The 142,855-nt window shown below is 42.0% G+C and overlaps 6 protein-coding genes and 1 pseudogene across 15 annotated transcripts; all 7 read right to left on the minus strand.

Moving 5' to 3' along the window:
- Positions 1–7,472: 7,472 nt before the first annotated feature.
- Positions 7,473–28,114, minus strand: LOC308101672 (E3 ubiquitin-protein ligase TRIM39-like). 2 transcript variants are annotated; one of them, XM_080451109.1, is made up of 9 exons: positions 28,068–28,114; positions 12,075–12,322; positions 12,018–12,035; positions 11,388–11,675; positions 10,732–10,827; positions 9,833–10,066; positions 9,298–9,442; positions 9,147–9,173; positions 7,473–8,778 (listed from the first exon to the last, which is right to left on the minus strand). In XM_080451109.1, the coding sequence occupies exons 2-9, from the start codon at positions 12,318–12,320 to the stop codon at positions 8,237–8,239; spliced, it is 1,596 nt and encodes a 531-aa protein (XP_080307235.1). In that variant the 5' UTR covers positions 12,321–12,322; positions 28,068–28,114; the 3' UTR covers positions 7,473–8,236. The 2 variants fall into 2 exon arrangements, with proteins under 2 accessions (XP_080307235.1, XP_080307236.1); XM_080451110.1 differs by lacking the exon at positions 28,068–28,114 and adding an exon at positions 15,252–15,367.
- Positions 17,738–20,962, minus strand: LOC308101399 (uncharacterized protein; the record flags this gene model as incomplete). Its single annotated transcript, XM_080450822.1, has 5 exons — positions 20,875–20,962; positions 20,681–20,787; positions 19,924–20,033; positions 18,864–18,936; positions 17,738–17,770 (listed from the first exon to the last, which is right to left on the minus strand). Exons 1-5 carry the CDS (start codon positions 20,951–20,953, stop codon positions 17,738–17,740), a joined length of 402 nt encoding a protein of 133 aa, XP_080306948.1. The 5' UTR covers positions 20,954–20,962.
- Positions 28,115–28,913: 799 nt separating the features above from the next.
- LOC308101669 (uncharacterized protein) lies at positions 28,914–43,983 on the minus strand. 3 transcript variants are annotated; one of them, XM_080451106.1, is made up of 14 exons: positions 43,915–43,983; positions 42,625–42,821; positions 42,128–42,240; positions 41,601–41,772; positions 41,036–41,148; positions 40,457–40,628; positions 39,890–40,002; positions 37,388–37,693; positions 35,344–35,439; positions 34,958–35,061; positions 32,566–32,641; positions 31,416–31,560; positions 30,901–30,927; positions 28,914–30,549 (listed from the first exon to the last, which is right to left on the minus strand). In XM_080451106.1, the coding sequence occupies exons 2-14, from the start codon at positions 42,791–42,793 to the stop codon at positions 29,984–29,986; spliced, it is 2,172 nt and encodes a 723-aa protein (XP_080307232.1). In that variant the 5' UTR covers positions 42,794–42,821; positions 43,915–43,983; the 3' UTR covers positions 28,914–29,983. The 3 variants fall into 3 exon arrangements, with proteins under 3 accessions (XP_080307232.1, XP_080307230.1, XP_080307231.1); XM_080451104.1 differs by having other exon boundaries at positions 39,890–40,053; XM_080451105.1 differs by lacking the exon at positions 43,915–43,983 and having other exon boundaries at positions 39,890–40,053; positions 42,625–42,822.
- Positions 43,984–44,941: 958 nt separating this feature from the next.
- Positions 44,942–51,155, minus strand: LOC308101673 (E3 ubiquitin-protein ligase TRIM47-like). 6 transcript variants are annotated; one of them, XM_080451116.1, is made up of 6 exons: positions 51,067–51,155; positions 50,442–50,597; positions 48,050–48,324; positions 47,443–47,700; positions 46,440–46,670; positions 44,942–45,260 (listed from the first exon to the last, which is right to left on the minus strand). In XM_080451116.1, the coding sequence occupies exons 2-6, from the start codon at positions 50,521–50,523 to the stop codon at positions 45,210–45,212; spliced, it is 897 nt and encodes a 298-aa protein (XP_080307242.1). In that variant the 5' UTR covers positions 50,524–50,597; positions 51,067–51,155; the 3' UTR covers positions 44,942–45,209. The 6 variants fall into 6 exon arrangements, with proteins under 6 accessions (XP_080307242.1, XP_080307238.1, XP_080307237.1 ...); XM_080451112.1 differs by lacking the exon at positions 44,942–45,260 and adding an exon at positions 49,954–50,012 and having other exon boundaries at positions 45,668–46,670; positions 50,442–50,495; positions 51,067–51,084; XM_080451111.1 differs by lacking the exon at positions 44,942–45,260 and having other exon boundaries at positions 45,668–46,670.
- A 1,234-nt stretch (positions 51,156–52,389) lies between these two features.
- Positions 52,390–57,270, minus strand: LOC308101400 (zinc finger protein RFP-like; annotated as a pseudogene). The gene is made up of 7 exons (XR_013934991.1): positions 57,265–57,270; positions 56,207–56,688; positions 55,551–55,646; positions 54,870–55,103; positions 54,021–54,168; positions 53,667–53,693; positions 52,390–53,397 (listed from the first exon to the last, which is right to left on the minus strand). The product of XR_013934991.1 is annotated as a zinc finger protein RFP-like (transcript).
- A 408-nt stretch (positions 57,271–57,678) lies between these two features.
- On the minus strand, positions 57,679–84,403 carry LOC308101401 (uncharacterized protein). The gene is made up of 15 exons (XM_080450823.1): positions 84,355–84,403; positions 80,017–80,504; positions 78,842–79,033; positions 78,215–78,310; positions 73,263–73,496; positions 72,429–72,576; positions 69,931–69,957; positions 68,791–69,323; positions 66,332–66,343; positions 64,435–65,514; positions 63,672–63,767; positions 63,059–63,289; positions 62,275–62,422; positions 59,933–59,959; positions 57,679–59,129 (listed from the first exon to the last, which is right to left on the minus strand). Exons 1-15 carry the CDS (start codon positions 84,359–84,361, stop codon positions 58,576–58,578), a joined length of 3,873 nt encoding a protein of 1,290 aa, XP_080306949.1. The 5' UTR covers positions 84,362–84,403; the 3' UTR covers positions 57,679–58,575.
- Positions 84,404–86,042: 1,639 nt separating this feature from the next.
- Positions 86,043–94,060, minus strand: LOC308101670 (E3 ubiquitin-protein ligase TRIM39-like). Its single transcript, XM_080451107.1, has 7 exons — positions 93,966–94,060; positions 93,277–93,854; positions 92,128–92,223; positions 89,921–90,154; positions 89,065–89,212; positions 88,237–88,263; positions 86,043–86,904 (listed from the first exon to the last, which is right to left on the minus strand). The coding sequence occupies exons 2-7, from the start codon at positions 93,850–93,852 to the stop codon at positions 86,354–86,356; spliced, it is 1,632 nt and encodes a 543-aa protein (XP_080307233.1). The 5' UTR covers positions 93,853–93,854; positions 93,966–94,060; the 3' UTR covers positions 86,043–86,353.
- Positions 94,061–142,855: the final 48,795 nt, after the last annotated feature.

Raw genomic sequence — 142,855 nt, forward strand, 5'->3', positions numbered from 1 at the left:
ATGGACTGCATTAACATTTTGGAAGTATTTTGACAAATACAGGGGGATCCCAATGTTGTGGTGTATCTTGAAGACCAGGCCCATAGCAAGTTGCTGTACTCTGTCCTCAACCCTAAGCCATCCAATCCTAGCAAAATGAGCAGGGGTTAGATGAGTTATGTGATTGAGGCCAAGAAGTAGCCTTACAAGTTTGTTTTGGGATGTTTGGAGCCTTGTTTTTAAGGCCTTGGAGGTGTTGTGATACCATGAGGTGCATGCATAATCATAATGACCTTGAATGAGGGCCCCTGCAAGAATTTTCAGAGTATTCTTACTGACTAGACGATCAATCCTCCACAAATAGCGTGTTGTTTGGTTGACATTTTTTATCACTTTTTCTGCGTTTTTGTTACCAGAGGTTTGCCTCCAAGATGGAGCCCAGGTAGGTCATTTCATCCTTTCTTTTGATGACATCACCCACTTTGATTGTGAAACTCTCTACCTTGCTAAGGTTAGGACTGGACCCAAAGAGGATGGATTCAGTTTTACCCAGGTGTAATGAAAGTTTGTTGTCAGAGAGCCAGATGCAGATCTTGTTGAGTTCGGAGCTGAGAGTTTTCTCAACCTGCAGCCTGTCCCTGTCCGAGACTAGCAGGGCCGAGTCATCTGCGAACAGGAACAGTTTGCAGTCGCAGGCTGATGACATGTCATTCACATATCAGGAACAGTAAAGGTCCTAGTATGCTTCCTTGTGGGACACCACAAGTCACAGGGAGGGGGGGGGACTGGGTGCCGTTTACTTCCACTTGCTCCCTCCCTTCCAGGTAGGATCTCATCCAGTTCACTGACGTATCATCAAAACCTATTGCTTTGAGCTTATGTACACAGTAGCCTACAAGTGGGCGTGCCTTCAGATCAGGAAGCAGGCCGCGCTTTACCCAATCAAATTTAGTGGGCGGGATTCACGTGTCCGTCGATCCTTCCCCACTCGAAACAAACCGAAACGAATTTACCAATAGCACCGGAAGTGATGCGCTGAAGGCAGACCAAAACCCCGGTTTCCTTGCGCACGGGTGCTACGTTTTCTTCCTCCCAGAGCCAACTGAGATAGTCAAAAACAGCAGAGGGCGCTGTTTTTCCTTTTCATTTGGCGCTGGGTTCCCAGATTGGTGTGGTTGTGGTTGTGGTTGTGTATTCATTCCCCTGTCTGTCTGTGTCTTCCAACAGGTCCTGCTCCAGCATCTCATCATTAGATGCCTGAAGAAGGTCTATTGACCAAAAAATTGCCTCAAGCCTTTTAATACAAGTTGTTCATATTGTGCAAGTGTATGCGCAGGTTATTTTATTTTATTTTATTATTTGATACTGAAATGCCCAAAAATCATGTCCGCATCCACTGATCTACAAGTAGGCCTACCCCACATTTGGGCAACTCAGGGGCAAAAATAGGGGTAAAAAATGATTGGCTACAAAAAGAAGACATTTTATAGAATCAGCCTCAGGTCTTAATGGGCTAATATAGCAGGACAAAAAACGTCCATGGATCAGAATGGCAACATTACAGAAGAGATAAGAGAAAGAGTTATTGATCCCCGGAGAGGGGAAATCAGGAGGAGTCAACAACAAGCTGCACTGTTGACTAAATATCCACCAACTCAATACAGAAGAGAGCGAGAGCGCTTGTGCAAATCCCCAGCAATTGATCAGGCCAGACCGCACCAATGCAACTAGTCGCAACTCCTTGCAACAAAACAGTTTTAAGGCCAGTCCACACCAATGCAACTCAATGGTCTTCAATTCCGGTCTAGAAGATGAATATTTCCATGTATCAAATTGTGTTGCTGTCTTGTGGACTGGCGCTGGTCGGAGTGGGCCCAGGGGTTGATGCACAACCCCCAGGGGAGCCCGACACAAATACCAGGACAGAGGATGTTACAGCATGGATACAGAGTGCTGATGAGATGCTGGAACATCTGTTCACCATGAGGAAGACACTGGAATCTTCGGATGCCCCACTGGAGGCAAAGGCGAATAGAGGTACAGTTGCTTGAGCAAAGATGTTCTTGTAACCTATACTGTAGGCTAAGCTAAGCTATAGTAGAATTCAGAATATATACAGGTAGGCCTATACACACATGTGCCACCAAAGAATATGTACCGTATGTAGTTTTATACAAAATAGTGGAAACATTAATTAGAAAAAAATCCATAGCGTTCAAAGTTGTTTTTAATATGTGCAAATGATGTATATAAAAACTGGTATGAAGTAAACATTTCATCCATACATTTTCTATTTCGCCGGGCAGAAACATTTTATCTCGATTTTTGTATTATTTTATTTTTTCATAAAGGAACGCAAAGTAGCAAAAGTAGCAACATTGCATCACATAATTGCGACACGTTGTGAGCCAGTTTTTTTCTCTATTTTGGAGGGGGAAAAAGAACATTTTGGAAGATTTTTTGCTATAAGAACTTACCCAAAATAGGGACATCAAGTTGAAAGCGTCTGTGGGGTTTATAAATATTTAACCACTGAAAGGTATTAACAAGAGCTTGTGACAAAATAATAAATACTGTACAATGGATCCATATTGGAACGCAAGTTCTTTTTTTCCCATTTCCGGAACAGAACAGTTCTGGACGTACAACGTACTCCCATTTGACGACGATATACCATAACCTATCATGGTAAATAAATGTACCATGATAGTGTTGATTGCAAAAAATATATATTTGAAGTAAAATATTGAGGTGAATGTTTTTTCTCTCATTAAACAGCTATCTTTAGTGCAGGTAACCCTACAAGTGCAACTGGAGATGTCGGGCCCCACCCATCTGACACCATTCTCATCTATAAAAAGGTTTTCGTCAATGTTGCCGATGCCTACAATAAAGAGAAAGGTAAACGGTCATTTTAGTGTTGCCCTTAAAGGGCAAGACCACTTTGGTAGAGGTTGGGTTGTGTATTTACCTTGCCATGGTATAACTCCAAAGGTAGACAAGAAATCAAAAATAATTGCTCCAGTGATTAGAAATAGATAATTCTAAATATGCTCCTCATTGACTTACATTGTACAGTGAAACAGCTCTCAAAGTCACTCTTTTAGCATGTAAACAAAAGGTGACGCAAACAAAGGTGATTTAAAGGGCAAGACCACTTTGGTAGAGGTCTGGGTTGTGTATTTACCTTGCCATGGTGTAACTCCAAAGGTGGACAAGAAATAAAAAATAATTGCTCCATTGATTAGAAATGGATAATTCTAAATATGCTCCTCATTGACTTACATTGTACGGTGAAACAGCTCTCAAAGTCACTCTTTTAGCACGTAAACGGACGCAAACAGAGCATCACCAAACCCAGTACTGTTTTTTTTTAAATAAAAATGTCAACTTCCTGTTGATTTTACTATTTGAAGATCCGGATCCGGATCTGCGGATCCAGTCCGGGTTTTCATCTACATAAAAATAGCAAAATCAACAGGAAGTTAACATTTTTATAAAAAAAATAAAACAGTACTGGGTTTGGTGATGTTCTATATTGTCTGAATCAACTTTGTTTGCGTCCGTTTATGTGCTAAAAGAGTGACTTTGAGAGCTGTTTCAGCGCACAATGTAAGTCAATGAGGAGCATATTTTCATAATAATTTCTAATCAATGGAGCAATTATTTTTTATTTCTTGTCCACCTTTGGAGTTACATAATGGCAAGGTAACTACACAACCCAAACCTCTAACAAAGTGGTCTTGCCCTTTAAGGTACATTTATTTGCATCACTGATTAATCTGTCAATCATTGTTTTATCATGAAATACTGTAGTATATTTATTTGTGGAACAAAAGGCAAGCTTTACCAAAACACTAAATTGATTATTAAAATGAGATCAGAATAATGTTCTGTTGATCATTATTTGATTAATCGCTTCACTCCTAACTTTGCCAACTTCAACTTAAACTCCATAGTGTCCCAACTCTGTGTTTGGCTATTTTTATTTTTCACAATGAATCCATTTAGACCTGGAAAGGCTATATGTTGTTATACCTTTCAATCCGCGAAAGCATCTGTGTCATTTTAGTTGTTCCTATATATCGTCACTGTCGGGCAGAAACCTTATATCTCCAAATTACAATTGTGTATGTTTTTTCCCCCCGTAAATTAAAGCCTCACTTCATCATACAAGAGTGTCACACAAAAGTAGTGAAAAAAATAACAGATCTACAAGCGCACAACCCATTAAAACCCTATTTTAAATCGTTTTTTTTATAATAATAAAAAAGGAGCGGTTTTGGACATACAAGGTTTCCACCCGACAACAACGACATATAGCAACATCAACATGATAATAATAAGTTTAAGTTTATAAGTTATAATACGTTTTTCAGAAAAAAAAGATTTAGAAGGTGTTTTTAGATTCTGCCTCAGGTCTAAATGGGTTAATTCTGGGAGCTGTGGCGCAATGCCTTAAATTTAAGCTTTTATTTGTGTCTGCAAATATTGGGCTTATTTGAATGACTTTTGCTTATCTTGCTCTGCAAAAACAGAACAGTTTGCTTTTAAGAGTCACAGTGACCCCACATTTGTCACTGGGACAAAACCATTTCACAATACCTGACAACAGGGGTCTTCAACAGGGGGTCCGGGACCCCTAGGGGGTCCTCAGAGTTACTACAGGGGGGTCGCCAAATCTTTGTTTGATAATGTAGGATTTTCTTTTTTTACATTAACCACTTGAACCCTAACCCTATTCTGAGGGCAACATTAGCCAAAAATAGGAGATCTACAAGCTCACAGCGCCTCACGCTCCGAGGCGTTGTGAGCTTATTTATATATCTGGAACACTATAAAAATGGAGGTGGGGGTCTCTCTCCTGATAGGATGAAATTGATATCCTGACCTTCTGTTTACTAAAGAGCTGGGAAAGACCCCTGTTACTGAACAAACACTCCATAGAGTTCTTTTTTTTTTCACACAAAAAAGGAGGCGCTGTCCCCAGGGGCGAAAACACAATTTTTTAACCGAATAGGTTCGCAGATTGGAAAAAATATGACCTGAAAGATGACCAAAATCAGCCACTCAAAATGACAGTAATGCACTACAAGAAAGAGGAGACACGTAGGCCTATATTATTTTTGTGAGGTGCGTCACTCATCAACGGTCACCAAACAGCAGTTGATCAAGACCGAAAACAAAATAAGTCAGAAATAAAAGGCTAACAATGTGTTTCATTCAACAGGTATTTTCACAGCACCTGAAAGAGGAGTGTACTTCTTTGCTTTCTTTTATCACAGTCGAAGTAGGAAGTCTGCCCACAGTGGCCTGTCACTTTTCAAGAACAGTGACCGTATCGCCACCACCGCCGCCCATATAGGGGAGCACATCGTCGCCAGCCCTGGCCACGTCTTTGGGGGTGACTTTGGTGACAACGGTAGCAATTCGGTGGCCCTGGAGCTGGAGAAAGGAGACACTGTGTATGTGGGTCTTGACGAGGAAATGAGCATTTGGGGAGACGAAGACAGCCATAACACGTTCAGCGGCTTTCAATTAGTTTAAAGAATTTAAATTAAAGAGAATAGACAGCTCACCCATCGTCTTCAATTGCTCAATAAAGAAGAAGCTGTTGATTCAACAATGCAACGTTTTGTTCAAAGACCTTCTTCAGATGCCTGGAGAACCAAAATGTTGCATATTTGAATCAACAGTTTCTTCTTTATCGAGTAATTGAATATGGCGTGCAGGTGTTTATTCTTTTATCTGTGTGTGTGCGGCTACTCCACCAATGCGCCTGTCACTGAGATTTTATTCAAGTGTGCAAAAGGCTTCTGATTACAATTGACATGTTATTAAAACAAAAAAATAACTGGGGGAAATTGTCTTTTTCCTAATTAGGAGAGTCATATGACCTATTCCTGTCAGTTTGGCCCTTTTTCCACACACACACACACACACACACACACACACACACACACACACACACACACACACAGACAGAGAAGCAAGAAACTGTATAACATTTTTTCCACAACAATGTTTTTAAACCCAATCTGAGGTTAGTATAACACCACTGTCATACAAAGAACCTGTTCAGCCCCTGTATGGTTCATTAAAACTGGGGTTTTCAACTGATTTTGACCCAGGGACCTAAGAGCAACCTGGGGACCACCACTATTGTGCGTGGTGGGTCCATGATAGATCCACCCCACACAATAGTGGTGGGGGTTCATGCACCACTGGGAGCTTTTTACAAGTTACAGTGTGCAAACTTCTATTATTTTTTATATTACTCCACTGTTGGTCCTGCATCTGCCGTCCAGCGGATGTGCCAGTCTTATTTTTTCTATAGGGTTCATGCACCATTCCATGGGTTAAGATTAGGTTTTTTTTCTTACTTGTTACTCACTAATCACAGGCTAAATTCATGAGCTGGACAAAAAAGCATTTTATTATCAGTAAAGAGTAGGGATGTTCGATATTGACTTTTTCCGATACCGATATGAACCGATACCGATATATGCTGGCTTTTTCACCAAAAGTCAAGTAATTGTCAGGAAACAACATCACATATACAGTAACATCTAATAAAATACAGTGATTTTGTTTGTTTTCAATGAAGTGAGTCCTGTGACTCACTGGTGAGTCCCACTAATTTTAGATTAGATGTTAAGGATTTTTTTTTGTCCTAATTGACAGTGCAGAAGCATAATTGCCTCGATGCCAATAACATTAACGAGTGTCAACGAGCGCCAGCTGGACAAAGACACACACACCTTCCCTCTGCAGTGCTCTAATTTTTTGACTGGAGTCTGTCTCATTTCTGTGCAAAAGCCCTTGAATATGATGAAATATGCTTTAAAAGGTTCTTTAGAGGTTCTCTATTGGTTCTTTGGCTTAGTTTAGGAACCTCTATGGTTCTACTACAGTAGCACTGTCAAAGTTACAGACTTTGCCTGTCTTGTCCAGGTCTTGTATTTCTGTTATGTGCAGTTTCTAGTTTTCTTGGGTCTATGTTCATGTCTTTCCCAGCCAACAATCATGTGTAATCAGCCCTCATGTGTATATTAGTCTTGTTCCCCAGTTAGTCCTTGTCGGGTCATTGATTGTGTTGCATCATGTCAGTTTGTCTGTGATGTCTATGTTCACCTGTATTAAAATACCCAATCATGGGTTTTGAACACTATTCCGCCTGGCTGTCCTACATTTTGGTTCTCACCGCACAAGTATGTGACAAGCACTGTGTGTGTGTGTGTGTGTGTGTGTGTGTGTGTGTGTGTGTGTGTGTGTGTGTGTGTGTGTGTGTGTGTGTGTGTGTGTGTGTGTGTGTGTGTGTGTGTGTGTGTGTGTGTGTGTGTGTGTGTGTTTTACATCTGACTGATGAAATATCTTATGTCCAATACATAAATATTTTTGTAAAAACGAAATATTAATAACATGTACAGTATTAGGCCTTGTTAGTCAAGGCTAAAATCTGATTCCAGATTTCCTGGTTTTATGCAGTCTGAACAAGGCTAAGTATTGCGATTCAAATGTAATTCATGGAAAACCGATTCGGAAAGCCAGTGATTTGGGGTGCCTTAATGGTTTGCTAGACACCTTTTTAAAATTTGTTTCGTTTCACCACAAAACGGAACCACGCAAATCTGGTGAAATGGTCCACATTTATTGTTTCATGTGAATTGACAAGCATGAAAAGAAATGAAAAGAAATTCAATTAAATAATGAATTCATTCATTGATATCATTTTGTTGACTGATTGTTTGATTTATATCCAAGTAAATCAAATAACATATTAACACTTATTTCATTGTTATGAGTGAGGTGCAGTTCATTGCAATAAAAATGTATAAGCCATCTGGGGCGCAGTTTAGACAGAAGAGGAAAGATGAGGAAGAATCGAGGACCAGACTAGGTTCTTGGGAAAAATAAGCTCAAAGTCTCAACCGGGCTGTACTGGATGACAAAAGGCAGAGGGGGCAAGTCCCTGCGACATACAGTACTAGCGTCATGTCCAGGGGGTGTACTGTACTTGTACATCATGCATGGGTAGGCGCTTCAAATCTGTGCCAAGCCAATCAAACAAAGCTACGGGAAAGTGACCTAGAACAGATAACCGGTATGCTACCTTCTGGAAACCAGGGACTGCAGTTTTGCACAGACCCTAATACAGGAGACCCAGGGGGAGAGAGAAAACATGGTTAACACAAGGAGGGAACTAACAGGGGCACGGCGGGGGCCCTTACAGTAAATTACAAAGAAGATTCTTCATCTAAAGTTTCACAGGAGAAATGGCCAGAGGTTCAGCGTTGTTGTCATCTTGTCTCAGGTGTGGACTGAGATAAGGGTACAGCTCGCCACCGAACGAACACCCTGTGAAAGAGTAGATGTGTGAGCCGGCCGTCACGTCATAGAAAGACACGAGACCCTCGTCACGGTCCACAAACACCCCCACCTTCTGGGGCTTCTCTTTCAGGGCCAGGCGAGTCGGCGGGAGCGTCATGGCCGCGTAATGCTCGTCGTCATAATGGACGGTTACCCAGTAACCATTGTCTGGATTCAGAAGGAGTTGCCCCTTGCGGTTTGCGTCACCGCGGGCGATTCCCAGGTCCCATCCTGTCTTGTCGCCGACGTCCACCTCCCAGTATGACTTGTCTGGGTTTACGCTGTCCATACCCAGGACACTGGCGAACACATCGAATCCCTCTGGAGCCTCCACGACTTCCTCGCTTTCACCTCCGTCTCTCACTTGCGTCTTTTTGTCGGACAGAATAAGACGTGCGTGTGCCGTTTTCGGGTCCAGCTTCACGTCCACTGCAAGCCAAATATGGAAACAGATTTTGGCACTCGATACAATACATTGTTGAATGCTAAATATGTTTGTATTTTGTTTTAAGGTATTTTAACCACATGAACCCTAGCATCCCTATTCTGGGGGCAAAGGTTCAGTGAAAATAGCCGATCTGCAAGCTCACATCGCAGCGTAACGCTACTCTTTATGAGCTTACAGATCGTCTATTTTCACCCTATCTTTGGTGAAGAGATTTGATGTACAGGGAGATTTGTTGTAGAGGGAAAAAAGGAGGGTGCCCAGTATAGAACCCTGGGGGATTCCGGTCAACAAAGTAAGCAGAATTATAGGGTTTATGTAGTAAATGAATAAATACATGAATACAACACACCTGCAAACTGTGGAACCCTCTGGATTTCTGTGAAGTAAAACAATTGCAATCATTATTGTCATACTATCGGTTACTGTGCTTCCATCCTGATCTTTACTCATACTCCCTCACTGACTTTACTAATTGAACGTTAAGTTTAAGTTAATGTTACCGATGGAGGTCAGTTTCTCCAGTTCCAGCTCAATTCTCTCCATCATGGCAGCCATGATTGTTCGCATGGTGCCGAAGGACGTTGTGGTGTCAACAGCTACTTTTGTCAAGTCTCGGTCGACCTCCTGACCTGGAGGCCGGTACGTCTGACGGACAGAGATACAGAAAGATAAATAGTGGCAGACATACAGACATACAGACAGACAGACAGACAGACAGTGGTGGAAGGATGGATGGACTATATTATAACTAAAAACCTTATGTCCTTTTTACAATTTACAATGTAGGCATTTAGCAGACGCTCTTAATCCAGAGCGATTTACAATAAGCAAGGTAAACACGAGTCAAATGCATAGAAATTGTAATCTAGGATCATAGGTAAACCAAGAACAAGAATCTGTACATTGAAACTATACAAACAAATGAACCTGGCATCTGTCTACATAACATGCTATCTATTTATTAGATGATATTATTTGAGATGATTTCAATGAGTGCTTACTTAAAGGCAGCGGAATCGTAGGCCAAACTCTCACCTGAAGGAAGTGGATGTGATCTTCTAAGGCAGACAGGTCATTCAAGTCAGCGATGGCCTTCTTGAGCTCGCTGACCTCTTTCTGCAAGTCGTCTGTGAGTTCTTTTGCCTCTTCCTCTGCAGCCTGTCTCTTTACTTCCAGAGGACGTAAAGCTCTATGCTGGGCGTCCTCTACAGATTTCATTATAGCTGTGAACACAGCCTCGATCGACCACCACTCACCATCCAGCTGGTCCTACAAGTGGGAAAACAATATTTTATTTATATTTTTTCATTATGTGTTATTTGCTCGTTCCTTTGCAGAATCGCGCTCTTTGGTGCTTTGACAGTGGCTCAGGATGTAAAGGGGTCATCTGGAAATAAGAAGGTTCCCGATTTGATTAATATCGATATAACCTATTTCAGATGGGCAGGTTTGCGCCTTGTATGGCTGCATGCATCCGCTGTGTGTGTGTCTGTGTGTGTGTGTGTGCGTGTGTGCGTGTGTGTGTGTGTGTATGTGTGTGTGTGTGTGTGTGTGTGTGTGTGTGTGTGTGTGTGTGTGTGTGTGTGTGTGTGTGTGTGTGTGTGTGTGTGTGTGTGTGTGTGTGTGTGTGTGTGTGTGTGTGTGTGGTTTAACATGAGACATATACATTGTAAGTCCTTTTGAGCAGTCAGAAGAGTAGAAAAGTCCAAAATAAATACAGTCCATTCACCATAATTTTCAGGGTTTCACTATTTGATCAAATCAGGTTGAACTTCAAAGTCATTCATTATTTTCAGTTGACTGAGCGAGTGTCTAAGCGAGTCTTGTTTTGCGAGATTTGTTTTCAGTTGAAAATGCATAATTTCTGGGGCGTGACATGGAAATGTAACTAAATATAAGCTAAGTATAAACTAGCCTTAAAAAGTGAAGCTTACTTTGAGGTCAGACAGAGATTTACTGATCTCCTTCACCTTCTCCTCTCTCTTGTGGATCCTTTGCTGCAGCTCCGTCTTAGTGTCGTCAAGCTCAGACTGTGGCCCACAAACATACATGGCAGTATCATCATCACATGAAGTTGTATGTTACATTGTACATACTGTACAGCAAATCAATATTGACACTAAATGAAGTATCACCATGTTCATACACATACCACAAACCAAAGTTCATTATGTTTGAAATTGGTCTGTGTGATCTGTCCTGCATGTCATCCGTCCTTTTCCACTGTTCCATACAGTGACAATAAACATCTTATCTTTGGTATCAGCTAATATTGTAGACCCAGACCAATGTATGGGCCATTATTTGACCTGTTGGATGATATCGGTATCTTATATTTCCTTTGTTCATTGTATAATTTAAGTTCATTGTTATTTTTCCCATAATTATTCACATTTAATACACACATTATTATTATTTTTTTTGCTTATAAGTTAAATGTTCTCTAATAGAAACACAGAAATACAAATTAAGTTTTTCAACTCCAAAATCGGGATCAGCATCGGACCCAAAATATCTGGCATCGGTCAGGCTCTAATACATTGTACTGTACTTATACAGTATCAGTATAACACCCCATCCATTACATTACCTTCCTCCGCTCCCATTCCATCTCTAGGGAGACGACATCATCACCTTCGTCCATGCAAAGCACACAGACGCAGCACTTCTCCTTCCTGTTGTACACCTCCAGGGGGCGCCCGTGAGTCTGGCATGCCCTCTCGTCCAAGTTGTCCATGGGCTCCACCAGCTTATGGCCCTTCAGCCTGGCCGCCGAGTGGACACCGTCCAGGTGCACCTTGCAGAACGACGCCAGGCACACAAGACACGACTTCTGGGCCTTGAGCTTCTTCGTGCCGACACACACGTCGCATGGCACCTTATAATAGTAAGTAAAATCAAATAAAAAAAAAGTCAACAGATGCCTTATTTGCCCCCTTTTTAAGGCACATGTTGACGTTTGGGCACTAAGTCACAATATGCCTTTTGGGGAGTGAGACAGTGTTGATTGTACTGTCACTTGAATAGCAAATATCTTTATATGACCATTTAGGATAACATCTCTGGGTATAAGAGGTGTCCAATATGACCTCAGGAGGCTTCTGCCCCAAGTGGCTGTCAGCCCAGGCCAGGAGGTCTGATGCTGGTTCTCTGCTTGAATATTCTTCAATAAATTGTCAAGACTTCACCCTGACTGGATATTAATATTTTCCATAATAACCTCGTCAGCTGCACAGGCGTACTCCTCTTCCTTTTTCAGTAAGTTGTTCAGCTGTTTGGATTGTTTCAGGTCCTCTGTGAGGTTCTTCAGGATGATGTTTACGTCTAGCGGTGCGTTGGGGAGCTTCTTGCACAGCGGACACCGGTCGTTGTACCTGGCGTTGCAGGACAGGCAGGCCTTACAGAAGGTGTGGCCACAGGCTGAGGTGACAGGGTTCTCAAACACCTGCAGGCAGATGGAGCATGTCAGGTGCTGCTCCAGAGATTCGGGCACAGAGGACGATCTGGGAGAAGAAGAGGCCATGTCTGGTGAAATAGAGCACAATGAGGTTAGGTTATATGGATGCAAAAGAACTTCCTCAAACTCAACTGCAATAAATTGGAAATGTTAATCATTGGCTGGACCCCCTCATCCGCTCCACCTAGCCTTGATACAAGACTGTCATATGACCGATGACCGTCTTGATCCAAGGCTACCGCTCTACCCAGAACTTCACGCTCAACATCGACGGCTCCACGGTGACAACCTCCACCCACGTCCGTAAGCTCTGTGTCATATTCGATTCCACCCTCTCATTCCTCCCCCACATAAACCATTTCACCAAAACTGCCTTTTTACCTTAGGAATATCGCCTGCATCTGGCCCTCTCTGACATTTCCAGCTGCCGAAACACTCATTCACGCTCTCATTTCACTAAGTTGGTTCCTTCCTTTTCTTTGTGTAAAGCGACTTTGGATACTTAGAAAAGTCCTATATAAATCTGAGCTATTATTATTTTTATTGTTATTATTAATATACAATATTTTTTGTCTCATGGTTCCCAAACTTTTGGGAAGTTATTTCATAACTGCCTATATACTGTAGATCAACAGTGAATATCGAAAAACCTGAATGAACACAGTAGTCATGTTTATACATTCTCTCATTGGATCATTTCTAGTCAATTAAATAATAGTGAAATGTCTAGGGTCCCCGGAAGATATGTTTGACCACACTGCATGCATGCAATACTTTATTACTTACTGATATAATTTAGAGAATGGTCTTGTGGATAAGAGTTCAATACCTGTTTAATAAGCATACTCAAGGCTCAATTTTGAACATTATGGTTGATATTTGGATGCCGTTATTACACAGAGGATGTGAAATAATCCTCTGGGAGAGACTGAGAAAGCCTTCACTGGATCATCAGAGCACAGATGAAGTTTAATATTTCTGTCAGGTATAACCAGTTACATAACCTTTACTACATAATACAGCCCATCCCGTAAGGTATGCACCATATTAGGGAGTTAATAATTAATGAAGGGCTCTTTATAATAGGACATTTGGAATTGATTACGCTTTTGTCCATACCTGACACTTCAATGTAACATGCCTTGATTGGATTTAGGATCAGATCAACAGTTGATTTCAAGTAAATAGGCCGGCGAATTAATTTATGCCCACACTGCGCGCTCTCTCTCTCTCTCTCTCTCTCTCTCTCTCTCTCTCTCTCTCTCTCTCTCTCTCTCTCTCTCTCTCTCTCTCTCTCCCACTCACTCACTCACTCACTCACTCTCACACATTGATGTATTATGACATCTGTTCTCCTAAACACAATTGTAGTCTTTTTGAGTATTCTGTCTTTTTGAGTATTCTGTTGCTTAGATTATAAAACACCGATGCTGAACATTGGTGAGTGGTGACATGACAGCTTTTGAGACTGACATTTTCCCCAGTCAGAATAAATTAGTTTGAACCAAAGCTAAGACTAAGGACATCATGAAGACAGACAACGCCTTGTAGTGATGACAAGATGCAATAAAAAAGTTATAAAAGTACAGAGCACCTGCCTGTCCAACGTCATCCTGTGTATTATTGTTGTAGGCTATTAGCCTGGACACCAGACGAATCAGCCAGTGCAACAAAAAAAGATATGCCTGGCCATGCCAGCCTAGTAGGCTATGCCTATCTTAATTTTATAGCCCTAGGCCTATAAAACATTCTGCATTTTAATGGTAGCCTAATGGCTGCTTGGAACTGCTACCTCCGCGACCTGATTCCTGATAAGTGGTAGAAGATGGATGGATGGATGATGGATGGATGGATGATGGAAATCTACATTATGGACATATCAGTTCATTGTTCTAGTTTAAACTGAACAGTTAACAGTTAATAAACTGAGTATGTGGGCGACATTTTCTTAACCACTTAAACCCTGTATTTCTATATGACAAATCTCTCTTTACGCATCTCATTGCGACATGTTGTGAGCTTGTATATCTGCTATTCTTTTTATTTAGAACATTTGACACCCTCCCTGTTCCTCCCCTTTCTCCATTGTTTTCTGCTTTGTTTCTATCTTCTCGTCGTACTCTTCTTTTTGTCCATGCATTAATTACCAAGCAAGTTGTGGCTTAGCTTTTAATGTGTCTGTTCTGATAAGGAATGCTTAATAAACATATTCATTCTAACTTATTCTAAGAAATACATCGTAGTTAACCCCCCCCCCCAGCTAATCTATTCCTGCCTGTATGCACCTTGCAGTCATGCCACTAGCAACACTGTATTATTGACAAGACAAACGTAACTAGGCTAGGTCCGAGACACATGAACATTACATTCATACATACATTTCAACTCATGAAATAGAACAATTGAACTGCGGTCGGTCACGGTGTCACACGTAATTAAAATGGTCACTTGGGGCCTCATGATGAAACTTCTAGACTTATAGCTATAGTTATTGTAAACACATTTATTTTAAGAATTTAGCATATTTAACCCAAAGACTTGAGGCCGATTCTACAAATGCCTTCTAAACCAGTCATTCTCAAACTTTTTCGTGCCAAGGACCCCCAAAATGATATGTACTTGGCAGCGCGGACCCCCATCTGAAAATGTTTTGCCAGGAGACCCAAAAGAGAAGACTTAAGTTAAAGAATATATAATTATTCAAAAACTTTCAAGATTTTTCTAAAATATTTCAAAAATAACAGATGTACAAGCTCGCTGTAAGCTTGTACATCTGCTATTTTTGAGAACCACTGTTCTAAACCACACACTGTTCTAAATCCTAAAAGTTTTCTGAAAAACGTATGTTGCTACAGTATATAGCTAAAATCTAAAATGACACTGATGCTTTCTTGGTTTTAATGGATTAACACAATCCTCTTCATAAAATATGTTACTTCTTAACACATAATTAACATGATTAAACTAAACTAAATTAGGATATGACATCTTTATTACCTTAGTGCTTCTGAGAGGGTCAGATAGGAACAGCTGTTTAGATCTCTTCCTTTCTCTCTCTCTCCTGCTCTTTGCTCCACAGCTGTTTATTGTATCTCTGTAGAGTTTCATTTCCCAGTAAAGGCTCTGCCAGTATACTTTCTTTTCTGAACGGGGTGCGTCACTCTCAGAGGAAATACAGTTCAGGGTATGTCTGTGGGTGTGTACACAGTGGTGGAAAAAGTACTCAACTGTTGTACTTAAGTAAAATATCAATACCGCAATGTAGAAATATTCCATTTCAAGTAAAAGTCCGGAATTCAAACGTATTGGCATCAAAATATACTTAAAGTACCGAAAGTAGAAGTACTCATTATGCAGAATGTCCCATTTCACAACTTTTCAAATGTATAAAATCTATAAAAATCTTTTGAAAATAGCCGATCTACAAGCTCACAATGCGTTGCGATGTGACGCATTGTGAGCCTGTAGATCGGCTATTTTCAAATGGCCAAAATGTATAGGGCTGAAGTGGTTAATGTATGTTTTGTAATAATAACCAAAATCTATAAGTTAACTACAGTTACTAACTACAGGTAACTAAACGTTTTCAAATAATTGTAGTGGAGTAAAATTACAGTATTTGCCTCTGAGATGTAGTGGAGTAGAAGTAAAAGTATTGAAAATTTGAAATACTCTAGTAAAGTAAAGGTACCTCAAAATTGTACTTAAGTAAAGTACTTGAGTAAATGTACTTTGTTACTTTCCACCACTGGCAGTTTGAAGGAGATTAAATGTACTTTGAACCTAGTTGAATGGGTGAATGTACAGAAAATTGTAAAGCAATTTGGATCAAGGTGCAAAATAAATGCACCATTTACTATATCTGCTACAATTTGAATTGTCTCATTCCATTGCCATTATCTTAAACAATGCCTCGTATGTACAGTATATATATTTACTCTGCTCATATCTGTCTCTATTATTTTCCCCTCTTGAAAACTGTATATGATGGGAGCTTGTACGACAAATACATTTCAACCACTTCTTTACCCCTATACACCTGTGATGTGACAATTAAGTTGAAGTTGAGAATTCTTTAAAACCAAGTCCATCCGATCCTTTAATACAGTATGTGATGCCATTCAGTCCGGCATCAAACATATTCAAACATACCTATACATTCTATACTACCTTGTACATGTATCACTATGGCAATAATGGAGGCCAATGACCATATTTCATATATTAAATGTATCAAATACATGTTTATTTATATTACATAAAAAGTATATTATTGTGGGAACAAACAGTATATGAATCTTAAACCAACACTGATGAATCCTGTATAGGTAATACAATGAGTCCTATCTAGACTTATTAGAAAACGACCCTTCAGTGAAACAATATAAGAATCTCTATAACAACAAGTAATTGGTGAGATGAATGTTAATATCCAACATTATGCTGGTTTAAATGTAAAGAAAATAGATGTCTACATTGCAAGTATAAATTGGCTTAAATCTGTATGACAAATAGTACACATATCAACAATATTAATGTATACAGTATACAGTATATCAGAGCAAAAAAGTAACCAAACCCACCACAATACTCTGGTATTGTGTTACATAGAAACATGATTCAAACTTTTCTTTCTTGTTTTTATCCCACGATTTTGTAAACCACTTTTTCACCCAGTGCCAATTGTCTAAGTAATCCTGGGCGCTACACTCCCTCTGCCAGCCTAGGGAGAGCCTAGAGCCGAGCTCATGCCTCCTTCAATGCATGAGAGCTAGCCACTTCTTATCACCTGACAGGGGGGAGTTTCCCTGGTTAGACGTAGCGCGTGGAAGGAACACATTATTCCAACCAGTTCCAGGCGCCCCGGCTGACCATGTTCGAGGCAGTATAGAGACCAGGATTACTGCATGTTTTTGTGAGGGTACCTATCCTAGGGGACACAGGGAGAACATGCAAACTCCACACAGAAAGGCCCTTTCGCCAACCCCACCTAGGGTATGGGCACTGATGACGCGGAGGAGAGAACACGTCCCCAGCGTCCCCGGCAGGAATCGAACCCAGGACCCTCCAGCTGTGAGGCGACAGCTCACAGGGGTCACAAGACCTGTTTAACATTTAGCCAAAAATGTATGAAGATTCGGCGAAAATAGGCAAACTTTCGGCGAAAATGTACTAGATCTAAAAGCTCACCTGCAATATTTTGTAAGCTTGTAGATTTCCTGTTTTTGCTATTTGACATACAATGTATATAGGGTTGAACCACTTAACCCCTATATATACTTAGTTGACTGGATTTCAAAACCGGGGTACCCCAGGGTTCTATACAAGGCCCCTCTTTCTTTTCCCTCACACGAAAATTCTTTACAGAAAATAACCGATCTACAAGCTCACACGCCATGTAGATCAACCACCAATAGTATACTAATAATAATACATGCATCTCTTTGGAGAGGCCACAAGTTTCTTTTGTTCACCTCCGACTCTCACTTCTTCTTCTTCTTTTTCTTCTTCTTCATCTTCACCACAAAGTGGCCACGTGTAGACCCCTGGGGGAACCTGGTTTGAACTCTTTTTTTTAGCTCTATCTCTCACTTCTTTCCTCTCATTCCTCAATAAACTGGCTGTTAGCGGTGTCTGGCCCCTGCTTCACAGCCACTGTGTGTGACATAGAAAAACACAACAGTAAACAACAATGACTTTGTTTCACACATCCCCTCTTTAATTACTTAACGACATAAACCCTAGCCACCCTATTATGGACATAATAGGCTAACGCTCTGCAAAAAATAGTTCACAGTTCACAGTGAGACCCTGTATATGGGCTATTTTCGGTGTATATTACTGTATATTAACAGTGCATGTACCATACAAAGAAGAAGTCCAGTGATATGAACATATTCAAATTCATCAGATTCTTTGCTGTCAATTAAACTATCTAATACAATCGCATAACTTACAGATAGAATTGAATTTCTCCAGTTTTTGTTGAATTCTCTCCATCATGGCTGACGTTGTGGTTCTCAGGGAACCAAAGGAGAAGGAGACATCAAGATCCACCTGTGTGTGTGTGTGTGTGTGTGTGTGTGTGTGTGTGTGTGTGTGTGTGTGTGTGTGTGTGTGTGTGTGTGTGTGTGTGTGTGTGTGTGTGTGTGTGTGTGTGTGTGTGTGTGTGTGTGTGTGTGTGTGTGTTTACAAAGATTAGAAATTATTTAAAAATATACTATAGTTCTACAAAGTGGCGCCAATGCTCCAAATTAGTTACTGTGATAGACCAATTGAGCAATGGTTCTCAAACGTTTTCATGTCAAGGACCTCCAAAATGATATGTATTTGTGCCAGGGATTTTTAAAAGATAGCAGATCTACGAGGTGCGCTATGAGCTTGTAGATCTGCTATCTTTTAAAAATCCCTGGCACATGAGCTTATATATGAGCTTATATATGAGCTTGTAGATATGCTGTTTTTGAATAACCAAAGTATAAAATAATGGTTAAAGTGGTTAAAATTATTGTGGGGACCTCCCCCCCAAGGACCCCACTTTGAGAACCAATGCAATAGAGTGCGTGTACACTCATACTGTATCTGTCAGTGTGTTTGATTTGATCTCACCTGTGTTGTATTTTCCAGTTGATCAGTCTCTCTCTGTAGTCCCTGGGTCAGGTCATCACCCTCTCTCTCCACCCTGTGTATCATAACATAGAAAACAAGACTTTTGGTGAGCACTTAAAGGGATTGTTCACCCCCAAAATGACCTTTTTCCTATCGATTACACACCCCACGGAGACTTGAATTCATGGAGATTGTTTTGTTTTTGTCGCACTCCTAAGCCAATAATTTGATGACTGGCGGCGGCTCCGGTAGGAGACTCAGTGTCAAATTTGCGTCTCCTACCGGAGACATTAGCATCTTTCCGCCGGTCATCAAATTAATGGTTTAGGAATGCGACATAAACAAAAAAATATCCATGAATTCAAGGCTTCATGGGGTGTGTAATTGATAGAAAATAAGTCATTTTTCTTAACCCATTAATACCAGGAAGGTCATTTTAGATTTTTGCGTTGGCTATTCAAAAATAGCAGTACTGTATACAAGCTCATAGCGCTTCATGTGCTGCACTGCACATTTTTGAAAATATCTTGAAAGTGTTTGAATTTTTTTTAATATATATATTTTTTTTTAACACAAATCCTCTCGTCTGGGGGTCCCTGGCACAAAACATTTTCAGATGGGGGTCCCTTGGCACGGAAAAGTTTGAGAACTACTAGAACCGGCATCAGGTCTTGACATTTCTGAGACCATTCATGTTCATGAAAGATGTATTCAATTGCTAGTTTGACCATTTCAAAAAAATAACTAATGGCCGAAAATAGCCGATCTACAAGCTGTTGGAAGCTTGCAGATCTGCTATTTTCGGTGCGCGACATGCTTTCAAAGGAGACATGCTGGCGTGTATGGACTCTCAGTCGCCACGACTGAGAACTTGAATCCATGAGCTCAACAACAAATTGCACAGTGCTAGACAGTGCCATGCTCTGCTCACTGAGTTACACACACGCACACGCACACGCACACGCACACGCACACGCACACGCACACGCACACGCGCACACGCACACGCACACGCACACGCACACACACACACACACACACACACACACGCAGGACAAACCTCTCCTTCACAGGCCGAAGGGCTTCGCGACGTGCTTCCTTCACAACTTTGATCACCTCGTCAAACACGGCTCTGATCTCTGACTCTGACACCTTGCGGTCCAGGTCTCCCTGAAAGGCACAGTGATGTTCAAATCCTCCTTTCTAGATTTTTTTTTTTTTTTAAAGCTTTGTTTTTACGCCCTGCCTTGCACACAAACAGATAATGGAAAGAAGTATGTAACTACAGCATGCGCAGCATGACGCACATGTGTGCATCGATGGTGTGTGTGTTGTTTAAAACTACAGAATACTGTACATGGTTAGAAGGAAAGAGATTATTGTGTGTTGTGTCTTGTTCAACGCATTCTCACTCCCAAGACGGCAAAAGGAACAAACGGCACATGTTGACTAGGGGGGATATGAGTTACGGTTCTGTCCCCATTGGGACATTAACTCGAACGGCGCTAAGTCGGCTGAAGCCGTCATTTAAAAAAAATGTGGCTGCATTTTGGGGTGTGAGAGTGTGTAAATCTTGTTAGACCTGATTAAAATGAGAAACAGTTTTAGTTTTCATCGGCTGAGGATACAATGTAGCCACTTAAGTATGTTTTACAACACAAATACAGGTAAATAGTGTGTGTGTATATATATATATGGAGAGAGAGCGAGAGAGAGAGAGAGAGAGAGAGAGAGAGTAAGTTAAACATTCTTCACAGGTCTAAAAAACTAAACAAAAACTAAAAAACAGGACCAACAAGGCACATGCCATACTGTACCAGATCGTCATTGTCGAAATAAAGTGCCCTTTGAACAGTCTCTGATGATCTTTCTGTGGCTCTCTGATGGTGCGGAGATTGAAAATGTGCATTTAGGTCTTCTATGCCTGCAAGAATCAATGCCTTAGATAGTTGTCGAAAATCTCTTCTTTGATAACATCCAATTACATCTTTCATGAATCAATATTACTTACTCATCCGATCCTCCTTTCTGCTCTCATGTGGAGTAGCATTGAGGTCTGTGTTTGGTAACCCAGTGGCTTTCTGATCCATAATAATAATAAAAAGAACAACAACAAAATTACAAATAAATTATGAAAATGTATTAGTCCATAATTCCTAAGGCAGGAACTTACCTCCTTCTTGACAGTTATTTACAGCAAATGACTATTAAACATCTCAAAAAGGCAGTCAGAGGTAATAACATAAAAAGGGTAGTGTTACAGAATAAATAATGGATTGGATGGAAGATTTAAATACATTTAACAAAGATGACATAAAGGTTGGATGTACAGTACATATGTATTTTCAGAAATGATTAAAGGATAACACTGGATTTACAAGTAATGTATACAAATAAATTAGTAGGAACTTGCCTCCTTCTTATAATTTATGTAAAGGTGCTGGTCTCTCTCTGGAATCCTTTTTCCCTTGGGTGTGCATCCCATCATCCCCTGGTGGGTTCTCAGCCCATGGTAGGTTGTCAGATCAGACCAGCATCCACAGTGGCATGTTCTTACAATTATTTCTGAAAATATAATTAAGGAGTAAATAAATGAATTCAAATAACAAAATAATAGTACAGTAAATGTTCAAATTCTGTTTGTTTCTGTGGACATATCACCCACAAGTTAATTAACCCATTAAGACCTGAGGTCGATTTAAAAAATGTCTTCTAAATCAGTTTTATGAAAAACCTATATTTCTTTGTAAATTAACGCCTTACTTGATCATACTACAGTGTCACACAAAAGCATCAAAAGTAGCAGATCCACAAGATCGAAACGCGTATTGAATTTTAATCGTGAAAAGTAACAGTTTTGGACATAATGAGGTTTCCACCCGACAGAGACGATATAGCTCAAATGTAAAATAACACTATGCTTTCCCGGTTTTAACGGGTTAACCATACCAGGTTGACAACTTAGTATACCCATTTCATACATAGCCTATAGCCTATCTGCCGTCAGTGGTGTAAAGTAACTAAGTACATTTACTCAAGTACTGTACTTTAGTACAATTTTCTAGGTATCTTCACTTTACTGGAGTATTTCCAGTTTTCAGTACTTTTACTTATACGCCACTACATCTCAGAGGCAAATATGGTACTTTTACTCCACTACAATTATTTGAAAACTTTCGTTACTAGTTACTTAGTAGATTTAGATTGTTATTACAAAACATGCTAGCCCTATATACATTTTGGCCATTAGAAAATAGCCGAAAACATTTTCAAAAATGGTGGAAATAGCAGATCTACAAGCTCAAAACGCGACCCCATGTGACGCGTTTTGAGCTTGTAGATCGGCTATTTCCACTATTCATATAAAATTATTAAATATATATTATCAAGTTATTTGTCATATCAGCCCTGTGTAACTTTTGTTTACAAAACTTAAACCCCAAACAGAAATGCAATTTCTATTCATAATGTTCACAATGTTCAACGACAGAAACCCAATTAAATCGTTAAATCGCAATCATTTGAGCGACTATTAATCGTCAATTAAAATGTCATAATTCTGACAGCCCTACTTGTCACACGACAACACACTCACCATCCTTCACAGGGGTGCAGATATCATGAAAATCTTCATCTTTTCTGGCTTTAAGATTCTGGTTCTGTGGGATGCTCACTACCTTTGGCGTGCATCCTTTCTGGAGACTCTTTGTTCGAACCATGGCCAGTTAGCTCCGTCTGTGTAAGACAGAGTATAATTCAGTAATAAATGGCAAACAGGCATGAGGAAAAAGTACAAAACTAAGTCAGCATTAAATCCAAATAAATCGCTTGGGTGGCACAGTGGTAAAATCCCTGGCCACCACCACAGAAGTTGTGGGTTCGAATCCACCGTGATGCATCCGGCTTTGTCGGGCGTCTATATTGGATATGTTGATATTTGGATGCCGTTATTACACAGAGGATGTGAAATAATCCTCTGGGAGAGACTGAGGAAGCCTTCACTGGATCATCAGAGCACAGATTAAGTTTAATAGTTCTGTCAGGTATAACCAGTTACATAACCTTTACTACATAATACAGCCCATCCCGTAAGGTATGCACTTACACCATCGTAGGGAGTTAATAATTAATGAAGGGCTCTTTATAATAGGACATTTGGAATTGATTACGCTTTTGTAAAGTAAATAGGCCGGTGAATTAATTTATGCCCACACTGTGCTCTCTCATTCTCTCTCTCTCTCTCTCTCTCTCTCTCTCTCTCTCTCTCTCTCTCTCTCTTCTCTCTCTCTCTCTCTCTCTCTCTCTCTCTCTCTCTCTCTCTCTCTCTCTCTCTCTCTCTCTCTCCCATTCACTCACTCACTCACTCACTCTCACACATTGATGTATTATGACATCTGTTCTCCTAAACACAATTGTAGTCTTTTTGAGTATTCTGTCTTTTTGAGTATTCTGTTGCTTAGATTATAAAACACCGATGCTGAACATTGGTGAGTGGTGACATGACAGCTTTTGAGACTGACATTTTCCCCAGTCAGAATAAATTAGTTTGAACCAAAGCTAAGACTAAGGACATCATGAAGACAGACAACGCCTTGTAGTGATGACAAGATGCAATAAAAAAAAGTTATAAAAGTACAGAGCACCTGCCTGTCCAACGTCAGCCTGTGTATTATTGTTGTAGGCTATTAGCCTGGACACCAGACGAATCAGCCAGTGCAACAAAAAAAGATTTGCCTGGCCATGCCAGCCTAGTAGGCTACTGTATGCCTATCTTAATTTTATAGCCCTAGGCCTATAAAACATTCTGCATTTTAATGGAACCTCCGCGACCTGATTCCTGATAAGTGGTAGAAGATGGATGGATGGATGGATGGATGATGTAAATCTACATTATGGACATATCAGTTCATTGTTCTAGTTTAAACTGAACAGTTAACAGTTAATAAACTGAGGATGTGGGCGACATTTTCTTAACCACTTAAACCCTGTACTTCTATATGACAAATCTCTCTTTACGCATCTCATTGCGACATGTTGTGAGCTTGTATATCTGCTATTTATTTTTATTTAGAACATTTGACACCCTCCCTGTTCCTCCCCTTTCTCCATTGTTTTCTGCTTTGTTTCTATCTTCTCGTCGTACTCTTCTTTTTGTCCTTGCATTAATTACCAAGCAAGTTGTGGCTTAGCTTTTAATGTGTGGTAACTTGGACCAACCACAGTGGCACGTTTGGAGACTCTTTGTTCGAACCATGGCCAGTTAGCTCCGTCTGTGTAAGACAGAGTATAAATCAGTAATAAATGGCAAACAGGCATGAGGAAAAAGTACTGTTAGGGATCAAAGTTTATATTTTCTATTTGTATGTAACTCACATTGTGTTTTTACTTGTACTAATCATGACATATGCTTGCCCCTGATGGGGCCTCTTAACACGAATTGCTTGCTTCCTTAACATGTTGTACTTTGACCTATGTACACATTATATACGCTGTGAAGCCACGTCTTGGAGGACATTACTCATTACACACTGAGCAAACAGAAACCTGTTCGTACAGCCTTCTAGTTCCTCTTTATGATATGTTATGAAACCACATATGTTGAATAAAGGTGTCTCACGGAGACGAGAAGTCAGAAGGTTTTTGGGGTCTAGCAGGATGCTAGACTGACTCTCTCCGTGTAGCACGTAAAACTGAGCGCTCTTGAGTCTGTCTGTCTTTATTCCATGGGTTGTTGGTCTGACTGAACAAAGTGAGGTATTTCATCTATAAAATACCCTACAAGTACAAAAATCCCTGGCCACCACCACATAAGTTGTGGGTTCGAATCCACCGTGGTGCATCCGGCTTTGTCGGGCGTCTATATTGGATATGTTGATATTTGGAAACCGTTATTACACAGAGGATGTGAAATAATCCTCTGGGAGAGACTGAGGAAGCCTTCACTGGATCATCAGAGCACAGATTAAGTTTAATAGTTATGTCAGGTATAACCAGTTACATAACCTTTACTACATAATACAGCCCATCCCGTAAGGTATGCACTTACACCATCGTAGGGAGTTAATAATTAATAGGTGAGCGGGTACAGTGCTTTAGGCAGCAAGGGGGCATTTTTCATTTTTCATTTTATTACAGATTGTTGAAGTACAGAATATAAGCTTTCATATGATGTATCATTCATTGAAATTGGAACACATTTGAAGAAGATGTGATCATTTGAATCTTGTCATCTTTAATAGTCTAAACTGAGATACTCCCTTGTAAAGAATTTCCACTTTCTAGCACCTCTCAGCTCCAGGTAATGGGCGTGAACAATGGGTAATTTATTCAACCTAGCCACTCCTCTAACCACGCCCCCATTTTCAGATTTTTACTGTGGAAAGTAACTAAGTACATTTACTCAAGTACTGTACTTAAGTACATTTTTTTAGGTATTTTATACATAGGCTATTTGAAAATAGCCGCTCTACTCACAATGCGCATTGCAACGTGTTGTGAGCTTGTAGATCAGCTATTTTCAAACATTTGAGTACTTTTACTTTAGGTACTTTAAGTATATTTTGATGCCAATACTTTTGTACTTTTACTTTGCTTGAACGTAACATTTTGAGCACAGGCCTTTTACTTTCTATATTGTGGTATTGCTACCACCAAGTGCTTCTTCCACCACTAAATTTGACCCACTGGTAGTCGACTATAGTCGAGGTTTACCTACTAATGATAAAGACACGCACAAGCTAGGTCCTGGATTAACTCCAACCTGGTGTTTGCACTCTCCATTTACAACCCGTACATCTACATAAACGTTCAGATTTCAAATATAAAGTCCTTACCTCATGACAACGGATGTTACCATTCACTTCGGGTGGGTCTAAGTACCCGTATCTTCCATATTGTTCAATAAAAAGCATTTTAATCCGATCGGCGGCCATTTTCTCATAGAGTTATAACGTATCAGGAGTGCAATACCCCCCCCAACCGATACGGCCGCGTAGTTGAAAAAAAAACGGAGATGGCCATCAATCGGATCAAAATGCTTTTTATTGAACAATACGGAAGATACGGGTACTTATGAGGGCCCGTACATAATTATAACACCCGTGGTCATGAGATAAGAACTTTATATTTGAAATCTGAACGTTTATGTAGATGTACGAGTTGTAAATGGAGAAATGCAAACACCAGGTGTACGTTCTGCCATGACGCTTGGCGACGAGCTAACAATGCTAAAGCTCCTAGCCTCGTTACTCCACTGTTGTTTTGGCCACATCTTCAGTGAAATACTTCCATACGAACGTCGAGCGGCCTGTTGTTTAGCTGGGGCTGCCCTCACCTAGCTGCTGTGTTCGCTACAATCTTATATTGTTTATACAACTAGATTCTGTCCCGAAAAAGACTAACGCAATACTGGCCACTTCCTAGCCCTGGTCCAGAGCGTTAGTGAGATTATTTTTATTTACTCCACTGCGCCCTCTACAGATCTGGACAATTTGAACTTACCATTAACCAAATCTGTAGAGGGCACTGTGGAGTAAATCAAAATAATTTCCGTCTTGCGGACATATTTTATTTTCTGCCCAAAAAGTGTATTTTACAGAGTAGCTGGGGTGCTGAGAGGCTTCCCACCTCCGAGAATAGACTTTCAACAACACAAAACAGCCTTTGTTTCAGTGAGTAGCGAAATGGTTTTGTTTATTTTCACTACTCTTGAGTCTTCCAGGGCGTTAGAGGGAACTCACTAACGCTCTGGACCAGGGTCCACCGTGGTGAAGTTAGTTTCAGCCTCAGGTTGACTATTCACCCAGTGGATATTACTCCAGTAAAGTAAAATACCTCAAAATTGTACTTAAGTACAGTACTTGAGTAAATGTACTTAGTAACTTTACACCACCACAGAGAGGAGCGAAACTGATGGGCGGGGATTAGGCTTGTAACCGGAGTACAATGCCTAGCTATGACCAATCGAAACCTCTCGGGTTAGCAACTCTCTACCAAACTCTCCGCCCACAGGACCCACAAACAGTCACACAGACTAGCAGAATAGGAGCCTACTTTACTATACAAATGTAACCATTTAATGACGTTAAAACGGATATCTGTTGGGATTGAAAGCTTGCTCGACATTCGAACTGTGTTAATATGGAAAAAAACGAAAATCAGCCAAAAAAACAAACAAACTTATTTTGCTTAGTTTCTACCGTTTCTCATCTCGCGAGTTGATGCCCGAAACACCAGGCCTAGGACATTTGGAATTGATTACGCTTTTGTCCATACCTGACACTTCAATGTAACATGCCTTGATTGGATTTAGGATCAGATCAACAGTTGATTTCAAGTAAAAATGTATGCCCACACTGCGCTCTCTCATTCTCTCTCTCTCTCTCTCTCTCTCTCTCTCTCTCTCTCTGAACATTGGTGAGTGGTGACATGATTCATTCTTTTTATTTAGAACATTTGACACCCTCCCTGTTCCTCCCCTTTCTCCATTGTTTTCTGCTTTGTTTCTATCTTCTCGTCGTACTCTTCTTTTTGTCCATGCATTAATTACCAAGCAAGTTGTGGCTTAGCTTTTAATGTGTCTGTTCTGATAAGGAATGCTTAATAAACATATTCATTCTAACTTATTCTAAGAAATACATCGTAGTTAACCCTCCCCCCCAGCTAATCTATTCCTGCCTGTATGCTATAGCTATAGTTATTGTAAACACATTTATTTTAAGAATTTAGCATATTTAACCCAAAGACTTGAGGCCGATTCTACAAATGCCTTCTAAACCAGTCATTCTCAAACTTTTTCGTGCCAAGGACCCCGAAAATGATATGTACTTGGCAACGCGGACCCCCATCTGAAAATGTTTTGCCAGGAGACCCAAAAGAGAAGACTTAAGTTAAAGAATATATAAATATTCAAAAACTTTCAAGATTTTTCTAAAATATTTCAAAAATAACAGATGCAAGCTCGCTGTAAGCTTGTACATCTGCTATTTTTGAGAACCACTGTTCTAAACCACACACTGTTCTAAATCCTAAAAGTTTTCTGAAAAACGTATGTTGCTATATATATATATAGCTAAAATCTAAAATGACACAGATGCTTTCTCGGTTTAATGGATTAACACAATCATCTTCATAAAATATGTTACTTCTTAACACATAATTAACATGATTAAACTAAACTAAATTAGGATATGACATCTTTATTACCTTAGTGCTGCTGAGAGGGTCAGATAGGAACAGCTGTTTAGATCTCTTCCTTTCTCTCTCTCCTGCTCTTTGCTCCACAGCTGTTCATTGTTTCTCTGTAGAGTTTCATTTCCCAGTAAAGGCTCTGCCAGTATACTTTCTTTTCTGAGCGGGGTGCGTCACTCTCAGAGGAAATACAGTTCAGGGTATGTCTGTTGCTGGGTGTGTACACAGTGGTGGAAAAAGTAACTGTTGTACTTAAGTAAAATATCAATACCGCAATGTAGAAATATTCCATTTCAAGTAAAAGTCCGGAATTCAAACGTATTGGCATCAAAATATACTTAAAGTACCGAAAGTAGAAGTACTCATTATGCTGAATGTCCCATTTCACAACTTTTCAAATGTATAAAATGTATACAAATCTTTTGAAAATAGCAGATCTACAAGCTCACGATGCGTTGCAATGCGGCGTTGCAATGCATCCTATTTACAGTATATATATACTCAGCTCATATCGGTCATATTTGACATAATGTGACCTATCTTCATTGTTTCCGTCTCTTATTATGTTCCCCTCTTGAAAACTGCATATGATGGGAGCTTGTACGACAAATACATTTCAACCACTACTTTACCCCATACACCTGTGATGTGACAATTAAGTTGTTGAGAATTCTTTTATACAGTATGTGATGCCATTCAGTCCGGCATCCAACATATTCACACATACCTATACATTCTATACTACCGTGTACATTTATCACTATGGCAATAATGGAGGCCAATGACCATATTTCATAAAATATGAAATGTATCAAATACATGTTTATTTATATGACATATAAAAAGTATATTAATGTGGGAACAAACAGTGTGTCAGTGTACCTACATACAGTATAATAAGTAGAATCTAAACCAACACTGATGAATCCTGTATAGGTAATACAATGAGTCCTTCAGTGAAACAATATAAGAATCTCTATGACAACAAGTAATTGGTGAGATGAATGTTAATATCAAACATATGCTGGTTTAAATGTAAAGAAAATAGATGTCTGCATTGCCATTATAAATTGGCTTAAATATGTATGACAAATAGTACACATATCAACAATATTAATGTATACAGTATACAGTATATATAATGAATTAATTAAGCAAAAAAAATTATGATTCATGGTCACACACTATTTCAGTAATGTAATTACATTGATTATATCTTATTGTATTGATTTCATTTTATTTGAATGCAGGGTCATTCAAATGAGTCCATATACAAACACATGTGTTGAATTAACTGTGGAAAAACTTGAAGAACAAAGACACTGGATTAAGTAAGCTTGGCTGTTAGCCTGCTCCTGACCAGGCTAACTTCACAGCTAAATTGCCATGGTAACTAAGGTAGGCTTGCTTCAATTCTCTTTTGAGGAATCGGATAAGGCTAAACTTAGCCAGGGTGAACTGGCTAAACTAATCTTCAAGATAATTCACCTTTTGAGGAACCGACTCAGCTCTAATCCTGGCTAAATTAAGCCAGGATAGGTGGTAAAGCCAGGCTTTAGCTCTATTTCACCTGTTGAGGAACAGGCCCCTGAATGACAGAAGACAGAGGGGGCAAGTCCCTGCGACATACAGTACTAGCGTCATGTCCAGGGGGTGTACTGTACTTGTACATCATGCATGGGTAGGGGATGTACTTGTACATCAAGGCGCTTCAAATCTGTGCCAAGCCAATCAAACAAAGCTACGGGAAAGTGACCTAGAACAGATAACTGGTATGCCACCTTCTGGAAACCAGGGACTGCAGTAGTGCACAGACCCTAATACAGGAGACCCAGGGGGAGAGAGAAAACATGGTAAACACAAGGAGGGAACTAACAGGGGCACGGCCGGGGCCCTTACAGTAAATTACAAAGAAGATGCTTCATCTAAGATTAAAGATCTTCATCTTCATCTTCATCCAGTTTCACAGGAGAAATGGCCAGAGGTTCAGCGTTGTTGTCACCTTGTCTCAGGTGTGGACTGAGATAAGGGTACAGCTCGCCACCGAACGAACACCCTGTGAAAGAGTAGATGTGTGAGCCGGCCGTCACGTCATAGAAAGACACGAGACCCTCGTCACGGTCCACAAACACCCCCACCTTCTGGGGCTTCTTTTTCAGGGACAGGCGAGTCGGCGGGAGCGTCATGGCCGCGTAATGCTCGTCGGCATAATGGACGGTTACCCAGTAACCATTGTCTGGATTCAGAATGAGTTGCCCCTTGCGGTTTGCGTCACCGCGGGCGATTCCCAGGTCCCATCCTGTCTTGTCGCCGACGTCCACCTCCCAGTATGACTTGTCTGGGTTTAAGTTGTCCATACCCAGGACACTGGCGAACACATCGAATCCCTCTGGAGCCTCCACGACTTCCTCGTTTTCACCTCCGTCTCTCACTTGCGTCTTTTTGTCGGACAGAACAAGACGTGCGTGTGCCGTGTTCGGGTCCAGCTTCACGTCCACTGCAAGCCAAATATGGAAACTGATTTTGGCACTCGATACAATACATTGTTGAATGCTAAATGTGTTTGTATTTTAACCACATGAACCCTAGCATCCCTATTCTGGGGGCAAAGGTTCTGTGAAAATAGCCGATCTGCAAGCTCACATCGCAGCGTAACACTATGCTTTATGAGCTTACAGATTGGCTATTTTCACCCAATCTTTGGTGAAGAGATTTGATGTAGAGGGAGATTTGGTGAAGAGGGAAAAAAGGGTGGGACCTAGTATAGAACCCTGGGGGATTCCAGTCAACAAAGTACACTGTACAGTATAGGGTTTATATGGTAAATGTATAAATAAATACAACACACCTGCAAACTGTGGAACCCTCTGGATTTCTGTGAAGTAAAACAATTGCAAGCATTATTGTCACTAGTCCATACCCAGAGATGTGTGCATTCAAAGTATTAACAGACTTTGGGTTACGTGCTGTGCTGTACAGCAATACTCCCAAACCTTTTTGGCCCCAAGGAGGACCCCTTCCTCCCATAGCTTGGGGGGCTGTAACCATGGCGACGGTTTTAAGCATGCTGACGATAGCTCCCATAGCCGGAATAATTTTACATGAAAACGCTAATAAACAGCTTACATTTCGGGAAAGTGAAAAACTTTCCCGTGCAAAAGCTAACGGTCAATGCCTGTGTGCAAATCTAGATCAATTGCTCCAGCCACTGAGGAGAACCGGGCAGAACAGGTGATTTTGGTGACAGGTTTGTGAAATTATAGGAGGATAATATCGGTTACTGTGCTTCCATCCTGATCTTCACTCATACTGTATTTACTCCCTGACTTTACTATTTGAACATTACGTTTGAGTCAATGTTACCGATGGAGGTCAGTTTCTCCAGTTCCAGCTCAATTCTCTCCATCATGGCAGCCATGATTGATCTCATGGTGCCGAAGGACGTCGTCGTGTCAACAGCTACTTTTCTCCAGTCCCGGTCGACCTCCTCACCTGGAGGCTGGTGCGCCTGACACACGGAGATACAGAAAGATAAATTGTGGCTGTGTGTGTGTGTGTGTGTGATTACAAATAAAGATTAGATTAAAAAGAAGGTACAACAATAGTTCTACAAAGTGGCTCAAATTAGTTACTGTGATAGACCAATAGGGCTTTAGTTCTCAAACATTTTCATCACAAGGACCCTCAAAATGACAGAAGGAGCGAGTGCATTCTCCGGCAGCGGCAACAGCCGCGGAACTTCCGCGGAACTGCCGGTGGAGGAGCGGCAGCTCCCGGCAGTGACTGCCGGCGGTGGAGCGGCAGCTGCCGGCGGAGCAGCGGAACTGCCGCGGAAACTGCCGGTGGAGGAGCGGCAGTCGCGGAACTGCCGGTGGAGGAGCGGCAGTCAACTTCTTTTTTCCGCCGATAAAGTATAGTTTTGGACCATGACGGAGGCGCGCCGAATCAGCAGACCTTGAGGCCAAGGAGTCGCGCCCGAGTGCCTCCAGGCGCGAGTGCCCGCGACGACCGGCCGATGGTCTGCTATTCGACTAAGCGCCGTCCGAGTTATGTACCGATAGGCACAGAATCGTAAATAATATTGGTGGGGACTGCGTTACACAAACCAGCACACTCCCAAAGTTGGCAGCAGCCGCTGCCGGAAAATGCACTCGCTGTCCCTCCAAAATGATATGTATTTGGCTGCGGACCCCCCCCCCCCCAACCCCCCCATTTGAAAAATATTTTGTGCCAGGGTTTTTTCAAAAACAACAGATCTACAAGCTTATAGCGCGGCTCGGTGCCTCGCTATGAGCTTGTAGATCTGCTATTTTCCAATACAGAAAGTATAAAATATGGTTAAAGTGGTTAAAATGATTGTTTGATTGAATGTATTAACTTATTTTGCTGGGGACCCCCTGGTACACCCCCCCCCATGGACCCCCCCATGGACCCCCCCATGGACCACTTTGAGAACTAATGCAAAAGAGTGTGTGCACACTCGTATGTGTCAGTGTGTTTGATTTGATCTCACCTGTGTTTCCAGTTGATAAATAGCTCTCTGTAGTACCTGGGTCAGATCATTAGCCTCCCTCTCCACCCTGTGTATCCTAACACAGAAAACATGACTTTTGGTGAGCACTTAACCCATTAATATACTGAGAAAGCATGTGTGTCATTTTAGATTTTAGCGTTGGCTATTCAAAAATAGCAGTTATACAAGCTCACAGCGCTTCACTTTGTGCTGTGCTGCACATTTTTGAAAAAACTTGAAAGTGTTTGATTTTGTACAATTTGTATAATTGTACTTTTTTTTAAAACAAAAATCTTCTCTTCTGGGGGTCCCTGGCACATTTTAAGTCACTATTTCTCATTGACAACATTGCTGAACTTAACTCAACCTGATTGAGCCCTTTCTACCATTTGGTTGAGGTATGTTATGGCAAAAAAAGGTCCACCAGATGTCACTGTTTCCCAGTCACATGGATTCTCAGGTAGCCACTTTTTAGGAAGTGAAAATCAATTAATCCACTCCTGAAAGGTGGGATTTTTTTGGTTGAAATTTCAGAGGTAAGATTTTTTTTTTGTCATATTATCATCTCAGAGGTGTTACTGAACCTGATTATGTAGCTTGATACAATAAAAAAAAATCTAATAATGGTCTAATAATTTTCTGAAAACATGCTCTACCAAACGGGTTGTTTGTCACTTTATGGTAAGTAGTGAAGCTAAACTAAAGTAATTAAAATGTACTATTTGCTATGGATAAATAGGGCTTTTGCTAATTCAGTGTTGTTAATATAATACATATAATGTTATTTCATTATATTTATGTATTAGTATGGTTTTATTCCTATCTAAAAAAACATGCTCAACCAAATGGTTGAATTGTCATTTAATGGTAAAGGTTAGTGGTGCTGAAATAAAAAATGGACTATTTTGATGATCTGTGTGATGAAGAAGATGACCAAACAGATGATGCTGATCAACTCTCACAAGCAGAAGAGACTGGGAACATAATGGGAGACATATTTCTCAGTGAATGCATATAAATCAATGTATATGCATGAAACTTTTACCATTACCATAAAGTGACATCTCAACCGTTTGGTAGAGGCCTATATTTGGAAAACTGTTGGGTCTGTTAAAGAAATTATAATTGATAGTTGTTACTATTGCCCCAAATAAATAAAAAATGCAAAGAAATAATTTTTCCAATGCTTTTTTCTTGGGGTGACCTTTAAAGGGTTAATGGGTTAAGTATCAATGCTCCACACATTGACCAATAATTCAGACAGCGTTAAGCCCAAATTATACCTTGTTGTACGACCTGTTGCGCGCCGAAAAATAGCGAATTGACAAGCTCACAACACGTCATAGATGTGACTGGTTGTGAGTTTGCAGATCTGTTATTCTCGGAATGCTACACCGTCGTATGATTGTCAAATTCAAGCCAGTGTTGTATATCAAAGTAGAAAAAAGTTGTGACTGACATACATATTCATGCATGTTGGCTCTGCTGAAACTATAGCCCTCAGCCCTGCATAATAAGGTAATGGCCTCACTCAACACAACATACGTTAATACAGTGCAAAGAAATATAATAATAATAATTAAAGCTGCAAGCAGTGATAAGCGGGGCCAAGGCATGAAAGGCAAAAAGCAATATGCAACAATAGCACAATAAGATGTAGAAACAGAATAGATTGAATTTGAGACAAAGCAGCCCATGCAACTAACAAATGAGCATTCTCAACAGCTGAGCAGAGTGCTGAGGGATGGTGGCTAGCAATCCAGGGTTAAGAACCTTACTCATGGACACCTCAATCCACGCCATAGACAGAACTGCGAAAAACGGCGGAAGAAGAATAATAAAAGGTAGAGATGCAATAAGGGTCCAAAGGCCCTACGGCCTTGGCCCCTTAATAATAATACTAATACTAATAATAATAATCGTGTCCGTGAGCCATGAACTAAAATAAAATCGCATGACTAAAAATGTAATGATGTTTAGGTATTATCATTCTAAACCCATGTTGCTGCTGTTCTACAGTCAACCAGTTGAAGAAATCACAGATTTAGGCTTTGACCTTTGCTTTTATGAAGTTTCTGAGACCATTCATGGTTATGAAAGAAGTATTCTATTGCTAGTTTGACCATTTCAAATACTCTTTCATCTTAAAATAACTAATAGCCGAAAATAGCCGATCTACAAGCTGTTGTCAGCTTGTACAGTAGAACTGCTATTTCCGGTGCGTGACATGCTTCCATAGAAGACATGCTGGCTTGTATGATCCAAATGACGACTGATAACTTTAATCCATGAGCTTGCACAGTGCTAGACAGTGCCATACTCTGCTTACTGAGTTACACACACACACACACACACACACACACACACACACACACACACACACAGGACAAACCTCTTCTTCACAGGCTGAAGGGCTTCGTGACGTGCTTCCTTCACAACTCTGATCACCTCGTCAAACACGGCACTGATCTCTGACACCTCACGGTCCAGGTCTCCCTGAAAGACACGGTGATGTTCAAATCCTCCTTTCTAAACACTGTTTTTTTTTTTTAAAGCTGGGTGTCTTCAAATCAGATCGAATCACATCTCATCAATGTACTTTCAGAGTCAAAATGGCTTTTGCTCCTTACCTTGCACTCTGCCAGGGATGCACTGATCTCTCCTTACCCTGCACTTTTCCAGGGATGCACTGATCTCTCCTTACCTTGCACTTTTCCAGGGATGCACTGATCTCTCCTTACCTTGCACTTTTTCAGGGAGGCACTGATCTCTCCTTACCTTGCACTTTTTCAGGGAGGCACTGATCTCTTCCACCTTCTGCTTTCTCATCTGCACTTTCTGCCGCAGGTCAGCTTTGATTTTACGTTGCCCTGCCTTGCACACAAACAGATATGGAAAGAAGTCTGTAACTACAGCATGCGCAGCATGGCACACATGTGTGCATCGATGGTGTGTGTTGTTAAATACTACAGAATACTGTACATAGTTAGAGGGCAAGAGATTATTGTATGTTGTCGTGTCTTGTTCAACGCATCCTCACTCCCAAGGCGGCAAACAGGTGATTTCTTGGGCGGACGTCCCAAAAAAAAAATCAAAAACGGCACATGTTGACTAGGGGGGATATGAGTTACGGTTCTATCCCTATCGGGACATTAATTTGAACGGCGCTAAGTCGGCTGAAGCCATCATTTTAACAGTTTTTTTGCGTCACCCTTTTACATTTTGGATTTCAGAATGGCACTTCCACATTCCTGGAGTGCCCTGGACATTTGGTCACATGTATCCAAAGAAGATATACATTTTGGGGTGTGAGAGTGTATTATCTTGTTAGACCCAGTGTTGGGTAACGTGCGTTAGTAACGTAACGCCGTTGCGTAATATATTACCGAATTGCGGTAATGGGTAATATAACGCATTACTACAAGGAGAAGCTGTAATATATTATTAAAATGACACTACGTTACTACGTTACTTTGTGCGTTACCCACCAAAGTGAAGGTGTTTTTTTTATCCACCCACAAAGCCGCAGCATCTAGCCTAGTAAAGGTATTACATTAAATTGATTATCAGTGGCTGGCAGCGCAGTGTGCACATCTAATCGCAAAAACCTGACGCTTATTTTGTCTTGATCAACAGCAATACATTTGACAAAATACAGCGAAATCCCAAAATTCTTAATATCCAGTACAGTAAACAATAGAAATTAACTGCAAACAAATTCAAATGCTATCAATATCACACAAACATAGAAATAATCCTTTTGCAAACAACATCCATGTTCGTTTGTCAACAATGATCTAAATGGAAAGTTTATTTCAGCAGCTAGAATGGGACAGTTTGACATAGTTTGAGCCGTTTTTGCCGCGCAGGCCAGTCCTCGTTTAAGTTCATTGCTTTCACCGGTTGTTCTGCTGTGCGCAACAGGGCATATCTCTGCCAGGCCAGGTTTACCTACCCAGGCCATGAAATTCATAGGCAGTCATATTAGCCAATTAGAATGAAATCTGCTAAAACTGACTCATATACTGATACAGAACCATATACAGTATAGGCTATATATTGTCGCTGTTGGTTGGAAACCTTGTATGTTCTTTTTTTATTATTATTTTAAAACAATCAGGGTCCCCACACATTTTTAGCAATGAATTTCCAAAACATTTCCAAAACTTTTCCAGAATATTTAGCCCAATTTCCAGGCCTATATAACAATCATTCAGCGCAATAATGTGTCTCTTACTCCTATGTACAATGCCCAAAGATAGGCAGTGTAGCAAAAATAAAGCATAGAATATAGAATGGTATAATTGCATTCCAAATTTCGTACCAAATTTACTAACTAACTACGCAACACTCTGCAGCATGTTGTAAGCTTGTAGATCTGTTCTTTTTTGTCACGTCCGGTATACATTAGGCTGCAATCACGCAGCCCGTTCGGAGAAAAATGTTTTGTGTTATATACATGTTTTGGAAAACGTTTTTTATAAACAAAATCAATAGCCAAAAACAATGCATAGCCAAATATTTTTCCAGGATATTCCAGGACCCTTGATGAATTCCAAACCTTTCCCAGGACTGGAAAAAGTTTTTTATAATTTCAAAATATTTCCAGAAATTTCATGACCGTGGGGAAACTAAAGTTTTCAAATAACTGTAGCGGAGTAAAAGTACAATATTTGCCTCTGAGATGTAGTGTAAGTACTAGTAGTGTAAGAGTAGAAGTAAAAGTACTGAAAACTGGAAATACTCCAGTAAAGTACCTCAAAATTGTACTTCAGTACAGTACTTGAGTAAATGTACTTAGTTACTTTACACCACTGCCCACCTGCATGTGCTGTGGGCCCCCCATCATGCCTTGCTGCTGTTGAGCCTGCATGTCGGGGAGTATCTGCTGGACCCCCATGTCCCCTGCCGCACCGCTGGGGTCTCCTAAAGCATGCTGATGTTGCTGAGCTGCCTGTTGTTGCTGTTGTTGCTGCAGCAGGGCCTGTTGCTGCTGCTGTTGCTTCTGCTGCTGCTGTAGCTGCTGCTGTTGAAGCTGCTGTTGGACCAGAGGGTGCCCGGCGGGGAGCCTCATCTGCTGCCCGTGCATGCCCATGGCCTGGTTGGGGTTCCCACCCATGGGACCAACCTAGGGAGTGTGTAACAAAACATTTGAACAACGATACGATACGCATCACGATACATGGTTGACGATACAATACATGGACGATATTGGTTCATTCAAGGCGATACGATACAAGGATTCAAAATCGATAAAGTAACTATTTAGCAAAACGTTTTTATCTGTGTGAAACGTGTGGAGAGTGCAGGTTTTTTTAAGGGAAAATGTTATTATTATGGATGTAAATAAGTGAACACAGTGATTCTCTGGCAAATACATGGACATTGTATTTGAACACAGACTAGTATGGACAACCCCGCACCTTGACATGAACACAGAGATTACACACATTTATGGATAAACCAAGTGTAATATGTAATGGAAAAGTAATTAAACCCCCCTCTCTTTTTTCCTTCTCAAAATTGCTAAATACAACGCACAAGTACTTAGTATCGATAAAATCCATTATTTGTAGGGGTGTGCCGATATATCGTCCTGCGATATATCGTGATACGTTTTCATTTGTTTGCATTTGCTTTCCCCCCCCATATATTTTCATAATAAAAAAGTGCCATATATCGTATCGATATCGTGAGCCCAATTTAAAATGGTGAAAATAGCCAATCTACAAGCTATAATTATAATTATTAATAATTAAGAAATATTATATTTTAAATAGTGAAAAATCAACTTAAGTCATTATTAGTGCAAGTTCAATCACATTTCATTTGAATGAAAATAACTTGTGGGGAAAATACATAAAATATCTAATCTGTGAATCATGATTCATGTGACCCCTACTTCAGTCAGTGAAGACCAGGGCTGAAAGTGACATATATTGAGACCAGTATAACTTTGTACAAATATTGGTCATTTGCCAACACATTATTTTGTGAAATAAATGGGTTATATTTCACAGATAGTTATTCTTGTACTATATTGAAATAAAATCATCCTTAACCTTCAAGTTCAATTCTTTCCGTGGACTTTTTTTATGGCTTTCCTGCCCTGGCATACATTAACCACTTCAGCCGTACATTTCAGCCGTTTGAAAATAGCAGATCTACAAGCACCTTCATTTGCATTCTATGCTGCTCATGCAGTCCTTGTTCTGTGGACTTTAATTTAAAAAAAAAAGGTATAGAAAGAGGCTTGTGTCTTGTCAAATCATTATAGGCTACATTATACAGATATGCAAACTTGTAGCTTTTCAGCTACAATAGCCGTTTTGAATCCAAATAGGGCAATTGTGTGACACCTGACCCGAAAAAAACCCAACATGTTGTCACCTTTTTCACCTTGGGGCTGTTTGCATGCCTGATTATGGAAGGTATATGTCTATTTATGAATTGATTAATTTAAGTAAATACATTGATTCATTAATGTAATTTATAATCCTATCTTATAATTTAAATGTTTGCCCATCTGCCATCTCTGTGTCTCAAAAATAATGTGTGGGCTAATAATAATAATAATAATAATACAAAATCTAGATTATTTAATTGTTCAATTTTAGCTTCTTTTTTTAAGAAACTAAAAAGTAATATGTAATATTAATATATTACTGTTGCTTAGACAGTAATATGAATGTTAGCTTATTTTTTTAAGTAACTAAAAAGTAATATGTAATATTAATATATTACTGTTGCTCAGACAGTAATATGTAACAAAATGTATTACTTTAAAAGGAAGGTAATAAGTTATAGTAGTATATTACTAAAATAAAGTAACTTGGAATACATTCCAAGAAATACATTATTTAACGGTTTTGGTTTTCATCGGCTCAGGATACAATGTAGCCGCTGAAGTATGTTTTTACAACACAAATACAGGTAAATAGTGTCAAGAAAATGGCTTAAATTTGTTCGGCCCAAGTGAACAAATTTGTAGATAAAAGACATGTATTCAGAAATTATTAAAAGATAACACTGGATTTAGAATAAACACCTCAGTCAGAGCCATCCCTGGAGGGCTATATGTGTGTGTGTGTGTGTGTGTGTGTGTGTGTGTGTGTGTGTGTGTGTGTGTGTGTGTGTGTGTGTGTGTGTGTGTGTGTGTGTGTGTATATATATATATGTATATATATATATATATATATATATATATATATATATATATATATATATATATATATATACACAATAAGTTTAACATTCTTCACAGGTCTAAAAAACAAAACAAAAACAAATAAACAGGACCAACAAGGCACATGCCATACTGTACCAGAACGTAATTGTCGAAATTAAGTGCCCTTTGAACAGTCTCAGATGATCTTTCTGTGGCTCTCTGGACGTAATGGTGCGGAGATTGAAAATGTGTATTTAGGTCTTCTCTGCCTGCAAGAGAAGGCATTGATCGTTGTCGAACATCTCTTCTTTGAGAACATCCTATAAACCAATACATTATGCATTGACCAGAAGGAGATCATAAATGGTAGAGAAAATAGACTAGGCCTAGACTAGACTACTCACCAGGCCTGACACAATTATTACATAATCGCCTAATCACAATTATTTGAGATGATCGCAATAATTATTTGCATAATCGCCATAATGATCAATCATTTCCATGTTAAAATGTTCTTATATTTTCAAACATTTTCAAAAATGGTGGAAATAGCAGATCTACAAGCTAAAAATGTGTCGCCATGTGATGCGTTTTGAGCTTGTAGATCAGCTTTTTACAGAAACACAGTTAAATCGTTAATCGTAATTATTTGAGCGACTATTAATCGTCACGTAAAACGTCATAATTGTGACAGGCCTACATGTCGCACGACAACACACTCACCATCCTTCACAGGGGTGCAGATATCATAAAGATCTTGTTTGGCTTTAAGATACTGGTTCTGTGGGATGCTCACTCCCTTTGGCGTGCATCCTTTCATCCCTTGGTGGATTCTCAGGCCCTGATAGGTGGTAACTTTGGACCAACCACAGTGGCACGTTTGGAGACTCATTTTCTGAACGGTGGCCCAAATAATTGAGATAGAAATGAATTCAGAAATTATTAAAAGATAACACTGGATTTAGAATAAACACCTCAGTCAGAGCACCTGACAGTCAGGGCCATCCCTGGAGGGCTATGTATGTGTGTGTGCGTGTGCGTGAGCATGTGTGTGTGTTTATATATATATATATATATATATATATATATATATATATATATATATATATATATATATATATATATATATACACACACACACACACACACACACACACACACACACACACACTCACACACTCACACACACACACACACACACACACACACACACACACACAGTAAGTTTAACATTCTTCACAGGTCTAAAAAACAAAACAAAAACAAATAAACAGGACCAACAAGGCACATGCCATACTGTACCAGATCGTAATTGTCGAAATGAAGTGCCCTTTGAACAGTCTCAGATGATCTTTCTGTGGCTCTCTGGACGTAATGGTGCGGAGATTGAAAATGTGTATTTAGGTCTTCTCTACCTGCAAGAGAAGGCATTGATCGTTGTCAAAAATCTCTTCTTTGAGAACATCCTATAAACCAATACATTATGCATTGACCAGAAGGAGATCATAAATGGTAGAGAAAATAGACTAGGCCTAGACTAGACTAGTCACCAGGCCTGACACAATTCTTACAGAATCGCCTAATCACAATTATTTGAGATGATCGCAATAATTATTTGCATAATCGCCATAATGATCAATCATTTCCATGTTAAAATGTTCTTATATTTTCAAACATTTTCAAAAATGGTGGAAATAGCAGATCTACAAGCTAAAAATGCGTCGCCATGTGATGCGTTTAGAGCTTGTAGATCAGCTTTTTACAGAAACAGTTAAATCGTTAATCGTAATTATTTGAGCGACTATTAATCGTCACGTAAAACTTCATAATTGTGACAGGCCTACATGTCGCACGACAACACACTCACCATCCTTCACAGGGGTGCAGATATCATAAAGATCTTGTCTGGCTTTAAGATACTGGCTCTGTGGGATGCTCACTCCCTTTGGCGTGCATCCTTTCATCCCTTGATGGGTTCTCAGGCCGTGATAGGTGGTAACTTTGGACCAACCACAGTGGCACGTTTGGAGACTCGTTTTCTGAACGGTGGCCCAGATAATTGAGATAGAAATGTATTCAGAAATTATTAAAAGATAACACTGGATTTAGAATAAACACCTCAGTCAGAGCACCTGACAGTCAGGGCCATCCCTGGAGGGCTATGTATGTGCTTGTGTGTGTGCTTGTGCGTGTGCGTGTGCGTGTGCGTGTGTGTGTTTATATATATATATATATATATATATATATATATATATATATATATATATATATATATATATATATACACACACACACACACACACACACACACAGTAAGTTTAACATTCTTCACAGGTCTAAAAAACTAAACAAGAACAAATAAACAGGACCAACAAGGCACATGCCATACTGTACCAGATCGTAATTGTCGAAATTAAGTGCCCTTTGAACAGTCTCAGATGATCTTTCTGTGGCTCTCTGGATGTAATGGTGCGGAGATTGAAAATGTGTATTTAAGTCTTCTCTGCCTGCAAGAGAAGGCATTGATCGTTGTCGAAAATCTCTTCTTTGAGAACATCCTATAAACCAATACATTATGCATTGACCAGAAGGAGATCATAAATGGTAGAGAAAATAGACTAGGCCTAGACTAGACTACTCACCAGGCCTGACACAATTATTACATAATCGCCAAATCACAATTATTTGAGATGATCGCAATTTTTTTTTGCATAATCGCCATAATGATCAATCATTTCCATGTTAAAATGTTCTTATATTTTCAATCATTTTCAAAAATGGTGGAAATAGCAGATCTAGAAACACAGTTAAATCGTTAATCGCAATTTTTTGAGCGACAATTAATCGTCACGTAAAATGTCATAATTGTGACAGTATGACAACACACTCACCATCCTTCACAGGGGTGCAGATATCGTAAAGATCTTGTCTGGCTTTAAGATACTGGTTCTGTGGGATGCTCACTCCCTTTGGTGTGCATCCTTTCTTCCCTTGGTGGATTCTCAGGCCCTGATAGGTGGTAACTTTGGACCAACCACAGTGGCACGTTTGTTGACTCATTTTCTGAACCGTGGCCAGTTCGCTCTGTCTGTGTAAGACACAGTATAATTCAGTGATAAATGCCAAACAGGCATGAGGAAAAATGTCACAACTAAGTCAGCATTAAATCCAAATAAATGCGCCACCACCGTGGTGCATCCGGTTTTGTCAGGCGTCTATGCGAACACAATTGGCCCGTGTTCGGGGGAGGGTGATAATGGTCATTACATGTATTGTTGGGTGGGAGGAGTAGCACTAAGTCCTCCCGGCGGGGGCTCCTCACTGGCAGGTGAGTCATTCGGATACAACAGCAGTGACAACACATAAATGTGTGTGGGGAGGAAATAATTGGCATAACAACCACATTGGAGAGAAAAGGGGGTAAAACATAATTGGCTACTTTAAATTATATACAAAAAAGGAAAAGAAAATCCAAATAACTGTTCTGCATTACTCATAAAGTGAAGCGGGGAAGGAAATCTAGTGTACGGGTAGGTTACACACAGGTCTTATAAGCCAGTCAGTTTTAGTACAGTATGTTTGCTTTATTTTATCTATACACTTAAATTATGAGTGATAGTTTTCATGTTTGGTTTTACAGCCCATGTTATAGCCTATTTGTGTCACTAGATGGCGACAGGTAGGTAACTGTGTGTGCGTTGTCCAAATAAACTGTTCATAAATAAAAACGAGAAATAAAAGTATTTTTTTTATGCCTCAAGAAAGATGACAGACGTTTCGGCTATCCAGCCTTCATCAGTATGGCATTTATTTGTATCATTCATTTGTCTGTATACTCTGCTGCAGTGGTGTAAAGTAACTAAGTACATTTACTCAAGTACTGTACTCAAGTACAATTTACAGGTGTTTTTACTTTGCTGGAGTATTTCCAAATTTCAATACTTTTACTACTACTCTACTACTCAATTTGAATTCCGGACTTTTTGTAACAGTGTTTCTACAATGCAGCATTGATACTTTTACTTAAGTAAAACATGCGAGTACTTTTTCCACCACTGCTCAAAGTAGTGCTAGAATCCACACGGTTTAAACTTCATTCTAAAACAAATGCATCAAGTTCATAAAATACGCATATTTATTAAAAGAGCATTAACTACTTAAATATATGACATCGTAATTACCTTAATGTTTATGATCTTCCCTGCTCTTCCCTCGTGTGCTGCGTGTTTTCACTTCTAGGCACCTGCAGGTTTTCCTCAGTAACAGTGAAAAGCCTAGTTTCATTCTCAATTAACCAGTGTGATCCGGTTTAGAGCCCGCACTCTATATCCGGTAATTTGCGCACACAATTGCAGGCACTCTTTTCCGTATCCGCTCCAGACTGGATCCTACAAAGACAAGTGAATTCGCCCCAGTCTTCTAAGTTTCATTTCTCGGTAAAAGCTTCTACTTTCGTTTCTGAACGAGGTACGTCACCATTATGCCCAGCCCATCGTTTCTCAAAGTGGGGTCCGGGGACCCATAGGGGTCCTTGAGGGAGTTCTAGGGGGCCCCCTGCTATAAATAGGAACCAAATGGACCCTTATGGTCTAACTCAGAACCAAATGGACCCGTTAGGGACCATTTGGTTCCATTTGTACATTTTCATTATAAATCGGTGTCCCAGAGATAGAAATGCCATTAAATGGGGGTCCGTAGCCTAATGCATGTCAAACCGGGGATCCTTGAAATTAATGGTTGCGATTCACTGCTAGAGCGTAAACATCTTCTCTTATGGGGGTCCCTGCCTGGCATATCTTTTCAAATGGGGGTCCGCGGGCTAATAAGTGTCAAGTTGGGGGTCCTTGACATGAAAAAGTTTGAGACCCAGTGGCCTAGCCCCTTTCGAGGTACACTGGGTTCTGAAAGGGGTGATATTGTGCCTAAATTAATTATAACTTAATGAATGGATGGGCTAAAAAAAAAAATTACAATTAAATGTATTATTTATTTAATCGTTTAATTTTGGCACAAACGCTCCTCAGACATTTTAAAGGGTTGTCGTAATCCTTTGGTTAATTAATCCTCGAGTCTACAGGGGTCCTGGTAGTAGTAATAATACATTTTTTATTATATATGTATAGCAAATCCACACCTTTACAGAGCAGATTAACATGACATGAATGATGAACTTCTAATGATTTATTAATAAAATAGACCCTCAGCATATTAGGAAACAAAAACTTTATTAAACCTCAACAAGAATGTGATAAATCTTACAAAAAAGTGCTCTTTGTTCCTATTGCTCTTTATAACTTTTATGATGTCATAAACCCAATGACTTGGCAAAGAGAATACCATGTCACATACCAAATGGAGACACACACACACACACATACACACACACTTAACATCACATTCAACTTTTGGCTGCTTTAAGATAAATCAAGTTTATCCCACAAATCTTCAAGTATAGTCTAGTCCACTGGTCTTGTCCTTATGGCGTGTCACCAGGCACTATGTCACTCACTGTGGTGTGTAGAAATCGCTACAAGGGAGACAAGAGAGAAAGAAGTTGAAGGCAACCTTTTGTTTGAACATATTGCCCTGGTCTTAACCATTTCAGAAGACATAGATTTCTACTCCATCAAACACTGCACCATCCCCTAGGAATTGTGTGGGGAGAAAAACGTTTAGCCCTGTTTTTCTCATAACATGCAAGGAGTTCTCTGCAAACTAGTTCTCTGATGCCGAGTTTTGCTTTTACAGTATACTATTAGGAAAACAACGACCCCAATGGTGGTGGTCTAGACTAATGCACGGTAAATGCAGGATGACAGTGAAGTTATAAAATGGCCAGTAATGTAATGTCAATGCATTGAGATTAATTCAAGTAAATGATTGCATGACATCAGTGTCAGGAATAAGGTCTGAGTCTGTCTGTGTTTTGGGCCTGTCTGTGGGGTTGATAGAGAAATTTGTGTATTTTTGTCTCAGATTCCATGTGTTCTTTCCCCCGCCTAATTGTCAATCTCTTGTCACTACTGTGTCTTCACATTCACCCATCAGCTCATTCTAATAGACTCTGGGCATAACTGTAGGCGATAATTGTGTCCCTAGGATGAGCGGGGCCAAACGCGGCTTGAAACAGGGGTAGGGAGCTCTCGGCTGTGTTAGCTTGGACAGCGTGTGAGGCGGTGTTGGCGTGTCGGAGGTACAGAGACATGGGGGGGGCAATGATTTACCATTCTGTCCCTATCGGGACATAACTCGAACAGCGCTGAATTGGCAGAAGCGGACTTCGCAGTGTTCAGGCGGCACGCCTTCATCGAGGCTGTCCGAAAACAAGCGCTCCCACACCCTGCTCATCCTAGGGAAACAATATTAACTGTGGTCCCCTCTTTCTAAAAGGTGGCATACCCATTTCCTGCTCTGGTATATTTTCCCACGACTTCGTTTGATTGGCTCAAGACTATCCAACAATGTTACTCTTCAGGATTAAAAAATAGCAACAAGCCCAAAATGTGTCGCTTCGTGCCGCGTTTCGAGCTTGTAGATCTGCTACTTTTGAGCGACGCTGTAGTATGATCAAGTAGGGCATTAATTTACGAGGAAAAAAAGTTACAATATGGAGGTTTCTGCCCGACAGCAACGAGCTGCCGAGTCCATCACGTGGAGTATTGGAGAATACTTTTCCAGCACTGGTGTGTGCGTACACAGGACAGACCTGCAGGAAGTGGAGGTGGTCCTGGACCAGTGAGAGCTGCTCCAGCTCAGCGTTTCTCCTGTGGAGCACAGTGATCTCCTCCTCCAGGTCTTTGATGATCTCCTCACCCCATGATGCTCTCCTCCCCCCTGTTTCTTCTCTGAGGTCCGTACAGTGTTTGATGTTCTCCACTTGACTCTGTCTCTCCTCAATCGTCTGCACAAGCCTCGTCATTCTCATTCTTAATTTCACCTACAGAATGGGAGGGAGGGAGCAGTATACAGTACGTAAGTACACACACACACACACACACACAAATATGGTGGTTGTTCACTGGTTCTTTGGAGTGGTTGAGGTGCTATATAGGGTAACCAGAACGCTCTCCCCAAAACACACTCGCCCCCATTTGTTTCGTGGACCGCTCGCCCCCGAGCGATTCTTGTATTCGTTTTACTGAGGTTTAGGTTAGGAATAACATTTGGGTTAGGCATAGTTTTACTGAGGTTATGTTAAGGAATAAGGTTAGTTTTAGGCATAGTTTTACTGATGTTACGTTTAGGATTAAGGTTAGTTTTAGGCATAGTTTTACTGAGGTTACATTTAGGATTAAGGTTAGTTTTAGGCATAGTTTTACTGAGGTTACGTTTAAGGTCAGTTTTAGGCATAGTTTTACTGAGGTTTACGTTTAGTAATACCTGGTGGCGACCGTTCCGAAGTCGCCAGATTTGACCCATAGCAAGCGTGTTTTGGAGTGTTCTTGTATTCCTATATAGAGCACTGCTGCCATACAAAGATGTTAAGTCCCTTTGTGGGGCCCAACTTTAACCACATGAAGCCTACTTAGCATCCCTAATCTGGGCATGGCATAGGCCTACTCCATGAACATTTGGTGAAATTATGCAAACATTCGCAGAAAATAGAATAGGCTCACAACACGTTGCGCTGCAACAGTTTGTGAGCTTGTAGAACTGCTAGTTTTGGCGAAAACATTTCCTGTAGAGGGGGGGGGGGGGTGGAACGTTACCTTTTTCCTCATGGCTTCTTTGGCTGTGGTCACAATGCGATGTCCTCTGTGGTCCTGCTGGACACACAGGGCACAGATGCAGGTCTGGTCACTCCTGCAGAACCTGTCCAGCTGCCTCCCGTGGAGCCGGCACACAGAGTCCTCCAGGTTCTTCAACACGCTGACCAGACGATGGCGCCCAAGAGCTGCGTCCAGGTAGTGGGGTTCCAGATGAGTGTCACAGAATGAGGCCACACACACCACACATGACTTGACCGCCTGGAAATGTTTGTGTTTTTTTTTTTTAAACATGCATTTTTATATTTATGTCCCCTATGTATTAAACGGAATATGTTGTATTAAAAAGAAATACAATAAAAGCACAGTTCTAGTCTTATAAATATGCTGTTGTGATAATGCCCTTTTGTTGACCACTTTGAACTTGGTGTCCCTATTTTGAGCATGGCATTATAGGCACACGAAATCTCAACACTTTGCATTGCAATGCTTTTGTCACCTTAGATCTGTTTTCCTTTTTTACTATTCATCATATGACAACAAAGTATGGGCTTAAGTGGTTAATTGTGGCTTATAATAAACACGGTACAGACATTAAAAAAAACCTCACCGCTCGATGGTTTTCCGGGCAAACGTTGCACGACACCTCTCCTGTTCGAAAAGGGATGGTGTTCTCGGACAGGCGATCAGCGGCACTTTGCCTTTGGTCCATTTTTAACACTGGCATGGTGGGGAACAAGGCTTTACAGAGGGGGCACTGGTAGGCACAATGATGCCTCCAGTATTCCCCAATACAGCCAAGGCAGAAACTGTGAGCACACGGCAGCGAAACAGGACGTGTGAATTTATCCAGACAGATGCAGCAGCCAGGGAGCTCTGACATACCTGGGTAGATTGGATCAAAATTCAGTAAGGGAGGTTAGAATGCCAGATATTCTCAGTCTATTCACCTTATTTCTTGGCCCTTCTCCAGGGCTGCAGCATTGCCCTTTTCTGCTGCTTCATTCAATATCTCGTCACCCAATGGTTTGCAGGTGTAATGCAGGTAATCAGTGTGTTGCCAGATTTCGCAAGAGGGGTGTATTATCCCTTTAGTTAGGAACTATGGTTCAATGTCTATGAAAACAAGCTCAAAAGAAGCAACTATTCTTCTACACATACGTCATGTCAATAGGGGAAGGGGATCAACGTCACGTGATTCTTGTTTGGCCCAACAAAAACCTGGATGTGTGTCTCAAAGAATATGATTATTGGCAGAATCGCGGAAAGTTTCGAATATTTTGCTGTCCCATTTTCATTTTTCACAAGATCGGTGATTGTTGCAATGACCTGCACCATATACTTCACCATATGTTGCGCTATGATGAAATAAAACCACTAAATGTAACAAAGTGTGTGCGTTCCGTAATGCAAAAAGTGAGCTTGTAGATTTGCTATTTTCAAATATTATTGGGGAAAAACTTTTTTTTTTGTTATTCAGATGGGGGTTCGCAGACAAATACATATTAATCTCGGTGTCCTTGACATGAAAAAATGTGGGAACCACTGGTTTAAAAAACATTAGGAAGCAGGCCCAAATAAGCAACTACACTTTAGAAACAAGCCCAAAGTCGCTTATTATAAGCAGACATGGCAACACAGGTAAACAGGAAACCCCTTTATATGGGGCTCCCCCCTACTCCCCCTTGTTATCCCCCTAGGTTGATAACAAGACAACTTTGTAACCAAACCACAAAGTAGCTACAGTAACATATCCAGCAAGACAGCTGGCTTGTTTCTATTTTATGTGAACTCTGCTCACCTTATGGGCAACCTGCCAATAAGCTGTGAAACAGAGTGAGATGTTTTTTGTTTGTTTGTTTTTGGGGTGGGCTGGGGGCGGCAATGGTGGACCCTTCCAAGAAGTCCTCAGGACTTCTTGGAAAGTCCTGAGGGAGGCTATCAGGATCTTACGTCAGTGCTTTGTGGCTAGGTTATATGAGAGGACGCTGTAAAAAAGAAGATAAAACTAAAAGAAAAAAACTAAACATAAGATAATGGGGAGCTGCTGTAGGCTACATCAAACAGGTGAAGACAAAGACTAGAGATGTTAAAGGTAGGGTAAGTGATATTTTTGGGTTGAAACAAAACTTTGTTAAAAGGTTAAAGCTCTATATTCTGATAGTAATCATTGCTATAGAGTGTTTGTTCAGTAACTGCAGTCTCCCTGTCTCTCCAGCTCTTTAATAAACTTAAATAAATGTTCAGATGAGTTGCCAATTTCAGCCAATCAAGAAAAAATGTGTCAGCTTCAAGCTTCAGTGTTCCAGTTCCAATTTTGTCAGCTAATTTCTTGGTGTCATCACTTCCAATTGTACTTGTTTAATCTGTACCCTGTGTGAGTTCTCTTTCCTGATTTTTGTTTAATAAAGAGCTGGAGAGACTCCTGTTACTGAACAAACACTCTATAGCAATGAGTACTATCAGAAAATACAGCTATTTAACACCTATAAAATAAAATAAAAATTACCTTACCTTTAAAGCAGCACTATGTGACTTTCCTCTTCTACCCCGGATTTGAACCCGGTTTCCTGCTAAAGCACAGACATTTTTTACCATTAAGCCAATAGATCCGGCCTGCTTGCTCAGGGGATGAATTGAATCTTGACCATCAGGTCAAAATTCGTGTCTGATCCTGTGTCTAGGTGACACATGAAAAACATTAAAATGGTCTTAAAAGTCACAATATCACTTCACTGTCACCCCCCCAAAATCATGTGGGGACCCGACCCACAGGTTGAGAACCACTGCACTAGTGATGTCTGCATGAGAGTTGTGTTTTACATCATCTCTTGGAGTGGACGTCACAATAACCATGAGAACGAAACCAGAAGTTTGTTGGTGGATATTTCGAAATCTCCTATATAGGCTTCACACACCACAGCTTTAAAATTTACTTAATTTGACAACGTATCCTGTACTTGTAATTAATACTGTAATACTGCACTTTATATACAACTTACTTTGTAGAGGTATACTTTTGCACCTTTCGTACCCGTTTTGTACCTCTGTGGGGACTGCGGATGAGATCATTGCTGTTATCATTGCTGTCCGGTGTATTTACATTACATTGATATGTATTGTTCATCTGTTGTTGAACAATTGTGAACATTGTTCGTCTAATAAACTAATACAAATTAAAAGCATAAAGCTGAAGAATAAGCTCAGCTGAAGATGGGTTTTAGGGTCACTGTCCTTTCTTAGCCTTGGATCAAGACACATGTCACATACTGTATTTATTTGATCAATTCTGACATTTGTGTATGATACACAAATCTAAGACGCAATAAAAAACCATTTTGATCTTGATCCAAGGCTAGTCCTTTCTAATATTTCATGAGCATGTTGAGTCGTGAAGAAATTGAAGAAAGCAAGTACAATGAAAGTAGCACAATGCCCTGAATTTACATAAGAAATACACAGGTTACATTCCGTACAATCATACAGTTAACACCTCACCTGTGACAGTTGTAAGACACTACCACAATAAGCAGCAAACTAAGTCTCAAGTGTTGAACTTTAAAAAATATAACCTAGCTATATATCTCACATGACATTTACATATTGAAACATCTGTTATTTACTTACTTTTCCTGTGTAGTCTTCTCTGGCTCTGTCAGTGTTATTGTAAATGTCATTTTCCCGTCTGGTCTTGTACAGGCAGTGGCACACCCACAAGTATCACTGCTGGGAAAGAGGCGGCACTTTATCAGAATATCCTCTGGATGTTGACTTATTTCCTGGGTGCCAATAAAGATGTATCTGCTGGTCAATGGTCAAATTAGTTGAAGATTCACTGAAGAAGTTTGCTGGATCAACATTCAACAATAAGCAATTAAAAAAATATATATTATTCAATGCAAGACCATGTAACATAGGTTGTGGATTTATTTACTACCCATTTGTTTCACTGGAGGGAGGGTTTACCAGCCTAGCAGAAACCTCCTATCTCCATATTCTAACTCTTTGTGTTTTTTCGTAAATTAACACCCTACTTGATCATACTACAGCGTCACACAAAAGCATCAAAAGTATCAGATCCGCAAACTCGAAATGCGACGCGAAGCAACACGGTTTGAGCTTGTAGATCTGCTACTTTTGCTATTTTTGAATCTGAATCCTGAAAAGTAACAGTTTTGGACGATATCATAGATGATATATTTACATGTGATGATGATATCAGAATCTAATTTACAAAGGACATTTTTTAATGTTTAAATATGTACTGTATACGTTTTAGAATATATCAGTATCATGATATGAGATATCTGGGATTTGGGATATTGTAAAATGGTATCTGGTCTTTTCCTGGTTGCAAGGTTTCCCTGGCTTAAACGCTTATTTAATTTTCCACTTTCAAAAATACAGATCTACAAGCTATTACATCTGCTATTTTCACTTTTCATAGTTTTAAGAATGAAGAAAAAGTAAGGCACAATTTCACAGAATGTGGTTTAAGTTACCCTAAGGTTTTGCAAAAGGCTTGTATGTTTTTTCCAACTCAAGCAACCCTGCCGTCATTCACATCACTGGCATTACTTGTTCACTATTTACCAATGTTCATCCTTATCTTCACAGCTGGTCCTCACTAATGCTCATTATAAAGATGGTACCATTTCTGTTTACAACTCTATGGAGACGTTAGAAACCTTACTCTAATGACACCATCTGTTTCCACCAATGACAATCAGTGGTCATTTCAGAAAAATTCAAACTTTAAAAAGAAAAGAAAAATTGATGCAAGTACAGTGGCTTTTATGTGTGCTGATCTTCCAGAAAAATAAATGCTGTAGTTTCCAATAGCTCGAAATTCCGATCCGCAATGTCAATAGAGTAAGGTTTAACCTCTATGACAGAGAACTAGTTGACAGAATAGTGAGGACCAGAGCCCTCTATTGGAGAGTTACGTCAACTATCGGGCAGAAACAGCGCCGGTCACGTGGTTCATGTAAACTCGAAATAGTGACAAACGATGTCACTAATCGTCAATAGAAGAATCGAGAAGACTGGCCCGATGAAGTGAACGGAGATGACACAATTCTCCTTATAAGGCTCCTTTATTGATCCTGCGGGGGGAAATCAGTCACCCAGAGGCAGCACAGCAGTTAAGAGTTACAGAGTTAAAGAGTTACAGAGTTACAGAGTTACAGAGTTACAGAGTTACAGGTAAAGAGGTAAAGAGTAAGGAAATAAAGTACTGTCGTATACAGCAATACAAGGCAAGAAAAAAGAAACAAGAAGCGCCATCAAAACAGAACATTAGTATACAAAGTATATACCTATACAACTGTGAAGGTTATGAAGATATATGATATAAGTTATGACGTAAGATATATGAAGATAAGGTTGCAAATGGGAAGTGCTCCTTCAAGTAGTGACCGGTAGTAAGCTCTGATATCCCAAATTATGTAATACGCAATGCTTCCGATCTTTTTTTATTGCCATACACATAAAAGTAGGGAAACAATTTTTCAGTGAAAGTTTCGCCTGTCAAAGAGTAAATGTGCAACTTCTCATCCACGTCATAGAAAGAGACCCGGCCTTCCTCATAGTCCAAATAAACTCCTACTTTTCTCAGCCTGAGAAGGGTTTTGTAGGAAGTATTGTTACATGTGTAGTCTAAACCTGTCTTCCCCATGCAAAAGAACCCATGCTCTCTTTTCACATTGACCTCTCCCTTCCTGTTGACGGTCTCCATGGCGATGCCGACGTCCCAGTCGGTTCTCACCCCCACCTGGACTTCCCAGTAATGGCGTCCGGAGGTGAAGCCCTTCTCGCCTAAGACCATGGGATGGGAGTCAAACCTCTCTGGGTTGTCGTCGGTCACTGGATTTGGTCTGCATGAGCATTTCACACGTTTCCCACCTTCAGACAAGGTAAGCCAGCAATTGGCTGTGTCCGGGTCCATGGTGACCGACTCTGAGGAGCATAAGGTTTTGTTAAAATACAACTTCACTGTGGATCTGGCTGTTCCTCACACCTTTGCAGTGAAAAAATACAATCTACAATGACACAGGTGTGCAAAAAGATCATCTACAATGACACAGGTGTGCAAAAAGACAATCTACAATTTTACAGAGAGTAGCAAATCTAAGAACCAAAAAAGTGTACGGGAAGCAAAAGAGAGAATGTTTGTAATATTTAAACGGTTAATATTTGCACTGAGCACTTAAACCCCTTGATCTCACCTTTATACTCTCTCATCCTCTTCAGTTCTGGTACATATACAAAACAAAACACACAACATTATTTGGGAAAAGGTGGATAACATACGAAATTTAGGCATTTAGCAGACGCTCGATTTACAGTAAGCAAGTTAAACACGAGGTAGTATCAAATGCATAGAGATAGTAATCTAGGGTCATAGGTCAAATAAATAATCTGTACATTGAAATCATACATAACTATAGGATGCCAGGTCAACAAATTAACCTGGCATCTGTCTATAGTACATGCTATAAATAATAATATAATAATAATATAAATTACATTTGAACCAACATCGACATGCACAGATAGAATGTATCTCAATCGATGCTCACCCATGTCTGTGAGTGTTTTCAGTTCTTGACTGAAAGCATGTACAAGGTTAGACAGAACTCCTCTCACTGTGTTAATGCACACGTCAGAGTAAAGGCTCCTCTCAGACCAGCCCGTGTTAGTTGGATGGGTACAAAGCATCTTGGCAGTCTGAAAGTACGGGTGGGAAACAATGTATATATAAATAAAAAAACTTTTATGAAACAATGTGAAAAAGTTAGATTTCTTGAAGGAGACACCAACTCTGCCATTTGACCAACTGGTTGTTGCGTAAAGACAATACAATATTACTGCTTGTCCTCAATTTATTTAATTGTAATTGAATACAAAATATTTTCAAATGGGGATCCACGGCCAAATTATTCTGTTAATTCACCAAATATCTGTCTGTCTGTGGCAGGCGACCTCGGAAAACTGACGTGTGTGTCTCTTATGACCCCGAGGTGTGTCCCGTTGTGTGTCTGTGTGATCGCACAACCTCTTATACATTTTCTCTTTTCTCTCTTTTCTTTCTAAATTTCTTTCAAAATTTTCTCTACGTTTTCTCCTATAAATAAGAGAAAACTCTAACCCCAGTCCCCATCCCTTAATCCTAACCTCTACATGCCTAATCCTAACCCCAACCTGAATTGTAAGCATAACTCCCCAAATATATTTTTTAACCATATAAAACTTCCATTGAGGTTGTGAGTAGAGTTGTTCCCGATACCGATACCAGTATCGAAAAAGCTGCCGATACTGCCTAAAAAGCTGGTAATGCTGGTGGAGTCCCTGGACCCCACTTCGAGAACCACTGTCCTAGATTTATTTGTATTTTTAGATGAATAAATGAAACATTTCAATGTGCAGACCTGCAGTAAGTGGAGATGGTCGTGGTTCTCCTCCAGCTCCTCCAGCTCATTGATTCTCCTTTGCAAGTCAGCGATCTCCAGCTCCAACTGTTCAACGATGGCGTTCGCCATGTTCTCCGTCTCTTGTTGTTTCCCTTCCATAGTGGACTTCAGTCCTGTGTGCTTTCCCCTCACCCGGTTCATCAGACCGGTGAAGAGCTTATCAACATCTTCAAGCTCCTTCTTTGTCTTCTCCTTGTATGATAAAAAAGGGGGAAAAAAAGATTATGGAGGAAAAGGCATCAACGTCGTTAAAATATGTTTCATGTTAAAAGTAGAATTTTGTGGGATTATGAACATACTTAACTACATGAACCCAAGTGCCCCTATTGTGGAGCGATCATTCAGTAAAAATGTGCAGATCTACAAGCTTGCAACCGTTGTTAGCTTGTGGGTCAGCTATTTTTTGCGAAGAGATTTTGGTGTAGAGTGACAAAAGGAGGGAATATAGACCCCTGGGGGTACCGTGGGCAATGAAGTATAGGCTTTAAGTGGTTACATTAATTTTAGGTAAAAAGTCACATTTTGTGGGGGAAACTAAACCACCTCGCATTCGTATTTCATTTGATTTGATTTATGCTGAAATCAAATGAAATGTGATTTCCGCGACCGGGGTGGTTTAGCAGGCTAGAGGAAACTCACTCTGCTAAGTTCAACGTTGAACTTCACTTCCACCATCTTCTCCTTCCGCTCTCTGATCATCGTTTGGATCTCTGCTCTTGTACGCCCGATCTTTTCCTGTGGGAAGTGTTAATACTGTTAATACTGTTTCCTGTTCCTATGACCTTCACATCTGGACTACTGCACAATGATTTGGTCAGGGGCAAACAAGAGTGACCTGGGAAAGATGCAGCTGGTTCAAAACAGAGCAGCTCGGCTTGCCCTTAGGCGTACACCAAGGTGTAATATAAACAAAATGCATGTCAAGCTCTCCTGGACGACAGTCACGGAGAAGCTGACAGTATCACTCCTTGTCTTCTTGAGAAATATTAATGTTCTGAAACATCCTAACTGTCTATATAATCAACTTACACCTAGCTCTAACATCCATATATAAAATGAGACATGCCACAAGAGGTTGCCATCAAATCCCTAAAGCCAAAACAGGGTATACGAAGCGCACAGTGCTGTATAGAGCCATGACTGCATGGAACACACTGTTAGATCAGATTGCAAAAGAAAAAACAAAAGTTTCAAAAGACAATTGAAGAGGCATCTAGAAACCCAAAGGTTGTAATTACACAAGCTGCAGACAGGTTGCAGGTTCCATGCATCACCTGACAGGCTAAATATCCTACCTTCTGCCGAGGTGCCTCCTCCTCAAGGGGCGCCATCTGGTGCTCCCTGTGGTCAGTCTCAGTGCACAGCAGACAGACGCACATTTCGTCGTCTCTGCAGTAAAGCTATCCAGCATCCTCTGGTGCTTCTGGCATATCTTCTCTTCTATGTTCGCCAGCGGGTCGACCAGCTGATGTCTCCTTAAGGTGGACACGCTGTGGTGAGGCTTCAGATGGATCTCGCACAACGAGGCGAGACAAACCAGGCACGACTTCACTGCCATGAGCCTCCTTCCCACGCAAAGGTCACATGCCACCTCCCAGGTGTGCGCGGCGGGGCTCTCATGCCCCGCGCACTCCTCTTTTACTTCGACTTTTCTCCTCTTTATCTGCGTGGAGATCTCCTCCATGAGCGAGTTCGTGGAAACCTCGGGCCTAGCGTGGAATCTTTTGCTGCATTTGGGGCACTGGCATATCTCGCTGGTGTCCCAGCGCTCGCTGCACTTTGAATGTCCACCCTAAGCCCTCAAACCCTGCACCTCACTGAGTTAAGCGACGTCAGCTGTTAAGTGCTTGAGGGTGAGCAAGGGCTCCAAATGGTATAAAATGAATGGGACAGTACTTCTCGCTTTGAGAAGCACTATATTGTTTGTTGAAATTCTAACTGCGATGCGATACTAATTTGCATACTTAAATGATTGACGTTTGGAGGATTCCCCTCATTCCCCTGGTAACGCTATGAACTGTGGGTAATTCCCTTAGCCAAAGTCTGCATCGATGCTGACTTACGGAAAGGGTGCATAAAGGGCTCTGCCTTAGCCCTCACTGACTTACCCATTTCAAATGGGACAGCCCTCAAGCCCTTGCAGACTTCACGTCAACGTGCGCCTATAGCATTGAACCAGCTACAGATTGTCTCTGATGTTTGGGGCCTCTTACAATAGTTTGAAGACCAAAAATGTATGCCCATTATACTGTAGCACACCATGGACTTAGGTGGACGAAGTAAAAAAAAAAAGGCATATAGGTCTAATGACAAAATAATGTGACTGGTGAGGTGACCACACCCTATGACTCACTGCCATGCATGTAACCAGAGGCCTACCTAAACACATTTTTAAACACCACCACCCCGACATCCATTAAACATTTCCCCTCATTTTGTATTTTGTGAAGAGAGAGAAAGACGGAGACAGCAGTTGGTGGTAAGAATCACCTACCTTACACGTTCAGGGTCTTTTGTCTTGTGCTGAGACTTGTCTTAAAGTTAAAGTTGCTGCAAATGCCAAACACCGCACAACTCATCAGCTCCTCACATGGGTGTGAGTGAATGCTGTCTGAGAAGACAGATTAAACATATTCAGAGGGTGTGGCTAAGTGACTTTGCTGAATGGAAACCTAAAGAAATGTACTACCATTACTGTTTGGAAAAAAATATATATCCTTGATTTCAGATATTCAAACCCGCGATAAAACATCATGAACCATGGCAGAACAGTATTTATTAAAATGTAAAGACCACATTTTCTTCTAACTCAACGCATAACATTAAAACAGGCCAGTTTAATCCAACATGCAGTCATTAAAACTAGAGAAGTACAAATTATACTACATTTAAACATGTATTTTCTTTGCAATTCTAGTTTATTCTACGGTTTCATGCATTCAAGGATTGCCATACTTCAGTAGTTGCATATAGTGCACAAGGTTTTATTTAATTTATTTGTCAAGCTCTACTGTTAGAAACATAAATCAAAATAATAATAACACAAGAAACATAACTCCCATGTAAATAGGTTGTTGTGGTGTTGATGTTTTTCTTTTTCTTTTTGCTAGCGCACTTAAACGTTTTCTGTGCTCAGAGTGGTTAAGGTCCCTGTCTCTGGACCCCAATTATCCCTGCAATGCTTCCAGAACCTTCACCTGCTTATATACTGCCCCTCTTTCAGTATTACAACTCAGGTCTCAACAAAGAAGACAAAAATACTTCAGTCTGTGACTTCCCATTCTCCTTTAAAACGTTCCTTTCACTCTCATACACAGCAAAGACCTGAGTGTTAATTTAACTCTGAAACATTGAGGGGCAGCAGCCGAGTAGAGCGGCCGCTTGGGAATCGGTTCCTGGTTCGATTCCCTAGCTCCTGCTGGGTTAGTGTCGAAGTGTCCTTAAGCACAACACTGCACCCCTAACTGCTCCCGGTGAGCAGGTACCTTGCAGGGTTTCCTCCACCGTCTGTTTCTGAATGGGTGATAAGTAATGCACATTGTAAAGCGTGTTAGATAAAGGCGCTATATACAAATGTACCATTTACCGTTACAGTTTTGGAGTTAAATGAACACTCAGGATTTTACTCTGTCGGCGACCGTCCAGTTCTTTTGAACTTTTTCCCTCAGCTGGGCTTAACCGGGGCCTTCTCAGGAACGGAACCGATCGCCATGGTGTCAGAGGCCTTGTCGCAGCAGTAGAGGTAGAAGAAAGGATAAAGCTTCTCCGTGAACTTGTCCCTGAACGTGTGAATGTGGGTGCGGGCCCTCAGGTCATAGAAGGACACGTGTCCCTCCTCGTAGTCCACGTAGACACCCACCTGCTTGAGCTTGACCTCCAGGTCCAAGATGAGCGGGGGCACCGAGGACATGCGGTACCCCTGGCCTTTCTTCATGGCCAGGGCCCAGTAGCCGTTGGCGGTGCTCACCGAGATCCGCCCCCTCCTGTTGACGGAGGACTTGGCCACGCCCAGGTACCAGTCGTCCTTGTCCCCCACCTGCACCTCCCAGTAGTGCCGCCCCGAGGTGAAGCCGAGCCGTCCCAGCACGATGACCACCGTGTCGAAGCGGTCCGCGGTGTCGGGCAGGTCCTGCCATGCCCCCAGGTGTCTCACCTGACGCCGGTCCTGTGAGAGCTGCAGCCACGGGTTGGCTGTGTCAGGGTCAAGGGTCAGATCCACTGTGTTGACAGGAGAGAGAGAGAGAGAGAGTTCTGTGAGAGGCAGGGCTGCGGCAGTTAAAGGAGCACTCCAGACATTCTCAACCTTATCTTCATACTCACCTGTTTCCTAGGCTGTGTGTTTTCCACTTCCTGTCGATTTCATTGGATATCATTGGTCATCTGACCAGTTTCATTGGATTTCATTGGATCAAATCGACAGGAAGTGGAAAACACACAGCCTAGGAAACAGGTGAATAATTGGTCCTCATGAATGCTCATTATAAGATGGCACTCTTTCCGTCTACTCATTGGGTGGGCTATGGACAGTTCAGAAACCTGCCTACCAATGACATCATCAATGGGGATTCCAAAGCGAATAGAAACTACAGCCTTTCTCATCCTGGAAAGGCTGCATGGTGAAATAGAAGCCATTATTCTCGCATTGATAAAAATAAAAGTGTGAAATCTTGTTTGAAATTACCAAAGCTGCCCAGGGCCGTGCAGCGACCACTGGAGAGGAAGGTGGTCAAATTTATTTCAAGGGGCAATCAATCAATATTTTAACACACCATACCATAGGGTTGGACCTAGGTCCGTCCAAGGTCACTAGTGCGGTGGAATCATTTTGGGGTGTTTTTTAGGTGGTCCCTGAAAGACCAGTCCAGTCAGAGAGTTATTAAACCTTACTTGGTGTGCGGGCTATAATAACCTCGAATTTGTAAAATGGTAATATGCTTTAACCCCTGGTTAAAGCATATTACCCCGCCTATAGATGATGTCACTGGTAGGCAGGTGTTGCTTGCTTGCTTAACGATCTTTACCTGTGTATTTTCGAAGCTTTTTGATCTCTGAAAAAAAAGACAGAAACAAAAAAAGACAAAATTAGTTAACACTGTGTTGAGGCATGTACATTTTCCATGAAATTATAAAGCTGCAATACATAACTTCCATGTCCTACCAGGGATTCAAACCCAGGGGCCTGTTCCTCGAAAGGTGAATTAAATAAGCCTGGCCTTAAGCCAAATCCAGGCTTGACAAAGTCGGGTCCGAAAAGCCTCGTTTATTCCGTTCCTCGAATGCTAAGCCAGGCTGAAAAGGAGCGACTTTGTCGAGCTAGGCTATGTCAAGCCAGGCTGTGTCCAGCCAGGATAATGAAGCCAGGCTGAATGGGCGGCGATTCCCCGGAGACGTATTTCTATAAAAGACCATGAACTCGAGCGCAGATTCCTTGAACTTGACCAATCATGGCAGCGGGGAACAAAACTCGAGCGTTTGTCTCTGTGGCCGAACAGCAGCAGCTCATGCAAGCATATGAGGAAGTGAAACATGTTATCAACAGAAAAGGAAACGCGACCGCAATAAATAGATCCAGGGAGAAAGCGTGGCAAAGTATTGCAAGCACACACAGAGTGTGTGTGTGTGTGTGTGTGTGTGTGTGTGTGTGTGTGTGTGTGTGTGTGTGTGTGTGTGTTTGCAACGGACGGGCAACAGGACGGACGGACGGGACGGGGACGGGGGGGGACGGGGGGTGTACTGCGACGGGGGCCGCAACGGGCCGCAACGGGACGGACGGGACGACGGGACGGGACGGGACGGGACGGGACGGGACGGGACGGGACGGGGGGACGGGGGGGTTGACCGCGACGGGATGAACGGGGGACGGGACGAGACACGCAATAACCCCACATTTGCAAGACCACTTTGGTAGAGATTTGGGTTGTGTTACCTTGCCATCATGATGTAACTCCAAAGGTGGACAAGAAATACAAAATAATTTCTCCATTGACTAGAAATTGATAATTTAAAATATGCTCCTTATTGACTTACAAAGAGGCTCCTTTAAACCTGTAACTAATAATTTATATATATATTTAAATATATGTATTTATATATATATATATATATATATATATATGTATATGTATATGTATGTGTTAGACATTTTTTTATAATATTTAAAAAAAAATGTAATATATTATCAAACATCTAACAACAATATGAACTATAGTGTTAACAGAGTGACAATGACATATCACATGAGTCATTGTGAAACAATTATGATTCATGGTCACACACTATTTCAGTAATATAATTAAATTGATTATATCTTATTGTATTTATTTCATTCTATTTGAATGCAAGGTCATTAAAATGAGTCCATATTCAAACACATGTATTGAATTAACTGTGGAAAAACTTGAAGAACAAGGCACTGGATTAAGTAAGCTTGGCTGTTAGCCTGCTCCTGACCAGGCTAACTTCACAGCTAAATTGCCATGGTAACTAAGCTAGGCTTGCTTCAATTCTCTTTTGTGGAATCGGATAAGGCTAAACTTAGCCAGGGTGAACTGGCTAAACTAATCTTCAAGATAATTCAGCTTTTGTGGAACCGATTCAGCTCTAATCCTGGCTAAATTAAGCCAGGATAGGTGGTAAAGCCAGGCTTTTAGCTCTAATTCACCTTTTGAGGAACAGGCCCCTGGTCTCCTGCATGAGAGACCAATTTATACTGCTTTTCCAACAAGGCATCCCCACGGGGTAAAGGGCATATGACCTTCAAGCAGTAATTGTCAATTAGTAGGTATCCTGCCTATTTATTTCTATTAACCTATCACATCCCACGGGGGAACTTTAGTTTTCAGCTTCACCCAGCTGAGTGCTGCCCACAAAGGAGAGCGGAGACCGCTTTTAATGTTGTTTGAATCTTTGTCTTTTATCTTGTTTCATATGTTTTTCTTTTCTTTTTGCTTTGTAATGTGATTGTTGCACTGGACAGGCCTGTTTTGTTGATGCCTTCCATGTACAGCACTTTGGCCAATTTCGATTGTTGTAAATGTGCTATATAAATAAAGTTTGATTTGGTTTGATTTTGCTCAGGGATTTGCACACTTCCACACATTGCTGAGAGCTGGGATCTTTTCTGGGACCACCGGAGTCCTAGGCGGGCTCACTAACCATTCAGCTATGGCCGTTATGTCCAGCTATTGGCTAGCACCAGGGCCTAACATTTCTCAGTGAAAGAGTAGGTAGACCACCTACAAACAACGCCAATGTGCTAGTTATATCGTGTTAACATGCTCTACTATACAGATTGGTTAAAATAAGGTTTTAAGTAAGTTCCAGAATGCAGCTTTAAGACATGTGGGACTGTGTCAGATCATACCGTTATCAGCCAGTTTTTGTATCTCTGTCTGTAGAATGGCTTCGAACTTGGACACGGCTTGTCTTATCAGGCCAACACACATGTCGGTGGCAACACTGGTACCAGACCAGTCTTTGACGGTCGGCGGGATGCTGAGGGCTGGGAAACTCTGTAGAGTCATACAATACAATGAATGAGACTCTGTAGTCATACAATACAATGAATGCAACTCTGTAGAGTCATACAATACAATGAATGAAACTCTGTAGTCATACAATACAATGAATGAGATATCAACACTTTGAACGAAATCGTGATATCCATTAGAAAAAACTAGAGCCCGACCGATGCCAAAGTCCTGAGTCCTGACCTAGACCACAGATTACTGAAGTTTTTACCAATATTTTGTTTAGAAAATAATAATGAAAACAGTAAAAACTTTAGAAATCAGTTTGGACGATTTTGATCTGATGAAAGTTTCTATTTGACAATAGTGTGGACTTATAAGCGAAAGTAACTTATACAAATAGATAACTATTGAACTGAACTTTACGATTTAACCCCTATTTAAAAAAATCTAGAATACCGCAACACATTGTCAGCTTATTATAGACCAGGTATTTCTTTAAATATTTGCCTGTAATGACTTGGCCAAAATGGGGGTGCCGGGTTTAAAGTGGTAAGAAATTGGGACACATCGGCCGATTAAATAAAAAAAGACAAATAATGTCCGATATTATCAGCCAAACCGATAAATCAGTCGGGCTCTTGAAAAAAACAAGAACTGAACCAATCTCCCAGTCACCTGTAGGAAGTGAACGTGGTCAGTGCGAGACAGGTTCTCTAAGTCTTTATTTCTTCTCTTCAGCTCGGCAATCTCCTGCTCCAGCTCAGCTATGAGGCCTTGGGCCCGCGTCTCCGTCTGTCTCTGCTTCTCCTCGATGGCCAGGATCACGTCCGCCTCGATCTTCTGTATGGAGCGCACCAGATCTGAGAAGACCCGTGTGGTGTCCTCCATCTCTGTCTGAGCACTCGCCTGGAATCACAGAGTTAAGTTTCAAGATTAAATGTCAGGTTGACTTTTGATTTTGATTTTGATTGATTGATTGATTGATTGATTGATTGATTGATTGATTGATTGATTGATTGATTGATTGATTGATTGATTGATTGATTGATTGATTGGTAAGTTGATCGTTCGTTTGTTTGTTCAATTGTTCATTTGATCGATCAATTCAGACAGACAGACAGACAGACAGACAGACAGACAGTCAGTCAGTCAGTCAGTCAGTCAGTCAGTCAGTCAGTCAGCCATCCATCCATCAATCTTCCACCGCTTATCCGAGGTCGAGTCACGGAGGAGATGCAGTAAATGAACCATTTGATCCTGTTGAAACACAAATCCCACAGGGACTCACTTTGTTGAGCTCTACACCGTTTTTCATCTCCTCCACCTTCTGCAGTCTGTCCTGGATCATCTGCTGAACGTCTATTTCTGTCATCTTTAGCTCCGCCTGCAGAGAACATGTATAGGAAGGAAGACGTCACGTCACTTCCACAAACAAGACTGGGCAAGCATGGCAAGTGATCACTTGTTATCTTGATGAGCATGTCTGCTCTTTGCATTACGTCATAATCTGTGTCATGCACATTGTTTTCATTGCTCCCTGTGAAACAATTGCGTGTTATTACGCAAAGTACTTTCATGATTATTATTAACCACTTAAACCCTATATACACGTACATCGTTGACTTGGGCCCCCAGGGGTCTATGCCCCCCTCTATTTTTCTCTCTATCGGTTCACACAGATTGTGAGCTTGTTAATGAGCTGTTTTTGTTTTTGTTTGCCTATTTTCGCAGAATGTTTCCTATTATGACACACTTATGAATTATAGTTCAATTACACTACTCTTCATTGGACTGGAGTCACTGGTTGGCCAACCAGTGAGCTGCGGGGATGCTCCCCTGTCTGAAAGTACTCACTAAGCACTATTGTATACTTCATTGTAGGGTGAAAATAGCTGATCTACAAGCTCAGAACACAAGCTTGTAGATCTACAATTTTCCTAATTTTGAGAAGCTTTTAACATTTTTTAATGCAGAAAATAGGGACCCCAGGTTGAAAGTGGTTAAATGTAACACTGTCATATAAGCCCCCCCGCCCCCACCCACCCACTCACCTTCCTCTCTGTCCACTCTCTCTCCACGGGGACGGTGTAGTGGGACCTGTGGTCGGTCTCTGTGCACAGCACGCACACCAGGGCCTGGTCCTTCTTGCAGAAGAGCTCCAGCAGCCGATCGTGCTTCTGGCACATCCTCTCCTCCATGTTGGCCACTGGGTCCATCAGCTTGTGCTTGGTGAACCGGGCCGAGTGCGACTTGAGGTGCTCCTCGCAGTACGAGGTCAGACACACCAGGCAGGCCTTGACGGCCTTGGGCCTGCCCTCGCCGAGGCACACGTCACAGAGGACCTCCTCCCACAGGCACGGGCTGCGGGGCGGGGAGGGCGGCGGCGAAGCGGGTGGAGGTTGGGGTGGAGGTGGGGTTTGGGGAGCAGCAGGAGTTCCTGGGAGTATTTGCGGCGAGGGTGGGGGCGAGGTTTGGGGCAGCGCCGGCGGCGGTGGCCCCGGGGGTGTAGATGGGGGTGACGTTCGTGGGACTCTAGCCGGAGGTACAGGAGGTGAAGATGCTGTCGCCATGGGCGGCGGCGGTGGAGGCAACAACGGCGGCAAATCCTCCGGCGACCCCGCCGTTGGTTTCCTCTCCGTTGGCGATTGCTCCTTGGAGGCCTCCTTCTTCCTCTTCTCCTCCTGCCTCTGCCTCAGCTCCTCCATCATCTGCTCCTTCTGCTCCTCCTCCAGGAGCCTCTCCTCGTCCTCCTTTCTCCGTCTATCCATCGTCCACCTCTTCTCTTTGCCCGCCTGCGCCTCCGGCTCGTCCTCCCTCGCCTCCGGCGTGCCCCGCACCCTGATCTCCTTGAACTGCTCGGCGATCTCTTTCAGGACGGTGTTGACGCTGATGTCGGGCCTTTTGTAGAAGGTCTTCTTGCACATGGGACACTGGTACAAGGTGCTGGTCTTCCAGTATCCCAGGATGCAGCTCTGGCAGAAGTTGTGGCCGCAGGGGATGGACACGGGGTTGGTGAAGACGTCGAGGCAGATGGAGCAGTGGACCTGCTCCTCGGACAGGTTCCCTGTGGAGGCCATGCCTATGCGACGAAGAGGCAGGGTCATTTCAGCGCAATCAACGGGGCATGGAACCTGCTGTGATATATCCAGGTGACTGGTGTTAGATAGCGTCATTTTATTTCAGGTCACTGTGGCATGCCAATATGACTAAACAGCAAAGCATGACAGCCTCGTTTATCATACCTCCATGTGGAAGCAGCAAACTGTATATTTCAACACTAGCATTATCTGTATTGTTATCACTTGTCATAAGTGTTGTCTGATATGATCTACAACATTTAGTTGCTCCAAAATACAACCTTCGGGACTTATTGCAGTGCTTTAATCTCTGATACTTCTCTGCTTCTTCACATGTCAAGACTTTGCTTTTGAAACGGCTGCCATTGTGAGATTTGTATTTTTGTCATTAACATTTAAATACTGTCAGCATTGTAAGTGGGCTTTGAAAGATTAGGGTGCAGGGAGAGAGAAAGAGAGAGAGCGAGAGAGAGCGAGAGAGAGCGAGAGAGAGAGAGAGAGAGAGAGAGAGAGAGAGAGATTAAGAAGACATGTTGAGAAAGGCCTGGCTATTCATAGAAATCTAGATTAACGTCTGTCTAAAAATATTGGTCTGGTCACCAAGCGATATGGCTCTAGAGAGAGAGAGAGAGAGAGGGAGGGAGGGTTTAAAACCTCTTGTGCACGCACGCACGCACACACACACACACACACACACACACACACACACACACACACACACACACGCACACACACAGTATATATATAGCACCTCCCCTTGTCGATCCTGAGTCACGTTATCTGGGAAAAAGAATCCCAAAGTTCAAACAACACTCTCCACTCGCCACACATCCATATACGTAGATAATGACTCACATGTATTGTTGCTGACAGTGTAGAAATCCTGACAAAACATGCACAGAAACGGAGAAAGAGAAACAGAAACAGAGAGAACACTCACCAGAGAGCAGCTGCTACAGAATCTCCTCTGTAGACTGTGACACTCGACCCGACACTGACTGCAAGCATACCCTCCTCACACACACACACACACACACACACACACACACACACACACACACACACACACACACACACACACACACACACACACACACACACACACACACACACACCCTGCTCCCACTTCATGCACATACATACACGCACATAAAGATACACACATATAAACAGAGGTCAACCCATATGGTGCACACACACATTTGCATGTTTTCCCAACACACGCACGCATGCACACACACACACACACACACGCACACGCACACACACACACTCTTATTCTTCGTATAGAAGCAACACATACCCACATCTTAGGCCCAAAATACACCCCCTCATTGCACCCCCCCTTCTACCCCAGATACACATGTTCTCTCTCCTTGGCCTGGCTCTCTGTGCTCTAGCTGGGACGAAGGACTCTAACCGTTTTGCAGACTACAGGGTCTTTAGTCCAGTCAAACTGAGGATAACATTCATAGCAAATAAATCATGCTCATCTTAATCCACATGGAGGCGCACCAGATGGGTTCGGGTTATTTGATCAGAACCGTAAATCGTAAGTCACAGAAAAGTCTGCAGAATTACTTAACTATATCTGGCAGTTACTTACATGGTAAAAGTGGTAAACCAACCTCTGTAGGATAGAATAAACTGTAAATATTGCAACATTATTTTAACCAGTTATAGTTTGCGTTTATAGTTTACAATGAAGCCCTACCATCTCGATAATCTATGTTTGCTTACTTACCAATTCACACCCCACACAGTTGCATACTGTATAAAGCTTATCATCTTAAATCTTTGTAAGTGAATAATTCAGCATGGGTCAGTGGCATCTTAATAAAGATCTTTATTGAAACGGTAGAATGAAAGTACAAAAGCAGATATTTCATAATTATAAATTACAGTGGAAAAGTTCGCTTTTTATGGCCTTGCACCAAACCTGGATCAATAATCCTAACGTTTGTTTAAATAGCTTTATTGATTTAACTTACCAGGCCCAGAGGCACAAATATAAATGTCCTGTGTGCAAATACCTGTTGGTTCTCTGAAGGCCCAATCAGACACAATCAAAATAAGTTTATTTATTTAGATTATAAACCTTTCTATGGCAAGTAAACAAAGATTTACATGAAAGGTCAGTAAAAGTGCCAGAGACATTCAAACAAGCATCCCTCACCCTTCTCCTTCACCACCTCTATTCTTAGTAAAAAAACGGACCCGGGTTGCAACTGTACTTGGTCTGCTGGTGTTGTGTTCTACACAGAATCTTTTTGGCAGAAATAGCTGATCTACAAGCTCACGAGCTTGTACATCTGCTATTTTTGGCAAATGTTCCCCCCAAAATAAGATGCTAAAAAAATATATTACTGCATAACCTTTACTCCTTAGGTGATATTAACAAATAGGCCTACCATGATGATATGAAGTGCATTTGTAAAAATGTATTAAACCAATATCATTTTTCCCACAACCAACATTTGGCATTCACCATCAAGAGATGTGGGCACCCTTCAGCAGAGAAAACAAAAGTAACCATTTAACCAAGATATATGTATGTACAGACTTACACAGGCTTTCAGTTAAGACTTTCCATTCCCTATTGGTTTGAAACAGCTAAGAGTAGAGTGGTCAGCTGGGCTGTCAATCATGGATAAGCCATCCTTATGACTGAGTCTGAGCTATGATTGGCTATTCATTTTAGCTGTGTTCATGGCATTTGACCACCAAACCACATAACCTGTCAATCATGATTGATCAGCTGTGTGATTGGACAGTCTTTCGTAGTCTTGTGTTAGAATGTGTTATACAGTAAGTGAATTAATTTGAGACCTTATAGTAGCTTCATATGATATATTGACATCTTTATAGTTAGGCCTACTTGTATGGGGATATCGTTTTTTGAATAACGTCGCTGTCGGGTGGAAACCTCATATGTCCAAAACAGTTCAGGATTCAAATAAAAAAAATGAAAAGTAGCAGATCTACAAGCTCAAAGCGCGTTTTGAGCTTGTGGATCTGCTACTTTTGATGCTTTTGTGTGACGCTGTAGTATGATCAAGTAGGGCATTCATGTACGAAAAAAACCCACCAAAAGCTAGAATATGGAGATAGGAGGTTTCTGCCTGACAGCAACGATGTATTGAGCACATTAATATAAAGGAACACTTCTTTTCCAACCAGAGGTTTTACAGTATATTATGGACTGGAGCTCTCCATGGATCTGTGTCCTGTGTTTTCCTTTGTTGCGCATTAAAGCACTTTTTTACATCAAAGCAACGATTCCACACTGACTGAGAGCTCGGTGACGACTGGATGCTGGCATCATCAGGCGTGTTTGATGGAGCTGATGGCGATCGGCGCCGAGTTCTTCCCCTCCTGGCTGAGGCAGGGGCTGAAGATGGGGTACAGGCTCTCGGCGAAGGTGTCCACGAAGGTGTAGAGGTGCAGGCGTGCCTTGACGTCATAGAACGACACCTGGCCTCCCTCGTAATCCAGGAAGATCCCCACTTTGCTGGGCGGCGACGGCAGCATCAGGGGCAGGCGGGACGACGACAGGGCCTTGACCTCGCCGCCCTTCAGCCAGAGGCACCAGTAGCCGCCGTCGGGGGTCAGGCTGATGTCGCCCTTGCGGCGGGCCGTGGCGCGGACCACGCCCAGCGTCCAGGCCGTCTTGCGCCCGACGTCCACCTCCCAGTAGTGGCGTCCCGAGCAGAGGCCCTCGCGGCCCAGGACGAAGAGGGCGGGGCTGAATCGCTTGGGGCCCTCGGACTGGGCGGTCTTCTTCTCCTCGTACTTCACCTGGCGCCGGTCCTCGGACAGCACCAGGTGCCTCTGGGCCGTCGACGGGTCCAAGAACACCTCACCTGGGAGGAAGAGTTGGCATTTAGCATTGATTATGATATAACATTCATGTGTTATCATTCAGTATTTTTGTTCTGATTATGAAAAGGTGCTGTTGACTGGATCACTGCTGCCATCTAGTGGACACATGATTGCTAGAAACTCCTGCCTTCTCCATTCTCTTACACAGCACTACCCTGAATGTTGCAAAGCCTACAGCATATAGACCTGTGGTTCTCAAAATAGGGTCCTTGAAGGGGTTCCAGGGGGTCCCCAGCTAAATGAAATGTAATTTCACTATTATTTTATTGACTAGAAGTTATGAGAGAATGTGTAAAGAATAACTATTCAGATCACAGGTTTAACTCTATCCACTGTTATCTCCCCACCGGTATTATAGACAGATGTAGAATTATGTAGTAAGTCTAATTTTACGACAAATATCTCTATGGGGGTCCCTGGTGCTAAATATTTTCAAATGAAGGGCCACAGCGACAGCGTTCATTTGAATCAATTTGGGTGACCTTGACATGGAAATGTTTGAGAACCACTGCTACAGATAGACTGCTGATAAAATGCTGTGGGTACGAGAAACCACCAGGAAGCAGTAGAGAGCTATTTATCACTCACTTGAATAGGTCTGCAGCTTCCGCAGTTCTGAGAAGGAGAGGGAGGGAGAGAAGAGGGAGAGGGAGAGAGAGAGAGAATAGTCAGTATGGCAGTTAGGTACATATAGTTGCTGTTGGGCAGAAACCTCTTATCTCCATATTCTCACTTTTTGTGTTTTTTTCGTAAATTAACGACCTACATCATACTACAGTGTCACACAAATGTAGCAGATCTACAAGCTCAAAACGCGCCAAAATCGAGCTTGTAGATCTGCTACTTTTGCTATTTTTGAATTTCAATCCCGAAAAGTAACAGTTTTGGACATATGAGGTTAACACACACGTCAGAGACGATATGCAATAAATGAGCACTGATGATATTACTGTGCAGGGCAGCACGTGCAAGAGGTAAACATACTGTGCTAATCCAGAGCTTGAAATGCTGAGCACACACACATGTGGTGCTGTCAGTCACTCACTCCTCTGTGGCCGTTTGCCATTTGCACACGCGCACACACACATACATACACACACATACACACGCACGCACAAGCTCACACACATGCAGCTGGTGATGTGAGTGAGTGAGTCACTTTTCTATTTCAAAGTCCAAGTTCAGTGACCTAGATATGACGGGGTCTGAATCTGACGCTTGAAGCCAGGTCAAACACAGGAAGTGGAGAGGATCAGCCAGAACAATCCACTCACTAACTGTTGATATATTCTTGACACGATTCATTTAAAATGTATACTTTATTTGTACACTGAAAACAACTTTGCTGTTTGAGCACCCAAAGATATTTAGTGCCAACAAATCTACAGTGTTTCTACAGCGTTGTACTGTAGTATTTTGTACTTATGTTGTGGGACAAATATGAGCACAAATCTAAAGCCCACACTCAGTGGCGTGCACAGACATTTTGAGAGGCATGTGCTCAAGTAAAAATAAAGGGCACCTTGTGCGGCTCGCGGAACCGCCGGCTTCCCTAGTAGTGTGATATTTATTACAGGCACATCTTGTACGTTGTAATTGCATATGTATTTGTTTCAATAGCCATATGCTGTCTGATGCAGATGTGTAAAAAAAAAAAAGGTAACTTCTGGTCCAGAGGGCAAAGGGCAGGTGCTCTAGCACCACCTAGAGTCTATCTGTGCACGTGCCTGCCCACACTGCAAAAAACGACCGCTTAACAAGTCATAATTTCTTGCATTCAGACTGTTCAGACTTCTAACAACATAGTCTAATCATATTATGTCACTGCATTGACAGATAACGTACAGTAGTTGGTTTTATACTTTACTTGTTTCATGATAATGTGACAAAAAAGAATATGACATAATGAAACGCTGTGAAGTCAGGCTTTATGGGCTTGTCCTCACCAAGCACTATAACTATAACTACAAAGATATTGTTTTAAAATTGTTCTAACTCCAATGGAGGGCAGAGTCCACACAACTATGAAGATGACTCATAGTTATAGTGCTTTAATAGGTGTGGACTGCCCCGTGATCAAATGTTTTCACTGCTACTGTCATCTTGGTAACACACCTGTGATTGATTGACCTACTTCCTGGCTACGTCAGTGGTTTCCCAAACGGGGATCCGCAAATTGGTTTGGGGGGTCCCCAGAGGATTAGCTTAACATGCAACATTGTTTTCTCACTCAACAGTAAACAAACCTGCATACAGTATACTGTAAGTGTATACAGGGTATCTGCACATTTCTAAAGTTACCATTTAATTACTTTCAAGATCTTTTTCATTCCAAATTGGCCAAATTGTCAAATATTGCGTAAGAAATAGGCAAACGTTGTGAAAATAGCCGATCTACAAGCTCACAACTGCAAGGCGTTGTGAGCTTGTAGTTCGGCTATTTTCACAATATTCATCTGTGGAACCGAGTCAAACTAAAGGTAATGCCTACAATTCCAAGTGCTTGTCAGTTCAAAATCTTCAAATATGATTATTTTGGTGGGGTCCCGGCACTGAAAGAGCTCGCACACAGAGAGGTATTTGTAAGTGGCTTTTGCTGCGGCTGTGACAAGACTTTCAATTTGGACTTTGAGGGAATAATGTGAACCACTGGCGGAGGAAAAAGGCAGATAAGATTAATCCCTTCCCCCCTTGCTTCCCTATGTCCTGCTCTTCTCTCTCCGAGTCTCCCCAGGTGAACCCCTTGAAGTTGAGCTGAAATGGAATTTTGGCGATTATCTAACTTATGTATCTGCAGAAGTCCAGCAGAGACAAACGAACAACACAATCCCCCTAGCGGCTTTCCCACCCACGAGCACGGCCAATTGTGTTAGTCATAGCGCCTGGTCAAACTGGAGGCACCGTAGCCAACAGTAGAATCTGGGCATCTGCGGTGGTGGTGAGCAAGTGTGTTATCTCTACAACGATGCAATTTACTGATTCTAGTTGGAAGCTGAAAAATGGAGCTGGACATGAAAGCAGAGTTAGAGCTTTCGGAGGGGGACTTGTCTCACTATCTTCCCCATTCGGGACGCCCATGCACCCACCTTTTCCATATATTCTTTTGAGCTCGCTCTGGAACTTGTCGATGAGGCTGCCGACGGCGGAGCGGACTGTGCCCAGGTAGAGGTCTGTGTTGACACTGATCCCCGACCAGTCGATAGGCTCAGGGAGGGCCTGTAGACCCGGTAGAGTCTGAAGGAAGAAGAAAACATTTAATGTAATACACTTATATTCTGACTCCAGTACTAGTACGGGTAAACACAGCTTACACAGTTTTTAGGTGTTTCAGAGAGCCAGGCCAGCTGGGACAAATTACAGTTAAATGCATGCATGCTGGCGCACAGAAACAACTAAATGAAACACACCACAACTAATGGTGATATTGATTAAAATGTTATAATAATAATTTTTAAAAATGCATAGTTTTTAGAAAGGTGTATGGTATTTGTCCCCCCCTCCCCCAAACATGATGAGCCAATAGCATAATGTTGATACCACACAGTATCTCTATGTCGTCAGCACTCAGGAGTTTCAATGGTTGCCATGTGTATTGCATTAGTTGTTTTTATTACCGTTTTATTACTGCTTGTTTTTATGTACAGCCCTTTGGGTTTTGTGAAATTGGGCAATAATAGAATTTGACTTGACCAGTCAGTGTGGGAAAATGGCTGAGTTTGATGGTAAAGTGAATTTATTATACTCTACCACGAAGGTTTTATCACTTGACATGAACTGAATCTTTGTCTGACTGGTCTCACTCCACTCGACCAGGCAATAATGCAGGTTGTGCAATGAACCGGTAACCACTTGAGGGGGCACACGCATTTTTTTCCCCATCCCTGTCTCTCTCTCTCTCTCCCTCTCTAACTGAACATTACCTGGAGGAAGATCACTTTGTCCTGGCCGTGTGCGAGGGCATCCAGCTCACCGCTCCTCCGCCTCATCTGGCTGAGCTCGTTCTCCAGGCCGCGCGCCACCTCCTGGGCCTGCCGCTCCGCCTCGCGTTGCCGCGTGGCGATCAGCTCCACCAGCTCCGCCTGACTCTGCTCCACCAGCCGCTGGAGCTCTGCGTACACCTGCCAGCTCTCCTCCAACTCCTTCTGCCCGCTGGCCTGGAATGGAAACAGTGTCATCTTTTATTTAAGTCATTCTGAACACATGCCTTTATGGAAAAGCATTTTATTTTATTGTTGTGAATAAAATGTTATTTTGTCCAATCTATATGGTAGAGAATGTTAATACAATATAACTACATAATACAATTGGGGTGGTTGTATTTTGTCTCCCTGCTCTTCTATTGAGACATTTAGATCCGGTCTCTATAGGTGACATGATCCCGTTTCTGGTTTGGCAAGAATTTTGACCTGATGGTCAAGATTCGATGTATCCCCTGAGCAAGCAGACAGGCTCTATTAGATCAAAGGTAAAAACAAATCAGCACATGCACAGAGACCAGGGTTCAAATCCGGGGTAGAAGAGGAAAGTTACATAATGCAGCTTTAACCAGAGCTGTAAGTAATACTAATTGGGCGATAAATGTACAGCCCTGCAATTTTGCCATAATTATCAATGATATATTTTAAGAGCCCGTTTCATACATAGCTTATGAGTGTATAGCTCAAATGTATTTACTGAACAGTTTCTCGCTCTCTCTCTGAACCACAAAATACACAGCAGCATTGGATATAATTAATAGCCTGTGGAGAGTGGTAGTTGACTGTGTTTAGGCAGGGTGAGCTCTCTGTGTAATTGCTGTAAAGTGTTTGTGTGACACTGTCTGGTACAACTGGCCAAACGGGTTGTGGCTTTCCTCCAGTCAGCCGCAGGGCAATGTGTACCGGCCTGGCCATCATGGCGAGAACCATCCTAAGTTTTGTAGCATTTTCTTCTGTTCTCACGTTACAGGTCCACATGTTTGATGGAGTATAGAATATCAGCCATGGTATCGTGTAATGTGAAACTATTTGTGTACCGTATATTATCAGCTCCCTCTCTGCCTCTCTCTCTTTCAATCTGTCACACGTAGTGCACACACACACGCACACAGTAACATCATCCTCATTGTAATTTTACACACAGATCTAAACTAACCACAATGACTCACAGTTCTATTTACAGCCGGCCATGGAATGTATCAGTAAAATGAACATTGAGTCTGTGAAATGTGACACTTGGAACAATTTGTTGAGGTTTACTGATGCAAAGTAAGGGATAAAGCACTGTGAGTGAGTCAATTATGAGAAAACAACCGCATGGCTGGGGGGGTGGTGCCACGTTTACCCCCTGAAGTGTCTTGCTCACAGTACATTATGAAATAGATTCTATGACAAAGATAACAATGCAGAGCTCCAGAGCTTGTAGATCTGCTATTTTCACTACTTCTTAAAAGTGTTTTATTTCGAAAATTCATGAAATAAAAAAATATTAGAATATATAGTACAAAAATATTATACATTAATTTTTTTATGTTCTGAAAAAACATAACTTTTAGAAAATCTACCATTTACCCCCAAAAATGTGTCTGTGAGCCAAACATGGGTCCCGACCCACTGTTTGGGAAACACTGGCCTAGACAACACCCACTTCTTTGCACCTGTAAACCTGTAAACCTATGACCAGTGTGGCGTCACATGTAATGTTGAACTAGCTTAACGTGCTCTTTACTGGTTGCCTACTTTCGCCATGTTCATTCCATAATTATTGGTTGTTCACATTCTATACTATTCACTACGCATGCATGCACGCACAGTACATTTGTACACTCTCTGAGTGCACACATGCAGTGGATTTTACTATATACTCGTACCTGGTGAACAAATATTTGAGGGGAATTCCAGAATGGCTGTCGCCTTTAAGAAATAAGGGAGGTGGAGGGAATGAAAGGCGTTGAATGTGTGCAGCAGTGGTCACACCAGTTAGACGGCCTGGGCTTTGGTTCCCAGCCTAAACAAACAGCAGAGAACGCCATGGGGATGTACTGTCTGCTGTACATCTGTTTCTTTGCTGCTGCCACAAAGCAGCAGAATGAGCCTATTTCACCCAATGAGCACCTACAATCACCCAAGGAGTAGAAATTGTACGAAAGAGACGTGGTACCGTGCAGGGCTGGATCTCAGTTGTATGGCGGCGGCGCCCTTGGTGAATACAATTTACAATTTAGCAGAGACTCTTAACCAGAGCGACTACCAATAAGCAAGGTAAACACGTACATCAAATGCAAAGAGACAGCGTAGTGCCTCAGTAACTACTAGGATCACGAGTAAACCAAGAACCTAGTAGCATCTGTCTAAACAATTACTATAAAAATAATAATCTGTACATTGAAACTATAGGATACCACCAGGTAAACAATGAACCTATAGCATCTGTCTAAATAACCAAAATGTTAACATTGTGGTCAAGAAGAAACAAGCCTACAAAAACATGAGAACAAATGACCAAGGTAAGTCTGCATGGTTGTCATTACTAGGTCAAGTGCTACAGGCTAAGGTGGAGTCTGAAGAGAATACCCCTTAAGCCCCCTCCCCACCCACCCACAAAAAAAAAGCCTGACCCACTATGTACTCCATGAAATAGACATCTTTTAAGTTAGCCTACAGCATCGGAAATTCCCTTTACTGAGCTCAGGACTTAGTCAATACAATCACAGAAAACCTTTGTCACCTCAATGAAAGTTGACCAAGTCAACAACGTGCTAGTTGGGTTGTAATGGTTGCGCTGCAGGCTAGACACATTATCATGATGTGGGAAATTATATCCAATGTTAGGTAATGTAGTTGGACAGAGCACATAATTGTCACTCTATACTGTACTGTATGTGTTGTGGCATAGAAAGCAACATGGAGCACAGACAATATTCCCTGTTGGTCCTTGAACATTTATCCCTATAGCACTATAGGGATCATTTATACTGAGGTGAGGCGAGGGACACAGCCGTGCGACAAAGTGTGAATTAGCTAGTGACTGCCATGTCAGGACAAGAAATAGAGATTCCAGCTGGCAGCTACAGCGATGGGTGGCAGAAGCTGAGTGGGAATTGGACGCTGTCACAGGTTCGACCCTCGCTTCGCCCAGTCTACGTGTCGATGTGTCCCTGAGAAAAACACTTAAAGCATTTAATCTTCATTGACTGGAGTCCCCCAGGGGTCTATACTAGCCCCCTTCCTTTTTATCCCTCAAATATCTTAGCCGAAAATAGATTGGCTATTTTTGCCTAATGTTTTCCCCAGAATAGGGCTCATGTGGTTAACCTCAACCCCTCTATTCACAAGCATAATTCTCAGCTGGAGAAGGGTGGACACCCATAGTGAAGTAGTGACTTCATGAATGAGGAAGCAGTGCAAAAAGAGTCATAGGTATGACGAGCAGCTGAAAGCTGACACCAACACTTACCCAGTGTCTGTTTACTCAACTCATTTGGCCTTTAAAGTACACCTAACATACCTGGTTGCAGACAACATAAACACACAGACAGACTGTGTTAGATGTGATTGTGTACATGCTTTCAGGATGGAAACAGCAGCACAGCTGACCTGAATGTTCTGACTGACCTAACCTACTGTGGGGGCAACACTTTATTTTAAAGTATACCGTAATTACTGTTGTACTTACTTCCGTATTTACCAGGTATTACCTATAAGAAGATGCAGTGCATGGAAACCTACTAGAAACTAGATGGTAATAAAATATATAGTTTTTTAGTAAAGTACACATAAGAAATGGATAGTAGGTACAACATAATTTGTTATATAATAAAGTCTGTGGAAACCAACTTCAGAACTATGGTTCTCACATTAATAATAAAAAAGAAAAAAAGAGGGGGAAAAAACCCTGATGTTGCTAGTTGGGTTTCTGAACTGTCCACAGCCCTCCTCTAAGACACAGACCGAGTAGGAAAAAATGCTATCATAATATCATGAGCATTAGTGAGGATATGAAGATATAGGTTGAAAATGGGTGAGGTTGTCCTTTAAGCCCCATTTAAAAAACTGTGATAATGGGCAATCTAGCCTCACAATGCTCACAATGCATCACATTGCACATTTCAGATTTGTATTTATTTATATTATTTTTCTAACAAAAACTAAAAAGTAAACATTTGGAACATGTTTGAAAGAATGCTGAATTCGTTTTTCCTTTATTTTCTTTGTAGAAAAGGTAAAACAATGGATTTTTACTTGTGATCCACAAAAATGAAAACAAAACACTGATCAATAAACATGTCCAAATGTTTGGTTATTCACCACCTCAGGCTGTTTTCAATTTGCTTTGAGCCTGGCACTTCCTCCCTATACTGGTGGTGCAAATCAGCTGATCAATGCAACAAGGATGGGTTTCACACGTCTCCTAGCAACAACAACGGACAATCGAAACCGGCTAATGCTTTGTTGAAAGACCTCTTTCCCCCATAGAAGACATGCTGGCTTCTATGGAATCTTTAACCATTATTTTATACTTTGGCTATTTAAAAATAGCAGATATACCAGCTCATTGTAGATCTGCTTTTTTTTTTTTTTTTTATGTGTGCAAATCTTTGAATATATACATTGTTTTTAAGCTACATTTTTACAGTAACTCATATTTGCTTCTGGGGGGGGTTCCTGGAACACAATATATTGAGATCGGGGTCCGCGGCCAAATACATTGCTTGCTGGCTTCTATGAAATCCAAATGACTGAAATCAGTCGTGGCGACTGAGAACTTTAATCCATGAGGCTGTGTAACGCTGTGTGAGTGTACAATGTGTTCTCAGTCAACCTTGATCAGAGATAAGAAGGGCAGTGCAGCTCTCTAGTCTATACTCTGGCTCAGCAGCTCCCTGGGCACTCACCTTGATGACCCTGATGGACTGTTTAATCTCCTCCAGTTTCTTGGCTCTCTCCTTGATCAGAAGCTTCAGCTCTGACCTCCTCTTTCCCAAGTTGCTCTGCAGGGAACAGAAAGTAATCAACCATCATGTCACCGGATAATATAGGAAGTATGATTGTGTCATACTGGATGTCTGCCTTCCTATACGAAATGATGCATTATTGTATTAACAAACTGATGATTATGGTGATTGTATGCACTTTATATTACAACTTAATATTGTGAAACTTCACCCAAACAGGCAAAATAATAATGATAGCCTACAAGTAAAAAATAAGTATTTGTATAAATTGGCAAAAAACAACAACCTTTGTCTTCTGTTTAGAAATACACAGAAGAGGTATTTTTTGCAACACTATATTATTGATCTCCTCACACCAGAACAATGGGATTTAAGATTAACACCTGTAAAATAACATTAATAATGTAAAACAAGAATAAAAGTAAACAGTAAATAAATACTAAGAAAATAAAGTGACCAGGGCAGTCTAACACCATAATGGCCCAATTTTAACTGAACACTAGCGTTAACCATTAAGCATCTTTGAGAGCCCGCATCGTGTCAACCGAAGCCTTTCAGCATTCTCACCATCTTCTTCTTCCACTCGCGGTCGATGGCGACGATGTCGTGGGTCTTGTGCGCCGCCTCGGCACACTGGATGCAGATGCAGGCGTGGTCCGTGCGACAGTACGCCTCCAGGAGGCGCTCGTGCTTCCTGCAGATCTTCTCCTCCAGGTGGAGGGTGGGCGGGATCAGACGATGGGAGGTCAGAGATTTCACCTGCAGCAGGAGGAGAGAGAATGCGGGCGATGATGCTTGAAACATTTTGAAAGTATACGTAGGGCTGAGCAATACATCGACATTATATATGATCTTGCCATATGAGACTAGATATCGACTGGGATTTTGGATATTTTATCATTTGTGTCGTGGGACAAGTCCTGTTTTTTCATGGTTTTCAACCACGTGGGCTAGCGTCCCCTATTCTGGGCATGTCATAATAGGCGAGTGTCTTGAAAGAATTGCAGACCTACAAGCTCATGAGGCACCACAATACAACTCATTATGAGCTTGTAGGTCAGATATTTTCTGCAAAGACATTTGGTATAGAAGAGAAAACTAGAAAAAGTGCTCCTCGGAGCACTGCCAGACCCCTAGAGGTTGAAATCTGAAGATCAGAGCACTACGTCACGCTAAGGAAAGACCGGGAGGAAAAACGTTGAACCGGGAGGAAAAACGTTGAACCGGGAGGAAAAATGTTGACTGGGAGGAAAAGGGGGACAGACCGACAAAGCCTCATGTAGGCCGACCCCCTGGGTCTGGCAAAAAGAGGACGGGACCTAGTACAGACCCTTGGAAAAATTATACAGTGGCATTACCGATGTTTTTTTTTTTTTAAATCCATTGTGTAAATCTTTTTTGAAAGCACCAGTAGTCCCACCAGTAATGCCCATATCTCAACAATGTCGATATCAAGCTATTTGGTATAATTATGTGATTTTCTCAATATCATAAACAGAACTGGCAAATCCACTGGAGGGTAGTTTCTAGCCCGGAAACCAGACGAATCTAGTGATATAGTCTGGCCATGCCAAGCAAGGTACTGTGGGTGCAGGCCAACGCAAATCACAGGCAATACAGAAATAAAAGGCAGAGCCCATGTAAGCCACAGTGTGCAGACTTTTATTTTTAAATTGCCTGTGATTTTCTTGATATCACCCAGCCCTAGTTGAAGTCGTCCGTAGGGAGGACAGAACCCTCACCTTCTTATGCTGTCTGAGGTGAGCCTCGCAGAACGACCCGGGGCAGTTCAGGCAAGACTTCAACGCCTTCATCTTCCTGCCAATGCACGAGTCGCACGGCACCTCCCCCGCCCGGGCGAAGTCCCCTCCTTCCGGGCTCTCCCCCGCGTGGGGGCTGGCTAAATTCAGATTGAGCGTGGACCCCCGCGAAGAGCCCCCTGCTGCGGGGACCCCTCCACCACCACCTCCTTCAGCCACCATCAACCCCTGGAACTGGGCAGAGATCTCGGCCAGGACACGGTTGATGCTGAGCTCGGGCTTCTTGGTGTAGGACTTCTTGCACATGGGGCAGACAAACTTCTTGCTGTGGTTCCAGTAGCCCGTCAGGCAGGCCTTGCAGAAGCTGTGGCCGCAGGGCGTGGACACGGGCTCAACGAACACCTCCAGGCAGATGGAGCACTGGAACTGCTCCTCCGTAAGGGCCCGGGGACCCGGGGAGCCAGGAGCACCTTGGCAGGGGACAGAGGAGGAAGCAAAGTGGGTTATTCTGGAGAAATGCATTGTAAATTGGAGAGATTAACCACTTAAACCTATGGTGACTGGGGTCCTGAAGGGCTCTATATGGTCCGCTCCTTTTTTTTCTCCTCTACACCAAATCGATATGCTGGAAATAGCCTTAAAACTTGTAGATCTGCTATTTTCTGCAAATGTTCGGCCCAGAATAAGTATGCTAGGGTTCATGTAATGGGTTCCGAGATTGGGGTTCATGTGGTTAAAACTATATTATACTTTGTTGACCAGGGTCCCGCAGGACTCTATACTAGGCCCACTCCTTTTCCCCCTCTACACCAAATCTCTTTGATGAAAATAGCTGATCTACAAGCTCACAATCCATTGCAATGCGACGCATTGTGATCTTGTAAATCTGCTATTTTCTGCAAATGTTCTCCAAAGAAAGTGTGGTTAAAGGGGAACTTCACTGATATTTACCCTAAATCTTACAATTCTGCTGTGAAGAGGTGAAAATCAGACAAGACTGCGCAAAGCATTCTAGAGAACACAATAGAAGGACAGGATTTACGTTAACTTTCAGCTAAATTCTCCTTGAAATGGAGAGAGATTGACTGTGATGGAAGAAGGGAAGCTGGATGGATAATAGCTGCACCGAGGAATTCATGGACAGAGGAATCAGCCAGGAATACGTGTAGATGCATGGGCAGATTTAGGTGGAGACGAGAGGAGGAAAAAAGACAGACAGGCTCTTCCTCTCCTGTTTGTTTGCTTTTTAGTTTTTCTGTCTACAAGGAATGGCTAATCTATGCATGGGCGCAACAGTAAATCAAAAATCAATTTAATCAAAAAGAAAAACATATATAAATTAATCACTTTTGGCAGGGAAATAGATTTATTTCTTGTCATTATACAACTTTTTTGTTGGAAATGTATATGTGTAGTCAGAATTGTGACAAAAAAAACTTTTTTTACTCAGTGGTAGAATTAGGCTTAGATTTAAGATCTCTCATTTGGTAACTTTGGTATTAACTGCTAACGTATAAAAATGCAAAAGAATAGAAATCAGAGACTTTGGTTGTTTGCTGTAGGTGTGTTGATTTAGATTCTAGAGGATTTCATTACAATTATTTATTTACAAAGTATACTTCTGTCAAAAACTGAAAACAATCAACAAGTGCAGTCGTCATTGTAAATGGAACGTAAGCCTACTCTGTCACAGGCCAGGAGGGAGTGCCGGAGCAGGTGCCTTTCAGTAGAAGATCCTGTATGGCTGCATTTTTTAAATACTTTCTCAACCTCCAGTGGAAAGAGAAGCTCTTTCAAAGCCACTTCCCGATGGGTGTGATTGAGCATCTTGTGTTTTCAGTTGTGTTTAGCGTGTATGTTTAATCCTCGTTTATCCATGGGGCCCATTGAAATAAACGTTTGAAACTCAAAGAGATGATATATAAAAAATAGCGGGTCTGCAAACGTACGTTGTATCATGACGCGTTGCGAGCTGCAAACATGCTATTTTTTCTTTACATTTCTGTCACCTGTTCTGTATTTTTTTAGATCTCTTCTTTTTGGCAAAGAGATTTGGTGTAGATGGAAAAAAAGGAGCAGACCATGTGTAGAACCTTAGGGTAAACACACAGACACCGGCCAACTTAGTATAATGGGTGTATTAAATTGTTTAATCCCAAAAATGGCAACATCCAATATTACCCAAACTCTGAATTCTGTTCAGAATTGTGAGAAAGAAATTCACAATTCATGCTTTTTTTATTTTTACTAATAAGTGGAGGAAATGGGCTTCCGTTAATTAATCTACTAATCACCTCTTAATGAATTCATGTTTACAATCCTCACTAATTGTTCCTCACACAGGCTTATAGCTCATGGATTTACACAAAATCCTCTCAGAGTGAACACTCATTCTACTGTGTAACAATCAGACAAAAACCACAGCTTATAAAACATGACAGACCACAAGCAGCACCACTTCAGAAAGACAAACATTCAGTTTCATGACATGAACATTTTGAGCATTCACTGTTCTAGTCGTCTCATAGATGTGTCGAACAACAGTTGTGGAAAGTAACTAAGTACATGTACTCAAGTATTGTTCTTAACTTCTACTTAATTTTATCAAATTTGAGGTATCTTTGCTTTACTGGAGTATTTCCAATTTTCCATATTTTTACTTCTACTCCACTACATCTCAGAGACAAATATTGTACTTTTACTCCACTACAATTATTTGAAAACTTTAGTTACTAGTTACTTTGTAGATTTAACATCCATTTCTATGCAAATTGAACTTGTGAAATGGGCCAGTCTGCATAATGAGTAATTTTACTTTTGGTACTTTAAGTATATTTTGATGACAATACTTTTGCACACTCAAGTACATTTTACATAGCAGACTTCTACTTCTAACATTTTGAGTATTTCTTCCAGCACTGTCGAACAACTTGAGGGGAGAGTGATTATTTTCTTTTAATTATTTATTTTATCAAGTATTAAATAGCACTATTCCAGGATACCAATTGTATCCAGTAAGGACAGAGAACTCAGGATACAGGTTAAACAAGTGATATTGGAAGTGATGAAACAAATAAGAAATTGGAACTGGAACACAAGCAGATAAATGATCTTTGTGGGGTTTTCTCCCCTGATTGGATGAAATCTGTGACCCACCTGGTAATGTATTTTCTGTTTACTAAACAGCTGAAGGGATGGAGAGACCCCTGTTCTCACATATATAGCAATGATTAGAATATGGAGCTTTAACCTTTTTACAGTAAACGCTTTGTTGTAACCAATAAATATCACATAATGCATCTTTTAAGTGTTTAAACCATGGGTCTTTAACAGGGGGTCCTGGACCCCTAGGGGGTCCTCAGAGTTACTACAGGGGGGCCGCCAAATCTTTGTGTAATAGGAACTTTTTTCCCCTCCTTATTAACCAAAATAGAAGCTCACAACGCGTTGCTCTGCAATGCGCTGTAAGCTTGTAGATCTGTTATTTTTTGGCGAAGACGTCTGGTGCAGAGGGGGGAAAAAAGAGCAGACCAAGCACCAAGTACAGAACCAAGGGTCAAGTTCACTACGTATTGAGGGTTTAGGACCAGGATAAATGTGTTAAATATGTAGTGGGGGGGTCCCTGCTCCATCTCTGTCTCAGCTAAGGGGTCCCATTGGCCTGAAACATGTTGAAGCCCCCTGGTTTAAACGGTTCCTCATTTTACTGGGGTACCCCTGGAACCCCCTCATAGAGCCCTGGGGGTCTCTGCACCCCACTTTGCGAATGTTCTATGTCTCACATGTCTAATAACTTGTAGGCTTCTGCCCCTAAAGTCAAGTCTTCTAGTTGTCTGATAGATTTGAAAATACTTCATAGAACGTTTCTATTAAGCGCTATAATGCTCTTCATAAACTCCTGATAAGGACCTCCAAATTGATATTTACTGATATGTGTTTGAACATTTTTCCGGAAAAGAGATCACAATTTTGAATAGCCCAAAAAATGCAATAATGGCTTAAATGTTTAAACTGTTCCTTATTTTGCTGGGGACCCCCTGGAACATTCACAAGGACCCCTGGCTGTTCCTGGACCACACATTGAGAACCACTGAACTAGAAGATTTGACTCTAAAAGTGCGGTAGCCCACATGTTGCCAGACATGTTTACACAACTCCAATGTAGCATTTTGTCTCACCTTTACATGTGTGAATATAATAGACATGATTATGTTCTACATTACCAAGAAAGCAAGTTAATGGTATCATCACAAAAATAACATCCAACCACCAGTTTTAGAAATAAACAAGAATTAGATCAGCTAATGAAATAGAACTTACTTTGCATGGTTTCCACTGGTCTGTGGCAGCAGTCCTTTACTGAGACTGTTTGTTCTGTCAATAATCAACAGAACAGGCAGGTGAGTTGTTCCTGAAACTCACATGCCCCTCCCACTCTGTGACACACCCAATCTCCCCACACACATGCGTGCACACACCCACCCCCACACACACACACACACACACACACACACACACACACACACACACACACACGCACACACACACACACACACACACACACACACACACACACACACACACACACACACACACACACACACACATTGACACACACACACACACACACACACACACACACACACACACACACACACACACACACACACACACACACACACACACACACACACACACACCTCAGGCTTGTGTTACTATGTTTGTGAGGACATTGACAATTTAAAACAGTGATTTATTTTTAAATTAGCATTTTTAACCGTGAAAAATGTTCAGATCTACAAGCCCACAACGTGTCGAGCTTGCATATCTGCTATTTTTCGGTGCACTAACCTAAGCCTAACCCCAACCTGAATTTGTATTAGTTTGTATCTTGAATTGTAAATGTATCTCTAAAAATATATTTTCGACCAAAACAAACATTTTCCTTGTGAGGGCCAGGAAAATGGTCACACACACACACACGCACACGCACTATGGGGCTCCGTTAGTGCCACGAGGGGCGCACACACACACACACACACACACACACACACACACACACACACACACACACACACGCGCGCACACACGCACACACACATGCTCATATCTCTCACCTTATTGTGAGATCATGTCTGTGACCCTACAGTGTGACTTATGTTCCAATTTAAAGCAATAAATAATCACTGTTTGAATAGAGAATAAAGATAAATAAAGACCTACTCTCACAAAGTCATTGTCAATGTAAAGTTAGAGTAGACCTCAGTGTAAGAGAACAGGCAGTCATTTAACCACAGTTATACTTCAGTGGTTCTCAAACTTTTTTTTTTTTGGATTGCAAAAATAACTACAAGTGTCTATTTTCAAATACCTGATGCAGCCTATACTGTAGGTTTAAAGTGGTTAAACTGATATCGATCATATTCATTTTGCTTGGTCCCCCCTGGAACCCCCTCAAGGACCACTGTTGGTCCCTGGAACCCACATTGAGAACCACTGAACTGATTTAGCTGATTTAGCTGATTTGAGTCCCCCAGGGGACTGCATGTACTTGGCCCCTCCTTTTTTCCCCTTGTCACAGAAAATAGCTGATCTACAAGATCTATAAACTTGTAGATACAGGCTATTTTTGCCCGAGAATAGGGGCACTAGGGTTCATGTGGTTAAATCCTATACTAGGTATCACACTGATTTTTAGAAACATTGTATAATGAACTTTTGAACAGGTTTTATCCAAAATAGATATAACCTTGGGGGAACTTTATAAATCTCCATGTAAAACCGGGACAATGATACCTGATATCAGATCCCACAATCTGCCATATTATCTACTGCCACACAATAAAATTTGAAAACTGAGGATTTTACTCTATAAAGAGTCTTTATGCTTTATACTTTCTACTTACATTTTTTTGTTTGTAAACATAATATTTAAACAACATTTCCTCTTTCAGAAATAACTTTTCAATAAATATAAATATATCTAGAGTAATATAATTATATTCACAATAGCATTAAGTAAGAGCGGATACATTTATTCAACATTTACATTATGAAGCTGTAGGATATGGTAGAGTGCGGATTACATTTCCAATATTAGAGTGATTATGTCATCAAATTGGACAAAAAAGATACATTATAGAACATGTCAACAAGTGTAAAATGGAGCATTTTTTACTGCCTAGTATAAAATGCCATTACATTCTATTAAGACATGGCTTGTATTCACTTGGTTATGTAAATATTCTTTACAGTATGACATGGATAACAGCAATTCTTTAATGTAATTACAATTTCAAACAGACGAGCTTCTGCTCATTCACTTTGAAATCTCTACGGTCATAATTTGCAGAGGAGCCGTCTCCTTCCTCTCCGCCGTCAAAGAAGGGTCAAACGTGGGGTATATTTTGTCCTTGAAGCAGCAGTTGTTGTACGTAAAGATATGAGCCTTGGCCTCCACGTTATAGAAGGCTACCTTGCCCTCGTCGTAATCCACGTACACCCCTATCTTCTTGGGCCGGGGAGACAGCGATATGGAGAACGGCTTCTTCTGGGCGAACACCACGTACTGCTTGCCGTCCTTGTGACCCATGGCCCACAGGCCTTTCTCGGGGGACGGCGTGACGTACTCCCTTCTGTTCACCGTGCTGGAGGCTACGCCCAACACCCAGTTGGATTTCTCTTGAACCCTGACCTCCCAGTAGTGGCGGCCCATGTTGAAGCCCTGCGTCGCCAGGGCACACAGGTTCTCCGTGAACCTCAGGGGATTGGTGGGAACTTTTTGTTTCTTCGGGGACTGCTTGACTTCTTTCCCGTCCTCGGACACGATGAGCCAGGGTCCCGCGGTGTCAGGGTCGATGGTGATGTCCTCTGTTTTGAAGACAAGGAACTGGGATTAGAAATTTTGGTTTGCAGGGATATGTTGTGTTCTCAGTTTGAAGCGGCAATCCAATACTTATTTTATGTTTATGTTATAACGTTGTTGATGTCGTGGTGGAAACCTCTAGTTATACTTTTCATTGGTTAAATATTTATAAAACCCACAGACACACTCAATCACTTTCTCTTAAAATAGCAAAAATAGCAAATCTACAAGCTTGTAGATCGGCTATTGTTGTCTGACACTGCAACATGTGATGAGTTATTGCTTGCCCTATTACAATGCTAACATCTCGCATTGCATCACACCCCCCAACTCAAAAACATCATCCCGTGGCTATGAATAAAACATTATGTTAATGCAATGTTAGTACTTCTGCAGTGGTTGGAGGTGGTCTCCCAAAACTTCCATTGAGAAAGTTAGACCCTGGTTTCGGGTATAGGACACCAGGGTCTTGACAAGTAGTACTGCCTTAAGCTCATATTAAGCAAAATATCTTGCCAGGCCAAGTGGGGATTCCCTCTTGTCCAAGCAGTAGATGTTTGGTAGACTTGGGAGACCAAAGTTCAAAACTTGGGTAGGACATTAAACCTACGGCTTGCAGCTTAAAGCAAGTAAAATCTAATTTATACTTACTGTACTTGTAACAGTGTTGCTTGCAAAAACTTTACAGGTTTACAACGCAAACTTTAAGCCTGAAACTCAACTGGCTTTTGAAGATGGATGACTAAAATATGATTCAACATGAAGTTGACCACAACAATAAGTGTTACAAAAGGATTTAGGAGGTCAGAATTACCAGTCCAATTTCTTTAGAAATAGCACACAGAAAAAAATGCTTTTTATTTTAAAAAGTGATGTTTAGGGCGCGCTCCCACCAAGAGTTGGCTGGCCGCTGTTAAACGCAGGTTGTGCGCGGTCACAGTTTTTTGCAGCCAGCAGATTAAAAAAAACGCTGTGACGCACCTGTCACTCACACTCAAGATCGTCCCCGCAGCCCGCACGGCCTGCTGCCTTGAGCACCATGTTGCTTCCTGAATCTTGGGACGGTCCGCCTTCAACTCACCCGATTGGACAGAGGGAGAAAATCAGCGCCTGCCTCCAGCAGTTTTATGCTTAGTCGCGGAGAGCAGATAAACGCAAGGTCTGCGCGACAAGCGGAAAAATCTGCTCTTGCGTGAATCAACGCATTTGCATTGACAATGCATTGGCAGATTCTGCAAACAGCGGCCAGCCAACTCTTGGTGGGAGCGCGCCCTTAGGGCCTACCTATGCTGTAAACACAAGTTCCATACAAGTTTAATATTGAAAATTACACATACCGGCAAATAGCTGAATCTTCTTGAGCTCTGCAAAATAAAACACAACATTTTTCTCAGTTACTGTTATGACAATTATGTTCTTTATATTTACGCTTTACAAATCTGTTTACATTCTGTGTCGTGATTGGTCGAAAAATATTGTTTCCGGGGGAAATACGTGCAACGGAATTCCCGCCCCTACAGACACTCTGCTTTAGGTCGTGACCAGACTTTTCTCTTCGCAGATGAGTAAGGCTGGGAACGAGGCTACAGACATAGTGGCCAAGCCAGCAGTTCTCAAAATGGGGTCCAGGGACCCCCAGGGGTCCTTGAGGGGGTTCCAGGGGGTCCCCAGCTAAAGTAGTTAATATAGCATCCAAATCAGTTTAACCATATATATAGACCAATTATTTGTTTACTAACATTGAGACTGGATGCACAGGTGATTGTTTCACGCAATCAATTCCCAACCTGTTGTTTCGGGATGCGCTGGTTTCAGCACACCCCAACCCCCTCTTGTGTGTTGGCTAGTGAGGCGCGTCCTAGCGAGACCTGACAGAATGGGTTTCATTGCGCGCATAGGCTACTGGTTGCACGCATACTGGTTCTTATCAGTGTGACGTCGTCTGTTAAGGGGTCTATAAGCCTATATACTGTACATAGGCCATTTTCAAAAAAACATAATAAATGTGAAAGATTCTGAATATTTTAATATTTTAACAACACAAATATTGTATTGCCCCAGTGGCACAACATATTTTCACATAGTGGTCCCTGGCCAAATATGGGCGTCCTTGACATGAAATGTTTGAGAACCACTGGGTCAAGCGATACTAGCATCAAGCTTACCAGCGGCTCCCTGATTTTCAATTTCCACGTTGACGAATTCCCTTGCCTTGCCCAGAGCAGCTCGTATGCAGCCCAAGAAATCCACTTCATACACTGGGATGGCTGACCAGTTCTGAAGAGAGTGTGTGTGACAAATCTGGGTGTATTCCTGTTAAAATGTGAAAACTGGTTACATGTAGAGTAAAGCTTCCTTATTGTGTCTGTTCCATTATGTGAAAGAATACAATTAGGTTTCTACAGTAGATGTATTTCCATTTGCTTATAAAAATAATAGTGTGCGCTGTTTAAAATGCTGTAATGTACAGTCAGTACTTTTTTAAAACCGTGCTACAAACAATAAAACAATAATAAAGAAATAGAATAACAGTAAAAAAAAATACAAATACAATAAATAATGTACACGTACAGTATATAAGATAAAACTAGTTGGAAGAAATACTCACATGTTTTACTTAAGTAAAAGTATCAATACCCTGAAATAGTCTTTTACAAAGTCCGGTATTCACAATTTAGTAAAAGTAAAAGTAACAAAAGTATTGGCATCAAAATATACTTAAAGTACCACAAGTAAAAGTACTCATTATGCAGAATGAAGTTTTCAAAATGTATAAAAATCCTTTGAAAATAGCAGATCTACAATCTCACATGCGACACGTTGTGAGCTTGTAGATCGACTATTTTCAAATAGCCAAAGTTTAAATAGGGCTGAAGTGGTTATTGTATGTTTTGTGTCTAAAGTTTTCTAATAATTGTAGCGGAGATACTCCAGTAAAGTGAAAGTACCTCAAAATTGTTCTTAAGTACAGTACTTTAGATAAATGTGCTTAGTTACTTTCCACCACTGGATAAAACAGACCTGGAGCAGTGACATGTGGTCGTCGATCTGCAAGAACTGCTCCAGTTCGGCGTACTTTTTCTCCAGAACAGAGATCTCCTCCTGCAGTTCACGCACAAAGCCCTCAAACCTCCTCTGCACCGCGTCATGTCTCGCCTCCATCTCCTCCATCAGTGTGGTGTGTGTCCTCTCCAAGGACTCCATCAGAGTGCTGAACGCCTGGACACTCAACTCCATTTCCTTCTGCGCGTTATCCTAAAATAAAGACATAACAGATTAGCCACTTAACACTTTACATATCATGTGCATGCATGCAGATAATTCAGTGGTTGTCAAAGTGGGGTTTCAAGGAGGTCCCCACCAAAATCTGCATTACAATCAGTAACATCGGCTATTCTAAAAAAATATATTGGGAAATTATTTAAAAACACAAATTTGAAACATTTTAATAACACAAATCTTATTAGGCGGTGCCGGTGGGTCCCTAAGACAAAATATTTTCAGATGGGGGTCTGCGGCAAAATACACAATTTAAATTGGGGGTCCTCGACATGAGAACCACTGAGATCATTTGTACTTCGTAATTGCAATTTACGTGGTTGTCAATTCAGTTTATCTCTCCTTTACTTGTTATGTAACTCTGACTGAGTAGGCCTACATTTTCTGCATTCTGGCCTCTAGATTTGAGGGTGCATTAGATTATCACCAAACAATAATTAAAGTATTCTATTTTGTACATTATCTTACTTTTTTATCTTACACATATTTATTTTTATCTTACTACTTGTTAAGCTATTCTTATTTTTCATTCTTATTGAATCTTAGCTGTGCAGTATCTCTCTACTCTTACCTGTGCTTCATGCCTACTGTGGTGCTGCTACAGTATGACACCTGAATATCCCCCCTGGGATCAGTAAAGGTCCATCTATCTTAATGGTTATCAACAGTGCAATTGAAGGGTTTGGACGTTTGTCACCCAGCAGTGGAGAATACGTAGCTGTTGCTAACTAGATAAAAGGTGGGCCTAATGAAAAGGTACAAGCCACCACCACAAGAACACTGGATTTTGTTGCATTTTATTTTGTCCTTTCATTCCCGGCCTGAGTGCCCTGTCCATTCCATTCCATTCCATTCCATTCCATTCAACAATGCAGTGCAATTCAATGGTGCTTTATTGGCATGACAAAATAAAAGCGGTCTACTGTACGTGGTTCTTCAAATAAAGGGGAATATGTCTGTTATAGTCAAATGTGCATAGTCTTTGGTTAAAGGTTTTGAGAGTGCCTGCATATAACTCAGAGTGTAATCCCTGCATTGATTAGTTATCAGCCAGTTCACCTCCTTTCAAACTAGAGGCCTCTGTGTTCAAACTGAGGATTTTGCTCTCTGAAAATAATTTGTCTTCAGAGACTGTACCCACGCTCCTACCACCTTAGGTATTTTCAGCAGAGCCAAGGGCATGCCAATGTGCAAGCATGATAGACAGTATTGACACACCTAAAATCTTACACACCCATTACTATTTGTATTAGCTGCAGCTGTGTTGCGTACATCACTGTGCAGTGTGTACTATAAGGTCAGTGTTATGCAGCTTGCCATGTTTTTACCCTGCTGTAGTTTTTAACCTGAAGTGGAAAACAAACAAATTCAGCCTAGGGTTTCAAACCCCTTTGAAGTTTCTGTGTACCATTCTATCTTTTTAAGCACACATTCGACTGTTATGCTCTGCTTCACACCAAGTTTCCTGCAGCTTTAAATGGAATTAAACAACACATGGATATACTTATCACTGTATAATTATGTTTGGCAGTGTTTTTTCCACCGGGACCCCCGTACCAGATTTGTGTAGTTAAAATGTTTCACAAATATTTCACAAAAAAACATAAAATTAAAATAGCAGATCTACAAGCTCTCAACACGTCGCAACGCGTCGCATGGCAGCGCGTTGTGAGCTTGTAGATCGTCTATTTTCAAATAGCCGATGCACATAATTATGTTTAAAGTGCTCATGGGGCCTATAAATAGTCGCTTCTTTTGGGCTTGTTTCCATAGACCTAGGTTGCTTATTTCTCTTGCAAAATCTGGCAACGCTGACAGCCATGCAGCACATGGCATCGGCTGGAATCGATGTGGCAAGCATATGGTGGTCACACTGACTGACCGTTGACCCGTGCCCTGGCTGGCACAGTGTTTTTTAAATGGACAGATGGACATGCGTTTGAACCCACCCTGCTTCGTTCCATGCAACAGTTGATCTCCTCAACCCTCTTGTGTCTGTCTTTTATCATCAGCTCCACCTCCCTCTCTCTCCTCCTGATCTGGGACTGAGGGAAAGAGAGAAAAGAATAGATAGGAACAAAAGGAGAGTGATTAACTACAGTTGTACCCCTACGTGATTAACTACTGTATGCTTACAGTAGCCTACTGTTCTTTTTGCCCCGAACAGCAAACTGATTGACGTAATCTATCGAATAAAATAATTGATAATAGAAACATTTAAATACAGTAAAAAAGGTTTAGTTAATATAAAATACATTAAATAACAGATTGGCAGATTTTTTTGGCATCGATTCATTGATATATGTAAAATAAAAGATTATCAGGAATCTATATAAGAAAATAAGCAATAGTTGCAGACTTAAGGCGGTTACACACCGGCGAATATGCGAATATACGCAAAATTCGGACTCGTTCCGAATAATTAAAAGACGCTTTTTTCGCTCCGCGAAACTGGTGTGGAAGCTTGCATTGACTTTATAAGGTTTTAAAAATAAACGTATTATTCGCATGAAAAAAATCGCCCCGGTGTGTAAGGACCTTTAAGGTCATTACACACCGGCGATTATGCGAATATACGCAAAATTCAGACCCGTTCCGAATAATTAAAAGACGCTTTTTCGCTTCGCTTTTTCGCTCCGTGGAAGCTTGCATTGACTTTATAAGGTTTAAAAAAAAAACGTATTATTCGCATTTAAAAAACGCCCCCGGTGTGTAAGGAGCTTTATGGTTGAGTAAATAAATCAAATAGAAAAGTGCACATGCTCCTCGGAGGCCAGATCTCCGCCAGATGACCAACGGTTCAAGAGTTACTATATACTGTAAGGCCAAAATGTAAAGCAGCCTGGTATAGCGTGTATGTACTGTACTCTATAATACATGTAATGTACATATATATGGTTTGCTAAAAAAGTTCTCTAAAAGATTCAAGTTGATAGGCGAAGGCGTAACACATAATAATACAAAATGACACCTTCTGAATGATGGTAGGCTTTGTTGATACAGTAGAATGGTTAACACTACTACTAGACATTGGATTCTTTTTTTTAAGGAAATGAAAGCATTTATAAACGTCTATAAATGACAACTGTACATCTCACCATTTTTAGCTGTACCTCCGTCTCCACAGTCACCACTTGGTGCCGGCTGTGGTCAGTCTCGGCACAGAACTGACAGACAAACTCCTCCTCTTTTCTGCAGAACCATTCCAGGATCTTGTTGTGCGTCTTGCAGATCCTCTCTTCCAGGTTGTTCACCGGGTCGATCAGCGTGTGTTTACTCAGAACCATGGCCGTCTTGTGGGGCTCCAGGTGAGCCTCGCAGTAGGACGCCATGCACACCAGGCAGGACTTCAGGGCCTTGAACTGCAGGCCCACGCAGACGTCACATGGCACTTCGCCGGGTTTGGCCGCGCAGGCTTCGCCGATCGACACCGGCTGCTTTGGGTTCTTGTTTTTAAAGAACTCGACGACCTCCCGGAACGAGGTGTTGATCCGAAGTGCCGGTCGTTTGTAAAATGTCTCCTTGCACAGGGGGCATCGACACACGTCCCAGCTGTCCCAGTACGTTTCCAGACACGTCTTGCAGAAGTTGTGGCCGCATGGCGTGGACACCGGATCGGTGAACAGCTCCAGACATACCGAACAACGAAACTGATGCTCAGCCAGCGTCGACATGACTGCAAATACAAAAGTTAATCATGATTAGAAGGATACAAATGACTGCAGTATGGCATGGATGAAATTTTAATTGATTGAATAGATTAGATCTCCCAAATGAACTCCCTTACCTGCCAAATCGTTCAAACATGCAGACTAGACAAAGTAAACGCACTTGCCTGTGCCGAACATATCTGGTAAATGTGGAGCCACCTCCTCATACATGTACCTGTTCCTTGATCAAACTGGTTTATTGGTATGCCAGGCAGTTTCTAAGCACACGCAATGATACTATGAGGAAATAAATAATCAGCTTATCATGGTTGGGGAGAGTAGATGATTACATAATGCAGTGATACACAAATTGTAATTTAAAAATCTAGAAAGAAGAAAAAGGATTTCACGGAAACAAGTCTTGGAATAATCAATTTAATATGCAGATTATTATATCATCACTAAGAAATTCACATATTTTACGCTAGAAGACATGTCTACTTGTAGGCCGACTGTATGATCCATGGATGTTGGAGGCAACAGTAGTGCAAGATATCCACTGCACTTAGCGAGTAATGTGGTAGATTACAAACTATAGTTTTAAACAAGTAGTTTAGATTAGACTTTATTGTCCCAGAAGGATTTTTCAGCCTGTTCAACATAGAAATACACATAACAAACAGTAGCATACAACACAGAGGTAACGACAATACATAGAAATCTCCAAATCCATACTTCCCAACGCACAACATGACAGTTTGTTTAATGATGCAATGGCCAAGTGGACAAAACTCCTGCAACATTTTTAAATGAACTCACTACACACCCTTGCTACCGCCACCGGGGGAAACCCTGAGAAGAGGAAATAGTCTATAATTCACCCTACTGTACATAACCTGCCCATGGCTGGTTGTTCCTGAGTCAAGAAGACAGCAGACTAAAGGCATTTGCCTGCATTTGCTGTGACATAGGCACCCTATACTTAGTTGACCGGATTCCTCCAGGGCTCTGCACTAGGCCCCCTCCTATTTTCATTCTACATTAATATCTTTGCCGAAAATGGATCGGCTATTTTCACTGAATGTTTGCTAACGAGGACACCTCAGCTTCCTGGATGGCAGATTTTTACATGTTTACATGTTTAGTGTGATAAGGGAAACAGGTGGTATTTGGTGCAACTTAGAGAATGTGTCTAAGTTGCACCAAAAGTGTTTCTTAAAACAAACATGTAAGAAGGACGCGAGGTTAATACAAGAACAAATAAAGTAAGAAGAAGTATTTTATGAATGTGGTTTGGTGATAAGCGTGATTGTGTAGCTTAAGCACCGGTTTTGTGGAATAAGTGCAAATCATGTGTTTTAGGACCCTGACCACTGCATGAACTCATGAACCGGTACACTGTATGTCTACAGATGTAACACGTGGTGGACCCTTTTGCTTCTGGAAGGTTGACATGATAAAATAGTAGGGCTGGTCAATATGACTTTCTTCTGCCTCCTGGAAAGTGGACACAGAATACACTTTTTTTTTCCTTGTGATGTAAAAGAATATTTTCTTTGTTTTTGACTCTGGGGACACACCCATTTTTTTGTGTAGAGACAGGAACTTGGTTAGGCTCCTCCCCTTTCATATTAGTCCACTTCCTACCGGATGCTTCTGTGTTTATTTCTACTAACAACACTACATGTTTAAGGCACTGTGGTAGTGACAGATTATGTAACCATACAGTGTGCTTCTGTGGCAATAGTCAGGAAGCTAGGGTTTTCTGTTTTTTTTTTCTCCTTTTCTTTTTTCTAATGATCGTATACATCTTAACACTTTTGATGATATGATGAAATCTTTTTGATAGATGTGGTGTTGTATGGAATATCTCCCTAATTGTAAGCTTAACTGTAAAAAAAATATTATGAATCATAAGACAACTATTTATCTTGTGAGGAGCAGTACAAATTGTCCTCACATCATCTCACAAAGTCTATTTCTCAAAGTCAGCTACGCAGTACTTGTGGTGGGGAAATTTGCCTCTTTGCTGAGTGGTAGATATTTGGTCTCTTGTATGGCGGTCCCTAGCCTCGATCTCCAGGCTTTTATTGCTTAGTTTTGCTAAAAAATAAAAGCCTGGCCCAACCATAGCCTGTACTGTGTATGAGGAAGTGTTTCATTTCCCAACCAACCAGAGTGCAGTGGGCGTCGCTCGTAATGTTGTGTTAACGGGGCGGGGGTTGACGGACAGATCGGTGAACCAATGGGATCATGCGCAGTCTCTCGCCGGCTCTATACACCCGCCCCTTTATACACGAAATCAGGAGGGTTGCAGCAGGCTAGGCGGTCCCTGGTTTGAATCCCGGTAGGGTAGATTGCAGCTTTTAAGTCCTTTTGTTCTCCTTTCTTGCTTTCATTTTCCGTGTTTTTACCGTCACATTGACTGCATTTACATGCACACAATACTCTAGTCTGTGGGGAATTAGGTGAAAGTGAAGGGTGGATTTGAAGCATTAACGGGTCATTGGCCTTTTCCCATCAAAAAGTAAAACCTGGGTTTACATGGATTTGTTGGTCAAAAGTCAGAGAGGCATAATGCATGATATGAACCTGATACTAAATTATATCCCCCCACTTAATCCTGAACATATCCCCATTGTCTAGCCAGCCCCCCCCCCCCCCCCCCCCCCCAACACTGATGATGTACTGTATGCTGTAGGTGTACATATTTCATAGCAAACTCTACATATCGTTGCTGTCGGGCAGAAACTCCATCTTTTATGCTTTTTCGTAAATTAACGCCCTGATCATACTACAGCGGCACACAAAAAACGTCACATCAAAAATAGCAGATCTACGAGTGCGAAACACGGCACGAAGCTTGGCACGAAGCGTCAGGTTTTACGCTTGCAGATCTGCTACGATTGATACTTTTGAAATTTGAATTCTGAAAAGTAACAGTTTTGGACATATGAGGTTTCCACCCGACAGAGACGATATCTGATACTAGTTGTAGTTCTAAAGATTCCCTATTGCACATTTCCCACTGCTGGTAAGGATTTTTGCTGCTAAAATTCCTTTTACAGAAGGTTTACAGTGGGCGTCTTGCCTGTACTTTTTAACCTTTATTATATTTTATCTTATCTTATGTTTCTTGTTCTTTTTGGGCGGTGAAACCGCCCCTATAAGTGAGATTTGGAAAAATGTACAAATATCTTGGGCAGTGAAACCGCCCCTAAAAGTGAGGTTTGGAAATTTGTACAATTATCCTGCGCTGTGATTGGCCAATCACAATCTATTCAGGACTGTGATTGGCCAGTGTCACATGACACATGTGCATAGCCCTATATAAGCAACCATAACTTGAAAAAAAAAAAAAAAATGGTTTTTTTCAAGTTATGGTTTTGTCCATCATAAAGAGTGTTTCAATAAATGTATTTATCTTTTGTACATGATTGATCGACTCCATTCAGTATTGTGATTAGCTAGCAAGACACCGCCCACTTCACACAGGGTGTGATTTTATTTCTTTATGTATATTTTACCTCTGTTGTTGTTGCACAGTTTTATGGCCATGCCGCACCGACATTTAACAGCTTGTAGGCCTACCTCTCGAATCTTTTATTCATGATTCTTGATTCTCTTCATTTTTGATTGTTGACTCAGCAGCAGGCATCTCCCTGTGGTGACAAATGGCAGGACTCACAGGAGCCTTTAGTCAGACAGATTTTGTCATGGTATTCTCAGTTTACCCAGCGGGGTTTAGCGCTTTCCTATGAAAAAAGGCTGGCTTTGAACACCCTGCCACTCAGCATGTTGTCATTTTTATATAAACAACCATGCTGACGCCAAATCTGGGTCAAATTCCTCCGTGACTGTTTTGAGAACATGTAGGCCGGCTCTACTGTAAATCAGATCATGGTGTTGACATGCATGGCAAAAGGATTTGCCATTTGCTGGGTTACAGTGTTTATGGCCTCATTATGATTCTGAATAAGAAGACCAATAAGATTGGCAATTTACTTTTACATTGCCTTGATTGCATTGATTTTTATATGATTGGAAGAGCAGATTGTGCGCACACATATGGAAACATTATTCATGGTGTTCATCATGCCTGTTCATGTGTACATGTTAGTTGTGAACACTTTGGAAAGCAACATTACCTTTTGTGTAGGCCTACTTTGGGTTTAACCACTTAAACCCCAGCATCCTTATTGTGGGGAAAGCTTTCGCATAAAACTGCCAAGCTCACTACGCCTAGTCGATCGGCTATTTTCACTGAAAGCTTTAACCACAAAAACGCACGCACGCGCGCGCACGCACGCACGCACGCACGCACGCACGCACGCACGCACGCACGCACGCACACACACACACACACACACACACACACACACACACACACACACACACACACACTTATGCCTTCTCCTTCCTGTCTTCCTGATAAGCATACTCAAAATGAGCTCTTTAGTATCCCCATTGAAGCTATGGCGACTGCAATCTGCTATTGCCACCACTAGGGGGAAACCTTGGGCCATCCTTTAAAACAAACAGCAGGTGGCTCCGGTAATGGCTTCAGCCCCTTTAGCTTTCCATTGACATTATCATTTCTGCCAAATGCTGTTACCCATAGTGACTTACAATTACTGGAACAGTGCAATACAAGCACAAGCAGCCATTATAAGAGTGCACACAGTTCAGAGATAACCACAACACCCCGACAAATGGACCAAACAAACATTCCTACCTCTCAAGAATGTTTAAAGGCAGCTGTGACTTGGTGGTCTAGTGCTATAAATGAAGGCTCTTGACTGTGTGTAGACTTCAGCATGGCGAAGTAATAAACTTCTCATTCTCTAGTGCTGTCTCCACTTGAGAACCTTGGTTTCAGTTCTCAAGGGAGGTTGATTTCTCTCCCTTTTGTTTTGTGTCACGGAGACAGTTAGCATTCCACTCCAGTGGGTATTTACTCTCGTACTTACTTACTTACTTGCTTACTTAATTTACTGCCCTTCATGCCTATTACAATGTAAGGCTGCAACAAAGGATCTCCACTCCTGTCTGTTGTGGGCGATGTAGGCTACATTTGGCGAGCATATCCTGTTGCCAAATGTTTAAAACTGTGTATATTTAGGTGTAGAAATCTGTGTAAGCACAGGGAACGTGCGTAAGTGTCTCTTTGTCCGATTTGTGAAACCCTATGTCTATTCCCACTTATCTCTCAAGACAGATTGTTCTGTTAGCACCACTGCCCTAAACATGTATAGTGCTGTGGTAAGTAGGAATAAACACAGAAGCACCCGGGAGGAAGTGGACTAAGAAAGGAGACAAACTGAGTTCCTGTTTCTATACGAAAAAGGAGGTGGTGCCCCCAGAGGCAAGGGAAAACAATTTGTTTTTTATCGAATGGTTTCCCAGATTGATTCTCACTGATTGATTCTCACTGACGGGGGTACCTGACCAAGTGGCAAAATATGACACATTGGGGACAACAACAAAATGCAGACCATATAGACTCAATAAATAATTTGAAAACATTGAAAACAAGGCAGGTCATACGGACAGAAGCAGGACTGTGCCCCGTGAGGCGAGCAAGCGCCCGTGTCTAGCGGTGGCCGCTTGATTCGGAGCCGTCCGACTTGTATACCAATATGGTGAGAATCAATTATAATCGTTCCGTCGTGGTCAACATAATATACGAGTAGGTGATGCGTTACAACACGTGTGTATATTCCTACATGATTTTTCCTGATAAATCTCAACCATGCTAAATTGTGCCCCCAATGTGCACAATCCTATCCCACCCATTAAGTCCCACAATTAACCATAAATGGTTAATGGTAATTTGAGTAGCCCAGGGGTGCTCTACAACTGAAACCAGTTAAAGGAGGGGGAGGGGGGGATTTTTAAGTAAGTGTTAAATAGCTCTATATTCCCCATTGCTATAATATAGCAATATTACTATAGAGTGTTTGTTCAGTAACAGGAGTCTCCTTGTCTTTCCAGCTACATTTAATCAGGAGAGAGAACTCAGGATACAGGATAAACACGTGAAATTGGAAGCAATGAAACAAAAACAACTAACAGACAAAATTGGAACTGGCTGATTAATGGTTTCTCTTTTCTGATTGGATGACATTGGTGACCCACCTGAAAAAGTATTTTCTGTTTATTAAAGATCTGGAGAGACGGGGAGACCCCTTGTTACTGAACAAACACTCTATAGCAATGATTACTATCAGAATTTACGAGAGTAACTTTAACTTTTGAACAAAAAACGTCTTTGTTTTAACTATGGTATATCGATATTTAAGCATAGATTTGCCAGCAACATTATAACGCTATTTCTCTACCAGTCATAGCACACAGCTATAGTGTGGAGTCTGCTCTCTATGCTACTGTGTATGCTACTCAGAATTAAGTAGTAATGTGTTGCGCTAGGCCTTCGAGCAACATCAGAATCACATTTGCATTATCACAAATAATGTGGACGTTTATATTAAAGGTAGGGTAAGTGATTTCCTTTGGTTAAAATAAGTGTTAAATAGCTCTATATTCTGATAGTACTCATTGCTATAGAGTGTTTGTTCAGTATTAGGAGTCTCCTTGTCTCTCCACCTCTTTATTAAACAGAAAATGCATTTTCGTTTCAGTTTCAGTTTCATTTCCAATTTTATCCAACCAGGACAGAGAACTCAATCAGGATACAGATTAAACAAGTGAAATTGGAAGTGATGACAATAAGAAATGAGCAGACAAAATTGGAACTGGAACACTATACAAATTAAGCTTAAAAATTGGTACTTTCTACCGAAAAATGTATTTTCTGTTTATTAAAGAGCTGGAGAGACGGGGAGACATCTGTTACTGAAAACACACTCTATAGCAATGATTACTATCAAAATATAGTATTTTAACCTTTTAACAAAATACTTTTTGTTTTAACCCAAAAATATCACTTACCCTACCTTTAAGAAAATGAGAAGTTGTTCTGACTCGGTGGGCTTTATTGCAAGTGGTGCATGGCTAGGTGTCAAATAAATGTGTTAATGTTCAACAAAGTTGAACGTTGACGCATTTTGTTTCACATCCTAAAGCTCCATCCCTTCGCTTGCATAGAATCAAAGTGATTGTGTTATAGTAGGCTCTACTGTTAATGTCAACAAAAATGTCTTTTACACAAATTAGGGACGTGGACAAAATGTCAAGTTAACGTAGCTGACCTACAAGAGAAATCTAACCTGCAAGTGCAGTTTTCTTAATACTGATGCTATGATGCTGTAATCCCCCTTATTGTTTTGCATATCATCGCTGTCGGGCAGAAACCTCTTATCTCCTTTTTGTGTTTTTTTCATAAATTACGCCCTACTTGATCATACTACAGCGTCACACAAAAGCATCAAAAGTAGCAGATCTACAAACTCAAAATGCGGCACCAAGCAACGCGTTTTGAGCTTTTAGATCTGCTACTTTTGATATTTTTGAATTTCAATCCTGAAAAGTAACAGTTTTGGACATATGAGGTTTCCACCCAACAGAGACAATATATTACAATGTCTGAGGAACCAGAACAAAATCATTTTACTCTTATGTGCCCGTACACAACATGTGACAATAAAAAACTAGAGGTTACGAATGTAACCCCGGTTTTAGTACAGTAGGTTCGGAGTTTACTACTCACTATGGGATATCAGCGCCCCCAGGCGATGGACAGAGCAACACACACGCTCCCGATGCCAATTACTGATTGGCTTAGGGTATGTCACGAGTCCGGAAGACCCGGGAGTACAAAAGCTCCCCGTGACATAGGCTCTTCCTCTTAACATTCTCCTCTCTGCATGCCAAATGCGCACAGAAAGGGGTGTCTGGTGAGTAGTAAACTCCGAACCTACTAAAACCGGGGTTACATTCGTAACCTCTAGTTTTACCACGGTTCTCCGTTTACTACTCACTATGGGATTCATAAACCCCCCTTGAGGTAATGAGCCACACAACCCTGACAGGCCCGCACGCCCCTCAGCCCCTAGGTCCCGCCCACACGGACGTGACCTATGGCCCCATGGGCGCCCCCAACCCACCGGGCTGGGGTGCGGGATAGATAACCAAGCTAGGCCCTGACAGACTCCAGAGTCCGCCTATTTACTAACAGGCCGACACAAGCCTGCCTCATAACTCAATATGAGGAAACAGGGCCCCATCTCCTGGGAGCCAGCCCAGCTGGTCCCATGGAAACCCAAGAGGAAGTCGAGAGATAGGGAGAAAAGCCCCAAGCCTACTCCCTTCCCTCCACTGGTCTGGAGGCAGCCGCTACGCCTAGGACCGCGCGCGCCAAGGATGACGCCGCCACGTCCAGGCTGTAGAAAACCGCAAAAGTCGATTGGGACGACCAATTTGCGGCTGCACAGATCTCCTGGATCGAAGCTCCCCTGTAGAGAGCCCAGGATGTAGCCATGCCGCTATTAGAGTGAGCCCTCAGACCCTCCGGGACCGGGGCACCACTACTCACATAAGCCAACCTAATGGCATCTCGGATCCATCTAGAAAACGTTGCCTTATTGACCGCCTTCCTCTGAACTCCAAGGCCCAAAAGAGACAAAGAGCTACGTCGATGAGCGATTGGCCGCTGTCTTCTGACAATAGAGCTTCAAAGCTCCCACTGGACAGAAACAATGCAACCGCCTATCCTCCGCCGAAACGAAGGGAGGCGGATGGAAGGCTACCAACTCACCCGGATCCGGGGCCACCCCGGTCCTGGTAACGAACGTCAGGTTAGGTTTAAGCAAAACCCTCCTGTCATTGTTAAAACACTTCATGCACTCCGGACTCATCGAGAGTGCATGCATGCCACTGACCCGTTTAGCCGTAGACAGGGCCACCAAGAGGACCGTTTTGAGACTAATGATCCTCAGATCCACAGACTCAAAAGGCTCGAACGATGGACGGCATAGTGCCTCCAGCACATCCGTCAGATCCCAGGCTGGGAACAGTGGCCTGTTACCCGGCCTGGCTCTCCTGGCGCCGCACATAAACCGGCGCAAAGACGGGGTGCTGGCCCCCCGTCTTGCCATCGAAACCTTCGTGGCAAGCGAAATGGCCGCCCAAAACACCTTCACTGTTGAGAAGGATAAATCCCGATCTAGCCTTCTCTGCAGAAAGTAAGAATGCTACACACCGAGGCCTGGAAAGCCACCACCACTGGTGACTGTTCCAACCACCATCTGACATCGTAAGCATTCCTCGTGGACACGGCCCTTGCGCCCTGGATGGTAGCCACAACGTCAGGGGGAAGGCCACACGAGCTCAAATTCACCCTCTCACGGGCCAGACCCATAGGTCTAGGTCCTGAGGGCGTCCCCCCTCCCTGCCGCAGCAAGTCCCTGCCGACAAGGAGGGCCCAAGGCACGTCGTGAAGGAGAGGAGTTATCTCCTGACCTCTACGTGTCCCATGCTGGGGCCACCAGCAACATCAACAACCCTTGGAGCCTGACCCTCCCCCACATTTGTTGCAGGTTCTACAATGCAACAAAATAAAGCACAAAGACAGTGTAAAACAACATAAAGAGTTTAACATACTCTTATGAAAACCCTTTATGTTTGTCTCAAAGCACCCAGTGAACCTGAGCCTCGATCGTGGTAGTGTAGACAAAGGGCTAACTAGCTTAGATTGTAAGCTTAGCCTGGTCTAGTCTAGCCTAGCTACAGGTCGCTTTTAGCCTTTAGCTGCTACCTGTAGTTGTTTGGCTAACCAAGAACGAAGGAGAGCTATGGCCACCGCGGTGTTGTTTTAGGGGACTGTCTAAGCACTGCACCAAAACAACACTGCTCTTTAGCTGTGTCGATGTTAGTGAGGCTAGTCAGCCACTAAGTGAAACAACAGCAGCCTGACTGGAGGCTATGCTAACCTAGCAGGTACCATAGCTACTAATAGTCACGGCTAACTCACCAGGAGTGAAGAGACGTTGACATCCGTTTCCATGGAAACAGGTGACGTCGACACCTAATCCACCGGGCCCGTGCAAGCGTGGGGGTCACGTGACTGAGTACGGAAGCATTCCACGCTGCTCCCTTGGTGTTTACAAAGTCCGTCGCCATCTTGTCTAGGCTCCTTGGCCTGGCTAAAGGAAGCGACGGAGCCGCCTCCACCGAAGGAAGCACTCTGTCGCCCTCCAGAGGCTGGCGTGACACGGTGCTCGGCAGGTTGTAAATATTGGGGTGACCTTCGACCCGCGCCGCCATCTTGCAAACCTTCCTTCCCACAGTGGGCCTCTGGCGCCCTCTGCCGGACGGATGGTAGAATTGGAAAATTTTGGCGTGACCCATGTACACTGGCGTATAGAATTAGCAATGGGTTTATTACCTTTGTCTTGTTCATAGCATGCACAGTATTCATCCCAGCAGCGTTTGGAAAGTCACCAAGGGACAGTCCAAGCGCTTTGGGCTTATAAGGGGTGGTTATCAACACGGGGACCACCTAGTGATCCCTATGCGTCGATGCACCCCGACAGTTGTTGAAAACAGGCAGAGAAGTATCCCATTAGTGTCTATCATGCTGTGAAGGCAGGCCTGATAGGCACAATGGGCTTATAGAGGAGGGCATCGACGCCCGGGGACCCCCAGGGACCCCTAGCGTCGTGACCTCCTGACCGGGGCTGGATAGTGTGCTTGTGTATTTTGGGAGAATTTAATGGAACAGAATAAAGCACAGAAACAGTGGAAACAGCATACAGTTCAACATACTCTTATGAAAAACCCTTTATGTGTCTCAAAGCACCCGATTGTAGCCTCGTCCTTCGTGGTACAGACGCCGGCTCTGAAGAGGCTAACGAGCTGGTGTTGTCCTAGCGAGCAAGCTAAGCTAGAACAGCGCTGCTGTTGCTTAGTGAGGCTAGCCATTCGTTGAAACCAGCCGCCACAGGTTCGAGGATCTCTTCCTCGGTGGCTGCGGGAGGTTCTCCCCGTCCAGTGTTCGTCGTGGACACCTCCTGGGTGTCCTGGTACGACGGGAGCTCCAGGAAAATTTCCCCGTCCTCCGCCATGTCGTCATCATGAAGAGCCATCGACTCCTCGCTGGCAGGGGGGAGGGAGGGCCGCTGCTAGCATGCTGCGGTGGGGACAAGCCCCCATCGCAGCAGCAGCGGCGGGAGGTGGCGTCAGCGTCGTGGACGCTTGACGCTTTAGTCTCAGCATCGGCACCGGTGGGGGTCCCATGAGCTGGGGCCGCTCGTGCTGCACGACTGGGGTCCCCGGTCCGGTGGCGGTGGAGGTCTCACCGTTGTCTCGTCTAGTCCAGCCGACCAGGGTCCTAGCCCTGACAAGCCGAGCGTCAAGTTGAGAAACGGTGAACATCGCGCAGTTAGGGCACGCATCTGGCTCACCCGGGTGGGTCCTGGCGCAGAACGCGTGATCGACCCCCAAGCAGTGGATGAAGACGCGGTGGGGGTCGTCTGCGGCGATGAGGGGGTCGCATTCCGCGAACCCGCAACTCCTCGGTGGTTCCATCTTGGTCCTCGGTCTGGGAAAACAACAGGCTAATAGCCTAGCTAGTAGCGTAGCATAGCTGCTAGTATTAGCCTAGCCACTGAATGAATTAATGAGCTAGTAGCTGCTAACCGGCGTTAGCAGCTAACCGGCGTTTTCAGAACAGACCAAGAATTAAGGAAAAACTTGAGGAGATAGGAAAGGAAAAATTAATATATCTCTGCTGTTCGGCCGGAACCAGCTAAATCCAAAATGGTAATTGTTCAGGAGATGAAAAACAAAATATAATTTTTCAGAAAATGAAGAAAACCTTATATTTTAAAAACAAATCAATACTGCCTCATCAAACTTGGTATTGTGACTTTATATATTATCAGATACTTGCATGTGTCATTATATTATCACCACTTTACCCAAATCCAGTGCAAGTGGAGTTAGGAGGTTTTTTCCATCATTGATAAGAACAGCTGGCAATGGATCTCAAAGCTCACAACACATCACAACGCATTGTGAGCTTGGAGATCAGCTATTTATGGTGAGCGCCATCATCATATACTATCAAGCGATCAAGCTGAATTCTGTACTTAAACAACTTTTATTTTAACATGCATTGTAAACAACCATGGATCTAACTGTTACCACTGTTGTTCTTCTACAGTTGAGTGCAACAAACAATTCTGCCTCAATACTCTTCTCTTCCCAGTTTATGTTCTCCCAAAAGCATTGAAAAATCTTCTCCCTGTCTGCCTCATACAGAGCAGAGCTTCTCGAGAGCCTGAGAGGAGGGGGGAGTTGTTTGTTTTTGACGGACAGTTTGAGGGTCCAATGGAGTTAGGAGTTTTCGTCAGAGGCGCTTTATAATACTTTTCATATGTAGAGGGGGTCACAGATGTAGAGGGGGTTCAATAGTGTTGATTTATGAAAAAATAAAAAAAATGAAAATGGAGTTAGCTGGTCCCGGCTGGACACTGACGATATAAGTCTCGGGAGTGAACTTATAAATAGCAAGATTTTTCCCGTGGGGAATAATCCCTATTCCCGCTATGGGTTTGTTGTAAAAATCTTACTAGTACTTTTGTGTGTGAATAGTCTGCGCAATCGCATGCAGAGAGTAGAAAAGAGGGAGAGCCTATGTCACGGGGAGCTTTTGTACTCCCGGGTCTTCCGGACTTGTGACATACCCGCCTAAGCCAATCAGTAATTGGCATCGGGAGCGTGTGTGTTGCTCTGTCCATCGCCTGGGGGCGCTGATATCCCATAGTGAGTAGTAAACGGAGAACCGTGGTAAAACCTTGAACATTGAACAGTAATTGTTCTGAGAAGGTATATACGTATACTATACGCTCCACTGAGTCAAACTTGATTTAATTTAACACTTTCAGTGCCATGTCTTTTACCAGCTCAGTGGCCTTGTGGTTAGAGTGTCCGCCCTGAGACTCGGACGTCGGGTTCGATCAGGGGATGTACTTGTACATCAAGCTGCCTCACACTAGAGAAACAGGAGGTGCCACACGGCTCGACAAGGCTTACTAACTTAGTGTCATGTTTAGTTAATAGTTTGTAATTTGGAAATATCTGGCTGTTTTCGTATCTGTTAGGTCAACATTGTCATTTTGGTGCTGAAACATGGTTATGCGGTGGTGTGCCGTGCACACAGGAGATGTGATTGTGTTTTTAATCCATATTTTTTTTATTTCTGGTGTGGATTTATGCTCTTAATTAAATTCTACTGCTAGGCTAGAACAGCAGCCTGACTACTCACACATTACTGTAGAGAAGTTCTGTTTTTTTATGGGCATTCGTCTAAAGCTGGGGTCTTCAACGTTTTTCAGGCCAAGGACCCCTTAGCTGAGAGAGAGATGAAGCAGGGACCCCTCACTACATTGTTTACCATTGGGTTGCAGAACAGATTAAACTTTTTCATAGATTTCATAGTTTGCATCGGCTATCATCAGTGTTGTGTAATTTCATGTTTTTCGTTCATTTCTGACATTTAACCACTTAAACCTTCAATACTTAGTAGTACTTGATTTGCTCCTCTTCCCCCCTACACCAAAGCTCTTTGCCGAAAATAGTCGCTGCGAGGCGTTGTGAGCTTGTAGATATGCTATTTTCGGCTTTTGTTCCCCTGTGTGTGCAGTTCTTGTGACGTCATCATGTTCCATCCTCATGATGTGTCCAATCCATCTTCAGCGCCTACTCATGATGACGGTGTCTATGATCTCTTAACCTCGCGTCACCAGGCTCTAATGTTCTCTCGATTTCCCTGAACCTCCTAATGTGAAGTGAGCTCAGAGAGGTTGTTTCCTGTCAATCTGCAGCATTGGAAGTATAGCAGGTTGGAAGGAAAAAAGCGTTGCAATTTTATCTTTGTACTTACTGGAACTGCACTGTACTGGAATGACTTTCACACACTGTTCAGAATTTTGGAGGTGTTTTAGCCTTGCTGAGTCGACTCAGGATGTCTCTGCCTGCTCCACTATTGTATCTGGCAGTGCTGTCTAGATATCGTCTATGTCGGCTGGAAATTACATTTTGTCCAAAACTGTTACTTTTCAGGATTCAAATAAAAAAATTGCAAAAGCAGATCTACCAGCTCAAAACGTGGCGCTTTGCGCCGAGTTTTGAGCTTGTCGATCTGCTTTTTTTTATGCGACGCTGTAGTATGATCAAGTAGGACGTTAATTTACTAAAAAACACAAAAAGTTTAAATATGGAGATAAGTTTCTGCCCCGACAGAAACGATATGTAAATTCTTCAGTGGTAGGTATGTTTGCTCCTTCAGTGTTCAGGGTCATTACCTCTGTTTTCTAAGTGTTGAGATAGCAGGTTTTTCCTGCATGTGGTGGTGGGACTAGTGCTATAGGTCCTCTGCAAAGTCAAGATATTCTAATGTTTAGAAAAGTGTCCATCTGATTCGGGTTTACCTTCGGGTGTTCTTCGCATACCCAGTTAATTATCGTGTTGAAAAGTAGTGCTGATATCACACAACCTTGTCTCACCCCTGTCTTGACAACATAAAAACTGTAGTCACTGTTTCCTACTTGGCAAGTTGGTGTTAAAGCTATTAATGATATGGACGAGCCGTTCGTTAATGCAAATTTACTGTCCCTCTGGATACTATAAGGTCTTCTCCAAAGTCTACAAAGGCGATGTAGAGCTTTCTTTGGCACTCTGTGCACTGCTGAATATCTGGTCAGCAAATCTTTTCTCTTTCCTAACACTTGCTTGTTCTTTCCTCACTGCATCTCACATTATTTGCATAGTGACTTTTAAAAAGATCTTGCTTGGAATGGACAAAAGGGTGGTTCTCCACCAGTTGGTGCAGTTATTCAGGGCGCCCTTCGTTGGGATCTTCACGATCACACCTTTTATCCATTCATCTGGTATTTTCACGATTTCCTTTATTCATTCATCTGGTATTTTCTTCCCCTCTGTGAAGAGAATTGCTGAAGCAGTTTGGCTGCAGGTTCTGGGTGTGTACTTTGAACAGCTCTGCACTGAGTTCAGAACCTTTCCGTTCTGTATTGATTTGGTGGCTAAAATGATTTCTATTTCCTTACATCAAGGTCAGTCTCTAGTCTAGTATTTCAGCCTCTGCTGTTGGGTGTGGTCCATTTAGGACATCTGTCCATCGAGCCTCCACTTATACCTCTAATATCTGCTATTCCATGATACCCACTGCCAAGATTGTTCATATGATATTCCCTCTTGTTCACTCTATAAACCATTGTACTGTTCCATTGTACTGTTCTGTCACCTTCCCTGTACTGTAGTTTGCTTTAATAGTAATAATCTTCTAATCTTTCTGACTTCACTTCCATGAGCTTCTTGTCCTTTCTTCTGTGACTTGCCAGGTGTGCTTTAATCCACTCCCTTTGTTTCATTCCTAGGCAACCTTCATAGGTTTTTGAGTGTGCCTTTTTGACCTGTAACTTTTCACACTGGCATCACTTTGGCCCCGCTTAGACGGCAATGGTCTCTAGAGAAAACGGCAAAATAAAATGTCAGATGTGCCGCCCGTTTAGACGGAAACGAAAGCGTTATGGGGGGTTGAAAGCGCAACAAAGAGAAAACCCCTTCCAGAATGGAAATCTTTGAAAACGCTCCACTTCGCAACCGCAAAACGAGTGATGTCATGGTTCACGTCGGCTCTGGTGCAGAGCCGTAGACCCACGCTGCATTGGTGTACGTAAACAAACAAACAGCTGTGACAGGAAGTAGAACGGAAGTGGTTCTACGCGTGCGTGACTGGTCTATCTGGCAGTGCGTCACCGCCACAAAGCCACCTGGCATGCACACTACAGCGTTTTCAATAACTGTTGTGCCTCCGTCTAAACGCAGGATAAAAAGTGAGAAGGCAACGGGACTTTGCCGTTTTCTCTAGAGACCGTTGTCGTCTAAACGTGGCCTAATGGTGCGTTCACACGGGCAGATTAAAAGATACATGCTACCATTCATTTTCAATGGAAACCAGCGACATGAATATACAAAGATACATCTGACATTTGCAGCTGTAGCTCTAGCGACAAAGATACAAAGCTACAAATTCAAGTTGAGCAGGATTCAACTTCCAGATACAAAGATACAAAGCTACAACTGTAGCACCGATGTCCGCACGCTTGATGACGTCAGCGACCGCGTTGAGCAACACAGATACAAAGCAACACAGCGACAAAGATGCTGTTTATTTTTGTATCTTTGTATCTTTTAATTTGCCCGTGTGAACGCACCATTTGTCTCTCCGCATCAAACTGTTAACGTACTGTTGTTCTTTTCCTAGCTCTCCTCAGTTTCAGCTTCAGTGTTGCTGTTACATCAGCTCCCCTGCTGACTGACGTCAGGTGCCGTTGATCTATCTGGTTCCTGTTCCTTCCACCAGATGAGCTCATGGATTTGAAAGAGTGTGCCTCTGATGACCAGGTCGTAGGTGGCACAGAGTTCCGACAGCCTCTCGCCATTATTGTTCATAATAACGCAGCCCTCTCTCCTCATGGCCCTTAACTAATTATCCTTAACTAATTTTACATTCAAATCCCCCATTAATAACTTCATATCATGTCTGAGTGTACCTTCTAATGCAGCTTGTAACTGGTCATGTCACTGTCATTTCTTAGGGAATAGCATTGGATGACAGTGGTGTTAATGTGCTTCCCCCTTAACCTTCTAACCTTCATGAGTCTGCTATTGACAGGTTTCCATTCCGTCAGACATTTCTCTATTGCTTTCTTAGGATAATGGCTACCTGATCATGGTGTTGGTTGTCATCTGTTCCCGAGTACAGAACTGTCTCTCCCATGGGAGTTATGTGTCTCCATGATCCCATCAATCTACTCTCCCTGGACAAGGACACGCTAGTGGTAATGTCTCATCTTTGCCGTAAATTGAGTGAGAGTACTTCTTTCATACTTTCACGTTTTACACATTTCAGAAGCCAATCATGACCTTTTTATTTGGTGTTGAGGACGTCCTGTTTTTAACTCATAAATTGAATTATTTATTGACAGAAAAAAAGTACATACGTACAGTTATACAATAATGCTAAAAGAATAACACAATAAGCCCCGAGGGCTTGTTGCCATTGTGGTCCTATGTAATTCAATTAACCAAGACATATAAAGACAATACTATACAAGAAATCATCATAGGAGCAGTAAAAGTATACAGAGAAAACAGTGGGGGGTCATTTATTTTCGCAAGCAAGACCTGTCTAGGTCCAATTGCAAATTGCAGACTGGTGCTCTTTTATGGCGGTTTAGAAGGAGACCTTTTGATGGCTGGTGGTGGTAGGGCATTCCACATTCTGGCGGCATAATAGTAGAATGAATTCATCCCCATGTTTGTGCCGAATCTGGGGGGAATGAGATCAGTGGAGCTCTCTCTGGTGTTGTGCCCGTGGGCGTTTCTCACTCTTTTGAAGTAGTCTGGCAGGTACGTGCACGGGCACTGGTCCCTTGGGTATCTTGAAAACCAGGCCCATTGCAAGTTGCTGTACTCTGTCATGAGCTTCATTATACGGCTTTCACTGCCGACATTCATTTGAGTATCGTCCGGTGCCCAAACCCCCAACCTGGAGGATGTACAGTAAATCCTGTAGGATTGCAGTTTGTCAGGCCTCTCCCCTTACACCTGCCCAAGGGATGGGGTGACCCCTACAAGGAGACTCCTGTTGTCGATATAGCTTTGTGGTCACCGAGGCACACAGGCCTTCCAACCACGACGAAGGTGTCCATGCTTCGGGATGCCAGTGGACATTTGTTCTTCATTAAAACTGACTGTCCACTGGGAACACATTCCCCTTTTCCCAGTTGCTGTTGCTAAATGCCAATAATAAAATGTTTTGAGAAGATCTAATCTTCTGCTCTTAATGATGTCATTGAATCCTTTAAATCCTTTAAATATTGATTCTTCTTTCTCGCTTTCATTGATTTTTCCCTCTTTAAAAAGAAAAAGCTCTCTACGGACGCCATTGCGTAATTGCTGTGGTTATAGTCACGTCATCCACAGCACAATTTCATCATGCATGGTTGAGTTACACCGTATAGGGAGCCTTGAATATTTTAAACTTTTGATGTATTCTACATTGTGTGTGTGTGTGTGTGTGTGTGTGTGTGTGTGTGTGTGTGTGTGTGTGTGTGTGTGTGTGTGTGTGTGTGTGTGTGTGTGTCGCCCACAGCAAAGCATAGCCTTCAAGTTCAAACTCGGTTTTTCTCTGTGCATTAGTGGTATCTTTGTATGGAATATAGCATATTTGAACACTGGAGGTGTGTACGTATGAGCATACGGTAGGGACGTAGTTGTGTGTGTGTGTGTGTGTGTGCGAGCGCGCGTGTGTGCGCGACTGCACGTGTGTGTCAGTGCACAGGCATATCGCCTCTGTCGGGTGGAAACCTCATATGTCCAAAACTGTTACTTTTCAGGATAACAATGGAAAAACAGCAAAAGAAGCAGATCTGCAAGCTCGAAACGTGTCGCTTCGCGCCACGCTTCGAGCTTGCAGATCTGCTACTTTTGATGCTTTTGTGGTGTGACGCTGTAGTATGATCAAGTCGGGCGTTAATTTACGGGGAAAAAAAACACAAAAAGTTAAAATATTGGAGATAAGAGGTTTCCCGCCCCGACAGCATGGCCACTGCAGTGGTGGTGGGCTGCATCGCTATGACGCCACAGAGAGTGAGGGATTCTCGGAATGGAGACCCTGCTTCCTCTCCTGTGTGCTTGTCTTCCCTGTCGCTGTGTCAGTCAAGGTAAACGTATCCCTCTCTCTGTTTCTCTTTTTATTTACCCATCCATCTTTCTTTTTCTCTCCCTCTCTCTCCCTCTCTCTCTCTCTCTCTCCTCATTCTCCCCCCTCGTAGACCCCATGTTCTTTTCCATAACCCTCTCTGAGTGTTCCCTTTCACATTTATAAATAGAAAGCTACCCTCCTCCTTTTGCTCTCTCATCCCCCCACCACCACCACCACCACCACCACCACCACCTCTCTCTCTCTTTCCTGTTTCTCCCTCCTCCCCCGCAATCCTCCACTTTAGTCTCTGCTGGAAGCTACAGTGCACTGTATTTTTCCCTGCCTTCATCAGTCTCCCTTTCCCTTAAACTCCCCCCTCTCCCCTCTCTCTCTCTCTCTCTCGCTCTCTCAGATTCCGCTTTAATGACATAAAATACTCCAGTACATGAACAATATTTGTAGTATATTATAAGATGTAGCAATAAAAGATAATCAGACATCAACACATTTCAATTATTTAGCACCTCTCTCTCTCTCTCTCTCTATCTCTCTCTCTCTCTCTCTCTCTTTTATATACATACATATATATATATATATATATATACATATATATATATATATATATATATATATATGCGTGTGTGTGTGTGTGTGTGTGTGTGTGTGTGTGTGTGTGTGTGTGTGTGTGTGTGTGTGTGTGTGTGTGTGTGTGTGTGTGTGTGTGTATTGACAAACTCTTATGCAACCCCTCTCTCTCTCTCTCTCTCTGTCTTTATCTCTCCTTAGCTTTTCTCTTGCTGTGTGGTTTAGAGGGAGGTTACTGTATCAGTGCCCTCACCTCCTTGGAGGTGATATGGACCGCCAGTCCCAAGCATTATTGATAGTCCAGATAGGGCCAGTCATTGTGTGTTACTGATAACCCAGCTGTAACCCCCACCCTCCCCCTCCCCCCTTTCTCTCTCTCACACACACACACACACACACACACACACACACACACACACACACACACACACACACACACACACACACAGCTGAATAGGATGCCTCTGGGAGCGACTCGCAGTCTCGCACGCAATGACAGCTTCCCCCTCGGGACACACAGGAGATCATGTTGTCCCATTATCACTCAAGCAAATATTATGCGTGTGTGTGTGTGTGTGTGTGTGTGTGTGTGTGTGTGTGTGTGTGTGTGTGTGTGTGCGCGTGTGCGTGTGCGCGTGTGCGTGCGTGTGTGCGTGCATGTGTCAGACTGTTGGGATGGCTGATCAGTGGCGGAAATTAACTAAATGAATTTACTGAAGTACTGTACTTAAAAAAAACGTTCAGGTCGGTTTTATACTTTACTTGGGTATTTCCACTACATCTCAGAGGGAGAGCCACATATTATTTTTTGGGTAATTATTATAGCTTACTTAGCAAATTTTGATTATCAATTTTAAATAAAAGTTACGTTAAGTGATAAATGATGATGTATTACTATAGTTCAAGCTACCCAGCAGCACATACAATATAAAAAATCAGCCCTACATTTACGGGCTTTAAACATAAACATGAACATAAACATCTATTTTAAACATAAGGTGTACATGTAAAAGCTGTAACATTACCTGTGCCAATGTCCTTGGCTATGTTCAACACAAAGACTGCCTCTGACCTTGGACAGGCAGTACGTACAAGAGCTGTAAAGTAATTGGGTATTGGCATAACGACTAAATCTAGAGAAAAAAGAAAATGGAAAAAGATAAATAATAGGAAAATATAGAGCCACTTAACTCTTATTTTAACTAAAAGAAAATCACTTACTGCGCTTACTGCATTCTATGTGCTGCTGGGCAGCTTAACCTATCCTTCTATAAATAAATGAAGTAATGCAAAATAATGCTCTATTTACTTCGTTTTCATCCCAGGCACCGCCAACTCTGTATGAGTAACACGGCTTGGGTGACTAAGTCATGCGGTAAGTATAGGGAGCTGGTGGTAGGTGTGGCGCTCCACCTCAGCAATCCATCTCCCAGCGGTCCAGTGCAGTGATTCTCAACCTTTTTAATTTCTTCTATTTTTATTTAACAAAAAAAGGTAGACGATACACCATGAGCATGACAGGCACCACATAACACCAAAAGAAAGACAAATCATAAAATACTTATACTCTCCAAGGGCATTAAACTTAACACTTTTTCAAACCATAGTAGGACACTTGGAGGACTGTCATCAATCCATTTATTAAGGATTGACAACCGAGCAGCATAGAGCAAAGCTCTTAATAGATTCCTTTTGCTACGTTACATAGTAACGTGGATCTAAGGCTAAGAACAAATCTAACAAAAAACAAGTCAACAAGGCAGTTTTGTATTATTTGTATTATCTATATGCATATTATTTTTGGAGGATTATGTATGAGAGTCTACTTTCTCTTGCTTTGCGGATCTAACCTTTTTGATTTCAAGGACCCGCAATTTGACAAGATTTGTTTTATCTTTGAGACACCCTTGTGGGTCCATTTGTACAATCTCAGAGTTACAGACCTGTGACTTTTCAAGGACCCCGCACGTTGTCGTATTGAAATGGGGATTGACTCGTCCTCGGCCGATACCGGGACTGTCCCATTCTTTGAATCCTCCAAAGAGGATGATACGATCTCCCGCCATGCAACAACACAACACAAAATTGGATCCAGGCCTTTCTTCTTTGGCTCAACCTTCTTCCAGGTGAAGGTTTGGAAGGTTTCATCGAAGGCCGAGTCATTTCAATAGCCACCAAATAAACAGCTCTCCATTGTAGGCAATAAAGGCTGAATGCGTTTTTTGTTGCGCAGGAGATGTGCTCAGCCAGCACTCTCTTTCTCAAACACATTTTTGTAGTGGTCCCTTTGGTACCCTCGGGCCCCCAAGTACAAACATTTTTGTCCCGGTGATTGTGGCAGAGTGAAATGCTGCTGGAGTGCCTGTGGTGTTAATTAAAGAGCGGACCATTGTGGTGGTGTCCAACTTGTAGATGTCATGACATGTAGTGTCGTTGTTGTTGACTCCTCCATAGATATACATGACCTTCCCCAAGACACAGAGTGGTTCCATCTCATCTCTGGAACAGTCCCAGAAACCATGGGATGGAACCATCTGTGCGTGTTGACATCAAATGCATAAAGCACGTTGTCCCCTCCCTGGCAGCCCCCCCCCCCCCCAGATGTCTATTTGTTTATTTAGAATGGATCCCCATTAGCTGCCTATTGAACCGCAGCTAGTCTTCCCGGGGTCCAGGACAACAAAATAAATGATATTACATCCGCAATGTATTACACACAAACACAGTCAAAAAAGCATATTACAAGTCATTACTCACAAAATAAATAAATTAGACTTTAAAAAGCAAAAACAAAGGGAATATAACCAATTAAAATGCAAAATAGACAATTAAGGTACACCAACCAAAAAATAATCATTTAATCTAGGATAATATTATTAAAATGTATATAATGAGTATATATAACGTTGCAATTTCCTTTTAAAACAAGCCTTTCCTTTGATGCCACGAACATCAAAAAGGAAGGCTGTTCCATAATGTAATTGCCCTATAGAATACATGCCCTCCTGTAGATGATATTATCCCATATCAGCACAGCTGTGTGGTATTAATTGCGCATGGGGAGAATCTCAAGGGGACGTTCTCTTCCAGCTGCCATTTGCTGCAACTTCATCCAGTGTTGAAGATGTGCTCAATGTAACAATCACTGTTGTTCGTGATAGATACGGTCCCCTCGAAGGGCGTCGTACAGTTTATGTCGCACGACAACCGCAGCATTGCCATAGTCTCTAATTGGTGCTTCTTTCAGAGGCTCTCAGCAGAGCACTTCAGCAGCAAAAACTTAGAAAGAAATTGTGCCTCTTCCTTAATTACTTCCTTCACAGGTGTTACCAATGATACCAATGAAGGCTCTGTTCCATACAGTGGTTCTTAAACTTTTTACATTTCAGGGACCCCCATGACTCTGAAAGTGTACAAATGGATCATTGCTATAGAGTGTTTGCTAAGTGACAGGGGTCTCCCTGTCTCTCCAGCTCTTTAGTGAACAGAAAATCCATTTTCAGGACACAGGATACATAGGTTTACAGGATAAACATTCTCAACTCTTTTTATTTAAAGAGCTGGAGAGACAGGATCCTCCCCTGATACTGAACAAACACTCTATAGCAATGTTTACAATCAGAAGGTAAAACTTGAACTTTTTAACTAAATACTTTTGGTTCTAACCCAAACAATATCACATGTACCAGCTGCAAAATGTATGTCATGAACATAAACATGTATGATAAACATGTGTGCATGTAAACTTTGTACAGTGACCCAATGACCCATGCCAATGTCCTTGGCAAAGTTCTGGCCACAGGCTGCCTCTGACCTCAGACAGGCAGTGTGGTTAAAAGCTGTAAAGTGACCTGTGCCAGTGCCCTTGGCATTCATGTCAGATCATGTTTATTGTGTCATATCCTCACGTCATGTGATATCATATTATATATGATATCATACACTAGCACAGCTACAGTATATTGTAATGTGGCTAGCATGAATCCAGTTTCTAAGAGCTATCGAAATTTTGATAGAAATTTAAAATTAAATTAAAGTTAAATATTTCAAAAAGTATGAACCATATGTGGAAAATAGTGGAGGTATATCCGTGGCCTACTGGCAGCATGATTACAACGTTTTGCATTAATTGGTCCATTCGTTTGCAAGCAGTGTAGCCAGGTCTGCTTATTATAAGCGACTGGTAGTTGCAGGTTGTATTTTTGTCTCCGCCAGGCCGAAAGGCATGGCGAGAGAGTATGTTTTACCCCCTGTCCGTCCGTACGTCCGTCCGTCCGTGTGTCCTGTCCGTCCGTTAGCAGCTAATCTCCGGCACCGTTGCCCCGGGCGCTGCAAAACTGTGCACACACACTCCCTGGATGCCAATTCAGAACCTCTGCCCCTAATTTTTAACATGGGCCTGTTATAGCGCCACCAGGAGGCCACAATAACGTACCTGACCTGGCGGAGACCTGTGCTCCGAGGAGCACTTTTACTAGTTTTGGGCTTGTTTCTTGTAGTTGCTTATTTTGGGCTTGCTGTGTAATGTTGTTTAACCCAGTGGATCTGAAACATTTCCATGTGGACCCCCAGATTAATATGTATTTGTCCACGGATCCCCATCTGAAAATATTTTGCCAGGGACTCCCCATACAAGATTGTGTGTTTAAAATGTTTCAAAAAATATTCCAAATACTTTTCGAGATGTTTTTGAGAATAGCCGAGCTTGTTTTCAAAGTATAGAATTAGTATAGGATTAAAGGGCTCATGTGGCCAGTTGCTTCTTTCGGGCTTGTTTCATAGACCTGGTAGCTTATTTCTCTTGCAAATCTGGCAACACCATTTTGCAAGATTAGCTCCACACACACACACACGCACGCACGCACGCACGCACACACACACACACACACACACACACACACACACACACACACACACACACACACACACACACACACACACAAACCCTCTCATACATTTAATTAGATTGCCATTGGCCTCTTGCAGAGCTACACCGTAATAATGTATTAGCCATGATGATGTAGACAATGTTTTGTGATTTCATAAATAATTGTGTGGACGTGAAACTTGCATCTATGTCATATCGTCTCATCTGAGCATTGGGGAACCCAGTTTAAACATTACATTACAAATTAATCTATTTAACTTGACATAACATCTTCAAGGTGGTGTTGTCGGGCCATCATTACCGTAAAACTAAATTCCTAGCCACTCAGTGCTCAGTCACTTAATGACTGATATAATTTTAAAATATGTTCATGTTACTTCCAGGGGGCAAATCCTGCGCGGTACATTAGCTAAGAGATAATTATGCTAATTAGGAAAAAAACAGCTCAGACAAACTGAGCTGAAATTCATTAGATGCTACTGTAGAAGAAGAAAAAACATTCAGCAAACAATTAGTGGTTTCACTCAAAACCACTAATTGTTTACTGAATGTTTTTAGTCCTGTCAGCGATGACAGCTGACACAGCTGGAAACGTGCTTACACACTTTAGATACCCCAATCAAATGATATATAGTGCACATCATACACCTTCTTTTATTTTCCTGAACCGATTATTTTACAAAGGTCGCAATCATTCAAAAGTATTAAATATTAATAAGCTTGTCCAGCAGCCGCCTCTCATTGGCTTGAATGCATTCCATTGAACATTCGGCTCCAGTTTGCCTCCCAAGTGCAAAGAATCTGCCTGCTGGAATTGTCCAACCAAGAAAGTGACGTATGTGCCCTTTCCTTGTTGGGTAATGTTACATCCTGTAGTCTACAGGTGTTGATGTCTATGATACCAATTAAGGTTGCTTTCCATTCAGGTCAAACAGGGTGCTGCTATTGTGCATGTTGACTCACTGGAAAGACTCTGCTACACTAAATGGAAAAGAGCGTTAATTAGTATCATTGTATAACAACTGACTGTGCAGAACGTAACATTACCCTACTATGGACACGAACGTCACTTTCTTGGTACGGTAATTCTATTTGGCAGATTCTATACACACTGGGGAGGCAAACTGGAGCTGGAACAAACGTATGAATAAACACTATCTTTGAACGAGTGCAACCTTTATAAAATAATCAGCTCAGGAAAATAAAAGAAGACATTTGTATGTTTGCTGATGACTTGTTCATGCACACATAATTATATTGAGGTATCAAAAGAGAGAGTGTATTTCTGACCGTGCAGTAAATATTTTCTTTTTACTAAAATCCCTGTTACTGAATACTCTATGCCGCTGATTACTATCAGAATATAGAACAAAGAATACACTCACACTGACAATAAGTGAAACATAGCAGATCTACGTACAAGCTTGTAGATTATGCTCGATTTGGGACGCGACACCGTCATAATGAGTATAATTCAACCATATGGGCTGCCTGCCCGGGAAACCTGGTGATTAGCTAAACTGTCTCCTAACTGTCCCGACCCTTCTGCCGTGTGTGTGTTTGTATCCTTGGCTTACGAAAAGACACAAATCCCTAATAACTATGCGCTGTCTCGCTCTCCGTTCCCTCAATTCCGATGGAACTCTTAATAAAGGCGTGACATACTGTCACCCACAAGCCTGATTTTAAATAGAACAGACCCCAGAGGGGGACCAGATTAAAACGACGTCCCGCGAGGGACCCTCGTAGCCAAAACCAGGGGCCTCCTGCAGGCTAGGCCAGGGTCGAATGGATATCCTTCAAATGCCTGCTGATGACTTGATGTGTGCCAGATTCGGCTCCACTTTGCCAAGTGCACTTGAGTCACTGACGACTTTGGAACTTATGGGGCTTACATCATTCGTGCATCATCGTTTGAAAGTATAAGTCGACACAAGATTTAGAAAATATGGAGGGTGATTGTTTTAACCGATATTACTGTGTGTGTGTCATAGATAGACTGTACAAAATATGGACAGCGTTACGCCCATGGACTCTACAGACCGTAAATGAAGCCTATTTTTCAGCAATTTCAATCTTTCTATATCCGGTCCGAAAAATGGACTCGGAAATGAATGCTATTGGTTGGGACCAGAGCGGAGGTGGGGAATTAATTCTATTGGTTGTGTAGCTTGTCAATCAAAATCATCTCACGGTAGCCACGCCCCTCCTACAACATACCCTACTTTATCATCAATTAAAAAATAAATGGGACCATAATTTACCAAAACATATCATGGTGAGTGAAAGAAGACTTTAAACTAGCGACTGGAAGCATGTAGTGTTTATGACCATGTTTATTAAGGTAATAAAATCAAGTGTAAAGTTTGGCAAAAACCCATCCGCTTGAATGGAGCCTAATTGCTTCTGACACCAGCAGGGGTGAAACAGCGAGACTACAGGCCATTCATATGATCATATGAACTGTCACTTCCTATATAGCCTCAATTTACAGGGATGCTAGCCCCTTTGTGTGTGTGTGTGTGTGTGTGTGTGTGTGTGTGTGTGTGTGTGTGTGTGTGTGTGTGTGTGTGTGTGTGTGTGTGTGTGTGTGTGTGTGTGTGTGTGTGTGTGTGTGTGTGTGTGTGTGTGTGTGTGTGTGTGTGCGTGTGCGTGCGTGCGTGGGTGTGTGAGACGCGTTGTGAGCTTGTAGATTGGCTATTTTCACTACTTCTTCAAAGTTTTTATTTATGTATTATTATTTATGACATTTATTAGATTTTTGTATTTTTTATGAAATTATTTTGAAAAATGTTTGAATTTGTTTTTAATTTATGAAAAATTGGGAACAAAATGGGGGACATTTGTGTAGGAAACCAAAAAAAATGATATTTACTCGTGACCCACAAAAATGGGTCCCGACCCAGTGTTTGGGAAACAGTGATCTAGAGGTTAGGTAGATCGGCTATTTTCGGTAAGTCAGGCTTAGGGTTTAGGGTTAAAAATGGCTGTGTGTGTGTGTGTGTGTGTGTGTGTGTGTGTGTGTGTACGCGACATGCCCGTGATGTGTGTGTGTGTTCAGGGGGGGGCACAAACATCTAGCCCTCAGTGAAAAGGGAATCCCCTTTATGCCAGTGGAGATATTAGGCTTATGAACTGGCAGTGCTACCCCCCCTCTGTCCTCGGGCAGGGCTAATCCGTTACACATGCATATATTTAATTAAGTGCCTGCTTTCATACCTTTCTGTATATGCAGGAGAAAGCACACGTGGAGGACATCTGATGACGAAAAATAAATCCCCACCAAGGAGAAACTGCACACTGTGTGGCTCCATGGATGCAAGTGACATTTTTACGGTGTGTGGGGCTCTGTGGGAGGCAAGCTGTCTAGAAAGGGGTCTGTCTTGCATGTCTGTGTGTCCAGGGCTAATCTGCTGGACCGATCATCACCAATGTCCTTGTGGCGCAGTGCCGTATAAGTCAAAGGAACACAGTACTTTTAACATACTGTACTAGCGGGCAAAGGCCTATACTCAGGGACCGGAACGATGCAAGACAGGAACAATGAAAGTTGGAAATGAATGCCTCACCTGGTTATTCAATACCTGTCGTACCCGTTGTCAGGGTACCCATTGTACCCGTCTGCATGTGTCCCTATTATGCAGTGGTGGAAAAAGTACTCAAATGTTTTACTTAAGTAAGTACCAATGCTGCAATGTAAAAGTACATTACTGTTAAGTAAAAGTCTGGAATTCAAAATTGACTTGAGTAAAAGTACAAAAGTATTGGTATCAAAATGTACTTAAAGTACCAAAAGTAGAAAGTACTCATTATGCAGTATGTCCCAAGTTTTCAAATGTGTAAAAAGATCTTTTGAAAATAGCAGATCTACAAGCTCACAATGCGTCGCATCACGACGCATTGTGAGCTGGTAGATCGGCTATTTTCAAATGGCCGAAATGTGTATAGGGCTGAAGTGGTTAATGTATGTACAGTACTTGATTACATGTACTTAGTTACTTTACACCACTGCTATTATGCCCATATACATTATGTGGAGATTTCTGTATCTCTCTGTCTGTATTCCCTTTTATACTCATATATGATGTTCAGGCCAGTCTATGACGTCCGTATACTGTAACATCATATTGATGACATCACGTTACTCCACATGGGGATTTGCAGATTTATCGATATTGTTTGGAGATCTGCTGATGCAGAATAGTCTCCATGACCTCAGTGAGCTTGTGTTGTGATGCCACAGAGTGACGTCAGAGCATTTGTTACGTCCACCGTCACACCCAGCGTGTCAGTGAGGCGTTTACGATTCCCACCTCTTCAGACATAACCATAAACAAAACCGATACGCCCATAGCAGCTCAGAAATAACCATAAACAAACCTAACACAAACAAATCTTGTTTGACACTATGTGTCAGGATCTGTCTCCTTGTACCTTATTTTGAAGTATCGTTCCAATGTTTCCTGTTTTACTTAGTTACTGTTAGCTGTGTTGTCTCACCTCCCTATGATTATAATTTTTCTCCACCTGTTAGTCTCCGACCTAGCCTATTCCTGTGTTGATTGTCAGTTGTTTTCACCTGTTTACACCCTGTGTTCAGCAATTACGTGCTAGTTTATAGTCTATGTCATGGTGTGTTTCAGCTCTTGTATGTATAGTGAGTTTCTGATATTTGTTAATAAATGTATCGTGACACTATGACTCAGACATATCGGTCGGATCGGATACAGCATGCAATTTAAAAGCCTAAGGATAGGACAGATAACAGAATAGGGACGTTATGGTTCATGTGGTTAACCCAGTAATATGAGGGAATGTATACGAATCATAGACTTCACTCTCTCCACTGTTTATATTTCCCCACAGTATATAGACAGTAGAAGTATGTGCTAAATCTTAATATAACAAGAATCTTCTCATATGGCGTTCCCTCCCAGGCGCAAAATATTATAACAGGGGTCCACGGCCTAATGGAGTTAATAGTTCACAGTGTAGAGACAGGAAATAGGGAGAGAGAGTCTAGGAATAACATGCATCAGACAGAGGGGTGCCAGGCTCGGGAATCAAACCCAGGACTCGCTGTCAGGCATTACAGCCTGTGTGGTACGCACCTTAACCACTCGGCTAACTGCCGAGTGGTTTTTGAAACCATCAAAAGTAGCGGATCCACAAGCTCGAAATGCAGCGTGAAGCGACGCGTTTTGACCTTGTCAATCTGCTACTTTTGAAACTTTTGAATTTATATCCTGAAAAGTAACAGTTTTGGACATACAAGATTTCCACCCGATAGCGACGACATCAATTTGGGGGTCCTTGACATGAAAATGTTTGGGGAACCACTGGATTAAGTTATGGTTATGATTATGGTATACGGTTATTATTAAAACAAGAGAAATGAGACACACAGATGGTAAACACACGCAATAGTTAGAGTTAATAAGCAATATGCAGCAAATTTTATTTAGTGCAGAAAACACAGTACAGGGAGTGTTCTTGTGCGTTCTCACATCAACCTCCATCTCCGAACATCCCCCAACACGCGGCAGATTGAAATGTCGAACACATAGAGGGAATTCATAGCTTTAAAACATACAAATATGGGTTCCACATGCAAGCACATCAGAAACACAACAAAACTAGTGGGATAAATACACACATTTGTAGGTATCCACATAAATAATAGACATAAATCAGTAAAACATCAATAAATAAAGCATTGATCATGGTAGAATTAAAGAGGCCAACAAGGGAGGGTTTTGATTGGTTCAAACTGTAGAGTGAGTTGTGGGATGGGGTACTGTGGAGCGTCCTGATTGGCTGTTTGCCTCCCTGATAAGACGGTGGTCACATTACGGCCATGCTGCAAAGGAATACAAGTTCCGCAACTCAAAACCCCAAAACAGGATTTGACGTCAATCATTGCAAATTTAGCCCACCCCCACCAAACCCCCCAACAAATAAATAAAACAAATGCTACATACAGAATATTCCTGCAAATGCAATCGCAGGCAAACCTCCTGTTTAGTCAGCAAGCTCTGAAAAACGAAATGTTTGTTTCCTAAGTAGCATGGTCATTGTAACTACCGTGAAAGCACTGGTGAGGTGGAAGGGTGCTCTGTTATTTTTTGTTCAAACATCTCACTAAACTGGGCTACTTTGACTATTGCTTTACAACACTACGGGGACAACACAAAACGAGAAGAAAATCATCTAAATATACAGTGTTTTTGATTTTTTTTGTTCTCCTCTAAAGTATGGCTTTGATGTCATTTCCAGGCTGTCAAACTTGTATCCAGAGATCCAATAATGCTGGCATACCCCACCAATTTACATTTCACTTGTCAAGTACATTACATATTGGTCCAAGCATACTTCAAAAGTGAGTAAAGTGTGGATAGAAGTATACTGCGAAAGGGGGTGCATTAGGGTGAATGAGTATGGATATCCAGACACATCGTATACAGACGCCGTACAAAATGGCATTGTAGAAAATCACTGCCTGTTGTTTGCCAATAATGCTCATGGTTTTTGAGAAATCTTGAATTTAAGTCATCTTGGTTGAAACCATACAGCGCTTTATGATTGATTCACCGTCACAGCAGCAAGGCGAGCTATTCGTTCCATCCATCCACGCCTTGCACTCGTTCGTTCGTTCGTTCGTTCATACGGTACGGTAGCAAGGCATGCTGTGTGACGCTCTCCAAAGCCAGCATTTGGCTGCCTTGAGGGGGACGTGAAATGAGGTCAGGCTCACAAAGCGGAGCAAAAGAAAAAAAGAAACATGAAAACACAGCAATGGCAAAGAACAAAAGAAAAGAAAAGATAGAAATAAACATAGAAATTTTGAAGAAAAGTTAACTGGGGCATCTGTCCTTTTTCTCTTTTTTCTCCAAACAATTATCATCACATATTTTGAATCTTCACATCTTGCTTGTTTGAAGGCGAACGTTGTCAGAGAATCATTACAAAACCTAGGATAAATACTTGGGCGAAGCAGATTTAATATTGGAGCTGGAGCTTTGAGAATGACCAGATGCAAGTTAACAGTGACTGACAGACAAGGTGATCTATCTATCTCATCTGAATCTACTTCCAACAGCTTCCTCCCGTGGCTATTTTGGGCATGTCATAATAGGTGAAAGGTTTTTATTCTATTTTAAAGCTTGTAGATCAGCTATTTTCGAATAGTCAAATATAAAATAGGGCATAAGTGGTTAATTCAGCAATCATGACATAACGTTTTCACAACTACTGTTACTGTGTGTGCGTGCAGGCGTGTGTGCATGCATGCATGCGTGTGTGTGTGTGTGCCTGCGTGTGTGTGTAACTGTGCATGTGATCACAGGTCAATGGAGGACTAGTTGCATTTGAGGTGACCAGCTGGCTTATACGTCCTAGAAACATCTCTGTTGCCAAGCAACATTTAGCCTCCTGGAGAGTGTGACAGGTATAGCTATTCTGAGCCCTAAAGTGTGATGATTTCTACGTTGACATACTGTAGGACAGTGTCACTCGCTGAATAGGAGCCATTTTCCAAGTGAACAGCCGAGCCGCACTATCGTGCATTGAAGTATAAATGAGGCCGTGATTCCAACTACTTTGTTTTACTGTGGTTTTTAGACCTATCCAAGATATCGTTGCTGGCAGGCAGAAAACGTCTATGTCCAAAAGCTTTACTATTTTGTGGCAAGCTCTTGTTAATACTTTCCATTGGTATAAAACCCACAGGCACACTAAATCACTTTCACTTCTTTAAAAAAAAAAAAACGTTCAAAAATAGCCAACCAACAAGCCCACGACACGTCTCATCGTGATGCACTGTGAGCTTGTAGATCAGCTATTTTAGCAACTTTTTGGCATTAATTTACAAAAGAGATTACAAGGTTTCTGCCTGACAACGAAGATATATTTGTTGATGGTGTAGCCTAGTGGTAATGTCACATGAATTCTTTCTCACCCATTGGAATCCCTGGATTCCAGTCCCGTCTTTGCCTCTATGCTCTATTTCCGTAAAGAAAGACTCGCTAATTTCTTTGAGAAATGGCCTTGACCATATTCCATACTCTGTGTCCCCCATTTTAGAACCAAAGGTTCTCGGAATAGCTACATCATGGATACATTATCAATTATAGATGTGTTAAAGTGACAGAGCAACAATACAGTGAGCTCAGCTGAGTGGGCAGGTCTCTCTAACGTTCTAAATCCACTAGGATTCCTTGCTTACGATGTGTTTATGCCCTGGAGGCACAGATCCAGGCAAAAGCACATTTTGGGAGTGTTAAAAGGTATGATGTGCTGCTTGAGGCGAGTGGCAAGTTAAATCCACCTGAATCCCAGCTGAGTGCAAGTCAAGTAATTATTTGGAAATCGAGTCATTATGTACTCTGAGGGGGCCCCGACAAAGCTAGTTAATCTTTTACGTTTATATTAGTTCATACTTAGGATATTTGAAAATAGCTGATCTAAAAGAGACTTGTACTGTAGATCCACTATAAAAAATAAATCAAGAAAAATAAATTGAAATGTACAAAAAATACATATCAATTAGGGGGTCCTTGACAAGAATGTTTGAGAATCACTAGAGATCGAGTCTGTCACACCCTGCACTGCAGCGATGATGCCACTGATTCAATTATCTCAGCCCCGATTGTAAGCCCTGTCCTATCCATGCACTAACCTCCATTTTAGGATATGATGGAGGATTGAACAGGATAAAATGGTGATAGGAGAGGAGGTGGGGTGATTTGGAGGAGGGGTGTGTGCGTGACTGCCGACTTGTGCCGGTTGTGCCTTTATATATTTTTTGACGTCCCTCAAATAGAAACGAGGTTACATTCCGATAATACCACTAGTAATTAGTGAGGAGGTTATTATTATTATGAAAGCGGAGGACAGCAGTCTGGCTGCGCGGAAGCGGGTCAGTGTGCTACATACAGAGGGATGGGAGGGAGGTGAAGGCTTGAGGCAGGGTGCAGTCTGGGAATGTGTGTGTGTGTGTGTGTGTGTGTGTGTGTGTGTGTGTGTGTGCGCGCGCGCACCCATACGTGCGTGTGTGTGTGCTTGCAAAAACAATTCCCACAAATGTAGGATTCTGTGTCGTTGTAAATTATTTCTGTGTGTGTGTGTGTGTGTTTCTGTGCGTGCTTGATTATGCGCACGCAGGCCTATCAAGTGTTGTGCAAAGACTAAAGTGTGCTTCCAGATTTAGTTAAACTACCTTGGAACAGACTGACTGATGAAGTTACGTTTCCGTTGCATCAACCAGTGTGTGTGTTTGTGTCTCTCTCTCACTCTTTCACTCTCTCTCTCTCTCTCTCTCTCTCTGTGGCACAGTCTCCATCTGTCTTATAAAATCGGTCTTTTTTGATTGCCAAGCTGGACGGATGTTTGGGACTTTCTCTCTGTCTAGTTTTATCTGTCCATCTGTCTCTTTCTCCTCCACCTGTCTGTGGAGGTTCTCTCTCTCTTTCTGTGTCAGCCGGCCTCTCTCTGCCTGCCTGTCTAGGTGTATCTCTATCTCGTCTTGTGTGATCCAGAGTTAATCAGGATCAGGTTTTAGGTCTGGCGACTGTCCAGAATCGTTATCGAGTGTTTACTTAAGGGCTAATGTGTTTTGGGTTACCTGCTGGGTGATCGTGGGACAGGGCAACCCAACACCGTGCCTGTCACAGGGCCATAAATACTGTAGACGACTCACTGGTCCTGTGTGGAGAGACGGGACCGCAGTTAATGAAGCCCTTTGTACATTGGTCCGTCTCTCCATTGGGGAATTTATCTATTGATGGTTTTGGGCCTCAATTCGCTCTTATGTAAGCCCTTCAGTAAAGCCCTAGTTCTTGAAGTAATAAGGGAAAGTCTAAAAAGCCCAGATAGTGGCCCCTAGAGGTCGTGCTGCCCCTTACACCCCTCCTTGAGCGGTTTGAATCGAACAACATTGCCATTCTTAGATCCCCGCGGTCGCCAATTAGATTTTGAGATGTCTTGTTGTGGAAGTAGACATTCTGTGGGGCGCCAGAGGAAAGGCCCATGGGGTCACCAACATCAGTAGGATTCATCTTCTGGGGAGCGTTCATAGACTTCATAGACAATGTGGGCCATTATTGGCAATCAATGGATCAATGATTGCAACTAGCACACCAGATAGAGAGGTTGGTGTGTGTGTGTGTGTGTGTGTGTGTGTGTGTGTGTGTGTGTGTGTGTGTGTGTGTGTGTGTGTGTGTGTGTGTGTGTGTGTGTGTGTGTATGTGTGTGTGCATGCGCACGTGTGTGTGTGTGTGTGTGTGTGCATGCATGCGGATGAGACGTGGCTAGTTTCCGTTGCCTATTGATCTGGCCTGGAGCGAATCAACTCTGCCCGTGTGTGTGTGTGAGACAGAGAGAGAGAGAGAGAGAGAGAGGGAGAGAGTTAACACAAACACGGTTACCATGACCACCGCCTCCGTCAACCTGGCGGCGAGATGGGATCAGGTACCTGGCCTACATCCGTAAATGGCAGGCGATGGAGAGGTGATTTTACACCTCTGCCAGTATTGTTTTCATTGCCCTTTTACTTGGCACGGGAGTGGGGAGAGAGAGAGAAAGAGAGAAGGGGGAGGGGGGACAAGGAGCTGAGATCGACATACAAAGGAAGAGACAAAGAAAGAAACTAGATGGAAAGAACAGACAATTTATGGAAATTAGATAGTGTGCTTCTACTCTTCATGGCAGAAAAGCCAGATTTAAACTTGATTGCGCATCAAGCTCACAACGCATCGCATCGTGGAGCTTGTAGATCAGCTATTCTCGGTGTGAGACAGCAGCATGCAACTAAGCATAAATCTGGTGTAATATTCTGTTCTGTTCTGTTTCATTGAGGTTCTGTGCTTATTCTGTCTGTACGTCTGTCAGCCAAGTCAAGACGTTTTGTATTGGGGTGGGGGAGGGGGGCTTGTCTGATTGTTCTCAAGGGTCTGCGGTGTTTCCGTGACGACAGTGGGGGGGGGGGGGGGGAGGTGTTCAACGGGGACAAGAGGTTGTAGGTTCTGGAGTGTCGAGGGGGACACGCTGGGGGACAGGGTGGGCCTGGTTGTAAAGGTGGTCAGTGATGGATGGGAGGGCTATACGGTATTTTCGTCATGCTAAGTTTATAAATTCCGCGTTTCCCTTATTTTTCCCGATAAGTCTTTTTTTTCTTTACACCCCCTCTTCCCTTTCTCCCTCCCGTTCCCATCTCTTTTTAATCCTCTCATATTCCCCCAATCAGCCAGGGACTGACCTCATCTCATGCAAGCGTTTAATTGTACTTCTATGCGTGTGACGGTGAACTTGGAACTTTAGCCTATCGTCCTATAGCTGCTCTCCCACCTCCTTTTGCGGAGAGTTTTTTAGTTTTTTATCAAGTTTTTTGTCTTTATTGGTTTGTTTTTTTCTGTATTTTTGATTGTTTTGGTTTTCTTTTTGTTTAGTTTTTTGTGTAGTTTTTTTGTTTTATGAATCCAGTCAGTCAGTCGTCGGCGTTACTTCTTCTTCTTCTGGAAGCGTCTGAACTGGTTCTGGATGGCGAGCGCTGCCTTCTCCGTCTCTGGAGCCTCCATGTCGATGTCCACCTCCTCTTCAGGCTCCTGGGGCTTTGCCGCCGACGCCTTCTCTGTAAGCGGCGGAAGGAGGGCAAAGGGCAAAAAGGGTAGAGAGTGAAAGGGCAAAGGTTAATGCGACATAGAGGGGTCAAGGAATAATTATGGTTAGACAGTCGATGTTGAAGTTGATCAATTGGTCAATATGGGTTTTTGTTATGTAAGGGTTGTACGTTTCAAGTCATTGCTGGTTTACTAGATGGACCATTTAAGTGGAGGATAAGAGAGACACAGGTACCATTACCATTAATTAATTGCATTCACCTGCTGCACCAGGATTAACTAGTCTTTGATTAGACAGCTAGACACCAGGTGAATGCAATTAGCATCCAGGTAGGATGAAAAACCGTAGCAGAAGCAGCCGGGGTCCCTGATGAAGGCCGGGGTGAGGAACCACCCATGTAGACTAAAGGCCAGTACATAGTCCTTCCGACCTCGGAAAATCTTCCGGTTCAGAAAGGCTTCCCGAGCTATAGTTCGGTGAGTCTGTACATAGGGAGGTAAGGTGTCTCAGAGGGCTGTGGACAGTTCCGAAACCCGCCTACCAGTGACATCATCGTTAGGCAGTTTTTTTTAAATGTTTTATTTCATTTTGTATTAACGCGAGAACAATGGCGTCTATCAAAGCATGCTAACTTTCCAGGAAGAGAAAGCCTGCAGTTTCTATTAGCTTGGATTCCCCATCGATGATGTCACCGGTAGGCGGGTTTCTGAACTGTCCACAGCCCACCTCCTGACACAGAGTGAGTTGACAAAAATGGCACCATATTATAATAAGCATTAGTGAGGACCAATTATATGAAGATAGGTTGAAAATGGGTGAAGTCGTCCTTTAAACAAGACATATTATCCTATGGCACAACATCTTTACAGCTGAGCTGGGCTCCTCAGCCAAACACATTTCAATTTGGGGGTCCTTGACATAAATAATGAAAACCACTGGACTAAATACAGTCAACATTCTCGGTTCTTCCTCAAAGACTGTCTTGTGACCAAGTTTGGCCTGCTCTGGGCCTCCAGTCAGCAGGAAGGGTTACAGTAAGTGCTGTAAAGGAGGGGGTAAACAACCATTGTGGGGTGACTTACAGTACAGACAGAAACTCCTGCGTTTCCCATAGTTTTGACTATACTTTATCACCTCCATAATTCCTCAAGGACATTACATCTTTGTTTTGAGAAGGAAAGGCGATGAGAGAACGAGAGGGAGAGAGAAGAGAGAGGAAAGAGAAAATGGATGGAGGGATACTTTTGGAATGTCTCTCGCTGACAGTGCTAAGCCTATGAAGGATGATGCAGGCGTATGAAAATGCAAGGCGCCTCAATCTAGCCTCAGGAACTCCTACACACTCGGTAGTATGATGCATAGTTGCATACTGGTGGCAGTGTGGGCGAAAGCATTGAGAAAAGGTAGAATACATCCTCTCCTGCTATCAGATGAATCACTGTATTGACCTTTTCAGAAACACATCCCATTTGTATTTTACCAGCCAAGCGTGGTGGATATGTCACCATGGGTTTTGTTTTTCGATGTGGCGGGCAGAACATTTTCTTACCTTACAAGCCACCTGACATGTACTCTTTGGGAAATACCGCCAAGGCTGCATTTGCGTGCGTGCGTGTGTGCGTGCGTGCGTGTGTGTGTGTGTGCGCGTGTGTGTATCCCATCTACAGCAAGAAAATGAAATGGGAAGTGAAATGGCTTCATACAAGCTTTCAATTGCAATCTGTCTCATCAACGCATTCTCACTCCCAAGACGGCAAACGGGTGACGGCTTGGGACGGATTTGACCAAACTGCAAACGTCTCGGGGGTACCAGCAACGTCACATGTTGACTGGGGGGGGGGGGGGGGATTCTGTCCCTATCGGGACGTAACTCGAACGGCACAGAGTCGGCTGAAGTGGACTCTGCAGCGTTCGGCATGGCGACTCGCTTGCCTACAGGCTCCCTCCGCAGTGTCTCTCGTGGCTCAAGTCCGCTCACACCTCCGTCATCTCATTTTAAAAGTTTTTTCACCCATTTAAGTTTTGGGTTTCGATTGGCTATTATGATAGTAAACATTGCTACAGAGTGTTCAGTGACAGAGGTCTCCCTGTCTCTCCAGCTCTTTAAACAGAAAATAAATTTTCAGGTGCCAAATTCATCCAATACCCATTCATCAGCTTCAATTTCATAGTGTTCCAGTTCCAATTTTGTCTGCTCTTTTGTTTGTGTCATCACGTCCAATTTCACTTGCTCATCCTGCATCCTGTGTGAGTTTTCTCTCCTGATTGGATATAATTGGTATCCCCGACCAGAATATGCATGTTCATGTTCCCAGAAATCACGTGGTCACAACACAATGAAGCTGGTTTCGTTTGGTATTATAGGATTTATAAAAATAAAAATGTCTCTGCTTTCCGTTGCTTATTGGCGAATGCACGCTTCCCCCCCCCCGATTCTCGGAGACCCCCCTACGTCTTCGAAAGGCGATCGCCGGGTGGATCGCTGTGAAGAATAATATTCTATGATTTTTCAAAGGTTAGTAAAAACGCTCGAAATCGCTGGCAAGGGCAGCTATAGACAATGGCCCGGATTCATAAAGGGATTTACGACCATATTTTGTACCTACCGGCATTTAGGACAAAGCCTACACCTGCAGTCGGATTCATAAAAGTTTTTTGTTCTGTGTTTTGTGCGTCAGGTGCGCACGTTCTCAGGTCAGCCCCGAGGCTGTCTTACCAGGGCTGAAATGTGCGTATGTCTTTAGAATGCTTTATTCTTCATGCCAAAATCAATTACAACAGTGGCAAACCTCAAATAAAATATATATGTGCCCAACATTTGTCAACACATAATATATATAAAATTAAAAATAAATGTCAAACGATGTATTGCTTGTAGCCTATGCATAATATAGACATGATGTAGATTCCACCGCTTTTTATTTATTTTCTAGGCTATGAGTCGCATTTAGAGCTGAATTATAGGTCCCTCAGTGTGTTTGCCAGCGGAACATCTCAGCCAAAGTGTCATGTAATAATGAAAATAGGTTATATGATGCCTAAATGAAACTGCGGAGGGACTGACTTGCATCAGTGTCCGTGCCGCGGTATTAATTTGTAAAGCCTACTGTAGGCTACTGTATATTGATCACATGAACGCCACACACAACAGCCTAATAAATATTACCATCTGATGTAACTAATTTAATCAATAAGCTCAGGTCCATAATCGGATAGAAGCGTTTGTATGCCCTGGATTTATTTTCAACATCATCTTTGTACCTCGGTAAAGGTGCGCTACGTTCATTAGAAAAGGCTCGCTTATATAATATCCTTTCCACGTTTTATTAGCATTTTATTTGGTAATGGGGTTAAACCTTGTAAACTTATTTATTCTCATTACACATGAAAGCATTTATTACGTGATCCGCTTCCAGACAGAACAGTACGTTGTCAAAGCGATGCGTCACCGCATCTGTTATCTTTGGACGAGGCGGAGTTGAACTTCAAACTTTCATCAGCGTTGCCAGATGTTGTGAGAGAAATAAGCAACCAGGTCTAGGAAAACAAGCCCAAAAGAAGCAACTGGCACTTAGGCCATTATAAGCACTGTAATTAAACCGTTGTGAGCTTGTAGATCTGCTATTTAAAAATAAAATGTGGAAGATTTGGAAGATTTCTTAAACATTCTAACAACACAAATCTGCCTCCAGCTGGCACAAAACATGTTCAGATGGGGCTTATAGGGATAAATTAGCGTACATATTAACTTGGGGGTCCATGACATAAAAATATTTGAGAACCACCGGTTAAAACAATTGAACAATTGTGAAGCAAGCCCAAATAACCAACTACACTTTAGAAACAAGCCCAAAAAAACGCACCCCACAGCTACCAATATTTACAAGCAACTTTACAGAAAGTTAAGCCCAAATTCGCTTATAATAGGCGGACATGGCAACGCTGTTTAGCACGGTTTGGCACGCTGACGTTTAAGTTGGATGCTGTTGGATGAAGCCTTCCAGAGTAATCATCACACCTGGTCATACGCACTGGTAGTACGCACATCTCGGGGATATAGGAACCCCTTTGGGAATTGCACGTCCGTTTGTGACTACCAAAATACGACCAGCCTTTACGAACTTTATTTACACCATATTTACGACCCTTATTATGAATCGGGGCCAATGTTCCAACTTTGGCAGTTAAAGAGTTAATGAATGATCAATGCTTATTATCAAGCGCTATCAAGTCACTTAACAAGCACAATTGAATCCCCATGCAGAGATTCAGGTGTCACAGCAGCAACAGCAGCCAGTAAGAATGAAACACAGGACAGGAGTTTAGGCTATACTGCTAAGAGCAAGTGTCAGAGCCATTCATCATTAATTTGAATCAGCTGTGCGTAGGGAGGTGTTGTAGGGCAAGTAGACAGACTAATACGACCCTTTATGATTTCTGTCAGTTTGTGTCCCCATATTATTATTGACTGACAGGGATCACAGTGAATCTAATGACTGACGACAGGAAGTGATGCCCATAATTCCCACAGGGCCTCATGGGACACTGGAAACTTATCTCAACAACAACTTTTAAACCACTTGAACCTTATTATACTTGGTTGAGCGTACTCCCCCGGAGCTCACTGCTGTTTTGCATCTGCATTAAATATTTTTTCGCTGAATGTTCACCCAAGAATAATAAGGACGCCAGGATTCGTGTGGTTTTAAGCAGCATTTGCATGTTGGAAACAGACCAGGCGGAGCACATCCATCCACTGATCTAAAGGTCGTTCCCTCTGTGTGGTGCCTCATACATTACAGCCCCTTAGGGAGCTCTATCGTGTCATGATATTTAGGGACATTAACAGTTGCCACTGTGAATATTTTTAAAAAAAATACCTCGCACATTTGACCTATCACGGCATCCTTGCATATAATTTATGCCCCATCACATGCTACAGACTTGGGAGTCAAAACCAATACTATTTCATTGCTGTTGGGTAAACCTTGTATGTCCAAAACCGTTCCTTTTTTTAAATTATTTTAAAAACAATTTAAAATAGTTAACATAGCTGATCTACAAGCTCACACTACTTTTTGCAAATACTTTTGAGCTTTTGTTTAGAATCAGACTGCAATGCCATATGGGGTGAGTGATTGCCAGTGCTGGTCAATAAAGAAAGTGTCAGAAAGTGTCCTCTGTCACAGGCAAGTATTTCAAATGACCCTGGTTTCACAATTATATAGGGTCCATACATCTACAATATACTTCACTAACAACTATGCTAGTGTTCTGAAGCTTACACAAAAACATTATTTCACCCACTTCTTTACATCTGTAAACCTGTGATGTGACAATAACGATGATTCTGATTGTGATTCTTGCACTATATCAAGAATCAAGAAGGGTTTTGTCGAAATGTTGTTGGGACCTGCTCCGCAAAACTGTGCTAACATAACGATGCAATACAACAACAACAACAACAACAACAACAACAACAACAACAACAACAACAACGCAATAGTAATAAGAAATAAGAATAACAAACTAAATAAATAAATAAAAATGCTGAATGTCAAGGGTCTTGTCTTACAGACAGGCACACTGTCTAATACCTTGTGGCAGCAGTGTCAAGAATAATGCTTAAGCAGAGGCATAAAATATCCTTTATCTTTCTATCTTTAGCAGCAGTGTCAAATGTGCAAGAAGCAGAAGGCACACATGATATACATCTGAAAGAAGAGTCAGGTCTTTCTGATGTCTGCTTCATTCCCTTATTTTTTGTTCTTATGTTTTAGTTTTTCTTTACCATGTCCTCATTTACGGCTCTGACAGCTGCAGGGGAAAAAAAACACTCTTTCTCACACCAAGGCTTACAGAGATCCCAGTCAGAGCTTTATTGATTAACGTTTCGACTAAAACGTCTTCTTCGGAATGACGCATAGGACAACACAACATGCGTCATTCTGAAGAAGACTTTCTTTTGGTCGAAACGTTAATCAATAAAGCTTTGACTGGGGAGCTCTGTAAGCCTTGCGTGTCTGCGGACTTACGATTTATTTTTTATTTGCCTGTGATTTTTGTTTGGTCCTGCACCAAGCCTCCGGTGCGATGTGCCAGTTCTATTTTATTTTATAAAAAAGTATTTCTAGGCCTTGGGCCCTGGCGCTGTGAGGCATTGCTTCCCACTTCGCATCATCATAAACAGTCCGTTGCCAGGATGATGTTTGTCCTTCATGTAGAGATGTACCGATACCATTTTTTCCTTCCCGATACCGACTCCGATACCCATAACTTGAGAGATATGTGTGTAATTAAAACAAATCTAGGACAGTGGTTCTCAAGGTGGGGTCCAGGGACTCTCAGGGTTCCTTGAGGGGGTTCCAAATGGACCCTTACAGGTATGTAACTCTGAGAGTGTACAAATGTACCCTCTCAGAGTTATGGTTAGTAAGGGTCCTTGAAATTAAAAAAAGTTTAAGAAGTGCAACATCAACTGAAGCATTCAAAATACAAAACAATTGATTACTGTAAATGATATTTCATCATGTGATACATTATGTGGTATCGTAATGGCACAGACTGGCATACTCGCCGATACCGATACCAGTATTTTAGGCAGTATCGGCAGCTTTTCCCGATACTGGTATCTGTACCGGAACAACGCTACCTTCGTGGTCTTTATGCCTTACTCAAGCACCTGCTCTCGTACAAGTCCTGCAGAGATGGGAGAGAGCTCCCTGTGGTGCGTTCAGCCGACCTCACCACCTTCTGCAGCAGTCCTAGGTCCATGTCTATCTATCTCACCACCTTCTGCAGCAGTCCTAGGTCCATGTCTATCTATCCGACCTCTCCACCTTCTGCAGCAGTCCTAGGTCCATGTTTATCTATCTCACCACCTTCTTCAGCAGTCCTAGGTCCATGTCTATCTATCCGACCTCTCCACCTTCTGCAGCAGTCCTAGGTCCATGTCTATCCATCTCACCACCTTCTGCAGCAGTCCTAGGTCCATGTCTATCTATCTATTGTCCACTATGTGCACATCTCTTTAGAAAAAAGAGATTTAGGTTCTCAGCATCACTTCCTGGTTGAATAATGAATGAAGGTCACCCTGTCTGTTCCATGCATACAATAAATGTCAAATGTCAAATAGTAGACTTAATACTGATGACACTGCAAATAGTAGCCTTTTTACCGTTTGATCTGAGCACTGATGACACTGCAAAATTCTGAGCGTTCGTTCAGTTGAATGCCTGACTGCCGGATATCCTTTAATGCACATTCAGACGGAAAAGAGGCGAGATACTGTGAGATAATGTACTATATGGCAGGAAAGGTGAGATAGAGAGATATGAGAAAGAGACGTACAAACAGATGGTATGAGGAAGTGACTGTGTGCACAATGTGCGTACTGTGTGTGCGTGTGTGTGTGCGTACGTGTGTGTGTGTGTGTGCACGTGGCTGAGTGTACTTGTGTCTGTGTGTGAGAGAGTGAGAGAGTGCATGTCAGAGACACTAAATGAATGAGAAGGAAGTAGTTCTACTGAAACACAGGATCATGAACTGGAAACAAGAGAGTGTGCCTCGGTACTTTAACCACTTAAACCCCAGCATATCCGTATTCTGGGAAAACTTTCGCAGAAAAGAGCAGAACTACTCAGAGCTTGTAGATTTCAGGCTATTTTCAGCGAATACATTATATAATGCAGAGCGAAAACATGAAAGTCGCTAGTATAGAGCCCTATACTGTATATACTAGAGCCCTGAGGGACTTCGGTCAACCAACCATAGGGTTTAAGTGGTTCAGTCCATTTTCTGTCTCTTCCTGACACATCAAAGGGAGATGGAGGAACATTTTGTACATTCTGTGAGTTAACACCCATTAAAACTTGGAAAGCATCTGTGTCATTTTTGATTTTAGCTATATATATAGCAACATGTTTTTCAGAAAACTTAGTATTGTTGTACATATATATGTTTAACTTGTATCTTATTTCTTGTAAGTCTTGCAAGACTTTTGTCCTTTGTGTTTTCATTTGGGGGGAAAAAACAAACTAATAAGACTATGTAACTCTTTCTTCATTGTGCTGTACATGGGGCAATGCAATGATATATATTTTTGATATGTATGCTAGAAATGCTTCTGTCAAAAACCAATAAACAAATGTAAAAAAAAAAAAAGAACAGTGGTTCTCAAAAATAGCAGATGTACTATTGTACATCAGCACGTCACGTCACGTGCTGTGTATATGTACACAGCACGTCACGTCACTGCCGTGCTGCAAGCTTGTACATCTGCTATTTTTAACACAAATCTTCTCTTCTGGGGGTTGCTGCCACAAAACATTTTCAGATGGACGGGTCCAGGGCCAAATACATATCATTTTGGGGGTACCTACTTGGCACGAAAAACTGCTGATTTACTACTGATTTAGAAGGCATTTGTAGAATCGGCCTCAGGTCTTACTGGGTTAAATGAAAACTTAGGATTTTACTGTGCATTTCTGTCTGGCAGAACTGTTCCTCTCTACTGGACAGTGCTGTAAAGTAGCTAAGATGCACTAAGATGTATGTACTTAAGTACAATTTTTAGATACTGTCTCTTTAACTCATTGAGTGCCAATGACGTCTTTTGACGGCCGTTTTCAGTGTGCCATTAGTGCCAATGAGCAATGACGTCTTTTGACGTCACCTAATTATTTTTATTTTTTTCCAAAATAACATTTTTATTATTATTTTTTGTTTTTTGGTTATATATATATTTATCTCAAAGGAACTAGGAGAAAACGATTTTCGAAAAGTTAATGCTCCATCCACTTCAATGTTAAAAAATAAACAGAGAAAAAAAAAAAAAAATTCCTACCATTGTAGCCTGTGGCACAGGGATCAACAAGTTTGAAATAAGCCTGGCAGTATTGAACTTTGCACTCCACAACAATTATTGAACAGCTTTAGTTTCTCGTTAATTTGCAGATTTTGATTGTTATTACAAACTATGCATGAACCAAATTGACAGCGTGGCAACATTTTGTTGATTACTTTTGTGGTGGTACTTTAAGTATATTTTGATGCCAGTACTTTTACTCAAGTAAATCTTGGAGTACAGGACTACACCACAGCAACTGGACTAACATTAGCCATCTTCATTAGCTGACATAAACAGCTTGCTCATTAGACGGTTTTTAGCAGTAATAACTGGGACATGTCACTTCTGTTATGACTGGACGCTTCTGAGCCACGACGGTTGGCCCAAACGTTAAACTACGGCCAATTCTTTTTTTTTCTCTCCTGGCTGACAAACCGGTCGCCGCTGCCAAAAACAGCTTAGTTGTCGTGGTTGCTTAGCTCATGGAAAATTAATGAGTTTCCGGAAACTACGAGGCTAGTTACAGTATACTGGTTCTGTGGAGGCTCAAACTTACAGAGACAAGCACAGAGACAGAGGGGGGGGGGAGACAGACGCCATAATTCAGGGGCAGTGGTGGAAAGTAACTAAGTACATTTACTAAGTACTGTAAGAGTACAATTCTGAGGCACTTTTACTTTACTTGAGTATGTCCATTTATTACTTTATACTTGTATTATTACATCCCAGAGAGAGACAAATATTGTACTTTTTACTCCGCAACAATTTGAAAACTTTACTTACTAGTTACTTTGTAGTTTTCGATTATTATTACAAAACATACGGTACATTAAAGCGGCACTACTGTATGTAACTTCTTTTTAATTAATAAAGTGTAATTTTGTCCAATCTGTATGGTAGAGTTAGCCTGACACTCAGCCTGAATTTTCATTTCGTTTCACTCCATTATTCAGTCTGAAAGCCCTCTCAGTGCAGCCGTTTTCTGAGATGGGGGCGTGGCCAAAGTGGCACTCTTTGGCGATTGGTTCATACTGGATTATCCCGATCCCGATTGGGTCGTTTAGATTTGCAAACGAGAAAACCCCGCCTTCTACACCGTCACCAGACCCTGAATGCGAGGCTAGCGATTTCAGGGCCTGGAGCCAGGCTATGCTAGAGTATGTTATACAATATAACTTATACAATTGGGGTGGTTGTATTTTGTCTCCGAACGGACGGCTCTATTAGCTCAATGGTTAAACTGTCAGCACTTGCGCAGGAAAGCAGGTTAAAATCCGGGGTAGAATAGGAAAGTTACACAGTGCAGCTTCAAGTAAAAGTACTTCTTCCACCACCGCTCATGAGAGTTGGAGAGATAATTATAGACACATTGATCATGTACAGTACTTAGGAACAGATCTTGTAGAACGGTCTCGCTTAAAGGGATAGTTCACCCCAAAAATTCTATCGATTTAACCAGCAGCGGTTCCTTATAGAGACACAAAGGACTCTTTGTGTCTCCATACGGAACCGCTGCCGGGCATCAAATTATTGGCTTAGGAATTGGACGAAAACAAAAAAAAATCCATGAATTCAAGTCTCCATGGGTTGAGTAATTGATAGAAAAAAAGCATTTTTTTTTGGGTGAACCATTCCTTTGGTTAACCCATTAAGACCTGAGGCCAATTCTACAATTGTCTTCTAAATCCTAAAAGTTTTCAGTATATCTGCTAGTTTTCGATAGCCAAAGTATAAAATAACGTTCCCGGTTTTAATGGGTTAATGTCTTTTTGAAGCATCCCTGAAGCCAACTCCCCTCTTCAGACTCTACTGTACCCCCCTCCCCCCCACTAGCACTCATTCCTTGTAATCCCTTCTTGTTGCCTGTTCCTGATAGATGCTAGTTACACTAAAATACACATACAGTATGCTTGTATGATATTTAGATTGAGATACTGTGTACTGTTTTATCCACCACAAAAGGTAAGTATGCTATTTAGATGGCATGTTGTTTAGACATGCTAGGATTGACGTTTATGTGTGTTTATCCTAGTTATCGTGACGCAATTAATAGTTTTCTTTACACTCTATTCTACTAGGGTCTACTAGGGTTACTCTGATCTTGCACTTTGCAAAGACGTTCTTCATAAGAGCGTCTGATAAATGCCTACATTGTAAATTGTAAGTGTATCATTTGAGAGCCAAGACAAACACCTAGTATGTAAAAGAAAAAAGAAAAAAAAGAAGAAGCTGTGTTTCAAAATGTATACTCGGATGATTTGAGTCCTACATCAATGGTAATCATTCCCTCTACGTTTTATGGCGTGGCCAGAAGCCAAGCTGTCTACTCTACGACAAGGGTTTCTATATGTACGTACAGTATGTATGTGTGTCAGTTTGATTTACATTTATATAGTGCCAAATCCCAACTAGTTGTCTCACGACACTTCACATAATCAGAGATAGAGCAGGTCAAGACCATACTTTTTTTTACAGAGACCCAACTATCCCCCCATGAGCAAGAGCTTGGTGACAGCAGAAAGGAAAAACTCCCCTTTTATACGGGAAGAAACCTCAAGCGGAACCTGGCTCTATGTGAGCAGCCATCTGCCTAGACCGGACCAATCACAGCTCACGCTGCTACTTGTATGACATCATGAAAAAGACGTAATGTAAATAATTGTAGTATGGTCTTGACCTGCTCTATACTGTATGTAACATGTCATAACCTTTGTAGTGATTTGGCAGCGTTGGCGTTACAGTATATATACTGTATATAAATAGAACTGACTTGTCTATCCCGCGTGGGAGGATCTTGTTGCTATCGGGGCAGAAACCTCTTATCTCCACATTCAAACCTTTTCTGTTTTTTCGTAAATTAACGGCCTACTTGATCATAGTACAGCGTCACACAAAAGTATCAAAAGTAGGAGATCTACAAGCTCGAAACGCGTCGCAGATCTGCTACTTTTGATACTTTTAAATTTGAATCCTGAAAAGTAAGTTTTGGACATATGAGGTTTCCATTCCACCCGACAGAGACGATATGCTCTACTGGCCAGTGTCTTCCCAGTGGTGTACTTACTAGACTCAAAAGCTCAAACTGCTCAAACTGCTAATATATTCGGCAAATACATTTGGTGTAGAGGAGGGTAAAAAAAGGAAGCGACCATGTATAGATCCCTGGGGGACCCCGGTCAACAAAGTATTTAAGTATTTAAAGGTTTAATGGTGGTTAATATATTGGATCCCAACTTCAATGTCAAAGGGGAAAGAAATTCCATGACCCTGTCACGACATCTCTTGGGTCGCGACCCACTGCTTGAGAAACGGAGGATGACGTAGGACATTGGTTCTCAAAGTGGGGTTCAAGGTCCCTCAGGGTTCCTTGAGGGGGTTCCAATTGGACCCTTTACAGGTCTGTAACTCTGAGAGTGTACATGGGACCCAATGGGCCTTTGCATCATGTCTGTAACTCTGACTAGTGTACAAATGGAACCAAATGGACCCATATACGGGTCCCTTTGGTTCCATTTGTATACACTCCCGGAGTTATGGGGGTCCTTGAAATTAAAAAAAGTTTGAGAGCCACTGAAACAGGAGATTCATACAGACCTTTGTTGTCAGCTGCAGCCGTCTGACTGCTCTGGTTGGTGGAGCCTGTAGATGTAACCTGGAACAAAGTCAAGACAAATACTCTGTTAGCACCACATACTACACATATACTGTATGTTCTATTCTACAGTTCATACTGTATACATGCTGTATGTACTGTATATACTCCGCTGAAGCTCTTCTCTGAGGCTACTTACAACAAGTGCAACGGTAAGGTCATTAGTCATTATTTCCACTTAACCACCTTGTGTCCCTATTTTTGTTATTATAGCGAAAATTTGCCAATCTACAAGCTGGCAACCTTTTTGTGATGTGTTGTGAGCTTGTGTTGTGAGCTTGTATAAGGTCTGCTATTTTATTTTTGTCAAATGTTGGCCCCAGAACAGGGATGCTCGGGTTCATGTTATGTAGGTGGTTATAAGCACTGGGCTCCTCAGAGGGAAGAAGGAGAGTGGGCAGTCTGTTCTCCTTGGTACGCATCAGCGTTGCCACGTCTGCTTATTATAAGCGACTTCAGGCTTGTTTTGCTGTAAAGTCGCTTATATTGTGTTGCGTTTTTTTTTTTGGGGGGGGGGGGCTTGTTTCTAGAGTGTGGTTGATTATTTGGGATTGCTGTCTGATGTTGTTTAACAGTGGTTCTCAAACATTTTCATGTCAAGGACCACATGTATTTGAATGTCCGCGGACCCCCCATCTGAAAATATTTTGTGCCAAGGACAAGACAAATACTCTGTTAGCATCACGTACTACACATATACTGTATGTTCAATTCTACAGTTTATACTGTATACACGCTGTATAT

This window comes from Gymnoscopelus braueri, assembly GCF_963280865.1.
Source record: "Gymnoscopelus braueri genome assembly, chromosome: 15".
NCBI lineage: Eukaryota > Metazoa > Chordata > Actinopteri > Myctophiformes > Myctophidae > Gymnoscopelus > Gymnoscopelus braueri.

Coding starts and splice junctions, on each gene's coding strand:
- LOC308101669 (XM_080451104.1), bottom strand. CDS start 42,793: ATGAGTCAACAAACGTGCCACTGTGGTTGGTCCAAAGTTACCACCTAT. Junction 37,694..39,889: donor ATTTCGACAATTACGTTCTG/GTACAGTATGGC, acceptor CACACTCCCTAG/GTTGGTCCCATGGGTGGGAA. Junction 31,561..32,565: donor TTTATCAACTGGAAACACAG/GTGAGATCAAAT, acceptor TCCGTGTGTCAG/GCGCACCAGCCTCCAGGTGA.
- LOC308101401 (XM_080450823.1), bottom strand. Junction 79,034..80,016: donor ACCTCAGACAGCATAAGAAG/GTGAGGGTTCTG, acceptor CTCCTGCTGCAG/GTGAAATCTCTGACCTCCCA. Junction 59,130..59,932: donor AAAGCTTCGAAAATACACAG/GTAAAGATCGTT, acceptor CTGTCAACACAG/TGGATCTGACCCTTGACCCT.
- LOC308101670 (XM_080451107.1), bottom strand. CDS start 93,852: ATGTCGACGCTGGCTGAGCATCAGTTTCGTTGTTCGGTATGTCTGGAG. Junction 92,224..93,276: donor CGGAGGTACAGCTAAAAATG/GTGAGATGTACA, acceptor TCTTTCCCTCAG/TCCCAGATCAGGAGGAGAGA. Junction 88,264..89,064: donor TGAAAATCAGGGAGCCGCTG/GTAAGCTTGATG, acceptor TTTATTTTGCAG/AGCTCAAGAAGATTCAGCTA.
- LOC308101672 (XM_080451109.1), bottom strand. CDS start 12,320: ATGGCCTCTTCTTCTCCCAGATCGTCCTCTGTGCCCGAATCTCTGGAG. Junction 10,828..11,387: donor TGGAATGGGAGCGGAGGAAG/GTAATGTAATGG, acceptor TGTGGGCCACAG/TCTGAGCTTGACGACACTAA. Junction 9,174..9,297: donor GGAGAAACTGACCTCCATCG/GTAACATTAACT, acceptor TTTACTTCACAG/AAATCCAGAGGGTTCCACAG.
- LOC308101673 (XM_080451111.1), bottom strand. CDS start 50,523: ATGATAACAGCAATGATCTCATCCGCAGTCCCCACAGAGGTACAAAAC. Junction 48,325..50,441: donor CAAAAGTATACCTCTACAAA/GTAAGTTGTATA, acceptor CAATCTACCCAG/GTATGTCAGAGCTCCCTGGC. Junction 47,701..48,049: donor GCCCGGAAAACCATCGAGCG/GTGAGGTTTTTT, acceptor AAACATTTCCAG/GCGGTCAAGTCATGTGTGGT.